The sequence below is a fragment of the Pogona vitticeps genome, chromosome 2 (genome assembly GCF_051106095.1).
Source record: "Pogona vitticeps strain Pit_001003342236 chromosome 2, PviZW2.1, whole genome shotgun sequence".
NCBI classification, from domain to species: domain Eukaryota; kingdom Metazoa; phylum Chordata; class Lepidosauria; order Squamata; family Agamidae; genus Pogona; species Pogona vitticeps.
The window spans coordinates 224,209,436-224,353,614 of record NC_135784.1 but is presented as its reverse complement, the minus strand read 5'-3'; the positions used below and the strand labels follow the sequence as shown (position 1 = coordinate 224,353,614).

The 144,179-nt window shown below is 41.8% G+C and overlaps 1 protein-coding gene and 1 long non-coding RNA gene across 2 annotated transcripts in view; one reads left to right on the top strand and one right to left on the bottom strand.

The window, feature by feature from the left end:
• Positions 1 to 66,482: 66,482 nt before the first annotated feature.
• LOC144586576 (uncharacterized) lies at positions 66,483 to 128,495 on the top strand. Its single transcript, XR_013541470.1, has 2 exons — positions 66,483 to 105,373; positions 126,985 to 128,495. It is a non-coding gene; the product is annotated as an uncharacterized LOC144586576 (long non-coding RNA).
• A 12,497-nt stretch (positions 128,496 to 140,992) lies between these two features.
• Positions 140,993 to 144,179, bottom strand: part of LOC140703727 (cyclic nucleotide-gated channel alpha-2) — a 20,428-nt gene continuing 17,241 nt past the window's right edge. The window contains exon 4 of the mRNA XM_078384090.1: positions 140,993 to 144,179. This exon is cut by the window's right edge and continues 14,232 nt beyond it. The gene's annotated coding sequence lies outside the window, so the exon portion shown is untranslated.

The window sequence follows — 144,179 nt, the reverse complement described above, 5'->3', positions numbered from 1 at the left end:
ATGGCTAGTTTAATGAATTTAGTGGTCCTATAAGATATATAATAGTCGTTGCCAGCTAGCAGGAATAAAGTTATACATAAAGGAGAAGTGCTTGATCCCAGTTGTTAAGAAACCTTAGGTTCCCAGATGTTGTTGGACCACATATCCCAGAATCCTTGCTCATTGGCCTGTTTGATGGAATTCTGGTCAACATTGGTAGAATGCTTATTGATGGAACTGTAAGCCAGTTGGCTGGTGTGGCTCCTGGCTAAAGAGTAACAATTTGATGTGTGTGTGTGAGAGAGAGAAAGAGAAAATGGTGATAAAGGTCTGAGAGTAAGAACTGTGAGGAGTTCAGAGAGAGATTTGAGGCAGACAAACCCCCCCCCCCCACTATGGCTATACTGGGGATAAATCTGGAGTGTTAATATAGAACATGTGTTAAGAATCCTTGGTCTTTATTTAATCCTTTTGGCATACAGTGGAATATGTGGAAATAGATAATTGGTGACTATGTAATTATGACCCTCTTTTTGCCATCTGATTTCGTTCCCACCCTTCTACTGTGTACTTATGGAGCAATTATTATGTTCCATGTCTCCAAATTGGACTGTAATCCACAAATCTTACACTTAAATCTATTGGTCTCTAAGGTGCCATAACTTGTTAACTTTTATTTTTGGTACATATGCTGAAGTCAACTAAATGATGATTTTATTTGCTCAAGAGCCACTTTGCATTTGGTGCAGAAATCTATGAGTTCATAAAAGCAGCAGGAAGTGATTCCATATCTGAGCAAAGCCGTTATGGGAAGGACTACAGGTTCCAGGATGTTTTCCTATTTAAAACCCATTCTTCCACTACTACATATGCACCAGTGCAAGTATTTGTCATTTAGTGAGGTATGGAGGAAATATTTTACTCTCCTATTAGATCCACAGGTAGATTCAACATGGAATCAAGATTTCATTAAAATGTTTGGCCAGTGCTCACTGCAGTTCTTTCACTGATTCCCATTGCTTCAACCAGTTTGTCTACTCTCTTCTTGTATATGCAGCAAGTGTCAGACTTTACTTCCAAACTCCAACATTCATTATAAAATGCACTGAAAACTCAGGACAGATAAAACTTGGAATTGAAACTCTGTGTGCTGGAGGAGGCAATGATCAGCTTTCCAAGGCAAAAATGGAAGTTTCTTCCCCAAGAGGCTGCAGTTACATAGATCACTATATTTGACAGTGATCTGTAACTTCTGACATCTGCAGAACTTGCAGTTTCATCCTTCGTAACAGAATAGGGAATATAATTTAAAATCAGAGCTAGGAAGTAAATATTGTAAATAAATAAATATTGTAAATAAATAAAGTAAAGAGAAAAGAAGAAGTAAATTGACCCACAACCAGATAATAAGGGAATAACAAAATTACCTTTCAAAAATAACACGAGCAGGACTTCACATTATTTTATTGGTGTAATAAGAAAACTTTTCTAGTTATTTTCAAAAGTTACTTTTGATATGCATATTATGGTATTTTTAAAGGCATTTTAATATGGTTTCTAAGTTTTATGCCATTGTCCTGAGACCTAAGAAAGAAGCAGCGATATTATAAGTTATTTTTCCAACAATCGGTTACTATGCAACAAGGAAGGAACAAGAGGTTACAGTGCAAGCCAAAACTGGTTAGTTTTTAATCATTGTGATTAGTAAGAGGCAGGGACGTTGGCAAGTCTTCAGGTTCAAATCCCAAGTCCGAGTGTTTGGGTTCAAGTCTGATCCCAAGTCTTTGGTACCAAGTCCCGAGCTCCAAGTCTGAGTCCCTATTAAAAATAAAAAAGGAAGGGGTGGGTGGCTGCCAAGTACCAAGTCAGGTTTGATTAATTAAACACACACACACACACAAATTGAGTCCAAGTCAAGTCACGGGTGTGACTGAGTACAACTTGACAAGCGAGCCCCTTGACGCGAGTCCCTGTCCCTGGTAAGAGGACTGAATTGCTTTTATAAATCAATTTTTGAAGCTCTGTTTAAAGGTCATAAAAATGAAGACTGCCATGGAACGATGACCCATATTGCTAAACGGGAAAAGAGACTGGAGTCTCTTTTCAACAGTATGTGAGAAAACTCGCTGGTGCAAGATGAAGTCAATAAAGAGATCCCCCCCCTCCAAGTATATTCCACATTCATCCACTGAGAAAGGAAAATATTAGGAGTCAACATAAAATGAGATTAAAACACCTATGGGCAATTAATCCTATCATCCTTTTAAGAAATACTAAATGCAAAATTTTACACAGCATATTATCTGCATTGATTTGCAAAATGTGTATCAATTGACCTAAAATTCTGCTTCTATTATAAACATCTCAGGTAGACCACTATCAGGAATGGTTGACTTGTGGGAAGAAATTGTCTTTCTTCCCTGTGAAGAAATGCAACATTATTTTGTCTTTCTGTGATATAATAATAGGTAATATTTGGTTAGGGACCAGAGCAAGTCAAGTTTTATTCACCTTTAACTTTTATTCTTGTTTTCTGTTTAGATATTCTCATACATATGCAAGAATACACAAAGAGATACACAGTTATACAAATTAGTGGCTAAAAGCAGTATTTTTAGTATTTAAGCATTTTCTTAATGGGCAAAGTGGAATGTACCTTTTCTGAAGCCCTCTTCAAGCATTCAAAAAGAGTTAATTTGAAAACATCAGCATGGGCAGGGCTCTAGCTCTGCCCCCTTTTGCTGTCTTCACAGACCTTTCTTTAGAGGAGAGTTTCTGGTACATATGGGGTCTCTCCATACAGCTGTGGCTGCTGAAAAATCAGGGCTTCCAATCAAGAAAAGAGGATTCACACATAGCAGCCTCTCTTCCCTTCAGACTATCCTTCAGTTAGAACAGGTAGAAGCCAAAGCCATGGCTAGAATGCTAACCCTGCTCATGGTTTCAAATTAACCCTTTGTTGAATGCCTCTTAAAATGATCTCTAACCTTACTGGGAACACTCCCATATAGCATCTCATGGTCCAAGAGAGAGGTGGTACCTTGCCTCCTCCATTTCAGGATGAGGCAAACACATACAGTAGTACCCTGCCTGGACTACCGTTTGCCCTGGATATCCAAAGTAACATAAACAAGTGATTTCCTCTGCAATGGGTTTCAATCCAGTCAAGATGTGTTTAGCAGCTGAACTGTCTAAATTTTGCTGCCCAGTAATCAGTGCTGGGCCCCTGCTGTCTGAGGACAGTGTTGTAACTGGTGCAACAACCATGGTCCTTTTAGATGGCACTTTTCATTGATTGCTTTCACTTGCTGTTATATACTTTCTTGAGTTCCTGCACAGCTCCTTGGGTCCCCTGCATCAGTACCTTCAATGGTAGCCATCTTAGCAATACTTTTATCAAGAGTTCTTAATGGTGTCAGACTCCAGAGCTAGATAAATGGTTGGACTGGAAGAGACAACACAAGTTGGTTGTTGTGGTTTTTTTTGGAGGGGGGCTCTTTGGCCGTGTTCTGATGCTTGTTCTTCCTGATGTTTCACCAGTCTCTGTGGCCGGCATCTTCAGAGGACTGGAGTAGGAACTCTGTCCGTGCTCTGTTCAGGAAGAACAACCTTCAGAACATGGCCAAAGAGCCTGAAAAATGCACAACAACCATCAGATCCTGGCCAAGAAAGCCTTTGAGAATACACAGACAACACAAGCTTGAATTAAGCATTACACAAAGTGTGTTCTAGCCCTTGCAGTAGCAGCAGAGTAGTCTCTGGGAATGGCATTCACATTGTTCCTTACACCAGGTTTCCTTCAAAATGATTTCACTTCACGGTGAAACATGATCACCACAAAAGTAACCAAGGGGGAAGGAGTGAGGAAGGAAGGTGATGGATGTGAGGGAGCACTAAGAGTTGGGGGGCTGTCCAGGCGAGGTGAGGCAAGGACACTGTACAGGGCTGACTGGTTCATTAGCAACATGTGGAAGGGTGCCAGCACATTCCAGATCAGCGGCTTTGCCTTTAGGTGCTCTGTGGTTTTCATTCCCCTCCCCTCCATCTTCATGCTTTCTTTCTCTCTTTGCTGAAAAGAATTTGTAATCCCCCTCCCCTTTTCTCCCCCCTGCACAATGTAATTAACTTTCTTAAGGAGGGAATTTCACAAACTAGAACTCTTTCGGTGTGTTTGTGTCTATGTATGTACAAAAATGCATGTTAGTATTTCTTTCAAACCCACGGGAAATTTTATCCTTCGTCAGGTTTATCTCTGAATTCAAAGTATGGTTTGCTGGCTAGGTGGTCATGGCGCTTGTTTCCCCTCTTACCTTTCCTTCTTGGAAAAAAAAAAACCTGTGAAATATTTTTGACAATGTTTAAGCATTGCACCAAGCAAATGTATGTTACTTTTTTTGCAGTGTGGATTATTCAGGGTAGTTTCCTTAGAGTCTTCTGTGCCCACTCTGCAAAAAGTAGCCTGTGAGCAAAGACTATGGATTTGTCATTGATGTCAAACAACATTGATTTATCTTCTCTCTTTTTAACTCTCAGTCTCCTTCCTTCTCCCACTTCTTCCCCTTTCTGTGTTTCCCACAGCTAAAAATTGCTTGAGGACTCAGTAACTCCATGTTGGTGGAACTCCTTGTTTGTGGTGCAGTGATGTGCCAAGGACCTCCTCTGTGTTGTCACGTCAGCAACCCACCTGTCTAATCTGTTGAAGAGGAGGAGGAGGAAGAGGAAGACAGACAAAAGCCATCCACCCTCTTCTGCTACATCAATGAGCCCCAGAGAAGGCGATTATCTCCAGGCATTCCTCATAATCCCCCAGTCATTGCTTGGGCAACAGGCATAAAAAGCTGGTGGGCTCTGTCGTGCAAACACTGTTCTCGTCTCAAGTTTGCTTCCTTCCCTTTGGCTTTGTATGTCTTTCCCTCCTTGCCTCTATCTGTCAAATCCTTAGTACTGAACAAAACCAGTGTAATCATGTTTCATTTAGGCTGACCCACCATCATGTACCACCTTCCTGGAGATAATACTAGAATCAGCCAGTCTAACTATGTGAAAGTGTTAATATCCAGTTTTATCTTCAAGCAGGTTCCACTGTAGCTTGTTGAGCATGTTGTGGACTATAATAACAAAAACAAGGATAGCTCATTTAAATGGTACCGGAGTTGCAGGAAAGAAATCATGGCTAGCTGGAGCATAATGAGAGCTGAGGCTTAGCTCAACTAAACTCTTGAATGCATTTCAAGGCCATGGTTCAGGCATAGCAAAGTATAAGGAGAGCATGGAAAGATGACATTTTTGGATTGAAGGTCACAGAGTTCTTCAAGAATTGTATTGGTTGGTGGATTATGGGAACTGTAGTCCAAAAAGTGATTCCCCACCCCCAACCTGTGCCTAGAGGTAGTGATGGCTCAGGTCTTCAGCTACCCTTCTGATGAGCTATATGTTACTACAAGTGTATTTATAAGCTGAAAGAAGGGGCTGGTGGGAGAATTCTCCTTATCAAAGGGAGTAGTTTAAAAAGCAGTCTCTGGCAGCTTCAGTTATGACAGCTGTTTTGGGAATATGAAGAGGTTTTTCAGAGCTGTAGGCTCTCTCTTCCCCCTATCCAGCAGTGAAAGCTCACATTTGTCTTCCCACCATCATGTTGATGCAGCTGGGGTTGACACTGCTTACCTCAGCACCGCGTCTTTTTTAAAAAAACTGGTTAAAAGACAGAAGGCTTGCTTGTGATCCCAGCCTTTTCCTATCAAATGACACTCAGCCAGGATTTTGGTGACTTATTTACTGGCACCAGACCAGTAAAAACAAAACAAAAATTGAGCATTCACATCTAATAAATTCTCGAGCTTACATATCTTCAGTGGCACTGCTAGAGTTATATCCAGAATGTTGAGACTGATACCAAATTGCTACAGCAATTGAGCTGAGATCTCTGTAATTTGGGATGGCTAGGAAGAATGTTTTTTTTCTACACACCAATCTTTCCTTCCTACCTTAAAACCAGCTCTTTGTCATGAAATATATTTCAGGATGTTTTGACATTCACACATGCAATGACATTTGAGGATATCCCACCTTCAGATGTTTTCTATCTCTCCCTCTCTTTTTCATTGAAGGTTGGTGTCTCATCAGTTCTTCCAAAACATCCTTGGATTGTCTCGTCAAGCAAGAGCACCTTAAAGGGAAGCCACAGCTTGCTTCACTCCACTAACAGTCACCATTTTATAGAGGATATCGCACCAAGTATGTTTGCCTTACAGAACTGTAAGCTGCACAGGGCACATGACTGGATATTGTCACTGTTCACTTCCCACAGTGGGATAACTCTGATAACTTCATTTGACATTACCTCATTTCCTTCTGATCGTGTACTTTGCGCAGAGGAGAAAGGAACAGTGATTTTATTGGCACTAGGCAGGTTTTTTGAGTTTGTTGTTTCTTTGTGTTCTGACGTGTGCATTCTGTAAAATTCCTGTGAGATTTCCTTTATGACACTCTATGTGATGATGATGCCTTCCCCTCCAAAAACATAAGGAGGGGGAAATCACTATTTTTATTAGATTGCAGCCACATTACTTCACAGCCTGATTAAAATGGGCAAATGGGTAGTAGGTAGCACATTTTTAGAGAATGTGGATGGTTGATTGACTCTGGGATATTATTGTCTGAACGATAGATCTGTATAACGCAGAAATGTGCTACCTACACACTTCACCAAATAGCTCCTAATTTACTGCATTTCTTTTGCATGTTCCTTCTCTCATATTATCTGGCAGTGGCCTTGTTACTACCTGTGCATCCAGCTTTGGAATAAGATTTGGGTCCTTTTTGAGGAGAAAGGTGGGATAGAAATATTTTAAATAAATAATAGATACATAAAGAGATGCATTTGTGCTGAATGCTCATAGCACCTGAATATGCTTTTTGATTCACATCTGAATGGCATCACCTGTGCTGACATCATTTGTAACTGGTGCCAGAGTGATAAAGAATGGTTCTGCCATGCTGCCAGTGTTCCTACATGAAACTGGGTAACAGTTCCCAATTCAGCAATTGAAAAAGCTGGTGTTACGTCTGCAGTGTGTATAGGCAAAAACCCCTATCCTGATCTGTTCCATTTGCTGCTTCCATGAATTATGGTATGCTGTCTCCATCTGTTGAAACATGAATGTGCCATTCTCAGTTGATAGAAATACTGTGGAAGAAGGGCCTGTGTTCAATGATGCCATTGCACTAGTTAAAGATCCATTGTGCTCATGGTTGTGTATTTTCAGAGTTAACATAAGGGTGGTATTGGATACAGTGTTGCACATGAGGTTGTGCAATCAGTTGTACAACCACTGTGAAACTGCTTGCATAATCATGTAATCCAGGGCAACTGCACCAAGAGGAACCTTTACTCCACTAGCATTATGTTACATTGAGGTCCAGGTGTTTTCATACTTGAATCTCAAAAGGAATGCAGTAGTTGATTGTCAATTCTAGAGCTCTATTAGTTTGTACTAAAAATTATATAAGGATTCATTAAAAACTACACATGGGATCCATGCAATGTTCAACACCAAGGATGGCAGACAAGTCCCTGTCTCTGTAATGTGATCTGCAGCTCTTATCTTTGTCGAAGTTGGTTAGAGCTGATGGCAGTTGCAACAAAGATCCAGCAAAATCAGAATGGCCACATGCTTCCTGTCTTTAAACTGCACAGGAATATCTTTCAGATCAGAAAATCTTCTAGTTCAAAGAGGCCTTAAAGCAAGGTAACTGTAGAGAATACACACGCACGCACGCACGCACGCACGCACGCACGCACGCACGCACGCACGCACGCACGCACGCACGCACGCACACACACACACACATACATACATACATACATACATACATACATACATACATACATACATACATACATACATACATACATACCCAAATTTAGGAGGCAGTCTTCTTCTTCCATTTGTGTGTGTTTAATGACTCCCGTGCTTTGTTTTACTGCAGCAGCATTGGTCAATTCAGTTACTAATTTGGGAGTTTGTCACAATCTGCTGAAGAACTGTAATGCAAACCTTCTTAAACAATAGCCTACTAATTTAGTTTTATTTATAGGCTACAAATTTCAGAAGCAGAGGGGTTTGGGGGTTGGGATTCTGTTTTTGGACTACATCCTCCTGCTAATATTTTTCCGAGTCCTGGAAAGAAACTACTTGGGCCCCCTTTGAATGTGAGAATCCTGTCCTGCCAAGTTGGAAAGCCAGTCCCTTCTCTCCTTCCTGTTCCATCCTTCAACCCCCACTTACAGCAGTGGTGTCGCTGCTCTTCCAGAGAGAGTGAGAGTTGCTCTCCCCTTTCCACTGTCACAACATATGACCTTGTTGTAGCCTCCGGGAAATGTCCTTTTCCGCAAAGACCTTGAGCAAATTCCCTTGCAGAACCTTTGAGAAATACACCAGAAGCTGGAGAAAGAAGAGGGGGGAGTTGTACATTCCCTCAGCCCACAGCTTGCCACGGCCAGAAATTACCGTCACTACTGCCACTAAATGGAAAAGGAAGAATTTGGAGACTACTCTGGCAATGGGAAAGTAATCAAGAGGAGATCTTTTCAGATTAAAGTCAAAGTCAGAGAAGGATTTGATGACGTTGATAAGCTGAAACCATTGTCAGAGTTCATAGGCATTAACTGTTTGAACTACAGTTGGTGGACTATTGCTGAGCCAGCTGGGTTTCTGAATGACTGACACACACACACACACACACACACACACACACACACACACACTCCATAATTGGGATAATGAGGCCACAACTTTATTGATTACAGCGGCAGTTATTCTGGCCTAGCATTGGGTTGGATCTATCTCATCAGTGGACCCGCGTGTCCCCCTGATGCAGACCATTGTCTCCCTGAGAGACCACTCGGGATGGCAGTTCTGTCTGGAGACCACGCAGATGTAAGCCACCCTGTGACTCCACTGCCAACCAGGGGCAGGGGCAATTCTTCCCTCATTAGCTGGGGTAGATTCCGGCCCCACCCCTTGTTCCCCTGAGGGGATTTCTCCCCCACCTGGGCATGGAAGTCCCCATCTGCTGCCCTAGCAACCATTTGGATCCATCCCACTGCCCGGAAACACCACCGAGGTGAGCTCAGTCAGCTTCCACCAGATCACTGCAGCTGTAACCACATCTCCATGGCCATTGAAAGACTACCGAGCCACCTGCCATGCCCATGGTCTGTGAAATGTACACCATCCAGTCAGTAAAAAGGGTCTGTCTTGTGGGATATGTTCCGGTGTCTGATCGAGGTGCATCCCCATGAGGACAGCAAGTTACCCATTGCCTTGGTCACCTTCTGGCGGGCAATGTCCACATGATGTGGGTCTCATGCCCCCTACCTGGTCCTTCTTTCCAGCAGGGTGCACCACATGATGTGAATAGTGGGGTAGGGATCATGGATAAGCTGTAACACAGCTTTCATGGAAAGTAAGAGATCCGAGCTCTTTCGATCCATGAGGTAATTTTTGCCGAGCTGAATTAGCAGCACATCAGATGAGCCAAACATTTTCAGCTGTTGCCAGAGAGCTGAAATGAGGTTGTCCCACTGCGTGCCGTGGACTCCCAGCCAAGTGAAGTGGAGGCCGCCATGTAATGTCAACCCCAGTAGGAGTTAGTAGCACACCTTCCAACCTAGTAGACAATGCTGTGGCTGATCATCCAGATTTGCTTCTGTGAATCTGTAAGGAGAGCTGGAGAAAAACCAGGTTAAAATGCCAGCTAGGTTGTTCAGACATATTACTCATATGCATCTGAACACCATCTGCCAATCTTCTGGATCCACTCCTTTACTAAGCCCATAGCTGCTGCCTGTGTTGCAGCGCCAATCCTGAAGGAGTGTGAGGCAAACTCCCTTGGTGGAATCCCCGCCTTCTCCAAGGCCCGATGCAGAATGCCAGCAAATTGGTAGCGAGTGAAGGGCATACCATCTCACAATGGTATTATCAATTCCTGGAACATACCTAGATGGGAAAAAAACAATGTTAGCAGAGAGACATAACAGTACCAATCTGCGTACAAGCCACATGACCCGCTCCAGTCTTGATGACTGTCTGTTGATCACTGCCACCACCACTTGGTTATCACACCAGAATGTCACCCATTTGTTTTGGAGCTCTTGCCGCCACAGTGTCACCGCTACCACTACTGGAAAAAGCTCCAGAAAGGTGAGCTCTTGTAAAATGTGCTTCCCTGCCCACCCCGGGAGCCTCCTTTTGGCACACTGTCTCTGATTAAAATAGACTCCAAAGCCCATCTGATTGCACCTGTAAGCCAATTTCCCAGAGTTCACAGCTATAGAATTCTGAGACTACTCTCAAGTCAAAACCACTACCCAATATCTCCCATGTGGTACAAATTCAATGACATTTCTGGTCCCAAGTCATGCTGTCTTCATTTCATTTCAAGATGCCCAGTTATCTAAACCCACATTCTATGACCGAATACTTCATCCTGCCTTAATTTGACCTTCGGTATACGGGAAGAGTGATGCCAATGTATTTTGAAGACAGCAGCTGCATGTTCCAGTTTTAAATATCTTGTTACTGTTCTGAAATCATTTTGGCTAACCTGTCTGTTTTCACCTCAGATTTCTTTGCCTCTTCCTCTGGAAATTTCTTTTAAATACAGGAGGGAATGTCAGAGAAGAGTGCTGCTCTTGTTCCTTTTGCAATTGATTATTTATAACTGATGCTCAGATCTATAGGTTCAAGTCCATTTAGGAAATTTGTTTCCTTTCAGTGAATTCTCTGAATGAATCCTTTTATGCTCAGTTTGCAGTGTAATCTCGTTCATGCTGAATAAGCAATTCCAGATCATCATCAGCATTTCTTTTCCCTGTCATCAAGTGACTGATAGCAAGCACGACTTCAAGGCGCTGCGGAATTTTCATTGACCTCTGCTAACTTTTGGTACTGGATTTGAATTCTAAGTCACGTTCTGTACCAGCCAGCACTTCAGAAACTTGAATTATGTGATGGAGGTCGCTGCTGTCTGCATTTAAGGTAGCCTAAATGAGATTTGATTCCCTGTGTTCTGAAATGTACAAATTCATGTACATTAGACATGCACGCAATGAAAACTGTGATGCTAGCTATAAGCTAGTGAAATCAGTTATAGCTGCTGTTACTTGGGGTAGCAGCACGTAATCATGTATCCACTGCAGGGCTGGAATTTGCATGGAATGCTGATTTAATTCTTTTAAGGTAGAGGTGGACAATGAGCCTGAGAGCTGTATGCTCTTAGAAGTAGGGTATCTAAACTCTTGAGACTAGCAGTCTAAAACCTAGCATTAGAGATGGTGGTATTTGTATACGAATATGAATATATCCGCACAGCTGGATTTAACAAGGATCTGGCCCCTGGGTCCGGACTATCCACTCATGCATCCGGCGGCAGTGGTGGCCTCGTTTATCCTTCCAATCACTCCCAGAGTGCCGCTCTCTTCCCACTCAGCTAGCCACTCCAGGAAGGGGCAGGGAGGACACGTCTCCCTGCACGGCCACCAAGTGGCTAGCCAAGCAGGAACAGCAGCACTCCAAGAGTGATTGGAAGAATGAGTAAGGCCACTGCCACCACCAGGTGCATGAGTGGACAGTCCAGCCCCAGGGGCCTGCATGGGGATATTCATAGCTGCATGGGGATATTCATATTCCTATGAATACCTCCATCTCTACTCAGCATATATGCACCATTCTTTAGGGTCTATCAATATGTACAGACTTCATATACATTGGTGCACAAACCAGAAAAAAGGTTTTATAGCGGTTTTGATTTTCCAATGTGGGTCAACAGGAAGCTTATCAATCAATTTGAACTCAGGACACAAATCACTTTGGACTAAATTGGGGCCTTTTCAGAGGCCTCAAATTGACCTCCACTTAAATCAGGGCACCCAAGCACAGTGCTGATTTGTGTATTTATAGACCAATGGGGGGAAAAACTGCTTTTAGTCTCATGAACTTGAAAAGCCTCTGAGTCCCTCTGCTTTTTCACAGAGCCAGAAGAAGGCTAAGCATCTTCCTGAGCAGAGACTCACCAGAACATTGCCTGCAGAAATTCAACAGGATCTTTCAGCAACAGGATATTGATTACAGCTAAGCCTGAAAGCCAGTTTTTATGACCAGCAAAATCAAACATTGATAGCTTTTTCTGGAATGTCCACTTTGAGTTGTTGGGGGCAGTGTTGCATATTTGGATGATTCTCCATGAAATATATTGCTCTTTGTGGAAATCTAAAATAACAGAAAGATTTAGTCTAGATTTCTCCTTGATATTCTAGATACCTGTGTGTCTTCTTCCGCAGTCTGTGCTGAGCAGATGGAGTCATCTTGGGGGAAAAATAGCATTTCTCCACACTAGACAGAACCGAAGCCATACTCCTTGTAAGCTCTTGACTCATCCTTACTGTCAGAACTGTAATTGGCATGTGGTTAACTTATTAGCTAACCTCACATGAGATTGGTATATGCAGGGAGAGAAGAGAGGAGAGGGAAGGAACGCTGGGACCGGAGTGCACAGCAGCCATATTTGTTCCATGCTGAGCCTGCCTGTTTGGTATTGCCTTCTGCTCTGGGAGGAGTGGGTGGAAGTAGTGTATGTGCTCAGAGAGAATGGGTTTGTGCCCTTTCAGCAGCAAATGCCGATGGATGGGGTTATATCGTTCGAGAAGCAAATTGCATCTCTTCCAAAGTTCAGCAGCCTAGATCAAAGTAGAACTGTTACATCATACTCTACTTACTGCGCCATTGGGATGAAGAATTTGTAGCTCTCTCTCTTTTTATTACAACTGCTGTCAAATTTGGAGTCTAAGCAGAAGATGCATTTAGCACATTGTTTATCACTACCAACGTCAATATCTTAGAATTGCAGAGCTGAGTCCAGCCCCTGTTGAAGAGGCACAGAGGGGAATCAAACTCCAAACCCCTAGCTCTGCAGCCAGAGACCTAAACCACTGAGTTACCTGGCAGTTCTTATGTTCACAACTGGTTAGCCCAGAGCACATTGTGAAGAAGCAGTTTCTCAGAGTGAGTGTGGACAACTGGCATTTCCCCTCCTCAAAGTTAAGCTTTGTGGGGCCATGGACTTCCAGGAAACATGTCAGAGGGTTTCCCAAAAAATATTCACCTGAGAGCATCTGGCAAACCAAATGGACCCTGAAGAGTATAAACTGTGAGTTTCAAAAAAGTATTTTTGCAGACCTACATCTCCTATACCACAACATGTCTGAAAAAGGTACTGCAAAGGTACATTTCTTGCTCAGTACAGAGCCTTTGTTGCAAAAGGAAACTGTGTGTGACAAATGACCTCATGGAACTGTTAAGGAAGGTCAAAAGGTACTAACAGAGATGAAGGCAACTTTCAAAAGGACTGCCAAAATTGAAAGAGAAGTGTGACAGAATTCTCAGAACATATATTGCCATATGAACAGAAGATGATTCTAGACTGCCAAGACCATGAAAGATTGATAACTCCTGCCTATTTGATGCTGAAACTCAAGCTGTGGGAGGAAAAAGGAAGCCAGCTACATGTAGGAACAAAAAAACAAAGACTGGTTTTGGATCCTGGGATTCAAACCCAGCTCCCCTTTGCAGATCAAAGGAATCTGGAATTCAAAGTTCTGGTGAGAATCCAACTCGCGCTTAAGCTAAGTTATTTTGTGAGGGTGATTTCAACCCTAATGGGAATGGGGGCCTTTCATTCCCATCTTAAAGTTTCTAATTTCATTTTATGCTTTGCCTCTGGCTTTCCCTCTGCTCTCTTTTGCACTGAGTTATGCTTCCTCTTGATCACCAGAAATTGAACTGAAATAATAAATCTACATTAAGAAATCTGACAAAAAAAGGGGGAGGAGAGAAGCACAGCAACTAATAAAATTCTAAGAGCAGCAGCAATGTTCATTAATTAGGAAATCAACATGGATACCAGTAAATCACACAAGGAATGCTGGATAAAGAGAAGGAATCCTATTTAGTAACGCAATATACTATGAACAAAAATGAAGTATGTATGTTCATATATACATCTCTCTCAAAGACAGGCATGTTTGTACATTTCTCATTCCTTTGACAGAACATCTTGACTTAGGAACAAGCTCATGGTTAGTTTACTTAGGTATCCTTCAGTATCGAGAGACTATCGTAACATGCTCTGAACAGAGGACTTGGAATAGCGTCTATTGTGGCTGAGAAGGCCAATTTGAGAGTGACAATCCCTTCTACACTGAAGACAACTACAATCTGTCCCCTGTGCAGCTCCCTGGTTTTTGCTGGTTTCGGGACTGCCCTCTTTGCCTCGGCCTGCTGGACAAGGGTCTCTTCAAAGGCTGAGCGCTCAGATGTCAAAGTTTCCCATCTGTTGAGGTCCATTCCTAAGGTCTTCAGATCCTGCTTACAGGTATCCTTGTATCACAGCTGTGGTCTCCCTCTGGGGTGATTTCCCTGCATTAATCCTCCATACAGGAGATCTTTTGGAATCCGACTGTTACCAGCCAAATCTGGGTTCTAAAGTTCTCTGGCAAGGCATCAGGCATAGACACAAACAGATGAACCAAAGGCCCAATTTTATTCAAATAGCAGCAAAGAAAAGGTCAGCTGGAACTTCTCTTAAAAGCAGAGAAGTCACCCAGAATACAGTGTACACATGTTTTATATGATACAAAGAGTCACAAAAGTACTACAATTCTATTGGTCATTTGTATCCCAACTTTGGATCCAGTTTCTCATTGGGTAGTGATGCCAATTAAGTTAACCGGTTGGCCCCCTATAGATATGCAGATTGTGTGCTCATGTGTCCTTTGCTTATGCTCAGGAACTGTCTAAATGTCTGGGGGAAAGAGTATCAATTCCTCTTATCTTTTGGTATGTGTATGTGTATTTTTCCTGGGCCCTGATAGATGGCCTTCACTCTCTGGCTCCCTGGCTTGTGATGTTCCAACTATTATCACCTGGTTCCTCCCTAGCCACATTCCTTAGCTAGCCATCTGCTAATGTTTCTCTGCTAAGGGTTATACTAAAATCTACTTTGATTCTGCTCCGGTATCACTCCCCCCCCCCTTTTTAAATTCTGACAACAACAGAATGGCTGAATTTAAATAAATCCCTGGCCTTAGCGCTGAAGTAACATTCGGGGGGGGCACATATCTTTGCACACAGAGGAGTAAACCTAGAAATAAAACAAGCAATTAAACTTAAAAAAAATCAAAAGTACAATTCCTATCAAGATTATGCATACAATGCTCCTTTTTGGAGCAGTATCATGTCAAGAGCAAGCCTGTGTTCCACAGAGTCCAACATATGCAAGGAAAAGAAACCCTATCATTTTTATTAATTTCACTAAATCCATTTGCTCTGTAGTATAAAGAAAAGTCAAAGATCTTCCAGCCAAGCCACCATCCAGTGACCCTTGTGGTTTTCTCCATCTTTTTTCCTTTTCTATCCACTGGGCGGGGGAGGTGTGCAACTGGCAGGAATCCCTTCAACTTTAACTTCTTTTTCTGTAGGAGATGGGAAATAACAAGCAAATAGTTAAACTAATACTCCCCTCCCTCCTTCCAGCTCATTCTAGGATTACTCTATTTGGAACATTGTCCTGCCAGGCGATACCAAAAATCCATCGGAGACAATGCATATGGATCGTGTTCAGCTTCTTCTCCTGCTGTTCACAAAGGGTGCAGGACTCATTGCAGTACAGGAGTGTGCTCAGGACACAGGCTCTATAGACCTGGAACTTGATATATGCCATCAGCTTCTTACTGAGTCATCTCTCTTTGTGAGTCTAGAGAACATGGTAGCTGCTTTGCCATTGCATTTATCCAGCTCGACATCTAGGAAGAGAGTGTCAGAGATCATTGAGCCAAGGTACAAAAAGTCATGAACAAACTCCAATTCTTGTGTGGAGATGGTAATAGAGGGAGCTGGGTCCATGCCCTGGCCCATGACTTGTGTTTTCTTCAGGCTGATTGTTACACCAAAGTCTTGGCAGGCTTTTCTAAAGTGATTCATGAGTTGTTGGAAGTCTTCAGCAGAGTGGGCAACAACAGCTGCATCATTGGCGAAGAGGAAGTCCCACGTGCATTTCAGATGGACTTTAGTCTTTGCTCTCAATCTAGAGAGATTAAAGAGCTTTCCATCTGATCTAGTCTGGAGAGAAACACCTTCTTTTGCAGTTCCAAAGGCATGCTTCAGCAAGACAGCAAAAAAATCCTAAACAGAGTCAGTGAGAGGACACAGCCCTGTTTCACTCCGCTTTGGATGTCAAAGGGATCTGATGTTGAGCCATCAAAAACTACAGTGCCCTTCAATTCCTCATGAAAGGACCTGATGATGTTAAGGAGTCAAGGTGGACATCCAATCCTGGGAAGCATTTTAAAAAGGCCATCCCTGCTAACCAAGTCAAATGCTTTTGTAAGATCTATGAAGGCCACTAAGAGCGGCTGTTGTTGTTCCCTATATTTCTCCTGCAAGTGTCTGAGGGAGAATACCATGTCAGTGGTGGATCTATTAGCTCGAAATCCACACTGTGATTCTGGATAGATTCTGTCTGCAAGCACCGGGAGTCTCTTCAGCACAAGACGGCCAAGCAGCTTCCCTACAACACTGAGAAGAGAGATGCCACGGTAGTTATTGCAATCACCCCTGTCTCCTTTGTTCTCATACAATGTGACAATCTTTGCATCCTTCATGTCCTGTAGTACTCCACCTTCCCTCCAGCAAAGACGAAAGACTTCATACAATTCGGTGGTGATGATCTGTTTACAGCACTTCAGCGCTTCAACAAGGATGTTATCTTTCCCACGTGCCTTGCTGGAGGCGGGGGAATCCAAGGCCGCTTTTATTTCTGCTAAAGTTGGTTCGCTGTCCAACTCTTCCAAGACAGGCAGGCACTCAATGTTATTCAGTGCTTCTTCAGTTACTACATTCTCTCTGGAATATAGCTCAGCTCAGAACACTGCACCCAGTGTTCCGTCTGCTGTGCTCGGCCCAGGATGATCACGCCTGTAGCAGACTTCAAGGGAGCAATTTCTTCTGTATTGGACCTAAAGCTTGCTTTATACTGTCATACATTCCTTTGATGTTACCTGTGTCCACTGCTATCTGTATCTGAGAGCAGAGCTGAAGCCAATAATCATAGGAACATCTCCTGGCAGTCTGTTGGACTTGGCTACAAGCAGCTCAAAGAGCCTGCAAGTTGTACTCACTAGGACAGGCTTTGTATGCTGCTAGAGCTCTCCTCTTATCCTCGATGGCTGGCATCAACTCCTCCAAATGGGCTTCGAACCAGTCGGCTATCTTTTTGGTCTTCTTGCCAAATGTGGACAAGGCGGTATTATAAAGAGTGTTCTTGAAATGTTCCCATTGTTCAGGTGCATTTGCATCAGCCGGGCCTGGAAGGGTTTCTTTAAGCGCTTGGACAGATTCCTCCACTTTTCTTTGGTTGCGAGTCTTGCTGATGTCAATATGTGGTCTTCCTTTCTTTTTCATGTGATTCAATTTCTTTGCTCTCAGTTTTACTCTACTACACACCAGGGAGTGATTAGTATCACAATCAGCACTCTGGTAACTGTGTGTGATCATAATACTAGGAAGGCTAGAGTGTCTAGTGAGGATGAAGTTGAGCTGATGCCAATGCTTTGATCTTGGATGTCTCCAAGAAACTCTGTGTTGAAGCTCCATATTAAAGAATGTATTGCTGACACAAAGACCATAATAACAGCAAAACTCCAGCAGGTGTTGGCCATTTTTGTTCATCTTCCCAATGCCAAAACTGCTTAGACAAGTGGGCCAAGAACTGTGATCAGAACCAACTCTAGCATTAAAGTCTCAGAGAATGAACAGTGGTTCCCTCTCAGGGATTTTATGATAGTAGCTGCCAGATCGTCGTAGAATTTGTCTTTGACTTCTGTTGTGGACAACAATGTTGGTGCATATGCACTAATGAGGGTGACCGATCCTGCTTATGAGTGGAGCTACAGAGATAGGATTCTTTCACTCCCCATAGTAGGTGGAACAATGGATCTCAGCAGAGTATTTCTGAACACATGTTCTCTGGTCTTATTCAATGGTTTTCCCTGCCAGAAGAATCAGAAGTTTTTTTCTTTGACAGATCCCATGTCTGTCAATCTTCTCTCTTGCAAGGCAACAATGTCCATCTGCAGTGTACTCAGTTCCATGTCAATGACAGCTGTCATGCACATGTCATCTATTTCCTACAGGTCATCAGAAAAGCCAAGCATCATTGTCTGAACATTCCAGGTGCCCAACTTTAGGGCAGAAGTTTTCTTATGATCGTTGCATGGTGCACAGTTATCAATCTGCTTGTTGGGTTTCACCCTAAACCCCATGCACCCCATGAGTTTAACAGACCGTGTTGAGGTAGCACCTTACTGGCTGGGGACTGCCCAGCTAGGTGCAATGACCTTTCCCACCGTCGGAAGTAGCCCCTTGCATCATGCTCTATGCCAATTGAGCAAAGACTTACAACCAGTAACTGCTACTTCCCATGTTGTTTTGACGCTGTATGTGAAGCTGGAGTATCCTCTCCAGAGCACGAAGCCTGGGTAAAATAATATGGAGGATAGGCTGTTGCCCAAGCAGCAAATCCCCCCTCTCCACATCATTGAAGTAGTCCAATGGAAATGCAAAAGCCAATACAACTGGTTCCAGCAACGTCGCAGGAGTTGCCAGAGTGACACAAACTGCCTCTGGGACTCCGGCTCTGGGATCATGCCTCAAGGTTAACTCTTGAAGCCTTTTCCATCAGTGGATATAACCACAAGGCAGTGGAGGTTTGAAATCGGAGTTTTCCTTCTCCTAGATGGGCTGCCTTCCAAGGCTGATGAGCCACACCTACCCGGCCTGCTCCTTCCTGCCTCAGCTACTCATCAGGAAAAAAAAACTGAAAAAAAGGTCACAGTGTATTGTTATTAAAGAGAACAGTTCAGGCTTCACTGCATTTCTCTCATTTTTACACATTTCACAGCTAACCCACAAGTGCAGGTCTGCCCCAAAAAGTACACACGGAATTGTTCGAAATGGATCAAAATACTACATAGAAATCTTCTATGGAAAGGCTGTCCTAGCTACAAGCTGCTCCTGCTTCCAATACGGGGCATTTCAGAGCTTTGCTTTTCCCCCCTTGGAGAGCATGACAACATTTGGAAACTGGCTTGGCATACTAAATTTAAAGTTAACATTTGGCAGGTTCTGCTGGAGTCAAGTTTGGCAAGCACAGCACAATAAAGAAAGGAGCATTTGCTTTAATTATATTTTAAAATATAGCTCCCTGCAGCTTATAGGGTTCGGTGTGGAAAAGAGGCCCAATGTTTGTTTGCCCACTTTCTGCTCAGGGAAGAAGGGGGGCAGAGTCCAGTTTATACAAATGAGTTTTGTTTTAATTAGTGTGCAGCAGCCCATTCTTTTTGACTCTGGGTATTTCCATTGTCTGAAACGCTCTCTGCTAAAACTACTCCTTAAAAGAAAAATTCCACACGCTCATGCAAAGAAAAGGATTAGCCAGTTACTCTGTTCTGAACAGGGCCAAGGGGTGGGGTGTGTGTGTGTGTGTGTGTGTGTGTGTGTGTGTGTGTGTGTGTGTGTGTGTGTGTGTGTGTGTGTGTGTGTGTGTGTGTGTGTGTGTGTGTGTGTGTGTGTGTGTGTTCATCCAGAAAGGGTCTGCAGAGCTGTCCACAGGGAGTGAGTTGTCCAGCTATTATTCCATGAATGGTGTTCAGCTCCACTGTGATGTCCCTCCCAAGGTTAACAAGATAGGTCAGTTAAAAATAACATTAAATAAAGGGGTGGAGGGCGAGTACAAGAAACTCAGTATTTAAATAACATCAACAGTCTGGGCTTTTTTTAAAAAAGAGAAAAGCCAGGAAATTCAAAGGTATGGCTAAAGCTCCATCCCCAGATCATGGCTATTGTTGGGGGGAAAGAAAAGCACAAAGGGGCAGGCAAAGAATGAAGTGCCAGAACTGTGAATTTCCTGATTTTTGTCTGGCTGAGACAGACCCTTCACATTATTTAAGTAGAGAGGGTTTTAATAATGTCTCTCCCCCTCTCTTTTCCCTCACACACATGCACACAGAGACGAATACAACATTAAGTGGGCTTAATTCTGAAGCCCTCTCCGGCTGCCTACACATATCAATATGAATAAATATTACTTTAGACCTCTGTATATTTTGAACTATTTCTGTGGTAATGGGGCATGAGGGCAGAGGGCAAAAGATATTTTGTATCCTCTTGTCCAAATTGTCACTTATCTTGGTCTAAAGACTTGGATTTCCCAAACCTTAGAAATATATCCTTCCGCTTGTACATACAAATGATCTCTTGAAATTCTCCAGCATATCTGTAAGCAGGGAGGGAAACAGTTTTACAAATTTCCTCAGGGAAGTGAGAGGAAATTCTGTAACAGTGTCTCAGAGGTTGGCTGACCATTAGCAGTGAAAAAAATAAGAGAAAGAAGTTACACTACATCAATTAGCAGTAGCTACAGTATAACTTTTTTTCTTTTTCCTTTCATCTTTTCCTGAGGACTTATGTTGTTTGTGTCCCCCAAGAAAGTAAAAACAGAAGCAACTGTGTTGGCACCTTGGCCACCATTTTACATCCTCCACAACGTCCTGCACCTAGCAACTTTGTCCCTAAAGTGGATACTTAAACAACACTGCTCCTTTCCTTGAAGGCCTGACCATATGCTGAGAAGAAAGATGGGGAGCTATGATATGCCAAAAATATGACTTCCCGTTTCCAAGTGTTGTAGTCTGGCAAAGTACTTAGGATTCTCTGCTAGTCTTGTGCATTTCCCAAAACTGGAGCACAAGAGTTCTCTCGTGGCGAAATTTACATACCTCAAAAAACTAGAAATCCCAGGATTCGTGAGGATGAAGCCAAGGCAGTTGAAGTGACATGGCCACCAGAGTCACTATAGAGCACTGATTAGCTTTGGACTTGGGTACAGAAAAGCTAGGTTAAAATCACCACTTAGCTGTGGGATTCACTGGATCACCTTGGGACCAGCCACACTGTCTCAGCCTCCCATAGGGAGCAGAGCCATGATCAATACCATGGGCTCATTGGAGGACAAGAAAGAAAGAAAGAAAGAAAGAAAGAAAGAAAGAAAGAAAGAAAGAAAGAAAGAAAGAAAGAAAGAAAGAAAGAAAGAAAGAAAGAAAGAAAGAAAGAAAGAAAATCAAAATCATAATCAGTAGCATCAAGCTACTGTAGCTGTCTATATCCTCAGAACTGTCTGGGGCAATTGACACTGCGTCATTTCATTTCTGTTTCTGGCATGCATAATGGCCTATATCATTCCAAACCAGCACTGGTGGGGGTGTCCTATGGTGACATTGATGGTGACATACTCAGGGATGTCTGTTTCCTTTCTTCCTGAAGTATTTGTACAACAAACATAGGCTTAATTACGGCATGTAACCAATGGACATTTAGAATATGAAACTGATATTTCATTTGCATTTCATTTCATTTCATTCTGTCTCTTAATGTCTGATGAAGTGGGTGTATCCATGAAAGCTTACATTAAAATATAATAGTTAATCTTTAAGGTGCCACATGTTTTTGTCTTTTTGTTTTGTTTTGTTTCTTTAGATTTTGCCTAATATACTCAGGGGGTGTGACATGTTGCCCATTCTCTTTTGGCAGTGTACAGTGGGAATACCCCCTCCTCTTCTGTTGTGTCTGCTCCAAACATTTTTCAATATATTTTATCAGATGCAGCGCTGTATCAGTTAAGCACTGTGTCAGATAACTTTACAAAATATGAAAGCAGACTAGCACTATGTCACATGTGAAGAAACAGCCCATAGCTCAGGCTGACCTCCTCTCTCTCTGGCTCTTTTAAATTAACAATACTGAAATGAAGTTTAGAGCAGGAAGACAACAGATTACAGGCACTGGAGCCTCCAAACATCATCTTCGGAGGCTCCAGTGGCTTTCTTCTGCATCAGGTGCAGAAGAGAATGACTAAAATGATGCCTGGGCTGGGGCACCTCCCTTATGCGGAAAGGCTACAGCGTTTGGGAATCTTTAGTCTAGAGAAAGGGCGCCTGAGGGGGGGCATGACTGAGACGTATAAAATTATGCAGGGGGTGGATAAAGTGGATAGAGGGAAGCTCTTTTCCCTCTCACGTAATACTAGAACCAGGGGACATCCACCCCAACTGAGTGTTGGGAGAGTGAGAACAGAAAAAGAAAATATTTCTTTACCTAGCGTGTTGTTAGTCTGTGGACCTCCTTGCCACAGGATGTGGTGATGACATCTGGCCTAGATGCCTTTAAAAAGGGATTGGACAGATTTCTGGAGGAAAAGTTCATTGCAGGTTACAAGCCATGATGGGGATGTATAATCTCCAGAATTAAAAGGAAGGTACCTCAAAATGCCAGGTGCAGGGGAGGGGTATCAGGTGATAGGTATCTAGTTGTCTCATGAGCATCCAGAGGCATCTGGTGGGGCCTCTGTGAGATACAGGAAGCTGAACTAGATGGGCCCTTGGCCTGATCCAGCAAGGCTCTTCTTATATTCTTATCTTTGCAAAACGGAGGCACTACTTTCCCTCCTCCCCAAATCCCTTCCTTCCTCAACTCTTTTCCTGTTGGCCCACTGGCCTCATCTGAAGAAGAGCAGGGAGCAAGCAAGCAAGCAAGGAAAGGGGATCTGGGACAGGAAGGAAGACCAAAAAAAGGGGGAAGAAATAAAAGGGGGGAAAGTGAATAAAGAAAATTCATGATGAGAAGGACAATTATGGCAGGAAAAGGAGCAGTGGCGGTGGCAGCCAAAAATTTGGCTTTGGCTTGTGAGTCTCTCTCTCTCTCTCTCTCTCATTCTTTGTCTACTTTTAATTTTATTTTTATAGGCTTTCCTGTGAGAAGCCAAAGAATCTCTCTGTTATTTGCGAGGGTGGTGGTGGTGGTGGTGGTGGAATCAACTTCCAAGTTTAGTAGCTTTTGAACTTGCTGGAAAATGGATAACTTTATTTGCACAGGAACATCAAGCAGATGAAAGGAAGGACGAGGAAGTGGGGAAGTGAGCTGTCCAAATGAGAGGAGCATGAGAACTGCAGTGATTTAAGGTGCATGTGGTCTCTTGCTCCAAAACTACCCAGCATATTGTTCATGCTTCTGTGTGAATGGAAATGTCAATCTGAATACTGCCCGAATGCCACCCTGGCCCACCTGAGCCCTATTTAGCCTGAAACAGCTTCCCTGTCTAGTCACACCCTCACCCAGATATTCACCCAATGACACTGAACAAATGCACTACCAAACTGCAATTTAAATTGCAGGTATCAAAAACTTTTCTCAGAAGAGGAAAGAGAGGCTAAATTTGTTGCAACAGAGGTTACTTCTAAGTCTTTATATCTTCAGCTATGCAACCACTGTGTGTGAGATGGTAGAAACTGGTTAACTCCAATTTTTCAGGAATGTGCAATTTGCTCCAGGATTTTGCATGAGCTTTACACAAACTGTCCAAGGAGCTGACTGCTATTCCCAAAATAGATTCTGCACCTTTGATTGCTCCTGCCAATGTGAGATTAAAAACTGGAGTAAATTCACTGTCCTATGCCCACTGGTGTGGATGTGAGTCTAGATGCTGAACAACTCGGAAGAGTTATATGAACTCACATAATTCCTGACCAAGAACAAAGGAGACAGGGGCAACTGCAATAACTACCGTGGCATCTCTCTTCTCAGCATTGTAGGGAAGCTGCTTGCCCGTGTCGTACTGAAGTGGATCCAGGTACTTGCAGACAGAGTCTATCCAGAATCACAGTGTGGATTCTGAGCTAATAGATCCACCATTGACATGGTATTCTCCCTCCGAAAGTTGCAGGAGAAATGCAGGGAACAACAACAGCCGCTCTTAGTGGCCTTCATAGACCTTACAAAAGCATTTGACTTGGTTAGCAGGGATGGCCTTTTTAAAATACTTCCTAAGGTTGGATGTCCACCTCTACTCCTTAGCATCATCAGGTCCTTTCATGAGGGAATGAAGGGCACTGTAGTTTTTGATGGCTCAACATCAGATCACTTTGACATCCGAAGCGAAGTGAAACAGGGCTGTGTCCTCGCGCCGACCCTGTTTGGGATCTTTTTTGCTGTCATGCTGAAGCATGCCTTTGGAACTGCAACTGAAGGTGTCTATCTCCAGACTAGATTGAATGGAAAGCTCTTTAATCTCTCTAGATTGAGAGCAAAGACCAAAGTCCAGCTGAAATGCATGTGGGACTTCCTCTTCGCCAATGATGCAGCCATTGTTGCTCACTCTGCTGAAGACCTCCAACAACTCATGAATTGTTTTAGCAAGGCCTGCCAAGACTTTGGACTAACAATCAGCCTGAAGAAAACACAAGTCATGGGCCAGGGCGTGGACTCACCTCCCTCTATTACCATCTCCATGCAAGAATTGGAGGTTGTCCATGAATTTGTGTACCTTGGCTCAACGATCTCTGACATTCTTTCCCTAGATGTCAAGCTGGATAAACGCATTGGCAAAGCAACTACCATGTTCTCAAGACTCACAAAAAAAGTATGGCTCAATAAGAAGCTGACAGCATACACCAAGATCCAGGTCTATAGAGCTTGTGTCCTGAGCACACTCTTGTACTGCAGTGAGTCCTGGATCCTTCATGCACAGCAGGAGAGAAAGCTGAACACCTTCCATATGCGTTGTTGTGGTTTTTTTGGGCTCTTTGGCTGTGTTCTGGAGGTTGTTCTTCCTGACGTTTCGCCAGTCTCTGTGGCCGGCATCTTCAGAGGACTGGAGTAGGAACTCTGCTCATGCTCTGTTGGTGTTTCTTGGATAGTATTTTTAAAAGCCTTCGCGAAAACTCTAATAGTGTTTATAAGGTGAGTGGGATATTTAAGGGACTGATTTTACTAGTGCAAATCCCCAATGAGTTCCCATGACCAAGTGGAAATTCTACCCAGGTCTTCTGAGTCCTAGTTCATCACTCCTTCCACTACATCACACTGGGTACCATGATTTATACCTTTCTCTTTAGGAAAGCACATTCAAAGAGTGGATTTGACCTTTAGTATTTAGTTGGTCTTAATCTACAAGAGGATTGTACCAGTGGGCCCAAGCATGGAACGAGGATGAAAGAGCAGCTGATCTGTCATCTGAATTTCCTTGCTTTTGAATACAATTTCAACCATAACGTTTTGCCTTATGCTCTAAATATTTTTCTCTCTAGGGAGTTTCCATACTTTTTGAAAGTTATAATGAACAGAAATCAATGTTGGGGAAAGTATGTCACCAATGAACAACATTAGATGAGAGAAAATGTCCATCTTTTAAGAAAGGAAGCAGTATGACCACCTGTTATCAGCCATAACTGTATGGCTGCCAGTGGTATCATGTCACTGTAGTGACCAAACATCCTGGAACTTCTGTGCACTTTGAAATACATTTAGGAAACTGTTGGGCATTCCACAGGGATGCTCAAACCAGTCAGTTTGCCAGCCTGTGTTATTTGTGTGTGTGTGTGTGTGTGTGTGTGTGTGTGTGTGTGTGTGTGTTAACTCACTTCTACCTTGTTTCAACTCATATTTTATGACTTGTTTGCTGCCCAGAGTAGTTAAATAAATAAATAAATAAAAATTTGCATTTTTTTCTGGAACTTTCACACCAAAATTGCATTTCAATACATATTTCTGAATGAATTTTCTGTCAAAGTACTGTACACATTTCTAATCTCAAAACAAAACATCTACAGCCATTTTCATTCTTTTTTTCAGCCAGGAAGTATGTCAGCATTCATAGACACAGGCAATCTGATGGGAGGCTATGCTGTGGCATATACAGCAGTCCCTGAGGGCTTAACCAGGTCAGGTCATATTGGAATTTGCCATGAATGAATTCCTGACACCCACTAAACAAATTCAGGAACAAATATGACTTAAGAAACAAATAAAATACAACCAATATTGTAAAGGTATACCTTGTCCTACTTTATTCTTGTGTAGTCCTGCACCTTGAGGAAGGCTACCACACATTGAACAAAGTCCAATGAGCTTCAAAGTTCAAGCTAACTTTCAAACACTCGAACCATTTTGCTTATTGAAGTAGCTACTTTTTCCACAAAGTTACTCTCCTAGCTCAGTTTCACATGCTGGCATCTCATGTTAATGCACTATGATCTACTCTTTATCTTAAGGGGGGAAATGCATATAAAATCATATGAGGGGCTTGCTGTCAGCATCCTGGGTGGGCCACCTGCCTTAGATGCCCCCCCACTGCCCCAAGAGTTTGGGCAGAGCACCTTGGTTGGGAGGAAAGAAGTGCAGGTGTCTCCAGGGAGGGGGTGTGTGACAAGCAGCACGTGGGAGAGTGGGAGGAAAGAACAGGACCAAAATTAAAGGAGGGTGGGTCCCCAGACTTCTTCAGTGTGGAAGGGATTGTCACCCTCCAATTGGCCTTCTCAGCCACACTAGATGCTGTTCCAAGTCCTCCATACAGAGCACGTTCCCATAGTCTTTTGAGACTGAAGGATGCCTAATGAAATGGGTCCCCAGAGAAGCAGGATAGCTGGGGCTCAGTGTTGGAAGAGCTGGAGCCCATGCTTTGCACAATGGCTAAGCTGACTTGGGAGCAGGAGGACAACCCCTGGCCAGAGTCCCCAGGCAGCTTCCTGGTGCCTAGGAGCCAAAGCCAAGAAAGAGGGATGGAACCCTAACCCCAACCCCAAAGACAACTCCTGTGCCAGCTGCTCCACGGTGCCCAATGGATTTTACAGCGCTCACCCATTTGCAGCTGAGGCACTGGCAGTATAAATAGCAGTGAGATAGAAAGCTTTTCAAGGACTGATTTTGCTGTTCATTCTTCTTTTATTTATTCTCTGCTCCATCCTTGTATTGTGTATGTTATAGTATGATTTATGTAAAAAAAATTGCTTTATTTTATTGTTTATAGTATACTGGAAGGCGCCTAGAGTGGTCTATTAGGCCAGATAGGCGGGATATAAATCAAATAAATAAATAAATAAATAAATAAATAAATAAATAAATAAATAAATAAATAACGTGAGGAAGCACTTGACGTCACCAGCTGCCTCTACTGGCCCTTGCTGAGAGGTTCTACACCCAGTCCCAGACTGTGATTGTTGGTTATCAGAACCTCACTGGCTTCAGTGGTGGGAACTGAAGCTAGTACTGAGCTAACAATTGCCAGAGGACTAATGATGGAAACCCAGTCCCCTGGGGTGCAAGACGGGGTGACAGAGAACTGCTGTCAAAAGCACCAGACTCAATAGACCACAGCACAATAATCAGCAACCTGGAGCAGAAACGATTATTGGCAGGAGACACACACCACACAGGCCACTGGTTCTGCCAGAGGCAGGGGCGACAGGCCTCACAAACAACAGCTCATCTTAACGTTACGAAATAAATACTGAATTTCAGTACATGAAAGTGCATCCTGCAAAACAGGGGCACAGTAAACCTATCTTACGAAACAAGTAAGCACATCAAAAAGAAAAATGAGAATCAAGCCAATGAGTGGCTTAGAGGTGTAATTAAAATCTTGCAGGTGGGAATACAGACCTGCAGTATATAATAGCAGCTCTTTTTTGTGGGGTTCAAAGCAAATTAGCCTTGAATGAATGCAAACAAGTTTCTTTAGCTGTGCTGCTATGTAACCTTTGAATGACATTACTCATTCCATAATCACAAAAATGTCTTTTTAATAAGTTAGATAAATAAGTTAATATATTTTGGTTTAGCACGTGTTTGGCTGAACATTAGTCAAAATGAGCATTATTATGTCTCAGCAGCACCAGCTCACCCAAAATTTCATGGGACAGAACAGAATCTGAAATGTCTCTAATGAAAGGAATGTAAACAAAACTAATTCCCATCTTCTCACATTAAGAATTATATTTTTGAGTAACTTATGGCCCATTGATTTCAATGGGACTGAGGCATGATCAGCTTATCAAGCCACTATCCTCAGACTTTATGAGACAGAACTCACTTGAAATTGTTTGAACAGCTGGACAATATGGCCTCAATAAAATCAAGTTTATGTTTTCCTCAAGCTAGGAATTGACAGCTTAGTAATCAGTACTATTTCCTGGTATTGTAAAGTCTTATCACATCACTGCACAACTACTAGATACTTGTTTTCTTTTCAACTAAAAATATTTCAGACTGTCAAATCAGTTGCTTGTGTTGTAACACCAACTACGACTGCACAGTAAGGTATGATCCAAAATCAAGATGAAATAATGGATGATTACGGGTCTAAATATAATACTTCCATTTTCCTTCTTGTTCCTGTTTCTGGCTCTTTCGTGGCTGTGATTCCACCATTCAGTTCTAACTGATTTCAAAGTTTTTGAACGTTCTGAGTTAAAAAGAAAGCAAGTAATGAAGACTCATGCAGAAATATGATAAGACTTCATAATACCATGAAATGGTATTGATTGCTAAGCTGTGAATTCCTAGTTTGGAAGAAAAACAAACAGCATTGCCAATGCCTTGTTTCTCAAAATGCATTTTAAAATCCTCCTAAACATTCACAGGTGTGGCCAGAAACATTGCCACTACTGGACTTCTAGTTGAGTTTGACAGCTAAAATGAATAAATGCATTTGGGAGTTAAGTGCCAAACGCAGAAAGAAAGAATCAGAAATTTATTTTAGTTCCCCTTTATGGGTGAGTCGGTGGGCTGGCATGGTGGTCAGGTTAGAACACTTTGTTGAGATTATCAGAAGACAAAACAAGTGCAGAGATTATTTGCTGACATTCATTTCAGTGCACGGTACAGTAATTTGAAAACAATGCCTAGATAGGTAATAGAGTTGAAAAGAGCTCTCTTATTTCTTGAGTTAGATATAAACAAGACTGGTAAGTCTTTTGCTTCACTTTTGAACACTGGAGGGAGCCATGCTCCCCCCAGAATCAACTCCTGCTTTCCCTTCAGTGACAAAAATCCAATCAACTTTAACAAAACGGGAAAATTTAGAACACACACACACACAAAAGATTCGAATCCACAAATGACATAAAGTGCAGTTTTTAGAACTGCCATCTCTCTACATTGGTAGACGTCCCACAAATATCTGCACTGAATTCCTTAACAGCATGCAAATACAAAGATTCCACAGGCTAGTTTGGAGCCTAAAGGGGAGGGAGTAAGCCAAACGGCGAAACTAAAATAGTCAGAAAGATTAGTCAAAACGAACTGAGGCAAAGGAAAGCATTATCTGAAGGGCTGTGTTCTCTCATAAAGGTCCACCTGAACTTTAAAGTCTTTGAGGAACACAGGCCTGTGTCTCAGTTTTGCAGGGACACATCTGGTGGGGACAGACGAGAGGACCTTCATGGTGCTAATTCCAGCCTGTGGAATCATCTTCCAAAGGAAAGTAGGCCAGCCCCCACCTTGGCCCCATTGTTCCTCTGCCAACAGGCCAAAAACTTTATTCAGGCAAGTTATTGGCAACTGACCGGTTGTTAAGAAGGAGGCTTTTAGATGGTGGGTGCCATAAACTTTTAGTCGTGTGCTTTTGAAACACTTTTAACTGAACTACACTTTAATATTGCAATGTTTGTGTTTTAATATTGTAGTTTGTTGAGCTTTGTTTAGTTTCCTGAGTTTTGTGTTTTCATTGCTGTATGTTTCTAAATCTTGTTGTGAGTTCCAGTTTAAGAAAGGTGGCATACACCTCAAATAAAAAATAAAAACTTTGTGGTTTAGGAATGTTGAGTGAATAATCAGATGTGGTGGTGTGGTTTTCCTTTCTTTCCCCATTTTTTGTCACTGTGTGTGTGTGTGTGTGTGTGTGTGTGTGTGTGTGTGTGTGTGTGTGTGTGTGTGTGTGTGTGTGTGTGTGTGTGTGTGTGTGTGTGTAAGGTTTGAGGGGGGTGTCACTTCTGCAATGTATTTGTGCATTTGTAAGAGTAATTTGTTTGCATTTCTGTAAATGTACATGTATGTTTAGAATATAATAACAGTTGTTGCCTTAGCTATTAAATGTAAAATCACTCGATCAGTTGTTAGAGTCTCTCTGACTCAGCCTGTCACTTTTAATGTGTTTTTATTGCTTCAAAAAGGCGAGGGGGGACAACTCGAGACATATTGAACAAATCACAACAGGAGAAAGTGTTTGTTTTTTTGACCAGGCCCTGGAAACAAAGCTGGAGAATCGTCAATAGGCTGTCTTGTTGTGGCCAAAATTTTGCTGAGATACCTACGTATCAGTCTTTTGACTGTCTGTTTATAATACAAGTATAAATCCTTGCACGGGGACATCAATTTTTGCTTATTTTGTTTTCATAGGTAAGAATGAAAACTTTCTTCCTGCTGCACAAGATTACAAGATTATGCATTTTGGTAAATTGACACTTTTTGCAGAAAATTGTCGAAGCAGTTTTTCTCCAAAAGTTATTTTTCATATAGAAAGCTTTTGTTTTGTGCAGAAAAGCTTGCACTTTGCATGAGATAAAATTTGGGGGACAAAATATAACTGTTTTTGCACACACTAAGGATTTTCTGCCCCCAAACTTCTGATGACCAAGACAAATGCTGCAAAAAGTCTTAGAGTTATTTTTTTAAAAAAAATTCTTGAAATTTTGTCAAGAAAAGTTATGAGCATTCCTTCATTTGACTATCCTTTGTCCATGTTCTCCACTTGATATTAGTCATATCTCACTATTACCTATACCTAGCAACCATGCAGACAGCGGCAGGTCCTTTGCATTGACCAGCAACAATCACCTCAGATGCAGTCTGAGAGTGTGCCCATATGGATTGTGTGAAAACCATTCCAGTTATGATACATTTAAAATAAATCTGAGGCCGTGGTCATACAAGGGAAATGTTCTCTACTCATGCCCCAGTCAGATTGCAGCTTAAATTTGCCATCATGTGACACGTGGCCATCAGCGAATCATTTCCATGGCCATCGTCATAACTGTGGCTCATTTCTTGCTTGCCCAAAGGCTTCTGTTATTTTCGTTCCATTGTAGTTCAATACATACAGTAATGGTATAGCATGTGTGTGTGATCCTATTGAAACTTTTTCAAACTAAAGTCACCATTGCAGGCAGCCACCATTACTAGCTGCCCTTCTCCCAGGCCTTCCTTTCCTTAAATCCTGGTGGATCTTCTTCACACAAATGGGGATGGGGAGTGGGGGGGGGGAGAGAAAATGCCTCCTGCCATTGCCTTCCCTTCTCCGTCCTCGTCCCCTCAGCCAGCCGAGATCATGAAAGCATCACCCCTTGCTTCCCTGTGCTGAGGGGAAGTGAAGGCGAATAGGGGCTGTGCACACCGTCAATCATTGGCAGCTGGGGATGGGGGCACAGAAGATGAGGATGAGGATGAGGATGAATGGGCGGGATGGAGATCATGTTGACTCCTGAGGGTTGGGCCGTGGCAGAGGTGTCCCAGGGTGGCACCACAATGCTGGTGAAAGGGAGCCCCTGCTAATTGAGGTCATCAAAATGTGCTGCTCTGAAGAGTATCACATCATTCTCACAAGCCTTCCCCCTCTTTTTTTTTCCTTTGGAGACTGAAGGGCTCCCTTTTGTCTCTATCCTTGCCTCTGGCTCTATAAAAGCCCCTCTTCCCTAAAACTGATGTGCACAAGAGACATGCCCACCATTCAGGCAGTGTTCCTGGAGCAGGAGGCAGGAATTGCTCTTGCCAGCTTGGGGCCCTCTTCTCTTTGGTAGAAGTGTGGGAAGGCATCTGTGCCCTGTTTGGTGGTGGCTCACCTGCCCTTTTCTTCCTTCAGTTTTCAAACACCATTTGCTTCAAAGGAGAATTACCCTCCCCTCTTTTCCAAACAAAAGAGAAAATGATTTGGTATCAGTGTAGCTGTCCACAATGATTCAAGTGGAAGAAAATGAATCGGTAACCCCAAAACACATTGGGATGCTCATCCAGGTATATGTACCACATAACTGCTTGCACTACAACAAAGGGATGGGAGGTATCATTAACAGAGCGGAACAGTTCCCTGGTGGGACCGTGGCCTAAGATCTCCAGAACAGTTGCAAATGTATTACATGTTCAAAACACATGTCACCATCCTAGGACTTACTCAAGCAATATTTTCACAGGAGTTTCATTTCGCCTAGGGATAAGAAATGGGAAAATTAAAATGGGGGGAGGAATGTTTGAGAAAAGAAAGCAATTTATACTTTTTTTGAAAAAGGATGTAATTGCTTCCCACTCTGAAGGCTGTATGTGCAGCGATTAAAACTGAACCGAGATATAAATTGTAAGTGAAAATGCTTTCTAAAAGGGAAGACTTCATTTACAACATAAGCCCATCTCTCATCACCAGGCTCTAAGGTAAAAACTCTACATTCCCTACATTAACACACAAAATTTATCTGCTAACTTATTTCATTCTTCCCCCCTCCCTTTGAGGTTAACTGCTTCTTCAACCCCCTCACACCCCCTCTCTTCTCTCACCCACCTCTCATCTCTGCTGAGACCCGGTATCTGTTTTCTCTCTTACTTTTTACAATAGGGCCATAAAACAAACTGGCCTAATTATTGCATGTAAGCAATGAACATTTAGAATGTGAAACTGGTATTTCATCTACATTTCATTCCATTTCATTCTGTTTCTTAAAGTTTGACGAAGTGGAAGTGTCCACGAAAGCTAATATGAAAAAAAAATAGCGAGTCTTTATGGTGCCACATGTTTTTGTCTTTGTTTCGTTTTCTTTCTTTGGATTTTGCCTGAAATGCTTGCCAGATTAACACCACTACCTCTTCTAAAACCTCATTTACACCATGAGTGCTAGCCTCATGATACTATGTTAAACTGCCTTTACTGTATTCCCTGCCCCACAAAAAAATGATATGTGGTGGAATCCTAAGCATTTACCGGTCACAGTCACACAATTGAGCCAAAGATGAAGTAGAGCATATGAAACAGCTATCCTTTGTGTTTGGCATCAGGACACACACACACCTATCCCCCCCCCAGTTGTTGAGAAGAAACTGGAAGTAAATACAGAGGGCCCAAACTCTGGCTCCCTGCTACCAAATATGGAAACTCAGCAGAACAAGATTTTCACAGTATTTTTAGGCACTAAGACCCTCTTTTCATTTTAAGTCTTACTGAAGATTCAGATAACATTACTCACACTAGCTGTTTCCAAGGATTTCTTGGGTGTATTTGCCAGTCGTCTACTGAGCATAGCGAACACAGGAAGGCTCACTGCATGGTGTCTGGCTCATCTTTTGAGGGTGGCATTTTTGTGCCTTCGTAGCCATTCTATATTACTTCTGTGATAAGGAGCTAATTTTCTGCTAACAGAATCCTACAGTTGCCACACAGGCTTTCCAAAATGCCAAAAACTTGGAGAGAGAGGTAGGAGTCTGGAAAATTACTTCCAAGTTTGAAAAATTGGCATGTTTGTTTTTTTCCTTAAACCTATTGCTGGGGAGGCTACATGCTATTCACCTAAAAGTGAATTGCTGCTCCCAGAGGCTTCCCGGGAGATCAATTTATCTTTTTAATCTGGGAAAATTCTTTTGGCAGTGAGGGTGCAGGAGAATCTGAGGGCCCATGGCCATGGGCCATAACATGTGGGACCCACATGTGGCCATATGTTACAGTTTGACTACCTCGGTCACTATGCTGTCACAACCCACTTCTAAATGAAAAGCAAAAACTTATTTCTAAAGATATTGAACACCATGTGCTTTGAACAGCCAGGGTAAAGCTTTCTTGGACAATATCATGCCGTTCTTGAAACGTTCACGGCCATACCTTCTGGTGGACAGCCTTCTAGTTCCAACTTATTTTTAACTCCTGGGGTCACCATATGCTGTTTGCTTGGTGTTTGTAGGTGTCTGGTTTGTTAAGTTGACAACTGTGTTACAGGAATTATATACTTTGGTAGCATACTTCAGCATTCCCAAAGCAAGGACGTTCTGAACAAAATATAAGGATGGCGGGGTGGGGGTGGGGGAGGGAGCATCCTATTAACCTGAGTCATATCCAGACAGTTTTCCTTTGACATGGGGGTGGCTGGAGGGTGATCAGGCATCTGCTGCAGATTTAACATTCAACAGTGGTTCTGGCATAGCTGCTGCTTCTAATCTCCCCCCCCCCCCCTCTTCAGTGCAAATAAAGTTTTATGGCTACAGGCAGAAAGAATTCCCGCACCATTGCTACCACTGTTTGACTTGCAAGCTAAATGAATCCACACAGGCAGAGAGGCACCAAAATGGGGGGTTGTTTTTTTAACTGCAGCAGAACTTGCTTACTGTACTGCGAGGATGTAAAGCAGAGAAAAACAATGAAAAGAGAGAAAACAGATGTGTTCCTAAGCTTCCAAGCCTAAAAACAAAAAGATGGATACAGGTTATTGTTTTTTCCCCAATGCATGTTAAGTGTGGTAGGGTAACAGGAACTCAGGGGCAAAATAAGGCAGCCCTACCACTAAGGAGAGAGAGGTGGCTACTCGGAGGATTGTCATGAAAAAAGGGGAAATTATTTTTCATTTCAGTTATGCATTACTGCAATTTTATTGCTAAGGAAGTGCATGTTTCTTCTGCAGAAAACCCCAATGTCCTGGGTAGTATGGTGCCTCTTGAGTTTGGTGGCCCTGTTTGCTGATTTACCTGTTGTTTTACCTGCATATTAGCTGGTGTGATTCTCCATTTTCTCCATGAATGAAATGAATCCTCCATGGACCAACCAACTACACAGATTAACTCCATAGATCAACTTGATCCTCCAAATATCCACTGGAGCAATGCTCCAGTTGAAAGGTTTAGATAGTGGGCAATGTGGAGACCCTTGCTTAGACCCTAGAAAGCTGCTTTCAGTTATGAGAGGTAACCTGTTTTAACATAAAGTAACCTCACCAACTTATAATTTACGTGACCATGGATCAAATCTGATACACGAGATGAGCAGTGAACTGTGGGACTCACTGACTACAGCAGATACTCAACAGAACAACTATGTCTGTTTTGAAACAATATTGGCATAGTATATCATATTGTTCCTCCTTGTTGCGATCCTCCTGTCCCTTGGCATGATACAAACATGTTTCAGAAATGTGTCCTTGAAGCAAAATCCACAGAACTGTCATGGGCAAATTACACTTCTTTGCAAGAAAAAAACGGCTTGCCTGTGTAGTTTGCATTTGCACCTTAATTGTTTTATTCTTTATGTTGACTGCTATAGGAATACAGTTGAAGGGCAGTCTAAAAACAGGAGTGATAAATCTCTAAATAAATATTTTCAGGGCCTGTTTCTTCTACAGTTTTTCATATACAAGAATCTTTCACTGGAATGGCAGGGTTTGTGCTTTGATAACATCTTTATCCTTTGAGAAAATACAGTAATTGATTAATTAACTAACAGGTATTAGCCCTCCAAAATTCAAAGTATTACTTAAACTCAGAACCCTTTCTCTTGCAAGAGAGAACATCCATGGCTTCTTTTTTCCATTATAAATGATGTACCTAATGATTCAGTCCCACTCACATTTTTCTTGAAAGTCTACCCTATTGAAGACAATGAGATTGACCTCAAAGCAAACTTGCTAAAGATTGTGCTGTATGTGAACCAATATTGATGTTCACATGAGTATTTTAGCTTTCTGAGGCTGAAATTTGAATTCATAGCCCCAATATCCATGTGGGCTAAACCGCAGTCGTAAGATCGAATCCATGCAACGGAGTGAGCTCCCATCGCTTTGTCCCAGCTCCTCGCTGTTACATACAGCACTGATGTTACCTGTCTGTCATGGGTTTGGAGGGAAAGTTCCATCCTATGGGGAGTGGAAGGCGGGACATCAGGAGGAGGGGCTGTACTGTATATATATGTGATGCGTGTGTGGAGAAGTTCAGACGCTGGGATGTGACGAAGCAGCAGCTGGGAAGAAGAAGCTGGTGTGGGAGTCTGTGTGTCAGACAGGGTACTACTGTGTGTCAGAGTACCAACCTGATAGGTTCAGGTGTCTGAATGGTTAGCCAGAACTGATAGGTTCAGGGTCTGTGCTTCAAGTTAAGGGTTCTGTGTGAACCAAACTGTATGCATGTAAGAATGAGACTAAGCCACGTTACTAAATCTTATTCACCTTGATTGTTTTATTTTTCCCTGTGTGTATTTAAAATAAACCTTATTCTTTTTATTGTTTAAAAATCCATCCCTGGTCTGTGTGACTTCTTAAAGGGAATGGTTGGTGGCAGCTTAGTGTAACTGTGTGACATATCCCAGTAGGTTTGGGTTTGTCACATTGATTGGTGTCCAGCGTGTGGGATACGACTGGTCCAGTTGTCCAGTGGTCCAGCAAAGCCTTGGCAAGTGTGCCCAGAGCAAGGGGGGTCTAGTCAGGGACAGTCTGAGGCGCGTAGGTAATCTTCTAGGTGTACCTCACGGGGAGGTGCGCTAGTAGAAGAACGTGCCAACTGGGGAGACTTAGATTAAGGTGCTCTGAGGCAGCCTAGTTTTGGCGGGAAAAAGCTGAGGCAAAACTGCGTAGCAACAGCGAGCTAGCTTGCCAGCTGAGAGGCCCAGCAGAGGGGGGTAGGCTCTGACTCAGATACTGTTGCAAGTTAGTGCTGAAGAACAGCAATCTCTAGGGAGAGCTGGTTCTGAGGCAAAAAGGAAAAAAGTGGTCGTTTTATTTTGAGGCTTGACTTTTAAAGCAGCCTGTTCTGAGGGGGGATTATGCCCTTGACTCGAAGCCAGATGGCCGAAATGAGTGAAGTGAAAGACCCCCAGATTGACCAAGGTTCTGAGGATGAATTTGGCTCAGTGCAGGGTGACAGCACAGGAGAGCAGAACCCAGAACTTAGAAAATTGCTCATAGCCCAACAGCATGAACTGAGGATGAGGCAATTTGAAGTGGAGGAAAGGGAAAGGGAAAGGCAAATGGAAATGGAGAGGGAGAGAGAGAAAATTGCTCTGGAAAAAGAAAGAATGGCCTTTGAATTAAAAAAATTGGAACTGATGAACCAGAACAATAATAACAATAGGGATTCTGAGGGAGGCCAATTGTCTAAGGCTGACCTGAAGAAATTCCCTGTGTACCACAAGGGAGATTGTCCTGAAGTGTTCTTTTCCTTAGTGGAAAGAGCGTTTGTGGACTTCTCAGTGAGGGAAACTGAGAAGATGACCATCATGCGATCTTTAATCAGTGGTAGCCTGGCTGAGGTTTATGCCGAGATGCCTGAGGAACTGATGAAAGATTTTGCAGAGTTTAAAAAACTGGTGTTTGCAAGACATGGGATAAATGCAGAGCAGCTGAGACAAAGATTCAGGTCCCTCACAAAAAAACCAGAACAGACTTTTACCCAAGTGGGGGCCCAATTGGTGAGGCTGCTTGAGAAATGGCTATCGCAGGAAGGGACAGAGACCTATGAGCAGCTTAAAGACTTGATAGCACTGGAACAGTTCTATTCAGTCCTGCAGGGGGAATTGAAATTCCAGGTGAGGGAAAGGAAACCGAAATCTGTGGCAGCAGCCGCAGAGATCGCAGATTTTATTTCCCAAATAAGAAAGCCCTTGGGTGAGGGGAAATCTGTAGGTAAACCCAAAGAAACCTACAGCAAGTACTCTCAGGGACCAGGGAAAAGCCAGCAAGGGGGAGGGGCCCATGGTGAAGGGAAGCCCTCAGACATGAAACTAAGACCTCAGATTTTGGAGGGAAAACCAAAACAAGATGAGAGAGAATCAAAATACACCAGAAAATGCTATTTCTGTCAGGGAAAGGGTCATCTAATCTCAGAGTGTGAGAAATTAAAGCAGCTAAAAGGAATGGTGCCTCAGAATTCTAGTGGGACCAAGCCAAAAGCTGTGTTCTGTGTCCAGAAAGAGCAAGGCTCAGTGTCACAGAGGGAGCCTGTTGCCATGGCTACTCAGTCTGGAACAGCTACCTCTGCTGATCAGGCTGAGGAAAATGGTCCTCTTATAGAGGTAAAGCGCTGCTTGCTGATAAAAACAGATTCTCAGTTGTTTGAGACAGCAGGGGTGGACGTAGGAATACTTGACCGTCAGTATAGGGGGCTGCGGGACACTTGTTCCCAGGTAACCCTGTGCCATCCAGATATCATCCCTAGGGAGTTTATAATCCCAAATGAGAGCATAAAGGTGGCAGGGATTGAGGGGCAGGTAATCTCTCTGCCAGTAGCAGAGGTACCTGTCAACTTTCAAGGCTGGAGGGGAGATTGGCGGCTAGCGATTTCATCGACTCTGCCAGCAGCCGTGCTCGTGGGAAATGACCTGGTTGAACATGTGAAACGGGTGCTAGTGATTACACGCTCACAAGCCACCACGGGGACAGTTCAGGGGGGTAATGATGAGCCAGAGACGGAAGCAGAGGGGAGTTCAGAAGCTGTGGTGGAAACCTTAACCACAGACAGCAGATTTGGACAGGAGCAAAAGGCAGACGCCACTCTCCAAAAGTGTTTTGAACAGGTGACTGACGCCCAGCTAACACCTGAAACCCCAGTGAGATTTCTGGAGAAAAAGGGGATTTTATATAGAGAAACCCTGAGGAATATCTCAAAAGGGGGAGATGGGATCAGAAGTCAGCTGGTGGTACCTGAAAAGTATCGTCCCATGATCTTACAAAGGGGTCACCCTGACATGTTTGCTGCACACTTAGGGGTGAAAGGGCCCCTTGATTTGATCAAACAAAATTGGGAGCAGATCACCCAGGATGACCCACAAGACGTTGTGACATACATAGACACCTTGATGAATGACCTAAGGAGAAATCTAGAGCTGGCAGCAGAAAACCTGCAAGCTCAGAAGGTCAGACAGAAAACATGGTATGACCACAAAGCTAGAGAGAGGCACTTTGACCCAGGGGAGGAAGTGCTTTGGCTTAGGCCCTGCAGAGAGAATAAACTGCAGCTCAAATGGGCAGGACCATATAGGGTCATTTCCAAGATGTCAGACCTGAACTACCTAATAGAGCAGGAGGAGAACCAAGCAAGGAGGGTGGTTCATGTGAATGCCCTAAAACCCTACTACAGAGGGGAACAGAGGGTTTTATTCGCGATAAAAGCAGCTGAGAGTGAGGAAGCGGAATTACCCTTCTGGGAGGGTAGAGGGGAAGTAAAATACAACCCAGAGGAGGTAAAGATCAGTCCTGCACTCACCCAAGACCAGCAGCAAGAACTAAAAATGCTGCTTAGTAAATATCAACAGGTGTTTTCCAACAAGCCGGGGATAGTGAAGGGAGTGATGCATCGGATCCACACAGGGGATGCACCCCCGCAGGCAGTATCCCCATACCGAGTAACGGGACCCTATAGGGACAAGGTGCGGAAGGAGCTGGACGAAATGCTGAGGGAGAACATAATCGTCCCCTCTTCTAGTCCTTGGTCCTCTCCGATAGTCCTTGTGGACAAGCCTGATGGGAGCATTAGGTTTTGTGTTGATTACAGGAAATTAAACCGTGTAACCACTCCTGATGCCTACCCAATGCCCAGGCTAGACAACCTGATTGAAACCATAGGGGGTTGTCGGTTCATCTCACCATTGGACCTGGTAAAGGGATATTGGCAATTAAGAATTGATCCCAGGGATCAAGAAAAGACTGCCTTTTGCAGCCCTTTTGGTCTCTATGAGTTTCGAGTCCTGAGCTTTGGTCTCAGAAATGCACCAGCCACATTCCAAAGGCTGATGGACCAGACCTTGGCAGGGCTCAGTGACTTTACAGTGGCCTACATTGACGACATAGGGATCTTCAGTAATACCTGGGAAGATCACCTGATACACCTGGAGTTAGTGCTGCAGAGGTTAAGTGCAGCAGGGCTAACAGTAAAGGCCAGCACGTGTCAGCTGGGTAGCCCAGAAATAAAATACTTGGGTCACATGGTAGGGGGAGGAATGATAAAACCCCTGGAGGCCAAAATAGAAGCTGTTCGTGATTGGCCTAGACCCAACACCAAGAAAAAGGTCAAATCATTTCTTGGGTTGGTGGGCTACTACAGAAAGTTCATCCCGAGGTTTAGCGAGATTGCGGCTCCGCTGACCGATCTGACGAGGAAGAAGGCTGATGACCGCATCCCGTGGACCAGCGACTGTGAGGAGGCGTTCCAGAGGTTGAAGGAGGCGTTAATCAACTATCCTGTCCTGCGTGCTCCAGACTTCGACCGGGAGTTCATCATCTACACCGATGCGTCTAACAGCGGGGTAGGAGCAGTTCTGTGCCAGGAGGATGAGAATGGTGACCAACATCCAGTGTCCTACCTGAGTAGGAAACTTCAAAAAGGTGAGAGACATTTGGCAACCGTGGAGAAGGAGTGTTTGGCCATAGTCTACGCGATCCGGAAGGCCAAGCCTTACATCTGGGGAAGACATTTTATTCTGTGTACTGACCATTCACCATTGCAATGGTTAAAGACAATGAAAACCCACAATAGCAAACTTATGAGGTGGGCTTTAAACCTACAGGACTATGACTTTGAAGTGAAGGTGGTCAGAGGGTCAGTGAACTGTGTTGCTGACGCCTTATCAAGAAGACCTGAAGAATGAAGACGGCGAAAGAACATGGACTATGTGTATATAATGAAGACAAAAGTTAAATGTACCTGGTTTTGAATTTGGTTTGTATGAATAAAGGTAAATTAATGTAATGTATATGGTAAATGTTTAAATGCCTAATTGCTATGGTTTAACTTAGAATGTAAGTATAAGTAAGTATAATATGGTATGTATAACTGTTGTTGTGTATTTTATACAGGTTGTTTTTTGGTGAAAAGCACGTTAGCTTTCCCCCTACAAAACAACTTATAAAGAGGGGAGGTGTTACATACAGCACTGATGTTACCTGTCTGTCATGGGTTTGGAGGGAAAGTTCCATCCTATGGGGAGTGGAAGGCGGGACATCAGGAGGAGGGGCTGTACTGTATAAATATGTGATGCGTGTGTGGAGAGTTTATGAAACACTGAGAGACACTGTGAGACACTGGGTTGTGACGAAGCAGCAGCTGGGAAGAAGAAGCTGTTGTGGGAGTCTGTGTGTCAGACAGGGTACTTCTGTGTGTCAGAGTACCAACCTGATAGGTTCAGGTGTCTGTTGGTTAGCCAGAACTGATAGGTTCAGGGTCTGTGCTTTAAGTTAAGGGTTCTGGGTGAACCAAACTGTATGCTTGTATGAGTGAGAATAAGCCACGTTACTTTATCCTATTCACCTGATTGTTTATTTTTCCCTGTGTGTATTTAAAATAAACCTTATTCTTTTTATTGTTTAAAAATCCATCCCTGGTCTGTGTGACTTCTTAAAGGGAATGGTTGGTGGCAGCTTAGTGTAACTGTGTCTCACAGTGTCTCTCAGTGTTTCATAAACTCTCCACACACGCATCACATATTTATACAGTACAGCCCCTCCTCCTGATGTCCCGCCTTCCACTCCCCATAGGATGGAACTTTCCCTCCAAACCCATGACAGACAGGTAACATCAGTGCTGTATGTAACACCAACCTGATAGGTTCAGGTGTCTGAATGGTTAGCCAGAACTGATAGGTTCAGGGTCTGTGCTTCAAGTTAAGGGTTCTGTGTGAACCAAACTGTATGCATGTAAGAATGAGACTAAGCCACGTTACTAAATCTTATTCACCTTGATTGTTTTATTTTTCCCTGTGTGTATTTAAATAAACCTTATTCTTTTATTGGTTAAAAATCCATCCCTGGTCTGTGTGACTTCTTATAGGGAATGGTTGGTGGCAGCTTAGTTAACGTGTGGCAGATCCCAGTAGGTCTGGGTTTGTCACATTGATTGGTGTCCAGCGTGTGGGATACGACTGGTCCAGTTGTCCAGTGGTCCAGCAAAGCCTTGGCAAGTGTGCCCAGAGCAAGGGGGGTCTAGTCAGGGACAATCTGAGGCGCGTAGGTAATCTTCTAGGTGTACCTCACGGGGAGGTGCGCTAGTAGAAGAACGTGCCAACTGGGAAGACTAGATTAGGGTGCTCTGAGGCAGCCTGGTTTTGGCGGGAAAAAAGCTGAGGCAAAACTGTGTAGTAGCAGTGATTTAGCCTGCCAGCTGAGAGGCCCAGCAGAGGGGGGTAGTCTCTAACTCGCTACAGTTGCAAGTAGTGCTGAAGAACAGCAGCAATCTATAGAAAGCTGGTTCTGAGGCAAAAGAGAAAAAAAAGTGGTCGTTTTATTTTGAGGCTTGACTTTTAAAGCAGCCTGTTCTGGGGGGGGAGTATGCCCTTGACTCGAAGCCAGATGGCAGAAATGGGTGAAGTGAAAGACCCCCAGATTGACCAAGGTTCTGAGGATGAATTTGGCTCAGTGCAGGGTGACAGCACGGGAGAACAAAACCCAGAACTCAGAAAAATACTCCTGGCCCAACAGCATGAACTGAGGGTGAGGGAAATGGAGGAAAGATTAGAGAGAGAAAGAAGGGAAGAAAGGGAAAGGCAATTTGAAATGGAGCAAAGGGAAAGAGAGAAACAAAGGCAATTTGAAATAGAGAGGATGGAAAGAGCAGAAAGATTGGAGAGAGAGAAAATGGCGTTTGAGCTAAGAAAATTGGAACTGATGAATCAGAACAATAATAACAATAGGGATTCTGAGGGAGGCCAATTGTCTAAGGCTGACCTGAAGAAATTCCCTGTGTACCACAAGGGAGATTGTCCTGAGGTGTTCTTTTCCTTAGTGGAAAGAGCGTTTGTGGACTTCTCAGTGAGGGAAACTGAGAAGATGACCATCATGCGATCTTTAATCAGTGGTAGCCTGGCTGAGGTCTATGCCGAGATGCCTGAGGAACTGATGAAAGATTTTGCAGAGTTTAAAAAACTGGTGTTTGCAAGACATGGGATAAATGCGGAACAGCTGAGGCAAAGATTTAGGTCAATCACCAAAAAGCCAGAGCAGACTTTTACCCAAGTGGGGGCCCAATTGGTGAGGCTGCTTGAGAAATGGCTATCGCAGGAGGGGACAGAGACCTTTCAGCAGCTTAAAGATTTGATAGCGCTGGAACAGTTCTATTCAGTCCTGCATGGGGAATTGAAATTCCAGGTGAGGGAAAGGAAACCGAAATCTGTGGCAGAAGCCGCCGAGATTGCAGATTTTATTCACCAGATAAGAAAGCCCTTAGGTGAGGAGAAATCTGTAGGAAAACCCAAAGAAACCTACAGCAAGTACTCTCAGGGACCAGGGAAAAGCCAGCAAGGGGGAGGGGCCCATGGTGAAGGGAAGCCCTCAGACATGAAACCAAGACCTCAGATTTTGGAGGGAAAACCAAAACAAGATGAGAGAGAATCAAAATACCCCAGAAAATGTTATTTCTGTCAGGGAAAGGGCCATCTAATCTCAGAGTGTGAGAAATTAAAGCAGCTAAAAGGAATTGTGCCTCAGGATTCTAGTGGAACCAAGCCAAAAGCTGTGTTCTGTGTCCAGAGAGAGCAAGGCTCATTGTCACTGAGGGAGCCTGTTGCCATGGCTGCTCAGTCTGGAACGGCTGCATCTGCTGATCAGGCTGAGGAAGGTGGTCCTCTTGTGGAGGTCAAGCGATGCTTGCTCGTGAGAACAGATTCTCAGTTGTTTGAGACAGCAGGGGTGGACGTAGGAATACTTGACCGTCAGTATCGGGGGCTGCGGGACACTTGTTCTCAGGTGACCCTGTGCCATCCAGATATTATTCCTAGGGAATATATAATCCCGAATGAGAGCATAAAGGTAGCAGGGATTGAGGGGCAGATAATCTCACTGCCAGTCGCGGAGGTACCTGTCAACTTTCAAGGCTGGAGGGGAGTTTGGCGGCTAGCAATTTCATCGACTCTGCCAGCAGCCGTGCTCGTGGGAAATGACCTGGCTGAACATGTGAAAAGGGTGCTAGTGATTACACGTTCACAAGCCACCACGGGGACAGTTCAGGGGGGTAATGATGAGCCAGAGACGGAAGCAGGTGGGGGGAGTTCAGAAGCTGTGGTGGAAACCTTGACCACAGACAGCCGATTTGGACAAGAGCAAAAGGCAGACGCCACTCTCCAGAAGTGTTTTGAACAGGTGACTGACGCCCAGCTAACACCTGAAACCCCAGTGAGATTTCTAGAGAAAAAGGGGATTTTGTATAGAGAGACCCTGAGGAATATCTCAAAAGGGGGAGATGGAATCAGAAGTCAGCTGGTGGTACCTGAAAAGTATCGCCCCATGATCTTACAAAGGGGGCACTCTGACGTGTTTGCTGCGCACTTAGGGGTGAACAAAACACAGCAGAGAATCACACAGAATTTCTACTGGCCTGACATAGGGAAGCAGATCAGGGAGTTCTGTAAACAATGTGATGTGTGTCAAAGGCAGGGGAATAGCCGCGACAGGACCAAAGCAAAGTTGTGCCCTTTGCCTGTGATTGACACTCCGTTCAAATGCATAGGGGTGGATATTGTGGGACCTTTGCCCAAGGCCACAAAGAGGGGGAACAGGTTCATTCTCACTATTGTGGACCATGCCACAAGGTACCCTGAAGCCATACCCTTGACTAACATTGAAACTAACACAGTGGCAGATGCCTTGGTGGGGTATATGTCCAGGATGGGATTTGCCTCAGAAATAATCACAGATTTGGGCGCATCGTTCACATCAAAGCTCATGAAACGCTTATGGCAAATCTGTGGAATTAAGCACAAGGAAACCACTGCTTATCATCCTGAAAGTAATGGGTTAACTGAGAAGTTCAATGGGACTCTAATGCGCATGATTAGGGCTTACTTGGCAGAGAATCCAAACAATTGGGACCAGAAGCTGCAATCCCTTTTGTTTGCTTATCGATCAGTGCCACAAGCCAGTACCGGGTTCAGTCCATTTGAACTTTTATTTGGGAGAAGGGTGAAAGGGCCCCTTGATTTGATCAAACAAAATTGGGAACAGATCACCCAGGATGACCCACAAGACGTTGTGACATACATAGACACCTTGATGAATGACCTAAAGAGAAATCTAGAGCTGGCAGCAGAAAACCTGCAAGCTCAGAAGGTCAGACAGAAAACATGGTATGACCACAAAGCTAGAGAGAGGCACTTTGACCCAGGGGAGGAAGTGCTTTGGCTTAGGCCCTGCAGAGAGAACAAACTGCAACTCAAATGGGCAGGACCATATAGGGTCATTTCCAAGATGTCAGACCTGAACTACCTAATAGAGCAGGAGGAGAACCAAGCAAGGAGGGTGGTTCATGTGAATGCCCTAAAACCCTACTACAGAGGGGAACAGAGGGTTCTATTTGCGATAAAAGCAGCTGAGAGTGAGGAAGCTGAATTACCCTTCTGGGAGGGTAGAGGGGAAGTAAAATACAACCCAGAGGAGGTAAAGATCAGTCCTGCACTCACCCAAGACCAGCAGCAAGAACTAAAAATGCTGCTTAGTAAATATCAACAGGTGTTTTCCAACAAGCCGGGGATAGTGAAGGGAGTGATGCATCGGATCCACACAGGGGATGCACCCCCGCAGGCAGTATCCCCATACCGAGTAACGGGACCCTATAGGGACAAGGTGCGGAAGGAGCTGGACGAGATGCTTAGGGAGAACATAATCGTCCCCTCTTCTAGTCCTTGGTCCTCTCCGATAGTCCTTGTGGACAAGCCTGATGGGAGCATTAGGTTTTGTGTCGATTACAGGAAATTAAACCGTGTAACCACTCCTGATGCCTACCCAATGCCCAGGCTAGACAACCTGATTGAAACCATAGGGGGTTGCCGGTTCATCTCATCATTGGACCTGGTAAAGGGATATTGGCAATTAAGAATTGATCCCAGGGATCAAGAAAAGACTGCCTTTTGCAGCCCTTTTGGTCTCTATGAGTTTCGAGTCCTGAGCTTTGGTCTCAGAAATGCACCAGCCACATTCCAAAGGCTGATGGACCAGACCTTGGCAGGGCTCAGTGACTTTACAGTGGCCTACATTGACGACATAGGGATCTTCAGTAATACCTGGGAAGATCACCTGATACACCTGGAGTTAGTGCTGCAGAGGTTAAGTGCAGCAGGGCTAACAGTAAAGGCCAGCAAGTGTCAGCTGGGTAGCCCAGAAATAAAATACTTGGGTCACATGGTAGGGGGAGGAGTGATAAAACCCCTGGAGGCCAAAATAGAAGCTGTTCGTGATTGGCCTAGACCCAACACCAAGAAAAAGGTCAAATCATTTCTTGGGTTGGTGGGCTACTACAGAAAGTTCATCCCGAGGTTTAGCGAGATTGCGGCTCCGCTGACCGATCTGACGAGGAAGAAGGCTGATGACCGCATCCCGTGGACCAGCGACTGTGGGGAGGCGTTCCAGAGGTTGAAGCAGGCGCTCATCAACTATCCAGTCCTGCGGGCTCCAGACTTCGACCGGGAGTTCATCATCTACACCGATGCGTCTAACAGCGGGGTAGGAGCAGTTCTGTGCCAGGAGGATGAGAATGGTGACCAGCATCCAGTGTCCTACCTGAGTAGGAAGCTCCAGAAAGGTGAGAGACATTTGGCAACCGTGGAGAAGGAGTGTTTGGCCATAGTCTACGCGATCCAGAAGGCCAAGCCTTACATCTGGGGAAGACATTTTGTTCTGTGCACTGACCATTCACCACTGCAATGGTTAAAGACAATGAAAACCCACAATAGCAAACTTATGAGGTGGGCTTTAAACCTACAGGACTATGACTTTGAAGTGAAGGTGGTCAGAGGGTCAGTGAACTGTGTTGCTGACGCCTTGTCAAGAAGACCTGAAGAATGAAGACGGCGAAAGAAACATGGACTATGTGTATATATTGTTGACAAAAAGTTAAATGTACCTGGTTTTTTTGAATTTGGTTTGTATGAATAAAGGTAAATTGATGTAATGTATATGGTAAATGTTTAAATGCCTAATTGCTATGGTTAACTTAGAATGTAAGTATAAGTAAGTATGATATTGTATGTATAACTGTTTTGTGTGTTTTATCCAGGTTGTTTTTTTGGTGAAAAGCACCTTAGCTTTCCCCCTACAAAACAACTTATAAAGAGGGGAGGTGTTACATACAGCACTGATGTTACCTGTCTGTCATGGGTTTGGAGGGAAAGTTCCATCCTATGGGGAGTGGAAGGCGGGACATCAGGAGGAGGGGCTGTACTGTATATATATGTGATGCGTGTGTGGAGAAGTTCAGACGCTGGGATGTGACGAAGCAGCAGCTGGGAAGAAGAAGCTGGTGTGGGAGTCTGTGTGTCAGACAGGGTACTACTGTGTGTCAGAGTACCAACCTGATAGGTTCAGGTGTCTGAATGGTTAGCCAGAACTGATAGGTTCAGGGTCTGTGCTTCAAGTTAAGGGTTCTGTGTGAACCAAACTGTATGCATGTAAGAATGAGACTAAGCCACGTTACTAAATCTTATTCACCTTGATTGTTTTATTTTTCCCTGTGTGTATTTAAATAAACCTTATTCTTTTATTGGTTAAAAATCCATCCCTGGTCTGTGTGACTTCTTATAGGGAATGGTTGGTGGCAGCTTAGTTAACGTGTGGCAGATCCCAGTAGGTCTGGGTTTGTCACACTCGCCAACCTAGCAGTTCGAAAGCATGCAAATGCAAGTAGATAAATAGGTACCACTTCAGTGGGAAGGTAAAACAACTTTCCCTAGACATGCTGGTCACATGACAACGGAATCTGTCTTCGGACAAGCGCTGGCTCTACGGCTTGAAAACGGGGTGCGCACTGCCCCCTAAAGTTGGACATGACTGGCCTGAAAATGTCAAGGGGAACCTTTACCTTTACCTTTACCTTTATGCTCTTATGGGTGGCTACACTGAGGGAGGCAAAGAAGACCTCCACCAGAAATCAAGACTTTTCAGTTGTGGCCCCATCCTTATGGAATTGACTCCTGATGGAGGTGTGCCAGGCCCCTTCCCTCCCAGCCTTCAAGAGGATGCTAGACATTACTCTTTAAAGAAGCTTTTAAGGACATCTTCGCTTGAGTCAGTGTCCATGTGAGTCATCTAGTCCCACCATTATTTAGGTTTTAGTTTGATCTGTTTTGGTTATTTGTATTTGTTGGTTGAATTGTTTGGTTTGTGGGGTGTGTTTATGAGTTAATTATCCTTTATTGGGACGAGGCACTATTCTAAACAGTTTACACTAAAGGACAGTAAAAATGGTTTTCCACATTACATTTTGTTTAATACCCTTAAAAACTCTTGAGTTAGCCACCTATAAAACCTATTTTCCAGTTAAGCCACCTTAGGACTTACAGTGAGATTTATTCCAATGTGCCTAGAACTGGATTGCTCATGGAGGAAATAAAATTAGACTTACAAGAAACAGGGGCGACTATGTCAATTTTCTAAAAGATTTCCCAAAAAGGTTAGGGTTATAAAATCATTTTTCCATAGTCTCTCAATTTGTTATTTTCATGAAATTTAAAATTAAATTTAAAATGCAATTTAATACTTCTGAATCACCTTTCACAATTTCATGCCCATTTACTTACAGCTATAAATTACAACCCTGAACACAATTCAGCTGCTCAAAATAAATCCTTTCCATTTCAATAGGACTTAAGATCCATTCAAATATATTAATAAATGTATTGAGAAGAGGGAATAGTTAAACACAACTTTAACTCTGAACAGTTATCCAGAAGAGAAAGATTTTTATTCTGTCTCGACATTCTCACCTACCTCAGTCCTATACATTTGGTGCTATTTACTAAGGAAGGGTTTCAAAAATGACAGTGTATCTAATGTGGTGGTTTTCCTACTTCTGTCCAGTATCATTTGCACTAGCAGAATGCACATCTTTTGAATCCGCTGGGAGCCAGGGTGAATGCTCACCTCATCCTTGAACTGTGTGTGTGTGTGGTTTTTTTGTGTGTTTCGTTTTGTTTCGTTTTGCTAAATAAAGATGGAAATTGCTTCTCTCTTCATTTAAACAAGCTACATACTTATTTCCCCAAGTATAATGAGTATGCCCTTTCAAGAGAATTATAAACTGGTTTTATAATTTAAAAAATTCATCATATAAACTTCCCATTTGGCAGGATCAGAAGAGGCTGTTGCTTTAAAATGGGCAGCCAACAAAGGTGCTGGGTGTTGTTCACTCGGAGTGCTTTCACAAGCTGCCTCTGGTGATTTCAAGGGAGATTAGGTAAGTTTCCCTTCTAGAAGAATGAAAAATGCTTGCTTGCTCAGAGCACTTACTTCTTAACTACTGCACTCATTACAGAGATGGAAGACTTTTGATTTTTTTTTTTTTTTTTGGACTAAAACACAGCCAACATTTAAATACAGGCAGAACCTATGGAGATTACCCCTATTACACACAACCACTAACCGTCCTGTTTGTTTTATAAGCTAAACCCAGTGCTGTTTCTGGCCTAGTCCCACCTGTGTGCTGTCAACCCCTCAGCATTCAGGTCCTCAGTGTTGGGGGTTTTTTTCCCCCTCCGTAGCTCCATCTCAGGTGCTTAAAAATATTTTCCCTTTTTGATATGAATACCGCAATCAATTATATGTTCAAAGAACTCAGCAGCAAGCACTTACTAGTATACCTTCAAAAAGCCAGGTGCAGGGTTTGTGTTAAATGGGGCCACCATCTATCAGAACTGCAGGCCACCCCGAAGGCTTTAGCAAATTATACATAGGCACACATGCTGGATTTCCTCTCCTACGGCATTGTGCATTGTGAAGCATGCACTGTGTCATAAAGAAAACACAGCATGTGTTCAAGGGACAGCTACTGCTGAAATGTTCACTTCACTATGTTGCAGTCCATTATTATTGAATCCAGAGGTATGGGGGGGAGGGTCTTGGCTCTACCAGGGCCTGCCAGGGAGGAGGGTAGAATCAGAAATCCAGAATCATTCACAGCTTAGGGCCGTAGCTGGTAATCAGCTTGTGGTAATGAAGCTCAGAAGAAAAGTGTGGGGGAGGGGGAGGGAGAAAAAGCAATACATCAATGACTGGGCACATGGCTTGCATGCAGAAGATTCCAAACTAAATGCCTGGCAGCTCCAGGATGGGCTGAAAATAAGGGTCATCTGAAGCCCTGGAAAGTTAAGCCAGATAACCAGGGGTGCAGCTCAGTTCTCCTGGACTGTTCTTCAGACCAATTCATGGTCTGAAAAGTGGGGAGTTTTCAATCATGTGTAATCCCACAACTAGAATATATTATCTGCAATTCCATGCTTTAAAACTATTGTTAGTAAACAGAGGTACAATCAGATTTGAACAAGTACCTATGGCTAATACCTTGTTCACCATGGGCAGAGCCTCACAGTCTATCCTCAGAACTTTAGTGTTTATCAGCTTGCCTTTGAGGAAGCCACAGATTACTCTCATTTGTTTTTTGTTTTGCTTTATTTTTTTAATAGGACTTATGCTCACACAAAAGGGTACAGGATACCTCCTTTCCCAAAGTCTGAGAATGCCTCACAGAACTTTGCATGCACAGAGGGGCAACAGGATACTGATCCATGTGCCACCATAGGGCAACAGAGGTAGAGTCAGATAGTTAGGATTCACTAATATGTTATCCTCTTGTATCATCGGCTCTCCTTCTCCCACACTGATCAGTCTACAATGATACCCCCAGGCTTTACTTTCTTTTCTTTCATACACCTTCAGCTGTATAGCCCATAGTACAAGCAGACCCCATCTTACCTTTCTTCTGATATATAGCTCTCTAATAAAACTTTCTCTTCATTGTAGATGGCTCTAGCAACAGTTTCCATATATGCTAACAAAAACAGGAGTGGAGAAAGTGTGACCTTCCAGATATTCTTGGACTGCAATTTCCAATCAACTCTAGCCAACATACGCAGTAGTAAGAGATGATGGAAACTGAGATCCATCAACAGCTAAAGGGCCACATGCACAGTGATGCACAGTGCCAGCACTTTGAGTGTGTATGGAGAAAACAAACAAACAAACAAAGGCTAGCAGTGCTTCAACAACAAATTGTCTAGTTTGTGAGGTGGGACGGAGCAGATCTTGATGCTTTTGATTAGACAATGTTTGAGATCAGATTACTGTAAAAGGAAAAGGGTCACTTTAAAAGGAGTGGTCTCCCTTAAAGCCATCTTTCTATCCGCAGGGGGATCGCTCCAGCCTAGCCACCCGAAGTAGAAGTACTACAGGTTCTGGGCACAGATCAGGGTCAGGCCGGAGTATTTTTTTTTTCATGCATCATGTGATCACAAGGAAATAGATCACACTGGACCCCTCCATAAGAGATCCAATTTGGCCATATAATTGCACCCAAAATCTGCAGATTGACAGTCCAGTCAGAAATGTCGTTGGTGTATGCATCTAAAACCAAATCAACAGGACTTTGCATTCAGTCCCTTTGTTCCACTAAAATCACATTTATTTTGGCACTAGCAAGAAAAAATGTTATTACCCTGTTTCCCCGAAGATAAGACCTAACCTGATAATAAGCCCTAGTATGATTTTTCAGGATGCTCATAATATAAGCCCTACCCCAAAAATAAGCCTCAGTTAAGTGAAACCCTGGCCTCCACCATTGTGCAGCAACCAGAAGATGACATGACTGTATTTGAATCAATGTAGATTGTTGTCCATGAAAAAAAATCCCCTGAAAATAAGCCCTAATTGTGATTTTTGGAGCAAAACTTAATATAAGACTCTTGTCTTATTTTCAGGGAAACATGGTAGAAATCGAGGTATAATCACAAAATGGAATTTTGCCTTTAAGTCATCAGAAAATGTGAAGATTTCAGAATGTAATAAGTTATGTCAGACATAGAGTCAGGCCATTATGTATCTAGCCCATTGTGCTGACGATCAGCAGCTGTACAAGAATTTACAAGCCCTACCTGAAGATGCCTGGTATTTTCTGATAGACATCCATTTAAGTACTAACCAAGCCTGATCTTGCTGGATCAGACAAGACTTACACTCCGATTCCATATATCTAGTTATTTAGGTAGGTCGTGGTTCAGCTCATGAAAACAGGACATAACTGTGACTCTGGGCTTCAGTGGCCCCAAAGATATCTCTGCCAAACAACAATGGGTTCATCTTGATCATCATCATCCCTTTGCTATAGATGCACAGTGCAATCCAAGAAGGTATTACAGACTACATATACTGTACATTTGTTTTTTTGTTTATGCCCCTCCTTTCTCCTTAAACAGGCAACAATTAAAAGATAACATTTGAAAGCTAAAAACAGTGAGTATACAAATATTAAAAAAGAATTAAACAAGTATTATATTAAAAACGGGCAGTAAAATCAATACTGTGAGTCAATTGTGACTGGAGCTTGGAAATATTACATATCTGGATTGCAACTAACCAAATCCCCACAGGCAAAATTGCCAGTTGTAACAAGAAAGGTAACTCTACCGAGTTCAGGGTTTGATAGACATTTAGAATCCATGTGTTAATGTGATCTCCGCTGAATAACCAGACCAAATCAGAATGAGAATAGTGAAAGATAAAGAAAGGAGGGAGGAGAAAGAATCTGGTTGGTTGGTTGGTTGCATTTTTTTAGTGTTACAACAAGCTTATAGGGTACATTAGGTTGAAATAGTGGTCCATAATCACTCAGTAATGTGAGGGGAGTAGCTGTGCAGGAGTTAGAAGAGCCTTCTGGTTTTGTGTTCTGGACCATAGTACTGGATAGGGTGATGGTGGTGTTGCAGAAAAGCAACCCTATAGCCAATGGCTCACTGGAAAGGTGTATGTGTGGGGAGGTCACAAACAAACACAGCAGTGTTTTAGTCTGGAGTCTTCCCAATGTTTAATACAGTACAGTAATTAATAATGGCATTGTGTCAAAAGTTGATACACATTTTCACGCAAAAACAAGAGAAGGATTTAAGAGCAGCCTTCTTCCCATTTCCCTCTTTCATTTCCCCTTGCTGTACTTCTGATATCTTGCTGGATGAAGAGAAAATGTCCCCAAAGGCTTGCACATTTTGTGTGTATGTGTCTTGGCATGCTTTTCTGTGCTTTTTAGGTTGGCATATGAAGGTATCACCCCAATACAGAACTTGGAACATATAGCAGTTCCCCAGAACAGTACGTGTCTGCTGCTTCAGATTTAAAGGATTTTGCCTCCTTTTTCTGGTTGCCAATCAGGGCATAGTTTTAAAAACCATTTAAAAACCCAACATTAGAATAGATCCTGCATTAATAGTAAAACAAAACAGAGTCATGTTCCTGCCTCTCTGTCGAGTCTACAACATGGGTTGTTTGTGTCCGTGCTCACTTACATTTCAGCCCTCCGTACTGAACTATGTCGCTTTGAAAATGACTTCCTCTGTTTAGTCTCTGCTGCCTCAGTTACAGTGCAGACAGCCATAATGTAACTTTTGTCACTTCGGCTTGTCAGTGACTCTAAGCTGATGGTAGATCATTGCCATATGGCCGCAGCATTCTGGGTGGGAATGAATGATGTTAACTATATCAACCGGGCTGTGCTCTATTAAGTAGGGCAGTTTTATAAAGTGGGCCACAGCCTACCAGAGAACTCAACTAAATCCAGAAATTCTGTACTAAGCTGGCTTTGAACAATGGCTCAGGGGGCAGGGCAGATCCCTTCCCCATCTAAACCCCACATGTACCCAAACAAGAATCAGCACAGGAGAAGAAAGGAGCTTTGTGAAATTTGCCTCACTCTGTGTGACACTAGCCACAGTGATTTTATCTTGTGGCATTACACTGGAGCTGGGATTTTGATGTTTCATGTGAGGAGGGAAATAATAAATTAGCCACAGAGAAGTATGTCAAAAGCATTAAGATATGAAGGAAAATAAAATCAGATTCACTATGGGAGGCCAGATTACTAGAATGGGCCACCTACTGCGTCATTAGTGCTAATTACTAAATGCAATCTTTATGGCATGCCTAGAAAACATAACAATATTTTGCCTTTGGAAGGCATCTTGCTAATGTACCAGTGTTTCAGCGATAGGTGGGGGAAGGGACCAGAAAGGATGGGGAGAGTAAGAGGCAAAGAAAGAGGCTGTTGTCATATATACACTTCCTGGGAATAAATCATGCTGACTTCAGCATGGCTTGGTTTTGAACAGATTACATATGTTCGTGTTGCTTGAAAGCCAGCTGAGGGGTTCTTATCAGATGTAAAAATTACAACAGCTTTCCTGCCTTTTATGTCTGAAATCTAGGGAACTACTCATCAAGGCAACAAAGTGTATTGCAAAGTATAGATACCCAGTGGAGAAAGGTTCAGAAAAACAACACACAACAGTTATAAACTGATCATATCAAGTGTTACAGTAATTTATGTTAAGACCCATATCTATGCTACCGGTATGCATCACCTTAATATGTGTTATATGCCATCAGGTTGCATCCAAGTTATGACAAAACCTGGTAGGTTTCCAAGGTACTGTACAGTATGTGAGATATTTGTGGACTGTTTTTACCATTCATCCCCAGTGCGTTTCTATGGCTAAAGGGGTATTTGAACCCAGGTCTCCTGTGTCCTAGTTTGGCCCTCTATTCACTACAACACACTGGGTCTCTCTATATTGCTTTTGTTGTGTCTTATGTGCTGCTCAGTTGGAGCCAACTTCCATTGACTTTAATAGGGATTTCAAAGTAAGTGATAATTTTAAGGAAAGGTTTGACCAGTTTCACTCCAACCCCACACAGTGAGTTTCATTGGCTAAACAAAGATTTGAACCCAGGTGTCCTGATCCGTAGTCCTTCACTCTGTCCTCTACACCAGTGGTCCCCAACCTTGGGCATTCAGATGTTCTTGGACTTCAACTCCAGAAATCTTGGCTAGCAGAGGTGTAGATGAAGAACATCTGGAGGCCCAAGGTTGGGGACCGCTGCTCTATATATACCACACTAGGTATGCTCTGAGTGTATCACTGGGTATATTACTTTTCTGTCTGCTTCAATGTACTTGCTGGGAACCCTGGGAATTGCAATTCAGTAACTGATTTAGATGCTGAAATTTTTCTACTGGAGAGCCATTCTCCATTCCCCAGAAACATAGTTCCCATATTTTCCTTTGGAGGGGCCAGGAATTGGGGATTAAGTCTGCAATCCAATACACACTTACCTGGGAGTGAGTGCCATTGAACACTATAAGGTGAACTTCTGAGTCAATATCTATAGGATTACACTGTAAAACAATTAAAATCTTTAGCATAGATCTGTCATTAGCTTTCCTGCAGTTGATTTACCAGTCTGCGCTGAGCTGGTCTGTTCTTTCTGTTTCCATTATGTTTTCTTTTCTTTTTCCTATTCGGTAATGTACAATGAATGCAGGGATAAATTTAGAATGAACATTTAAATTTAAAAGGAACTATTTTCTGCTTTCCGGACTACATTAAAAAGATTCCTATGTAATGTATGCCAGATTGAGGATGACTCCAGCAAGCAGCTTCTTCCAGAAATTTTATACCCCACTCCCAAGTCTGCCTGGTGTTTGCAGTCCACACAAGGATTGCAATGGTCCCTGTACTGATCATATTTCTAGTCCTCATGAGAACCACAACTGCCTCCTGGGCCTCCTGTACTTTCCATCAACGTGACATGGCTGTTCCAGTACATCAAGACAGACCTGCCCACCATATGTCAACTAGACCTGAAGAGCACATGCTATCTCATGCACAGTGCATCTTGTTCATTCTTTGGTTTGCTATGTTTGCAGAGCTGTCAGTGCTTAACAGCAATATTTATTCATTTAATCTCATTAAAGCTCCGGTTATTTGTTTTAAAAGCTGCTTCTTCCTGACTGTAGTAGCAGCCCCAGGCATCTGTACCCAGACTCTCCCATTTTATTCTTCCTTATAACCTGGAGGCAAGTTCAGACAAGGCCATCAGGTCTTCTTTCTGCCTGTTCATCAACAAGGCCACAGTAACCCCTCATTTACCCTCATATGCCCTTTCCTCAAGCAGACAATGAAAGCAGGGATATTACCTTCCCTCTGTATAAAGCCAGGAGAAGCAACAGACAATGGTTACAATGAGAGACTGTGTGATGTAGTGGACAGTGTTTTGGACTAAGACTCAGGAGACTTTGGCCATGGAAACTCACTGAGATGATAAAGCCCTCTTTGGGCATCTCACATACCTGGAAAACCCTGTTAGGGTCACCATAATTGGAAGCAACTTGGTGACAGGTAGCAACTACAGTGTACTGTCCAAATGCTAAGAAGAAGCAAACGTGACTTCTGTCACTGCTATGTTATTCATTTGGTTCATAAAAATCTGCAAGGGGGGGGGTGGAAGTACTATATATGCCACAGATAGCCTCAGTCAGTAATAACTTGAAATGAAATCACCTTTCAGCCTACCCTCTGCTATTTATAGGATCTCTGAGAATTGCCTTCTACAGAGTCATGCCATATACCTCAGTGTGGTCTACATTGTAAACCACAAGTGGATAAAGTCCAGCCCCCGAGCAGACTGTGCGGGCTTCCAAGACCTCTGGTGAGGCCCTTGGAGGTCTCTTCAATGTTCCAGGCCCTCCAGCTGATTTTTTAAATATATAAATAAAAGATCATTTTCCATTCATGCAAGCCTCCAAGAATAGTGTTTCTGCCATCAAATAGTGTTGAGGCCCCCACATCCATTAAAGCTCCACCACCCCCATTTGAACAATACACCAGAAGTCTGAAAATTAGAATTATTTTCAGTCATCGACATCATTGTTTAACCATTATTAAATTAGAACTGTTCCCAGCTGTCCTTGGAAGTGCCACAGATTAAATCCAGGCTACCTCTTCCAAGATTAAACCTACGAATGGTTATGTCCCAAGCATGACCTCTACCACTGAGTTTCTCCCTCCCACACTCCTTTTTAAACTATTCAAGGACACTGGCACAATCAGTGAATAGAAATACAATTAGTGTGAATGTACACCCATGCACAGCTAAGACACTAGACCCCAGCCGAACCAAAAAGATATCTCCTGAATTCTGATTCAACATTTTATCACCAGTTCAGTCATCTCTTCACCAAGCAACAATTTATAGATTTTTAAGTAGGAATTGTGCACTCCCTTCAGAAAACTGTGTAAAAGGAACATGAATCATGGGGTATTCACTCAATGGGGTGGAGCAAAGAGCACAGAGGCATCAATAGGGCAAAGTGATACACCCACATATCCCTTGTGTTAAATTCAGCATTTATTATTTAACATAAGCTGGGAAAGAGACAGAAAAATTCAAGAAGATGAAGGAAAGTGTGCTCTTTATCATAGAAATACACCTTCTTTTCCTTTCCTGCTGCAAAGTCCTTGTCTAGATCAACAGAATCCTGCTCCTGCAGTCCCACTAATTTCAGGTCAGGGAACAGAGAGGGCAGAGGAGAGGAAAAGGACAGAAAGTGTAGAACAGCAGGCCCCTGTATTGCCCTTTTAAGGAATCAAAGATGATAGTCACCATTGCCCTCTTAAGAGTCTCTGTCTGTTGACTGCTTTAAGAAACTGGTTGGGTTTTTCCCCTGGTAGCTGGAAGAAAAGAGGGTAGGATAAAAAAATTAAACAGAGTGACCAACTACACAAACTGCTGTTGCTACTACCTTTCTGTCCTTTTTGTCTATGACTTGATCTTGCCACCTGCATCTCCTCATTTGCAGGAAAGGGGCTGTAGTGAACAGACCCAACCTCACCTGCCCGTCACTGCGGAACATTGACGCAGGAGCCAATGAGAGAGCGGAAGGCGGAGCCAAGGGGGAGGGGAAAAGATAAAAAGACTGGTAGGGAGAGTCTGGGGGAGACTGTGTGCGGTTGTCACGTTCCCAGGGGTTACAACAGCTGAGGTCAGATAAGCCAGTCCAAAGTCAGGAATGCTAGGAATGCAAAGCCGATATCCAATTTCCAAACCAACTCACAGAATGTAATCCAAGGTCAGAGTCCAAGGTCAAAAACACAATGTAGTCCAAAGTACGAGTCCAGAGTCAGGAGTTCAGGAAACACGGTTCAAGGTTGTAGGAGTGTGGATGCAAGCCAGAGGTTTTGACTTGTTGCTTCCATGGAATTCTAGCTGACTAGGAGCTGCTTTTATAGTAAAGCAGCCCCTTGAGCTGCTGGAAACCTTTCCATCCTCTCAGTACTCAGGGCTAGTTGAACGGAGGTTTCTGTGGACAGCCTTTGAGCGATCCTCTGACCTCTTTGCCATAAGTCTTCCCCGAAGCCTGACCCGAAGTTTGTCTGCTGGGGAAGGAGAATCTGGAGGCGATTCAGGTGTTTCTGATTGCTCAGCATTCTCCTCAGCCTCAGTTAACCCTTGTGGTTCCAGGTCTTCAGCTGCACTCATGACAGCGGTTTGAAAGGAGTGAAGTGTGAGTTAGAGAACTGTAAGTGTGGAGACTGAAACAGAGGGTGAAAGAGTTAAGAAAAAGTATTCTAATAGATTCGATATAAGTGATTTGCATCCTGTAATTTATTCTACATATCCTCAATAATTATCATCTTCCCTGTTAAATAAATGATTCATGTTTTGGCATCACAAGTGTCTTGGCTTTGACTTGATATTAACGCATTAATATCTGGTGTCAGCGAGGACGAAGGAAGGGTGAGGCCCTTGTGAAGGCCAGGGGAAATAGGGACTTCAAAGGCGATCATGACAAGGTTCTTCACAGAGAAACAGAAATGCACAGATACCTTCATGGACCTGGGCAAGGATTTGGTTGGAGTCTCATAGAAAGTGGACATGGTGGGTCAAAACTGCACATTGAGGAAGTATACTGGTTTAGCCCTGAGAAATGACAATCCTACTTGTGTACATTCAAAATTCCATCACCACAAGGGCCTGTAAACCTATTTTATAGCATCTTTAGGCTCTGCATGCATATGGCAGCTCACATGCTGGAATTTTTGCTCACAACCCTGTTGGATGGGGCTAGTAGATGTGTTTATATGCCTCCCTTCTACATTTTATTCATATTGTTATTGTTTTAATTTATATACTGCCTCATAGTGAGAGAGCACTCTCTGGGAGGTTTATAACGTAATTATCCAAGGAACACTCTGTCTCTCCCCCCCCCCCCAGCGAGCTGTGTACTCATTCTACCAAACCTCGAAGGGTGAAAGACTGAGTCCACTCCGAACTGGCTGCTTGAACCCATTGGGATCAAACTGAGATTGTGAGCAGAGCCTTGATGGCAGTTTATCCACTCTGCCCATGGGGCTCAGTTTCTCTTAATGCAGCTGTAAGTGCATGCACGGGTCACCCATTACATGACATTGCAACTACTTCCAAGCAAAAAACCCACAGGAGGGCTGCCTTCAGAAGGTGTTTGGAAACTTCAAAAGGTCCAAAATGCCACTGCCAGGTTGTTAACTGGGGCTGGTTAGAGGGAATATAAAACTTCCCTGTTATAGCCGCGCTCCACTGGCTGCTGATCTATCTCCAGGGACAAGTCAAAGTGCTGATTTTAATCTACAAAGCCCTGAACAGCTTGGGTCCAAACTATCTCAAAGATTGCATCTCCTTCTATGACCCTGCCTGAGCATTAAGATCACCAGGGAAGGTTTTTCTCTTGGTCCCACAATCCTCACCGCTGCACTTGGTGAGGACATTCTCTGTCGCTGCTCCCAGCCTCTGGAACTCCCTTCCACAGGAACCTACTGTAGGCTGGCTCCATCTTTCCTGTCCATCTGCAGGCAGGCAAAGACCTTTCTCTTCAGGCAGGCTTTTCCCTAATGGCTGGTAGTCTGCGAGGAGTTTCAAATGGATTGTTGTGCTCTGTTGTTATAAATGTTTTTTTATATTGATTTTATTTACCATTTTAATATAATACTTTGCGGGGGAGGGAGATTCCAGAAGAAGTCACAAAAACTTGCTCAGGTCATAAAATGGATCTTAGATTGTACCAATTCAGCCCATAAATGGGATATTGCATGATTGTCTGTGTGTGCAATTTGTTCTTTTTATTTTATTTTTATTTTAATTTTGGTAGATTGGGGGAGAAAGATTATTGCATACATTAACCTAGTGACCTATCTCAGTAGGTAGGTAGGTAGGTAGGTAGGTAGGTAGGTAGGTAGGTAGGTAGGTAGGTAGGTAGGTAGGTAGGTAGGTAGGTAGGTAGGTAGGTAGGTGAGTTGGTGGGTTGGTGGGTTGGTGGGTTGGTGGGTAGGAAACAATGCAGCAGTGTTTGCATTGCACATGCAAACCCTGCTGCAGTCTAGAAACAATTTATCTAACTTATTGGTTCTTTGTTATGAATTAGTCCAGGGCTGTGAGAATTATATTTTTAACATTTTAAAAAAATGTTCTAAATGTCCTCCAGTCTTAATTTATATGGAAATCAGTACAGGTGAAAATTGGCCAAGAAATCAGTATTACTTTATGTGGAAGAGAAGAGAAGAGCCAAAGAATAATTTGACGTTGGCCTGTCAAGTGACCTGGGTAGGTTAAAGTCATTACAGCCCCATAAAAGTTTACAATAATAAAGGCACATGTATATTTAGTAAATCTCACCCACTGGCAACGATAACGCTATTCTTGAGTAATATAGGCAATATTTTTACAGGAATACAAAATTTTAGGAGAAACTCCATGAAAATAAAACATGACAGAACAAGAAAAAGAAGGAATGTTTCATTTGTATGCTAAGGAAACAAATCTTTTAAAAATAGATTATTCTGTTTCTAAATATAGACTTTTAAGAGTCTATAAAACTGGAGAAGAAAAGAAGGCTAAAGTACCCTACTCTTAGGAGATTTTAAAAATGTAAGTGCAGTATTTCATGCCATTTTTGCTAGAGGAGAAATATTGCAACAGAATATATCTGCACATAAAGGATTTTACTTATTCTTCTATACATTTATAAAAGGCACTCTTGCCAACCTTCAGAAGGTTTAGCCTACAAAAATGGGTCATCAATCTGGACATAAAACACACACTCAGAATGCAGCTACATGGATTAAGTAAGCATCATCATTTCTCATATTTGAATTAAGGGGATCAAACAGTGGGATTAGATACTGGTTTAACATCATCCATTTCAAAGTTACTCAGTTTTAACTGCTTCTGCCAATTTTTTCTTGACAATTTCAGCAGCCTGGCAATCCTTGTCTATAAGGTTTTGCTATAGGAATCAACAGGTAAGCCTTGTTAAAAAGAATTCTGCATATTACCAATATGGTGTCATGTATTTTGCTTTTGTAGAAAGGTCTTCAGATTGTGGTTGTTACCTAGAGTTGAAAGGGTGATCTTGTTTAGGAATGTATGTCCATCCAATTATGTAGAGTCCCTGTTGCTCTACAAATAACTTTACAGCAGAACCTAGAAAAACATCGTGCAGAACTTAGAACCAATACTGTACCTGATATCATATTCCCGTTTCTGCAGGACTGGCCCTACCATTTCGCAAGCGCCTTAGGTGATAGATTTTGGGGGACGGAAGTAGCAGCTCCTCTGGACTTTCTGAGCCATTTCCCTCTCACACATACATATTGTGCCCTAAACTGACCTGCTGCCTTCAGGCGTGGTGTGACGATCACTGTGAGAGATGAAGAAAGATTCAATTATCAGTCACAGAACCACAGAATAATGAAGTTGGAAGTGGCCTATCAGGCCATTGAGTCCAACCCCCCGCTCAAGGAAGGAATCCAAATCAAGGCAGATCTGCCACGTGATTGTCTAAGTTTCTCTTGAATGCCTCCAGTCTTGGAGCACTCGCCACCTCTCAAGGTAATTGGTTCCATTGCCATACTGCTCTGGCAGTTAGGAAATATTTCCTGATGTTCGACCAAAATCTGGCTTCCTGTAACAGTCTGTTAGGTATCTGCATATATGACTGAAGGGGACATCATTTTGTCTTCTGCACCAGGCATCAACATATCTTGCTCTAGTCCTGCTTCTTTGACATCTCTCACAGGATGGAGGAAGGGACTTGCCCATTTTCCCTCCTCTGTATGCCTGGTACAAAGCTCATTCCATAATGCTAATAACAGTATGCTACAGCTAAGATTGGGGGGGCCAACCTTAGCTTTTAAAAGTACCCCTAACTGGTAATATGTCATTAATGACACACCTGCACAGATGAAACTGAAGATAAAGTAGCATGCAATAAGCCAGGGTTGGGGATATGAAATTCTAAAACTGGAAGGCACTGCAGAGGGGGTCTACTCCAATTTTTAACTTAATGTAAGATCTGCAGTGAAGGATAAAATTAAACCTCTCCTCAAGACATGGGCCTCTCCTAATTGACTTCCAGTGAAGGAGACCCCCACCCTCCATCTCCAGAATGTACATACACAAGCTGAGGCAAATCTTTCCTTAAAGAATATCTGAGTCAAATGCGCCTCCAAACACAACATTCTGTTCAAAGATTTATTCATTTAGGTTTTTTTATAAAAAAAACATCCACACCATGCCTCTTTAGAAGTAATATTAATTTCTCTAAAAGAAAAATGGTATACCTCACTTAGGTCCCAAAAAAGCCCCAGCCTCAAAGAGCAAAATTAAGTGAGCATGCCTCCTCCTAACTATGTCAGGGCAAAGCGTATCTTTTCTGAAAAGCTCATAAAACACATTTGCAGAACCTCATAAATCTTTCTCATTTTAAATTTTGCTCTTTAAACTCATGAAAGACAAATTTTGTCCCCTACTTAATCCATATTTACCTTCATAGAAGTGGTATTTACATTTTCAGTGCTTTTTTCCACAGAATGTGCTTTATCACTTTGATGTGTGACTATATGGGCTTGGCACCTAGAAGAGGAAGGAGCCTGTTAAAGAAAAAGAAAAAAGACTGAGCTGTTAAGAAATATTTATTAAAAAGTTGAATGGCAGAATTCAGCTTCATGGTAGAGGAACACATCTACAATGATATCAGGTCGCTTCACCATTTTATACATGTGTACACACACACACACTCATGCCCCTACGCAAAAACAGAATAGCTTTTTGGATTCATATTCTTATTAAGAATTTGTTCATATGTTTATTTATTTATTTATTTATTTATTTATTTATTTTTATTTTATTTATATCCCGCCTATCTGGTCGGGTCAGGACCACTCTAGGCGGCTAACAACATATGTTACATTCTTCTTCGTACAGCAAAGGCAAGGGAAGCCAACTAGTATTACCAGAGACCTTTGGGTAGAGTAGGCGGCATATAAGTTAAATAAATAAATAAATAAATAATACAGCCCGCATGTGCAGGGTTTAAGTCCTGGAACTTTCTGAGTATCAGGGACTATAGCATCACCCACAACCTCCCTCAGACTTCCCAGTTTCTTCTGACCTTGGCTACAATCCTCAGAGCTGCTGGGAAAGAAATGGAATTTACCAGGAATAGTCTACTGTTGCAAGCTAGCAATGATGTAATGCAAAGTATTTGAGAATGCTTGCATCTTCAATAGGTAATTAAGGGCCATTAACTTCACAAAATATCTGCTCCTCATTAGTTGTTATAGACTTATGCAGTTGCTTTCATTTCTGGATTCTCCTGAAAAGGGCTTGTTATAAAGGATATCATTATGTATCCAAATTTACCAATATATCTCTGGACCAGATATATATTCGATAAGGGCCAGGTTCCCTTCTGAAAAAGGAAAAACAAAGATGTTTGAGAGTGGGGATGAAATTTATTGTTGCAGAGTTTTGAGTTTCTGGTAAAATTCCTTTGGCTACACAGTAGAAGTACAGAGACTCACAGAAAGGAATAGCTACAAGTTCCCCAGAATTCACTCCTTTCTCATTAACTAGTATTTAAAGTCTCAATAACTCACTCTGACACATTTGTAGCAGAAAGACTATAAAACATTTCTTTACTTATACTGTAGTCGCTTGAAAATACAGACTTGTATAAGCTGCTTTCTTTACTGCACTCATACTTAGCAACCAACTGAACGGATCAACAGCAAAAAAAAAACAATTGCTTCCAACTGATGAAAGAGAGAGAAAAGAACACTCAGCAGAGAGGCAGAACTTTCTTTGAATTCAAAGATTGGGAGGAATAGCTGATTAGTGCTGGATAAATCCCAGCCCAGAAAAATCTCTCCCAGTCAAACAAACTCCAGACAGCATACAAGATTTCAAAGGAAACTCCAGCATTTATAAGAGAGATGTAGTGTTGAAGCTTTCTTCCACTAACCATCTCCTCCATTACTGGAGAAGACTCTGCCTTGCCTACAACTATAATCCCAATCAGCCCCTTCCTCAGGAGGAAAATCAGGTATGCAGAAATTGAAGCAGACAAATGATAGGTAGGAAAAGCATTATTTTAATATATGTAGACATGGCCAAGCACACCATTAGACAGAATGAGGAAAGTCTCCATGTCAGGAGGTCCTGGGAATCAGCAATGGCAGCCTCCCACTTGTTCCTCCTTGATTCCCCAAATGTTCTTCTCAGATGGAATCATATATGCCACACAACTCTTTTTCAACCCTGAAGTAAGAGTCAAGATCCAGTGAGCAGACCAGTCAGTTTCTTTACTTGAACTGCGGAAAGGGCATCATCTCTCCCTTTTGTCAGGCGCCAATGTTACCTAGGCCATCCCTGTATGTAGCCCTTGTTTAACATTCATCATCATCATCATCATCATCATCATCATCATCATCATCATCATCATCATCATCATCATCATCATGTGCCATCAGTTCTGACTCATCAGTGGGTCTTCGCAAGGATTTCTAGGTACTTACTCTGAAGTGATTTGCCAGTCCTCCTTCTGGGAGTGCCCTGGGACTGTGCAGCTCTCTATACAGGCTGGCCCTTCCCTTGAGGGCAAATCAAATTCTCAATGCATGGGTCCCAATCTCCTGACCAGCTGCCTTTTAACACGAATGGACTATAGCAAACAACCAGCAGCCAAACTGGAGCCACAGAGAAAACAAAATCAGAAAGTATAGAAAGATTGCCAGGGGGTGAGATTACGTCCAGAGCAACCTTGATTTGCTTTTAGTTTGTTTTCTGTATTTGCCAGCTGGAAGCATTTGCTAAAGAGAAGGAATGAAAGCAGCAACAATACATCTTTCTAAAATGTTTCATGTTCTTAAGTGCCCTCATGTTGTCTCCAACTCATGGGGAACCCATGGATGAGCAACCTCCAAAATGTCCTGCCCTCAACAGCTCTGCTCTGCTCTTGTAAACTCAAGGCTGTGGGTTCCTTTAGGGAGTCAGTCCATCTTCCTCTTTTCCTGCCACCTCAACCTTTCCCAGCATTTTTCAGAGAATCCTGCTTTCTCATGATATGCCTGAAGTAGGACAGCCTCAATTTAATCCTTTTTGCCTCCAGAGATAGTTCAGCCTTCATTTGCTCAAGGACCCACTTGTTTGCTTTCCTGGCAGTCCAGGGTATCTGCAAAGCTCTCCTCCAGCACCACATTTTCTAATGAGTCATTTTTTTTCCCCTGTCAGCTTTCTTTACTGTCCTGCTTTCACGCCTACACATGGTGATCTGAAATACAAGAGTGTGAATGATCTCGGTCCCAATCTCCACTGAGACATTCTTATTTTGATTATCTTTTCTAAATTTTTGTCATGAATGTAGTGTAATATTGGCTGGAATCCTCCTGGTAAGGCAGTGATGGTGAACCTTTTCGGGCCCGAGTGCCCAAACTGAAAAAAATAAGGAAAAAGAAACCTAATAGGTGAAGGCGGAACCGGAAGTGGCGGTGGAAGGGGGAATCCTGGGCACGGAGGTGCCTCGAGACTCCACTCCAGATCCGCTGCCAGTGCCAACTGCTCCAGATCCTGGCCAACCACCTGTCGGGGTGCCAGCACCGTGGTTGCAGCTGCCTCCTCAGGTTTGGCTGCGCGGGGAGAGTGGAGTAGCGATCCAGTGACTTATGGCTCGTGTGCCCGCAGAGAGGGCTCTACGTGCCAGCTGTGGCACACATGCCATAGGTTCGCCATCGCTGGTGTAAGGTTTGTAGGACTCGGTCTGGTGTGCCAACATCATGTAAATTAGCTACAACTACCCACAGCAAGTTAAATGAACCTGAGGTGAACACTAATAGATTTATGGCCATGAGTTTACTGTTAGTGAGTTATATATGCTGTAATTTGTATTTGATGCAATTTTCCCTTGTTTTGGTGATACTTAAGAGATAATCTGACACCAAGTACAGCTAATTGGGGGGGGGGGTAGTTGCCTTTCTCCTAGAGTTCTAAATTGACTCCCACAATTGGTCGCATGGTATGCTAAAGAATTCAGGAGAACACAGAAAATGTCTACAAGATCCCATAATAAAAGCCTTAGATTAAAACCTGGTTTGAAAATAGATGTGAAAACAACATTTCCGTGCATGTCTAGATTTCATTTTCTACCCTAAGCTGTAGAAGATGTTAAGAGGAATTCTTCCTTTGCTTTTTAAAATTTCCTTTCACTTTTTCTGAGCTTTAAAAGATAGAGAGATTATGCCTTCTGAGCACAGTGATTAGTATTTTAGGTACTATCATAACATATCACAGAAAAACATGAAAAATTAGCTTTACAAGAAAACCATCAGAAACCACAAGGCATTGATATATCATGCTATAAAGCAGTCGCATTTTGCCCATTTGTGGTGTCTTCACAATTAAGATTATTATTTATAGAGCAATTTTTATATACAATTTTTTCCCTTATCCTTTTTTTTTTTTTTTTTTTTTTTTTTTTTTGGTCTTCACCATAACTTCATGATAAAAGGTCACAACCCCTTGGTGTTCATTTTAAACACACACATATATACATAGAGATTGAGGTTAAGTCCACAATAAATCAAGACGTTCATGTTCTGGAGTGGTATCCCAACTTCCAGCACCCAAGGTCAATATTCAGTTATTAAAATGAGGGTCCTGTTTTCACTCTTGCAACAATGAAGGCCATATTATCTCAACCAACAGGTGGAAGCTCACAGCTTTGTATATTCCTTCATACAGCCTACCAAACAGAGATTTCTTGACTCTCTAATAAAAAGGCCAACATCTCTTCTTACCATGAAACAGAAAAAACATTTCTGGCATATAGTGTAAATTTAATGACATCAATGGAATTACACTAATGACTACTTTGGCTCATTAACAATAAAAGCCTCTACTCCTCTGGGAGAAGCTAATGTCATCTGGTGACTAACTTTTGAATTGCTCAGCTTAAGCCCTTCTATCCTTAACTTCCTATTATAGCTGTGTCATTTCCTAGAGATCCAAAGCCTGGGTTTTTATCTTATTCTATTTCTTATTAGCAGGATCAATGAAGTCAGCATTTGTAAAACATTCTCTCTCACACACACACATACACACATACACACACACACACACACACACACACACACACACACACACACACACAGACACACACACAGAGAGAGAGAGAGAGAGAGAGAGAGAGAGAGAGAGAGAGAGAGAGTCTGCCTGTTAACTACAACGATTTGATTTCTTCTTTTTAAAAAAAGGAAGAAATAGAAGCTCTCCAGAATGTTACCATAAGGAAAAAAGTTTGTACAATCTGTTCATCTGCATAATTAGTAACCGAGGTCCTGAGAACAGTTGGAACATTTCTGAGGCAGACCTAGATCATACCACTGTGAACATAAATAACAAAGAGACAGATTTCCAAGAACCACAAACATCAGAGCAGAACTTGCAAGGAACTTAATAAAAGCACACAAAACAAACAGAAAGGGAAGTCATGACAGGCCACAATCTATTGTAAAGGGATGTTTCCCCATGGGAGTCCCGTCTCAAAGGCTACGACCTCCCAATCAAGTCACTGTAATATCTGTTTCAAGCCGAGGTAATTTCAACAAGAAGCACACACACACACAAAAAACACCAACCCCCCCCCAAAAAAAATCCCATTGTGGCACCTTAAAGACTAACTACTGTATTTTAATGCAAGCTTTTGTGAAACGTGTTTTGTTTTGTGTTTCTTGCTGAAATGCTTGTGCAGAGTAACACGGCTGCAACTTTAAAAGCTAGGGGGAGGAGATGGAGGAGATGATTAGTGTTCTAACAATTAGAGGGTCCCTTTGCATTAATCTCTCAAAAGGATGTTATTCTAACAGAATTACTGTGTGTCTGTGTGTGCTTTTGTTTTGTTCCTTGGCATTTATTTATTTATTAGACTTCTACCCCACCCATCTAGACCAAAGGTCTACTCTGGGCGGCATTACAATTTTTTTTTTAAACAGTGAAACCAATAAATGTATACTATGAATCCAAGATGGCCAACATGTCAAAATTTAAGATACGGTAGGAGGGAAAGCCTGCCCAAATAGCCAGATCTTAACTTTACTCCTGAAAACACCCAGAGAAGGAGCCAGGCAGATCTTTACAGGAAAGTTGTTCCAGAGGTGAGGGGCCACTGCCAAGAAGGCCTGGTTCCTCATTCTTTTCCTTCCGGATCTCCCTTGGTGTTAGGCCCCTCAGCCGCCCGACCTGGCTAGAGCAAGTAACACTGGCAGAACTGGGTGGGAGGAGGCGCTCTGCCAGATATCCAGTTCCTAAACCATTTATGGCTTTATTTATTTTAACCATCATTAAGACTTTGAAATGAACGCAGAAACAAATGAGCACCCAATGCAAGGCGGCCAGAGTGGAGGAAAGATGGTGGTACCTTTTCATCCTTGTAAGATGTCTGGTCGCCGTATTCTGCACCATCTGAAGTTTCTGCATCAGTTTCAAAGGCGTAGAATGCATTACAGTAGTCTAATCTCGAGACTATGAGCACATGGACCAAGGTGGTGAGAGCCCCCACATCGAGATAGGGACACAGCTGGGCAATCCACTGAAAATGGAAATGTGCAAACGGACCATATGACAATTTGCAGTACCTTCATAACCTGAGTCTTGATGCTGCAGGTTACTCATGGGGTCACTGCCCTGGCCATTTAGTCAGCAATTCATGTCAGGTTGGTCACTGATGAATTCACATTAAAGCCCAGTGACTACACAATGTAAAGTTGAATGTGGAGAAAGCCTTTATGGAATCATCTTTTTCCAGTGGAGAATGGTCTCCTTTTGTTGTTGTTCAGTCACCAGAGTGGGTTTAAATTTGTTACAATTAGTTTGACATTGATTTTGTCTATTTTCTACCAATGTGATCACCTGATCTGAAGCAAAGGGTTTCTTTCAGTTCCACTCAACTGAGTGGCCCTTGCCTCCAAAGTTTCTTTTAAAAGAAAAGAAAAGGTTCACCTTAACACTGGAATAGACTTTCACTAGGACACTTGGGAGACCATTTTGAAAATTGGTGTCTTATAAAAGCAGTTTCTGCTCTTGCAGCTCAGTAAAAAAAACCAAGCTGTCGGTCTCTGCTGATTCCAGCAAATCTGGATGTCTACAGCGAATGTGTGCTGACCCCTGTGATTTCCCCAAATGCAGAAAACTCAACTGCATAATTTGGGAAAAAAAAACAATTTCCATAGGTGCGAATCACAGTGGATCAAGCCCTTTGTGGATATGTTGATTAATTGGAAAGATAAAATTCAGTAGACAGACAATCCTGATTCAGTTTAGAGCTGCAGCCACCCCTGAATCTCATCCTTAATAAATAAATGCAGAGATTTTGTCTAGTGGAAAATATCTGAAGAGTTTCAAAGGAAGAATGAGCAACTTTAATAAAAGGGGCGAATGTTTTCACGAAAGTTCTGTATATTTTGATCAGTCATACAAAGAAGGCAGGAATACACTTTGTTAACCATACCATGCCACTGGTATGAGCTGACCCTCACTAACACCGGATGTCATGTTAGGAATTTGAGGACTGTTGAATACATTCTCTAAATAATACACAAAGTTGGGATCACTTGGGACAACTGTCCCTACATTTTTCTACAATGAAATTTCAAAGCAAATTTAGTAAAAGGCATTTTAAGAAATTAAAATTCCAGCATTTTGTGAAACTTTGCAGGATCTGTTAGCTAAAGAAAAACCTCTTGTAAATGGAACATTCAAGAAAATGTGAATATTCCTACTTAGAAGAACAGACCTGGAAGATACTGAGCAAAGCCAAAATATGTTCAGTTATAATTAACCAGTAATAATTTGTGTCAAGAGCACAGAACATACTTTTACAGTATGCATGAATGGAATTCCATCAAATCACAGTAAAGCTGCATGGGATATGTTCAGTCGCTGTATATATCAGGCCATGTATATTCCATAAAAAACTAGGAAGATAATCATTATCTAGAAAGAATTTCCTTCCTTCCTTCTTTCCTTCCTTCTTTCCTTCCTTCCTATTTTTCTTTTAAATTAGAAGATATGATGGTAGTCTCTAGTGTTTTCTTTAGAATTCCTAACAGATAGAAAATCTGCAAAAAGTTGAATGCAAGCATTTCCCAGTTAGTAGTGTTAGTCTGTTGCAGCAAAAACAATCAAAAGCCCAGTAACATCTTAAAAATTCACAAGTTTAATTTGGCATGAAAGATTCCAAATTTGGCCTACTTCTTCAGATGCAAGAAATGTCTGCAGTGTGTGATGGCCAAACTTCTCGGGTTTTCATTTTCTTTCAGTCATGAGTTCATTTTTCCATATTTTCACATCACTTTCTGATTTTTTTTAAAAAAGCAGCATGAATACATTTGAAAATTCATGAAAGCATGTCTCCAAATATACACCTATTTGTATACAATGTTGTTTAATCTACATATTTTTGCAAACAATTTGCACAAATTAAATGTATTTTTGAACATGGGCTTCACTAGTACATGCATTTCTGTGACTTTCAGATAAATATCAGTGCCAAACAATTAGTTTACTTTAGTTCCTATGCTGGTTCAGAACACTGGTTTGTATAATGAACTGAGCAGATTCTTGTCATTCGACAGTGTTTGTGGCAATTAGCCCATAATGGCTGAAACAGCACTAGAATAGGCCTATTGGGTCTCAATGGGTTAGTCAACTCCTGTGTAAATTCCATTGTTTCAACAGGACTACTCTAGTTACAATTACTGTATATATAGTATCAGTACTCCAGTTATTTACAGTGGATTGGAATGGACAAAAGTGGTTGGGGGGCACAGAAGACACATGGATTATTATATGGAAGCAAGCTTCAGTTTGTACACTTTCTGCCACTGCGTGTATAATTTTTGATGACAACCAGACACAAAAGTGTCTGTGCATGGAATGGGGCTGGCATATGCTTTGCTGTTCATACAACAAAGAATAAAAGAGGCCATCATACCGAGGTAATAAACTTCTGTTAACCAGATATATAAGAAGATACAGAATATACCAATACAGGTGAAAACTAAATTGGTACAGCTTCCGAACACAGTATATAGGGAACCTGAAATAAAATTTGCCTACATATGCCATACAGACAGCTTATAAATTAGCATTCATTGTGAAGTAGTAACAAAGAGCTTGCTCTAGAAACTGGTGCTAAATTTCCATGGCATTTGTAATTTTTTCAAAATCATTTGTCATTTGTCTTTTATACTTTATGTTTCATGATCTGAGAAACTATCGAGTGCTAATAAACCCGTTTTACTTTCTCTTTATAAATGACAGCAATGTACCTAGCAACTTTATTTTTTTTATCCTAACATGCTTTCTATAATTTTTAGCTAAACCTCTAATAGGGTTTTTTAAAAACTATATATTCAGCAGAACATATTAGAGATATATAAGCAGCATGGAGAGAGAGAAAAGAGAGAGACTGCATGAAGAAATTACAGGGTTGCCAGTTTTTTTATCTGACAGGCCTCTTATACTACAGTATTAAGTTCACCATAAGAAGCAGAAATTTAGCTTTGTCCCACAATGGCACACAACTATTTTGTGCCCATTAGTCCTGGCACAAAAATGCAAGCAATCTCAGGCACTTAGAAAATATAAAACATCTGGAGAATACAGAAATATTAAGTAGCAAACACATATTGAATATGCAATATGCAACACTACACAGCAAAGTGTGCACTGTACAGACAAGTTACCTGTTTCATCTGGTAATGATTACAGTCACTGTACCCCCTTGAAATCAACTGTCTAATTTCAGGTATAATTTAGGAGAATCAGAATGGCCACCATTTTGTTTCCCCTTATTAATCTGTGGAATACTAGAACACTGCCACCATTTTGAAACATGGCTGCTTTGTTTAGTACTAATTGGAAAATGTCATTTAGTGACCAGCAGTCAACTATTCTGGAAATGGAGACTGATTTTAGCTAAACCCAGTATAAGCAGGTCATTTCTTGAGCAGCAGAATATATTTGAGCGGTACAGTTCAGTTAAATATTCAGTTAAATGCCCTCCAAAAGAAGCACAACAGCTGAAATAGTCTTGTCAAAGCTTAAGATGGCCATATGCTGTTCTATTCAATCCTATTCTTAAACTGGAACTGTTAGAGGAAAGCTCTTCCTCCTTTTTGAAGAAAAGCCTTGCAATTATTTTTATTGTTATCGTTTGTTTATTTATTTGCAAGTAGAGCCAACCTTTGTTGCCTTGAGCAAGCTGCATAGTCTCAGGCTGCCCCTAGAAGAAGCGAATAGTTTACCATTTCTGAACATTCTCTACCTGGAAAACCCTAAAAAGGGTTCCCATCAGTCAGAATTGACTTGATGATACATAATGCTGATGATGACAATGACAATGATGATGATTTTTTTAAAAAGGAGCTATTCAAAATTAAACCTAACTGGGGGGACTGGTGGATGGGACATCATTTGGGCAGTAATACAGCAACCTTATGTGTGTAACCAGACACAAGCTCACCTCAGTTCAGTAAAACGTATTCCCAACTCACTGAATAATCGAGATGTTCAGAGAAAACTTGCCAGTTAATCCAGTCCAGATCCTTTCTGCATACAGACATTTCTCTGACTTTTGACAAGACAGCTGCCTACTATCTTATCCCTTTCACAACGCATTTTTAAAGATGTAGATGGCCGTACTACATACAGGCAACCATCGTGCCAGAATGAAAAACAGCATCTAAATAGAAAATATTCTTTACATCAATAGCAATGTATTTTATTTCTATACAGTGGGAAGAGTTAGTGGTCACAGTACTCATTGATATGCATTTACATTAATAAAGAAAAGGTGATCTACACATGACAGCCACCCTTTTAAATATGTGGGGCATTCAGATAGACTCAGCCATCAAGGTCCTTCTGAACAACTTTTAGGGAGGTCTGTTGTCTAGGTCTGTGACTAATTTTACTTTTGAGTGTGGTTGGAGTCAATGTTGAAATGCAATCAATATTTCATGACTCAGACCAGATCTAACACAACAGTGATTTACACCCCTCCAACCACTGTATGGTTTGAACCAGAGAAATCTCGTACCGCATTTAAGTAAGCGTACGCAATCAGGCAGCTGGCCAGATGTGCACTGGAGAGATGAATGGGGTAATACAGGAGCATGCTCCTGCAGGGACATGAAAATGTCATTGTAAAGGGAACAGCCACAGCTTAGAATGGGAAGCCTCTCACTGGAAGCTCTTGAAATGTGATGCATTGTTAGCAAAATATTGGATGAAAACACGCCAAAGCTCTCTGCCTCCCTGAAATATTGTTCTCATTTAGCTTGCTACTGGTGTTTGGCAAACCACTTTGATTCTTCAATATGTCCGTCAATAGCTTCATTCCTGTTTCCAGAACATTGTAGGAAATACACGTAGTTGCCAAGCCATACCGAAACAACTTCCTCAGTACTCACTGAAGTGGGCATTGACAGACCACATCAATAATCCTTCCCCTCTCTGGGAAATAGGAACTATACCAACCACCCCCATCTCCTTCCTGTCCAGATTCATTTCCACTCTGTTTAACCCATCTCTAGTTAACCACAGCTGCCAGATCTTGATTCAGTATTCACTGCTCTCCACTTTTTTTGCACACATAGTTCCAAATGTATGCATCTTACATCCATTATTTCAAAGGGGTACCTTTCTATATGCTTTTTCATTTTCATTTGTCATGACCTATATCACAAACTTTGGTTAAAGAAGGGATTTTGACCTCTGTGCATTGTAGTTTGTGTTTCAGTTTGGAAAGTGTGAATTTTTCAATTCAAAATGAAAGGGAAGTTAAAAAAAAATCACACCTCTTCCTAGTTTGGCAATATACCTAAACTGTTGTTTGCTTTCACAGTCCAGATTTTATGAAATAGAAATACTGAAATGATTTACCAGCATACAGATTACCGTTTCCTTCAGACAAATTCTCCAAGCATCATCATACAGATAATGGCTGAAATCCTATTTGACTTCACATCACATAAAGTTACACTTTCATACATTCATGAGGTGTTAGTCCCAGGCAGTTTACATGTCTGGTTGTGCAACTACTTATATAGTGGACTGCACAATGGACCACACACTAATTGCCCAGTTTACTAAGCAACTACTCCCACATAACTGCTTCCTCAATAAGACTTCCACTTTGGCGCAAATTTTGCAGTGGCTTGCACAACATATAGTTACACAGGCAGAGCTTTGCAACAGGATCTTGGCCATTAAGTGGTAATGGCATCAAAATGAATGCTAGAACTCAGCAAAGTCTGAGCAGAACACATGATTTAAGTTCTGAACTGTGACTAACTTCTAATATACCATGGTCATGTGAATGCCAATCAGAAATTAGTTCCTCTAAAGTCACACTGGGCATATGCAATATAGTAGACTCTTCTGGCTAGGTACCAGAGAAACCTCAAACCTCTTGTCTCTTTAATTGGCTGTGTTCGAACAGCCATCCTCCTTTTCTCAACCCTCATCAACAAGGATGTGACAAATAGACATTAAGCAGCAGCCATCAAAGACCCATCAATACTCATTGACCATTGATCTCTGGTTAGGGGAGAGGTAGGAAATTGTGGCCCTTCCACTATCTTCGTTCGGCAGCTTCCTCATTACTGAATAAGCTCACTAGGGCTGATAGGATTTGTAGGCCCCAAAACATGTGAAGGGCAATGGTTACTTTCCTCTGGGTTTAGCTCTCTTAATTTCCCATTACTGTAACTTGAGTTTTTCTGGCAGGTACGCTATGTGCTGAACCTGATCTTTGCAGAGTCATGGACATACTGCTCCACAGTCACATTGCTACCTTCATCAGTGACAATATGGCTAATGTCAGAGGATGACAAAAACAAAAAACAAAAAAGTGTGTATCAGAGCTTGAGTTGGCTGTGTGAATGGGCTTCAGTCCAGGATGGCAACCAGATTGGAAAGGATTATTTTTAATTGCATATCTCAGAGCCATCTGGAGCCAAGAAACCACCAGACCCAGTTTCATTTCCCCAAAATCGAAGATTAAAAAGTAGAAGCCAATGCACCCCCCAACCCAACAATCACCAAATGACTGGCTTCTTAAGGAAACGTGGTAATTTCCTCATCTCAATGATGAGTCCATGATTCCTTCCAGTTTCCTCCTAATGCTTGTTACCGTCCAACACAATGAAGTGGGACGAGCCTGCCTTCCATGTGTTTGTTAGCAGCACACAGACTTCATTGCACAGAAGTCATCTGAAATGGAGACTACAAAAACTCAACAAAAATGTGCTAATAACTCCCCAGCAAGAGGCATGTTCTATCTATAGAATGTAAGTAGGATCAGATGCTAGGTGCTTCATCCATAAAATGCTATGGCCATAATTCACAACAGACTGCAGATATTCTACGGTATCCAGACTCCAATAATCCTTTTATAACCCAGAACAGCTCCACTGGATGATTCTGCACATAATGGTGGCAGAAAGAGAGAGGAAAGCATCTTCATCATTTCTGCAACCTTGCAAACATGTTCTACAAAGCCACAACAGGTTTGGCCTTGTGCCAGTTCTCTCCCCCAATACCTCAAGCCACCTCCCCCTACCTCCTGGGGGTCAGACAATATGCATATAGATCTTTCCCTCCATCCAGTAGGGAGTGATCTGAGAGCAATTTTCAAGCAAAGCAGAGGCATCAAGTGGGGAACATGGCTTTTTAAATCATTGGACAGGAATGTTTCTTGTGGGGAAAGCGGGGGGAGTAAAGCTTTCAGAATATGGAGCTCCATACAGCCTTCCTTTGTGGCTGATTTCTCCAATGTGTGTGTGTTTTTTATGTAAGGGCTTTGTTTTCCTAACTTTTTCCCCTCCTGCTCTCACATACTAAGCTTTAAATAAGCATGACCTTCTTGATTTAAGAATCAGACTTAGTGGGTGGTATCACCCCCCCCCCTTTTAGAGGAGCTGAACCCAAAACATACAACTCAGCTTTTAAAATATATATTGGTTGCACTATTTGGCATTTAATGATTTAGATGCATCCCCTGAAGCCAAGCCACTGAAAAACCCTCCTACTCTCAGGGCTGCAGAAGGTGACAAAGCCTCCTCTCCCAAACATAAACTTTGCTTACACTGCTCAGCTGGCCAATTGTTCTCCTGCTGTCAGTCACAACTTCTGTAAAAGCGCTGGAAGAAACATACAGTCTCTCCTTAGAACCCACGTGTAGTAAACATGCTTTTCGCACACTCGGCTCATCTAGTTACCAGACAGTAAAGGAGGAGGAGGTGGTAGTGGTGGTGGCGGGAAGTTGGGGGTGGAGTGGAGGATGATTTCCAATTTGTCAGCACGTTTCAGCATCATTAGCTTCTATATCAGATTTGCAACCATTCTAAAATGCATCAAGAGGCAGTACAGGAAGAGCTAAATATCTTTTACAGGAATCTGAGGTCTGTGAGGAGTTGAAATTAGATTAGCTCCATGGAGTTGTGGGGTCGGGTGGGGGAACATTTACAGACTATATGTCTTGAGGCTTCACAATGAACAACTTTGCCAGCATATGGCATGACAATGGATTAGTAATTGAGGGCTATTAATCCTAATGTATCCTCTTTTGAACCTCAGATCCTTGTTAGGTGAAAGGAGGTGACTGCATTCTCTGCTGTGTCAGGTGAAACTCTCATTTGAGGTAAGGTGACCATGTAAAGATGAGTCTCCATCTGGTCATTTTCCTTTCATGAAATTCAACCAGAAGGTGTTTTAATGAGGCTTTTATAGCAGGCACCACCTGCTACTGATCTTCCTCTTTCTGAAAAGGTATAATTGAGGGTTGGTTTTACACTCTGGCTTGGATCTTAACCTTGGGGACTCATCAAGAAATGCAAATCCTTTGTGGGATATAATCATTCCAAAATGCCATTTTGGGGTTTTAGGTTTGGAGTGAAGCAGGTTATTTGTGGCTAGCTAATTGCAACCAGCTCTATGGTAGCTTCCCCCTTTCCACATGGATTAATAACGGCATCATCTCAAAATTAATCATCCGGACTGATGGTGACCATATGTGTTGGTTCAGTTTCCTTGCATGTGTATGGAACAGGAAAAAAAGTGACATCAGCAAGTATAAGAAAATTTATTCTTACGTGTGTTAATGGCTTCTCCTTCACATACAGTTGATATTTTAATAATGTTGCCTTTCAAAACTGTGGTGTTAGAAAAAGGTGTGGTGGTGGAAAACCCGCTGAAGAAAGAGAAATGAAAACATTCACCTTTTGATTAAAACAAGTGTCAACGAACCTAGCATCTTCCCTGAAGGCTAAGGAAAATGAAATCTGTGAGATCTTTTCCATCACAATATCACGTTGTTGGGAAGTTCTGGATGTGTGGCACTGGTGCTGTTTGGAGGGTAATATTAAACACACAGGAAGCCACACCTTGTAGAAACAATCTGGTGCTTCCAGATGCATTCCCATTTTGGGTCATCCATCACCAAGGCCCAAGAGATAGCATAAGGCTACAGCAAAGAGAAACACTGCAACATTCCACAACCATCGGTGATTCTGACAAATATCCTCTCTGAAAAAGTTGGGACCACTTAGCAGTCAACTTAAGAAGGAAGGAAGGAAACAAGATCAGTGAGTGTCATTTTACTGGTCTGTTCATGACCGAGGCAGCAAATCCACATTTTGGACTAAATGTACAGTTCAGCATGGAACTATGCCTATGATGGGCATGACATGTTTGCAAATGTCTGTTTGTTCAGTTCTCACTTTTAGCTATACTCTCCAAAACCCCTTCATCTTCAGGTTAAACTGTATGATATTGTTAGCATGTTTTATATAGCATTGTTAGAAAAGAGGTTTCCTTAAGTGCTAAAAAAAAATCTTGTGACAGCATGTGCTTTAAGTCAGCTCAGTATTCTGCATTCTAGCAACCTTTTCTTTATAATTAGCCAGTAGCAGGCAAGTACCAGTTTCATTTGCAAGTCTTTTTCCCCCATTTTGGTTCATGTAGAGGTGATATAGCACTAAACCAGTTATTCAATGGAGTGATAAGATATCTAGTGCTAAATCCAGTTGTTTGGTTTTTTTAACTTTATTTATTTATTTTCTTTGTTTAGAATTATACCCCACCCATTTAGTGGACAAGCCACTCTGGGCAGTTTCCAGAAAATAACAACAGTATACAAACAGAACTTTAAAATTGAAGATTTAAAAATCCCTCATAAAACCTCCAGTCCAGCAAAGAATCCAAGGTTCATATGGCGAAACATGGGCCAGCATAAACTTACTACAAAATTAATATACAAAGGGATGAGGGGTGCAAAATCTGTGCGTTTCTGCAGTCCAAAACATAATAGCTAGCTTAGTATGTAATCAGAATACCACCCACAGTCACACCCACAGTCCTTTTGGAGATCACACAGGGAAAAGTCTTTTCAAATCATTCCGGCCTGAAAAAAGTAGCAGTCCCTAGAAGCAGAGAGAGAAAACATCTGCAGTGGAAGCAAAAAGGCCAGACTGCTTTGAGCTGGTCTTTTATCATAGAATCAGGAATAAAAACCTGAATTCATCTATTTTACACCTGTAGCAAATCCCAAAGTATTTGACAATGTGGTTGTAGCCCCAGTTACAGTAGACTTGCATCAATAGAGCTTATAAAAATGAGGCTTAACAAATCCCATTCATTCCATGCTCCTTAAATTAGTTGGGACTAACAATTCTTTTTAGCTACAGAGAATTGTATGTTCCGTATTTTACATAAGGTATAGTTCCTGTTCAGAAATATACCATTTCTTTCTTTAGGAAAGCTGCTTTTCTTTGTCAAGCCTGCTTTCCATCATCTTCAGGGAATGGTGGGACCTATTTGCATTCAGATCTTAAACTGGGTGTGAATGCAATTAGACAACCTGGTGGGAGAGCAGATTGACAGGAGGAACCATATAGTGAAACTGTACTACATGGCTCTTATTTTACATTTATTCCTAATGCAACAACTGATGAAACAATACAGAAGGATCTCCCAAGCCTTACACTGGATATTCCTGAAGGAATATCCAGAATATTAGTTGTTGTTTTTTCCTTCCAGAGGCCTGGAAGGAAAAAACAAGAAACCGGGCCTTCTCGGCAGTGGCCCCTTGGCTGTGGAACACTCTCCCTACCGAAATTCAGCTGGCACCCTCGCTGGGTGTCTTCAAAAGCCAGTTAAAAACTTGGCTATTCAAGCAGGCCTTCCCTCCAGTCAATTAAGTGATTTCTATTTCTCTCTCTCTCTCTCTTTTTTTTTTAAGTCATGCCATCTTGGTAATGTGTCGTTTGGAATTAATTGTTATAATCGTATTCTTTATGATTTTATACATGTTATATTGATGTGTTTTTATCTATGTAAGCCGCCCCAATTAGACATTGTCTACAGGGGCAGGGTAAAAATCTAATAAATAAATAAATAGGTAGGTTTAGGTATCTGGGAGTTTAGTTTCCTGCTGTGCTTCCTTGACAGGAGCTGGACTCAATCATCCATAGGGTCCCTTGCAGCTCTGCAGTTCGATGATGATAGTGGCGATGGTGGTGATGATGATGATGATGAAATGTTTGGGCAATGCAAGTTGAGAACACCTACAGTATATAGTATTTCATATACACTAAGATGATTATCTTAGTAAACACTAGAATAAGCCTATGGAGTAGATCAATATTACTATGCCTGTATTTCAGAGGAAATACAGACACATTAAGTTCCTTATGACTTCCTTGAAAATTCATCACAGTGTGAGATTTGAACTAGGGACTTCTTCGCTCTAAGGTCACTTTCCACATAGCTACTGATTATTATTCATTTTATTGGTATTTAAATGGGGGGGGAGATGAAAGGGATATTTGGAGACATCAATGTATGTATGCTTCATTGAACTAAATCTCAAATCTTTTGGAAAAAACTTCATTTTGGGGGGAGGGGGAGGGAAGGGTTGCAGTGTATTCTTCTTTGCAAGAGAAAACTTGGAAAAACGATTCTAAGTAGGTCATTTCTGTGGTTGTGCAGGGGCCATAAGGCAAGACTGTATGTAGATTTAATGCTGGATTTAACTTGAGAATTTGAGTAAGAAGACCTTTGCCAACTACACAGCGGAGCAAAGCAAATTACTTTCACAAAACTCATAATGTGTCATTCGTTAAGATGTTTCTTGTGGTGTCCCATGTGGGTTGTCCTTTCACTGTTCAATGCAGCTTGAGGGAAGGGGAGAGGTGCCAAACCATTATGATAGCTGAGCAATAGAAGCCGCTGTGGTCACAGGGTTAATGCCAACACCAAAAGCATGCACCAAGTAAAGTGCAGATGTTAACTTTGACTATATAACCCAGCATGTGGACCTTTCAGATTAAATGAGCTGAAAAACGACAAAAGTTGTCATTTTTTTGGTCTAACTCATGTGAACATGTCTCAAAGATGCTTATAATTTAAAATCCATCTTGATTTTCAACTTTTATTTTTGCTTCTTGCTGGATGATTCTTAACAGGCTACCAGAAGTGCCAACAAAGTTACTATACTAGGCATAATCACCCGATTAAATACGCTGACAGTTGCTAATAGGTACATAAGATGTATTGGAGTGAGTCACTGCAATTTGTTATGTAAACATAAAAATTAAATTTTTGTGGAATCCTCTAGGACAGCATGGATAAATAGTAAAATGACTATATGATTTTAGTGCATTTTTTAATTTTCACTATGACTTTTTCTGAGAAGAATTTATGATTCAGAGACCTGCATGGCTTAGAGCATATTAATTACAGCATGTTCCCACATTCCCCTCAGTTATCTAGGGACAGTGTTTTTTTTAAAAAAAGCACAGAGTGTATTTCCTTCCTAACCAAGTGGCTTAAGGTTATAAAATCAGTGTGATAGGACATAGAAATGAATCAGTCCTTTCAGATTTTAATGGGTACTCAAATACTTAAAGCAGTGCTCTGTCTTCTCACTTCCCTGCTGCTGACTCCCATGCATGTGTCCCTCACTTTCCCACCCCTCGAAAAGCAGATCCATGGAAATCAGCAACTGTGGGAATCATAAACTGGCACAGCACTGAATTTGTGGAAGCAGCCAAGATTTGTAGCCTTTCAGTTCTCAAAGCATGACCAGCTTTAAAAATATATGAGTTGCTGATCAAGGACATTAAGTCTGTCAGCCTGAAATGTGGGAATCTTTGAATCAGTTCCTCATAGAGCTCCTCCAATGAGGTGCTGGGATATGGTTATTGGTTCTTTTTCATATACTCAAGAATACATTGCAATTACTGGTGGGCTCCATTGTCTGGATTAGCTTCCGGGCAAATGGTGGCAGAACTTCCACAAGACTTTCATTGCTTAATTTATTGACCCATGTTCCATCACCTTTCCTTAAGGTATTTCACTCTCAGTAGTTATTTTAGTTATAAAAATCCAGAAGAAATTTACAATGCCCTCAAGAAAAAATTAGGGAAGTCTTCATAGATGCATTCAACTTTTTTCCACCCACCCCAATTAATCTAGCAAGAAATATTTGTTTGTTTTATGTTTTGGCTTTGTGTCAGACCACTTATTTGGCCTAGAGAAATATTCCTAGCTTTCTGTATAAGAGAAATGCAGTAGAAAAAGATCAAGGAAAAATGGCAGAACAACAGATAGTTCCTACAGCTCATTAGACAAAAGGCGGTATGTCTGTAACACCCAGACCAAGTATAACTCCATAGGTGTTACCCTCCACCATGGCACTTTGGCTTCGTTCAGATTAACATTTCCAACAGTTGAAATAAATATTAGAGCCATAAACCCCTTTCTGATGATCTTCAATTCAAGCACAGAAACCATGATTTGTTTGAAACAAAGTTCTCCATTATATTCAGAACACAAAACCCTAGTTTAATTCCAAGAAACTAGTCAGGACCACTATCTCCTGCCTTGAGCTGTCATTTAGGAAGCCAGGAATGTACCTCAGAACTGAACTACTTTCCAAGACTGATACATTCACTTTCTCTGCTATGGCCTGTCTCATCCTGATCTGAAAGACCAAGAGGATGATGGGTTTTTAGGCTGAATATAGATAATACCACAGCACAATGGTAAATAGCAGGTGCTGTATTGGATGGTATTTTAGTGTTCACATGTACTGTACATGGATGAGCACCAGAGGCAACATTCATCTATCTGTCTACTTAAATATTTAACTTTTGGGAATCCCAAAGAGGTAGAAAGATTCTGAAAAAAAGACCATGATGGCAACCCTCACTAACAAAATTTGGCCAAAGCATTCCCTTAAAAGGGCAAACTTTAGACCACAAAGGGACATTGGTTTGCCAGAACTGTGGAATTGAAATGAGAGTTTGCTCCTTGTACATGTTGGCTGTTGGAACATATGAAAAAGTACATTACATAATGCTCACATAAATATCAGCCTGCTGTGTCAGCACCTTGTGCTCCTAGGTCTAGGCTGTTGATAGTATTCTTTGATGACCAAACAGTTATAGTACAATCTAGCAGTCATGAGAGAACAGCAGATCAGGGCCAAAGAATAACCACAAGATGGGGCAAGGAGCAAGCCAAGGGACAACCAAATATATGGAAACATATCAGAGCTTGGAAAGATATTGTTCAACCAACACTCAAGTGAAAGAGGAAGTCATTTTATATTATTTCCTGTACATGAAAAAGCAATAGCAAGTATTAGTAGGGAGGATTTATAAGTTCTTATTTCTTAACCAGTGTGCAGCTACTTTCTGAAATACTGGCAAAAAAATAAGAGCAAAGGTTTTTAAAAATACATCATTACATTAATGTAAATGAATCTGAAATATTCTTAATTTTAATTATTCCACCATTTTATCTTCATATTAACAAAGATCCACCCTGATAGAGTAAACGTTGCTACTGATACAAAACTGTAATTCATTAAATAAATACTTATAAATCTGGATCTACAAACAAGATTTTATTAGTTTTTGTGCAAACCAGAAAATGTTCCTACATTAGAAATCAGTCTCTAGAATTAGTAAGTCTTATTGTTTCTTCTTCTTCTTCTTCTTCTTCTTCTTCTTCTTCTTCTTCTTCTTCTTCTTCTTCTTCTTCTTCTTCTTCTTCTTCTTCTATTTGGTGTGAGGATTTATTTCTGGCAAAGGACTCCAATATTTCATGTAATCTTTGATTCACCAATGCAACTTTAGTTTATTTTCCAAGCTCTATTTTTGCTGCCAGGGGAAGGAATTACTCTAAATCTAAATGTCCTGTGAGTATATTTGGATCATGTGCTGAAAAGAGCAACAAAATGTCATTTGACATGGAGAACAGATTGGCATACGTAATGTGCAGTGACCACACAATGGCTTTAAAGTACTGAAAAGATGTTTGCAAGTGTTGGAGTAGTACTGGTACATTTCCATTATTTAACAGTGAATGAATATAAGAACCATTCTGAAAATTACAGTTCTGCCATTTTACCAGTGGCTACCCCCAACTACCACTGTTGTATCAATTAAAAATATAGAACAATTAAGGTACATATTTGGGGTTTGACATGGAGCTCCACTGCCCCATTCTTCTTGTGAAGCCATAAGCTGCAACTCTACACAGATCTTTTGTGTTTTTTTTTTAAATCCTAATATATGTGTAGGATTTAACAGACTTCAGAATAAACAAGGTAACATCACTCTATGGCCTGAAGAGTGAAAATAAAGTTTGTGGGGAGTTCACTCTGTACCTGCCTGACCACAGGAACTGTGCTAAATATCAAATAGCTAAATTCTAAATACTAAGTAGCTAAATTCATGCTGCTTTAATTCATGAAAGATACCTGGGACAGGTAGTGGCAGCAGCCTGGGTAACTGACAGAAATTTTTGTTGTGGATAATTGGTAATTCCTTTAGAATTAGCAAAATTTAAAATACAAACAACTGCCCAGAGAACAGCTCAAGACTGAGAGCTGCCCCCTTCACAGTAACTAGCACTTTATACACAAAAATCACTCTGAAAGCATTTTAAGTAGAAAAAGAAAATGTATCTTTATTTACAATTGTGATCATTAGTTACAAACAGAAGATTTCTTTTAAAAGGTTGCAGTCTCCACATGTGGGTGGAACCGCCTCCATGGTCACATGGCAGAAAGGACCAGAGGAAGAGAAAGAGAGCCAAACAAAGCAAGCAGGACAGAGACGAAGAGGAGGGGCAAAAGTGTAGGGGTTTGCCTCAAATGCCAGGTGCTGGAAAAACAATTCTAATTGGTTAGTGGCAAAAATGGATAGTCACCTTAGCTTGCGAAAGCTCCCTCCCACTAATACTTGGCTTTAATTGCATGCAAGGTTGTTATTATCCCAATTCTTATAACTTTGCCCTCTTTATACTATAAAATGGGAAAGGGCTAAGAGGCATACACAGAACTGACCCAGAGTATTTGGTTTCAGGAGATAAAAGACCTCATATGCCTTCCTGTATTACCTCAACAGAAACCAACTGGGCTATAATCCTTCGACACCTTGCAATTGCTCTTCACTTCCTGGCATCTGCCATTTAAGGTGGCTGTCTCACTTTCCTAGTCTTTCAGAATGGAAACGCACTCTACAGGGTTTTAAGCTCAGTTCTGAAAGATGAGTATCAGTCAAGAGTTACAATTCACATACAGGAATCTGTATTAGTTGCCATTTGCCAATGAATTTAAGCCCATTATTTAGGAGGTTATGGGGCATGAAAAAATAAAGCAGAAAATGTTCAAAGTCTGACCTTCTGTGGAAGGAGATGTGAAAATAATATCTATTGGCCATGTCCTATTTAGCAATCACAGGGCACAAAGACATATACATTCCTTCCACTCCACTCCATTGTGTGCATAGTCACACGACCAGTGTTGCAACCAGCATGCAACCAGACATGACAAGGGAGCTGCTAGAGCAGAAATTTTTCTCTTCTTCCCTGTAATCACTGTCTAGAATACTGACCATTATAATTAATTATAATTAGATATTGTATAATTATGAAAAGAAGTTTATAAATTATTTTATAAATTGAACCCGATATCAATGAATTCTATCATTATATAATATGCTATACTTTACACATTTATATATTTACAATTGCTGAAGATAATAAGATATTGAAATTCCACTAAGAAATTGTATTTTAAGGAGCAGGAAATGTAAAGAGATTAGTATATAAAACACATCAAAGTGTCATGGATTGACTCCAACAGGTCCTAAGCACTGAACATTATTCATCAGTTCAGATTTTGGAAAACCGTTGTTTTAATGAAATATATGATGTGAAGGGGAGATATAAATTGTACAGAATATTCTGTAATGTATCCTATTATAACATTAATATGATTTTCTCTTCTGTACATGCAGGAAATTATATTCATGTAAAATAAAATATAGCACCACTGAAAAGAATGTCAATGCAATGTTGCAGATATTATGGGGGGCACAGATCAGTGTTAGCTTATATCACTGATGTATCATTACCCTTTACACTGTCATATTCCAATTCCATTTTTCCAAATCCAGGAAGTCTTATCTGCCTATTAGGTGAATTATTATTAGGCAGTCTTATTTGCATAATATGCAAATATACTATTTTGCAAATCATTGTTGTTGTTTTCCTGCCAGTATATTTCAGCCTTGACATTATTTATATAGTGAACACTGATTTAAGAGAGTCATGATTAGTGTTGGAACTGTCTAAATCCCAGCTTAGTCACAAACTATTTTATTTATTCATTCATTACAGTGGTGCCTTGCAAGACAATTTTAATTCGTTCTGCGAAAATCGTCTTCTTGTGAAAATGGGAGCCTCACAAGACGAATGAAATTTATTTGTCTTGAGAAGCATCGGTCTCGAAAAAAAGGCTTGCGCAGCACGGCCATAGAAAAAAATGTCTTGTGAGGCACCATAGGGATCACAAAAGCCAAACCATCTTGCGGGTTTTTCGTCACCCAAGGCAATAATCTTGCGAGGCACCACTGTATGTTTATACCCTGCCTATCTTGTGCCAAGGCACTATTCTAGGTGGCAAACAACATTTAAAAACAAACCACAGCTACCCATCCTCACTCACAAAGCATAAATAATGAGACCCAGAAGAATGTTAAAACCCGAATGTTCTTTCAACCAAATCTATTTTACAGGGTTGTTTTCAGCCCTGTATTGGGAGAGGAGAACTATATAAAGCTGCTCTGTACATTGCTAGTGCAGTCAAATAAACAAACAAACAAACAAACATGTTGCTATGAATGTGAGCTTCTAGAGATATTCTCATAAGATGCCTGCTATTTTTACCACCAGTTTTTACTGATATTAAAAACCCTTACAGATCCAGAAAATCCCCACAAGGGACACATTGCTATCAGATCTGCAGCTTTAAAAATGAACGGAGATGTGAGAGGAAATTACAGAAATCAGGGGAAACCACAGGTGTCATTTGTTTCAGAGATACAGATATAGTAAGAAAATACCCTAGGATACCTTTTTTATATATTTGATTTTACACACACATACATACAGAAACATAAGCAAACATGTGTAACTTCCTTCCTAAACTCTTTCACCCATTGACTGCTGTTTTGTTTCACTGCTATGGGCCAGACAATAGCAGAGAATAAGATGCATAGCAGAGTTTGAAGTTTTACTTTTTAGACGCCATCATCCAGGATCCCTCAGCCAGAAGAGTCGCTAAATACATTGCCTGATGGATTCTGAGAGTTGTTATCCAAACTTTGCAGTCTCTGTTTGCTAATTGCTAAAAATATATCAGTTTCTGATGTACATTTACTGAGGTGTATGGCCCAAAAACCCCGGCCTGGTCGTGGTGAAGGGGCTTGAGTAAATCAGAGAAGCTATGCTGTGAAGGGACACCTAAGACAGACAGGTCGTAGTGGAGAGTTCTGACTAAATGCAATCCACCTGGAGCAGGAACTGGGAAGCCACTCCAGTATCTTTGTCAAAAAAAACCCCATGAACAGAAACAAAAGGCTAAAAGATATGATGCTGGAAGATGAGCCACTCAGGTCAGAAGGCATCCAATATGCTACTGAGGAAGAGCAGAGGACAAGTAACTCCAGAGCCAATGAAGTGGCTGGGCCAAAGCAGAAAGGACACTCAGCTGTGGATGCGCCTGAAAGTGAAAGGAAAGTCCGATACTGCAAAGAAAAATACTGCGTGTGAACCTGGAACGTAGGATCTAAGAACCTTGGGAAACTGGAGGTGGTCTAACAGGAGATGGGAAGAATAAACATTGACAATCCTGGGTTTCAGTGAACTAAAATGTACGGGAATGGGCAAATTCAATCCAGATGATTATCATATCTACTATTGTGGGCAAGAATCCCGCAGAAGAAATGGATTAGCCCTCATAGTCAACAAAAGAGAGGGAAAACTTTTACTGGGATACAATCTCAAAAATGATAGAATGATTTCAATATGAATCCAAGGCAGGCCTTTCAACATCACAGTAATCCAAGTTTATGCACCAATCACTGGTGCTAAAGAGGCTAAAATTGACCAATTCTATGAAGATTAAAATGCCTTCTACAACTGACACCAAAGAAAGATATTCTCCTCATTCTAGGGGACTGGAATGCTAAAGTATGGAGTCAAGAGATAAAAGGAACAACAGGTAAGTTTGGCCTTGGAGTTCAAAATGAAGCAGGACAAAGGCTAATAGAGTTTTGTCAAGAGAACAAGCTGGTCATCACAAACACTCTTTTCCAACAACACAAGAGGCGACTCTACACATGGACATCACCAGATGGGCAATACCAAAATCAGATTGATTATCTTCTCTGCAGCCAAAGATGGAGAAGATCTACACAGTCAGCAAAAACAAGACCAGGGGCTGATTGTGGCTCTGATCATCAGCTTCTTATAGCAAAACTCAAGCTTAAATTGAAGAAAGTAGGAAAAACCACTGGGCCACTCAGGTATAATCTAAACCAAATCCCTTACGAATACATAGTAGAAGTGAAGAAAAGATTTAAGGAACTCAATTTGGTGGACAGAGTGCCTGAAGAACTTTGGATAGAGGCTCGTAACATTGTACAGGAGGCAGCAACAAAAACCATCCCAGCGAAAAGGAAATGCAAGAAAGCAAAGTGGCTGTCCAATAAGGCCTTACAAATAGCAGAAAAGAGAAGGGAAACAAGATGCAAGGGAGATAGGGAAAGTTACAGAAAATTGAATGCTGACTTTCAAAGAATAGCAAGAAGAGACAAGGATGCCTTCTTAAATGAACAGTGCAAAGAAATAGAGGAAAATAATAGAAAGGGGAAAAAACAGAGATCTGTCCATGAAAATTGCAGATGTTAAAAGAAAACTTTCTGCAAAGATGGACAGGATAAAGGACAAAAATTGTAGGGACCTTACAGAAGCAGAAGACATCAAGAAGAGGTGGCAAGAATACACAGAGGAATTATACCAGAAAGATCTGGATGTCCCGGACAACCCATATAGTATAGTTACTGACCTTTAGCCAGACATCCTGGAGAGTGAAGTCACATGGGCATTAGAAAGCACAGCAAATAATAAGGCCAGTGGAGGTAATGGCATTCCAGTGGAACTATTTAAAATCTTAAAAGATGGCACTGTAAAGGTGCTACATTCAATGTGCCAGCAAGTTTGGAAAACTCAGCAGTGGCCAGAGGATTGGAAAAGATCAATTTACATCCCAATCCCAAAGAAGGGCAGTGCCAAAGAATGCTCCAACTACCATACAATTGCACTCATTTCACATGCTAGCAAGGTTATGCTCAAAATCCTCCAAGGTAGGCTTCAGCAGTATGTGGACTGAGAACTCCCAGAAGTACAAGCTGGATTTCGAAGGAGCAGAGGAACTAGAGACCAAATTGCTAACATGAACTGGATTATGGAGGAAGTCAGAGAGTTCCAGAAAAATATCTATTGCTTCTTCGTTGACTATGCAAAAGCCTTTGACTGTGTGGACCACAGCAAACTATGGCAAGTCCTTAAAGAAATGGGACTGCCTGACCACCTTATCTATCTCCTGAGAAATCTATACATGGGACAGGAAGCAACAGTTAGAACTGGATATGGGACAACTGATTGGTTCAAAATTGGGAAAGGAGTATGACAAGGCTGAATCTTGTCCCCCAGCTTATTTAACTCATATGCAGAATACATCATGCAAAAAGCTGGGCTGGAGGAATCCCAAACTGGAATCAAGATTGCCAGAGGAAATATCAGCAACCTCCGATATGCAGATTATACCATTCTGACTGCAGAAAGTGAGGAGGAATTAAAGAACCTCTTAATGAATGTGAAAGAGGAGAGCCCAAAAAAATAGTCTGAAGCTCAACATAAAAAAAAACTAAGATCATGGCCACTGGTCCCATCACCTCCTGGCAAACAGAAGGGAAGATATGGATGTAGTGACAGATTTTACTTTCCTGGGCTCCATGATCACTGCAGATGGTGACAGCAGCCACAGAATTAAAAGACACCTGCTTCTTGGGAGGAAAGTGATGACAAACCTCGACAGCATCTTTAAAAACAGAGACATCACCTTGCCGACAAAGGTCTGCATAGTCAAAGCTATGGTTTTTCCAGTAGTGTTGTATGGAAGTGAAAGCTGGACCATAAAGAAGGCCAACTGTTCAAGAATTGATGCTTTTGAATTGTGGTGCTGGAGGAGACTCTTGAGAGTCCTCTGGACTGCAAGGAGAACAAGCCTATCCATTTTGAAGGAAATCACCGCTGAGTGCTCACTGGAAGGACAGATCCTGAAGCTGAGGCTCCAATACTTTGGCCATCTCATGAGAAGAGAAGACTCCCTGGAAAAGACCCTGATGTTGGGAAAGTGTGAAGGCAAGAGGAGAAGGGGACAACAGAGGACGAGATGGTTGGAGAGTGTCATCAAAGTGACCAACATGAATTTGACCAAACTCTGGGATGCAGTGGAAGACAGGAGGTCCTGGAGTGCTCTCGTCCATGGGGTCACGAAGAGTCGGACATGACTTAATAACTAAACAACAACAAAATGGCCCAAACCACAATACCAAGTCTTGCAGTCATACAATATAGAATAAACCCCATTAAACACTACTACTAAGCTGGGCTAACATGGGCTAGCCCCACCTCCTTTTTTCTCTTTACTTACATTCTCTCTCTTTCAAGCCACATACTCAAATCATCAAGTTCTTTCCCTCTCGTGGCCTTTCGAATTCTCTGACCAAGTGCTAAGCACTCCTTAGGGAGGTTTGGGCACCATGAATGAAAATGGGCAACGCTTGCTGGAGTTATTATTATTATTATGGTCTCTGTGTCAGCAATACATTATTTAATACAAAGCTTCAGCAGTCTCTTGGAGACATCCAAGATCAAAGCATTTGGATCAGCTTGATTTTATCCTCACTAGACACTCTAGCCTTCCTAGTATTACGATCACACACAGTTATCAGGGTGCTGATTGTGACACTGATCACTCCCTGGTGTGTAGCAGAGTCAAACTGCAAATAAAGAGATTGTATCACATGAAAAAGGAAGGAAGTCCATGTATTGACATCAGCAAGACTTGCGATCAGAGAAAAGTGGAGGAATTTGCCCAAACACCTGAGGAAACTCTTCCAGGCCCGGCTGATGCAAATGCACCTGAACAATGGGAACATTTCAAGAACGCTCTTTATAATATCGCCTTGTCCACATTTGGCAAGAAGACCAAAAAGATGGCCGACTGGTTCGAAGCCCATTTGGAGGAGTTGATGCCAGCCATCGAGGATAAGAGGAGAGCTCTAGCAGCATACAAAGCCTGTCCTAGTGAGTACAATATGTAGGCTCTTTGAGTCCAACAGGCTGCCAGGAGATGTTCCAACAATTATTGGCTTCAGCTCTGCTCTCAGATACAGATAGCAGTGGACACAGGTAACATCAAGGGAATGTATGACAGTATCAAGCAAGCTTTAGGTCCAATACAGAAGAAATCTGCTCCCTTGAAGTCTGCTACAGGTGTGATCATCCAGGACTGAGCACTGCAAATGGAACGCTGGGTGCACTGCTACTCTGAGCTATATTCTGGAGAGAATGTAGTAACCAAAGAGGCATTAAATAACATTGAGTGCCTGCCTGTTTTGGAAGAGCTGGACAGCAAACCAACTTTATCAGAAATAAAAGCAGCCTTGGATTCCCTCACCTCCAGCAAGGCACCTGGGAAGGATAACATCCCTGTTGAAATGCTGTAAAGTGATCACCACTACTCAGCTGTATCAACTCTTCTGTCTTTGTTGGAGAGAAGGTGGGGTACCACAGGACATGAAGGATGCAAACATCATATTGCACAAGAACAAAGGAGATGGGGTGACTGCAATAACTACCGTGGCATCTCTCTTCTCAGCGTTGTAGGAAAGCTGCTTGCCCGTGTTGTACTGAAGAGGCTTACGGTGCTCGCAAAGTCTATCTAGAATCACAATGTGGATTTCGAGCTAATAGCTCCACCATTGACATGGTACTCTCCCTCAGAGCTCCAACAACTTATTAATCATTTTAGTAAGGCCTGCCAAGATTTTGGATTAACAATCAGCCTAAAGAAAACACAAGTCATGGGCAAGGGTGTAGACTCACCATCCTCTATTACCATCTCTACACAAGAACTGGAGGTTGTTCATGATTTTATGTACCTTGGCTCAACGATCTCTGACACTCTCTCTATATATGTCGAGCTGGATAAACAAACTGGCAAAGCAGCTACCATGTTCTCTAAACTCACAAAGAGAGTATGGCTTAATAAGAAGCTGGCAGCATATACCAAGATCCAGGTCTATGGAGCCTGTGTCCTGAGCACACTCCTGTACTGCAGTGAGTCCTGAACCCTTTGTGCATGGCAGGAGAGGAAGCTGAACATGTTCCATATGTGTTGTTTCCAACATATTTTTGGTATCACCTAGCAGGTAAAGGTAAAGGTAAAGGTTCCCCTCTTGACAATTTTTGTCCAGTCGTGTTCGACTCTAGGAGGCGGTGCTCATCCCTGTTTCCAAGCCATAGAGCCAGCGTTTTGTCTTCCGTGGTCACATGGCCAGTGTGACTTAGACACGGAACGCTGTTACCTTCCCACCAAGGTGGTACCTATTTATCTAATCGCATTTGCATGCTTTCGAACCGCTAGGTTGGCGGGAGCTGGGACAAGCGATGGGAGCTCACTCCATCGCGTGGATTCGATCTTACGACTGCTGGTCTTCTGACCCTGCAGCACAGGCTTCTGCACTTTATCCGACAGCGCCACCACCTCCCATCACCTAGCAGGACAATGTTCCAAATAGAATAGTCCTAGAACGAGCTGGAATTTTTAGTATGTGTACATTACTAAAACAGCGATGTCTACATTGGCTTGGGGATGTTGTGAAAATGGCTGATGGTCGGATTCAAAAGATCTCCTGTATGGAGAATGAGTGCAGAGAAAGCGCCCCAGAAGGAGACAACAGCTGTGATACCAGGGTATCTGCAAGCGGGATCTGAAGACCTTAGGAATGGACCACAACAGATAGGAAACTTTGACATCTGAGTGCTCAGCCTGGAGGCAGGAGGTGCAGCATGTCCTCTCCCAATTTGAAGAGACCCTTGTCCTGCAGGCCGAGGCAAAGAGGCAGTCTCGAAAGCAGCAAAATTAGGGAGCTGGACAGGGGACAGATTGGATTTGTCTTCAGTGTGGAAGGGATTGCCTCTCTCGAGCTGGCCTTCTCAGCCACACTAGATGCTGTTCCAAGACCTGTATCCAGAGCATGTTACCATAGTCTCTCGAGACTGAAGGATGCCTACACAATGGGAGGACTATGGGAGAGTAGGGCACACCACTCAAGTAAATTATAGGCCAAGCCTGAAGAGTCTGAGCCCTCCAATTGAGATGAAATTTACGAGCCACTCATGTTGGTCCCCCAGACACACATTTTACTCTTTAGGTTTTTTGAGTCAAGTATCAACATTTGGAAATATAAGCTCAAAACATGACTGGTAGGTTGCACTCACTTTGACAGGTCACTTTGGTTCATCTAGACCAGTGGTTCCCAATCTTAAGTAACCCAGATGTTCTTGAACTGCAGTTCCCAAAAGCCTTTACCAACAGATGTGTTGGCTGGGGTTTCTGGACATTGCAATCCAAGAACACCTGGGTTACCCACATTTGGGAACCACTGATCAAGACAATCAGAGGCCATCAGTTTTTACTTTGCCCTGCCCGCATAATCCCCTCTATCTAAGCCAAGTATGGGCAAAATTCATTCCTCCAGGGGTTCTCTGATTACAGCTATCACCATCCCTTACCATAGGCTATCCTGGCAAGGACTGCTGGGAGTTACGGTCCAGCATTGGGGAGGGCAGCATTTTACCATCCTTGAACTACTGTAAATATTATAACAAACACATGAAACCAGACATTGGGGAAATTGCTCCGTCTGCAGTGGCATATAAATCAGGACTCATCTCAGTCTCCTGAAACAGTAATTCCCCTTTGTTCAAACAGTATAATCTGCAAAATAGCAGAAATAGTCTTGCTTTGTTGCTCTGTCTCTATGGATCTGGAGAAATCAATCATCATCACCCACCTCTCCACTATAGACAAAGAGACAGATCAATTTTACTCTCTCTCTCTCTCTCTCACACACACACACACACACACACACACACACACACACACACACACACAGAGAGAGAGAGAGAGAGAGAGAGAGAGAGAGAGAGAGAGATTCCAAAGGGGCCTACCCCTGTGTGTGTTTCCCCATATGGCAGAGGGAAGAATTTTCTTGCAGATAAAGTTACACTGCTGTTCCTCATGGCAGCCATCCAACACCCAGACAAGACTAAGGATTAAAGTGGCAAGACCGTCAAGGCTTTGCTCAGATGGGTTCCTGCAAACAGTGGTGCAGCTGGAAAGAGTTTGCTCATTGTTGTGCCCTGGGACTGCGGTTAGAGTTGGTTTTCTCACCAATGTAACTACAAAACATTTGCAGTTTGGCCACAAAATCCAACACAAATTACACTTTCCTATTTGTTTCAGGCACTGAAAAGATCCGGACTCCACACCAGGAAAGCCCCGGCCCAGATGGTGAGAGGTTCCCCTTTTAATGAGCTTCTCTGTTATTGGAAAGACATGTCTCTGCAACCTGCCACAATGTTTGTGGTGTCTGGGGTTTCTTCCTCCTCCCCTCTTCCCAAGACTCTGGTTTGCAGATTCAGCTCCAGTGAGCTGTGCTGTTGTCCTCAGCAATTCAGTGGCGCTAACTGGATCATTACCGAGATAATTGACCCTCTGTAGGGAAAAGCTTCTAGATGACTTCTGTTTCATTTCAACATTCCAACATCAGAACAATAGGTGCACAAGGCCTTTCTGCAGCAAGAATCATTTTCAGGAACGTGCCATCTTTGAGACTTTTGTCAGAAATAAACAAGTTAAATGAGAAAAGTGCTGTAGCTATAATTTGTATGAACCAACTAAGGGAAGGTTCGCGTTTATGGTGAATTGTGAACATTCTGAGCTTAGTGTGAAGCAACCTTGACACTTGACCATTGGCACAGCACAGGGTTCTTGTTTTTTAAGCAACTCAATAAAAAGGTTTTCCAGGCAGCTGGCAATACATAATTATTTTTAAAGACTGACATACAGATATAAACCATGAAGTAAAAAATATCAGCTATAGCATAAAAACAACAGTACAGTATAAAACTGAGTAGCAAAGAAGAGAATCAAGACAAAAAGAATCTCAGCAGCATAGAGTTTTTAAAAGAGATCTTATTATCCTCCTACTTGCAAGACTTTACAATTTAAAAAATACAGATAGGTTTTTAAGTGGTCATGTTGCTAAATTGCACAGATCCCACCATCTCTTATCATTGGCTTAACTGGCTTGGACTGGGATAGCCGCAGAGGACCAATACAATTGGTGTAGGACAGGTCCTATTGGCTTACTGTAATCATTAATGATCTTGGAGAGGAAGTGAAAAGGCCTGAAGATAATTAAAGTGTGCCCAGAGAGTGGGTAGACTGCTTAAGTGAAATTCTAAGATGATGAAGAAGTTCAGTCTTGGTTGACAGAATGTAAATATGTAAACAAAAAGGAATAATTACCTTAAACATCTTGCTTTCCCAAGCATACACTTCTTTGGCTAAGTGTATATGAGTGTCACAAATATTTGTCAAATTATGGTATGTGCCTCCTTTCACTTTCTCTGAGGTGGGACAGGATTGGGTCAGGTGTCCCACAAAGATGGATTGCTTCAGAAATAACTCAGACAATTTACTAATGCTCTAATATTTACAAATATTCTAATTTCCAAGCCGATCCAGCACCACCCAGCGTTGTCGGGAGACTTTGGGTGCTCTACGAAAACTAAGGTTGCTTGAATCATTGGGTTTGCTCCAGGGAATGCTGTATCAGCAGAATTGGGACAGATGGAGGCTATGCTTATATACATCTCCTCTAAAATACCCACCACACAGACAAAATGGAAGGAGCGTTCTCTTTGTTGGCTCAGTTTTGCTGGCCCGATTTTGGACAATAAAACAGGCAGTGCCACACAGTTTCACAAAGACTGGTACTGCGTGGTTATGCCTGAAACAGCTTTGATTTCAGATTTGCTTCATACAATGCTGCCTGTGAGAAAAAGACTGAATCTCTGGGAGGCAATCAAATACCAACCTAATAGTAGAAACAAGCAGGACCAAGTTGAAATTTTATTTTTTGTAAAAAAAAAAAATACAACCCTCTGACAACAGAAGACCTCCACATATTTTTGCATATTACAGAACATGCTGTTTGAAAATAAGAGGACTGTTTAATTTCTGAGCACTGCTTAGATATTCTATTTGTGCCGGTATAATTACCCATTATCAGTAAGCACAGGGGCAGAAAGGGAAACCTTCCATTGCCTGTGGACTACAAGTCTTCCTATCCAGAAGTTTTCAAAAAGGCTGAATAGGAGAGATAATTGGACTCTTTCTCCCGACCCCCCCCCCCGCACACACACACACACCACATTGCATTATTAATCTCACTTCCAGTGTAACAGGAGATTACAACCAAGATGGTAGCATGTTTAAAGCTTTCATCCTCCATTTGGCTGTGATCCACTGGCCTTAGGAGGGGAGATAAGTATTTACATTTCTTATCAGTCACCAGATGGCTTTTAAAACTAGAGGCTGTCTGGTAGGACTTAAGTTAATGAACAGAAGTGCTTTTATGAAGTACTGGTATGTGCAGGCAGAGATGTAGCTCTGGTTATTCAAGAGAGTGTAAGAAAATATATCTCAACCAGTATTTAAACAACTTAATCTAGTTGCTGCAACAACATTTATGACTCATTTTTCCCCAAAACAGTGTACCTTTTTTGAATAAAAATGGCTATAAGTGCAGCATTTTTAAAGCTTTTAGAATTATGCAGGGTTCAAGTTTAAAGAGAAGTTGAGTGCTTTTTCTGTGAATATTGCTATGGGATTTTATTACTGGAAAATGTTTTTGAAAAGAGTCTGAGCCAACAGTATATTATAGTTTCCTTTCACATAAGGAAAAAAGCATGACTGCAGTTTTCTGTAATCACCACAAAGATGAACTGAGCCTGTTTCTGGGAGACAATGACACACAATCTAATGGTAAGATCATAAATCTGTGAAAAAATATTCTCATTTTGGAGAAATAATAAGCATTACTCAGGCCATTTCAAAGACAACTAAACCTTAGCAACAATCATTGCCATACTGAAAGCCATAAGAGGGTCTAAAAGGGGACAAGAAAAGATTTTGAAAAACACACAACAGAAACTGTTTCTGGATCAGCTCTCTTTTTATATACAGTGCTGTTGAAATTTGTTAAGACCATATGTTAGTCATACTGAGGCAGGCATGGCCTGACTTTATGAATGTTGGCATCATCCCAGCTAACGCTCAAGATCTGATGAGTCTTGGATCCATTGGTTTGCTCACTCCAGAGAAAGATGTGGGTAGAGGCACTGCAGGGGGAAAAAAAGGAAGAGAACATATATAGAGAATAAGAAAAGCTATTCTGTTGTAAAGTCTAACGCTTTGAAATGCGTCTGGGGGAGAAATGTTATTGTATAGATAACCCATCATTCCAAAAAAGGACATATTAAGGGTTAGTTGTGTGCGACCGTCACAGTGGGAGCTTTCCTTGCTGTCTGTAATTTGCAAATTGTTTAATTTTGTGATTGGTCTTCAGAACGTAAGTGTGTTCTTCCTTTGTAAACCTGATTCCTCATTCTTAAACCAAGGGATGTTGACAAGTGTTTGGGTCTGTGTCCCAAATCCTAGTCTTGGGCTATGAGTCTCGAGTCCTAAGCCCCGAGTCTGAGTTGCAAGTCCCTACCTGGGGAATTCTGGGAGTTGTAATCACAGCAACTGCCGTCTTTGACTTGCCTCCACAGCTGCCATATAGGCCCCCCATGTGCATACGCCTGGGTGCAGGGACGGTGACCATGGGAGTGTGTTCCTTCATGTCCTCCCCACCACCTCCCCAATAGGTATTGATTCTTGATCAACGATGAGAAGGGAGGGAAAGGGAGCCGAGTTGCAGGTGTGACTTCATTCAGACTCAACTACAAGTCACGAGTCCCCATCCCTGTTAAACCTCCAGGTGATTTCAGCTGTAATGGCAGATCATCTGCAATGTATAACTCTGCCTTCAGAGTCCATATGTGTAAAGAGCACACACAATGAGAAGAAAGCACTAGCTTTTCATTGTTTTTTTTTTATTGTTATTTTTATGCTGCCTTCCACAGGTTTGGCTTGGAAGTACCTTTTTGGGCTATCAATTTATCCAGCATTAACCAATTGTTCTTTCTTGCCCCTGAATTCACAGAAAGACCTGCCTCTCTGCTCTGTATCTTTTTCCCTCCTTAGAAGCCTGTTGCTGAAAGCAGTCGTGTTTATCAGTTTCCTGTTTGAGCTGTTCAATTTTAAGCAGCTAGAGGAATTTAACCAAAAATTCAAAACTCTGCAACACTTTTTCCCTTCCACTGTCACTTTCAACACATGAAAATGACAGGTTTTTTTTTTTTCCAGGGAGGAGGCTATTGTGTCTGTGGAGGATCTCCACATCAGCCAGAATGCAAATTCTTTTGTGTGCTGAAAGCAACAACAAAGGAAGTGAACCTAGTGTCTTATAGTCATCATGTGTGTTCTCTACACACTTTCAGAATGTCTGGACAGATTTAATGAGAAAAGGAAAAGAGGGTTTTCTCACCTATGTATTAAAGGAATACTGTGGGGTTGGGGAGAGAGAAAGAGAGAGGAGAAAAAACAGTGGTAATTTTGCTACGTGCTGCTGGGAAGATGAGCTATGAAAATCTAGAACAGCATGGCACCATGTCAGTCAAGTTTCAGACCTAGAATGATCTCATTTGCCCCTTAAACTAATTACTGATTTCCAATGCAAATGATCAGTGCAGTGATCTCTGTATGATTCATCTATCCCTTTCACTGCAGGTGTGGGAAAGAGAGAGAGAAAATGAGGAGAGTGGATGGACTCAACTACCCTGCCTGTCCCTAGTTTCATCTCAACCCATGCAATGCCTGAGAGATTATCTATCGGGGGGGGGGGACATAGCCCTTAATAGAAGGAGGATTGTCCACTCTTGTCTCTGCACAACAATTAGATACAGAATAGCATGAAATAGAGTATGTTCTAACAGCGCTTCGGAATCATTGCAACTTTTCAGGAATATCTAGTACTTATATGTATGCCACTGTGACGATTGCCCCACGTCACTCCTGTCACTCATATTCAGGATCTCAGTTGCATGAGTCTATGAAAGGAGTGGAGGAGCAGAGTCAGCGGATATAAGAAGGTCTTGGCAGAGGAGATGAAAGAGAGATATAGAATTTGCAGAGAGAGTTAGATAGTCAGGGAGATAGTGAGAACAGATACTAATAGAGATAAGTTGGTCAAAATTAATAGATAGAGCAGGTGGTGATTAGTCATGTGGCAAGCTATATGATATTTTAATGACTTGATTGTATGCATTGAATAAAGAACATTAAAGTTAATACCCTTCAATAAATAAGTTCTGTTGGCAGTAACCAGACAAGTGTCTGACTAAAGGTCTTTATATTGTGGATAAAGGAAACCCACTGGTGGCAGTGAGGAAAAGAGGGAATGCCACAATTGGTATCTGCTGCTGGGATGACATAGCATGAGCCCTTTGTTTGAGGGGAAGCAAGCAGGGGCCACGTGGTAAACATCACAGTGACAAAGCAAGAATTTGTATGTTTGGATAAAGTAGGATGTTGAATATGTGATCAAAATAGTCTGCAGGTTACACAAGCACAAACTGAATGCAAGACCACTAAACATTTGTGAGGGCCTTCATACAGCAGAGCCCTAAAGGCAAGAGGGGCCAACCTCCCTCCCTCCAAATAGCAAGAGCCATGCTACTATAGAATCTGTTCCAGATATATATTCCCCTTTCCTGTGTGACTAGCCTTTGAACAGTATCACGAAACTCTACACTTTACAAAGGATGTGTTACATATACACATTGCTCATTAAAAGAACAGAATAAAGTTTCCCTCCCTCAAATCTACTGAACAGACATAAAGCAGAACTTCCTGTTCTTGGCAGATAATTTCACCCCTTATTTCTCTCCTTGTTTGCTTCTACTCAGAGTATCTTCTTATCTATCCCAGGAATAACTCTCAACTTCACCCTGTTATGTTTCATTATACAGTACTCATTCTTCAGGTAGGCAGTGGGGCCAGGCTAGGGAATAGTCCCAACGGACTACAGTGCCTTAGGAAACTGAAAGGATGATACAGTATCAATGTCCTCTAGAAATCTGGCAAAGAACAAATATAAGATGTTCAGTCAGTCTCCTGGTGTTTCACTGGAACAGCCATTCTACTGGCTTAAACTATCTAACCATTATTTCCTCATCTCAGATAACCTGAAACTTATAGTTCACTGGTGGCTTGTGGTTTGAGCTGGACATGCTTCTCACCCTGCCCTCTTGGGCAGACCCCAGACCACTGCAATTATCATTCTACAGGGTGAGGGAAGATAAGATAGCACCGTAAGTTATGCCCACGATTCCTTGAGGGGAGCCATCACACTTCTACATTATAAAACATTTCCAGTATATACTTGGGCCCTCAATCCTATTGTGGAACAAATAGATTACTTCAAAAGACAACTGTGAACTACAACCATATCTGTTTGGCACCAACATTTATGTGGTTCCTATAGTGCCAGGACAGAAATGCAAGACCCAATGCATTGTGTGACATTATGCATGCATGAGTTCATACTAAAAAAAAAATTCTAAGTATATAACTTCAGTGACTTCACACAAACCCTCACATAAGTACAGTGGCAGGAGGGTGCTGGTAAGATTCTTGTCCCACACTGAAACCTAGAGTCCCCAGTGAGGTAAGGCTACTTCTCTCCTTCCTCATCATGCCACTCTCCTATTTTCCTTATCAGATGTTGTTTTGGAGACATCCTATCTGGCTTTCTTTTGCTGCTTGTCTCATCAGATCAGACCAAATCATTTTAGAGCCATTTGATCCAATATAGAGCTGACTTGGACCCACTGAATCTGCTTCAGATCTAATCTGAATGAGTCCAGATTGTTGCTCTCTGTTTGCAAAGCAGTCAAACTGGTTGCACAACCATACTGTAATTTAAATCTGACGATGGTAACAAGATGTGAGCTGCCTTTCCAGAACAAATATATCCACAAAACATGAGAGTACAATTCCATTCCCATTTTTTTGTGGAGGGGGAAAAAAACCTAAGGTGACTATTACACTGAAAACTGATGATGGTCTGGAGCTCTTTTTATAAAGGTCAATAATATCTCAGTTTCTCAAGGCTAAAGATAAATATATCAGCTTCTGAAACAAGTGACATATTTACAGAAGAGACTTCTTGTTGAAGTGTACACTCCCCACGTGAGCAAAAATGTCCAGGGTTTCTCCTAATGTGGAGAAGCTACACTTAAGTTCTTCTCTGCAGACACACTGTTCTCCACAAAGAGAGAATATGACACATAGAGAAGGGGCTTTGCACTCCTTGGCATGTGCATTGGATGAAAGCAGGAGAGGTAACTCCTGAATAGGGCTGAATAGAGAATCTGCACCACAATCAGGCCTGATTGTATACTTGAATTAATGTGCAGTTAACAAGATTTGACTTTTGGGATCATGAGCTAAGCTTTCTAGATGATGGACTGCTAGCAAGAGATTGTTTGCACCTCACAAGGACTGGGAAGAATGTGCTGGACCACAGCATAAAGAACTTCATCAGAAGAGCTTTAAACTGAATTGGAAGGGGGAGGTAGACACAAGCACAGAGGTAAAGATAGAGGACGCCTTACACACAATAAAAGGAATGGACAAAACAGTTCTAATGGGGCTCAATAATGACATGAACATTAATAATAATATTCATAAAATGTACAAAGAAAAGGAGGCACCATATCTCCAGTGTCTATACATGAATGCTGGGAGTACAGGAAACAAACAAGAAGAACTGGAAATCTTAGCTCAGGAGGGTAAATATGACTTGATGGGAATAACTGAAACTTGGTGGGACGACTCCCATGATTGGAATAGAGCAATTGAAGGGTATAATTTATTCAAAAAGAACAGAGAGAATAGAAAGGGAGGTGGAGTTGACACATTTCTGCACAGAAATACAGGAGGAGGAGACTGGCTGTCCCATTGAGAGCATCTGGGTCTATGTAGTAGGGGCAAAAAAAAACCAAAACACAAAAGGACCATGGTAGTTGGAGTCTACTACCGATGGCCCAGTCAAGGAGAAGATAAGGATGAAACTTTTGAAAAACACATTGCAAGCTTTTCAAAGAGACATGATGTAGTAGCGATGGGAGATTTCAATTATCCTGATATCTGTTGGGAGGCAAATTTTGCCAAATAAGGCCCTTCCAAGAAATTCCTGGCTCGTGTGTCTGGTAATTTTCTCCTACAAAAAGTGGAGAAAAAAACTAGAGGAATAGCTATCCTTGACTTGGTTCTAACCAATAGCAATGACTTGGTGGAGGAAATGGCAGTAAGAGGAACTCTGGCCAAGAGTGACTGTGTTCTAATAGAATTCTTGATTTCAAAGGATACCAAAGCAGAGTGTAGCCACACACATATGTTGGGTTTTTAAAACACAAATTTTAACAAACTCAGGACAATGGTAAGTGAGGAGATCTTAGCAGGAAAAGGAGTCCAAGCAGGGTGGGAGTTTCTAAAATGCGAAATTCTGTATGCTCAACTACAAACAATTCCAACAACAACAAAATAGTGGGAAAAAGCAAAAAAAAAAAAAAAAAAAAAGGCCAGTGTGGTTTCACAAAAAACTCAGAGAGGACATGAAAACAAAAAATGACACATATAGGAAGTGGAAGGAAGGCCAGGCCACAAAGGAAGAGTATAGACAAGTAGTGAAGAATTGCAGGGATGGCATTAGGAGGGAAAAAGTTGAGAATGACCTGAGGCTAGCTCAAGACACTAAAATCAATAAAAAGCATTCTTCATATACATGCATAGCAAAAGATGAAATGAAATAGTGGTTCAGATACTCAATGGAGATGGAAAAATGATAACAGAGGACAAAGAAAAGGCAGAAGTGTTCAATTCCTATTTTAGCTCAGTCTTCCCAAAGGACAGACTATGACCCTCCATAGAGCTGTGAAATGCAGGTTGAAGGGACAAGATTGCAGCTGGAAATTGATAAACAAATAGCCAAGGGATATAAGTTCAAATGTCCAGAGTCGGATGAGCTGCATCCAAGAGTATTGAAGGAGCTGACTGAAGAGCTTTCAGAATATATTATTTTCTTGAAATCATAGGAAATGGGTGAGGTGCCAGATGATTGGAGGAGAGTTAATGTTGTTCCTTTTTTAAAAGGACAAAAATAGGGAAACCTGTAAACTACAGGCCAGCCGACCTGACATCAATCCCAGGGAAAATTCTGGAACAAATTATAAAACAGTCACTATGTAAGCACCTAGAAAACAATGCTGTAATACAGTGGTGCCTCAACTTCTGAACTTAATCCATTCCAGAAGATGGTCATAACTCGAAATGGTCATAAGTTGAAAAACCATTTCCCATAGGAATACATTGAAACGCAATTAATCCGTTCCGGACAGTTTTTGGCGCAAGTTGAAGTATTCGTTCCCATAGGAACTAATGGAAAAGCAGTTAATCCATCCACTTCCACTAGGGGGAGACTTTGTTTTTTTAACCTAAGATGACTTAGGTTATAAAAAAGGGCAGAAAAGGAGGGAGGGAACAATGAGGAAAAGAGGAAAGAAAGAAGGTCATAACTGGGGCACACAGACCCCTCAGACAAAGGTTTGTGCTTTTAAACATAAAAACAGAGAGTATGGGGGGGGAGACTTTGGAGTCTAAAACACATTTTAAACTAACACATGTTAAACCAACACCTTTTAAAACAAACAGCTTTTAAAACAAAAGAAAGGTCACAGTACACAAACCCTAGGAGCCACAGAATTTAAAAAAAAAATTCTAGTAGGGACTGAAAATGCTACAACTACACACTGCAAGACCCACCAGAGCACAGAAACATAGCCCCCAGCTCAAACCCACGCTTCAAAAACCCTGTATATATAGTACTCACCCAGAACAGGCAGTTTCTCTGTTTTTAAAAAGAAATCCAAAAAGCAAAAATAAAAAAAACAAAAATGCCCAAAAAAACCACAGTATAGTACAGTACAGTACAGTACAGTACCAGGCAGTCCGAAGTCTCTCTCCAAACCCACACTCTCTAACCACTGGGGCGAAAGAGCTACAGAGAAGCAGCCTCTTTGCTGACCAACGGTTAACTGAACGCAGTTCAAATTCCCCCGCCTTTTTTCCCATTCATAACTCGAAGCACCGGTCGCAAGTCGAAGCAAAATTTCATGGCCAGAGCTGGTCGTAACTCAGGACGTTCGTAAGTCGAGGCACCACTGTAACTGGAAGCCAATATGGATTTGTCAAGAATAAATCCTTCCAGACTAATCTGATCTCATTTTTTGATCAGGTAACCTCCCTGATAGACAGAGGGAAGACATGGTATATTTTGTCTTCAGCAAAGCTTTTGAGAAAGGTACCCCATGATATTCTGATTAGTAAGCTTTGGTAAGGTGTGGGCTGGATATATAAACTGTCAGGTGGATACACTGTTAGCTATAGAACTTTAGCCAGAGGATGTTGATTAATGACTCCTTCTCAAACAGGGTGGAGATAACAGGTGGGGCATCCCAGGGCTCAGTCCTGGGCCCTGTGCTCTTCAATAAATGCCCTCAACATCTGTACAATTGCAGTGGGCCCATTCTGCAACAAAGCATGGACTGATATCCCCTCCCTTCAAAAAATAGTCAAAATTGCTGAACATCTGGATCCAAGCCACAGATAAAAGAATGGTCCGAGCATGCATAGCCCATAGCCACATGGATACAGACCTTTCAGAGGATGAAGTATTTGATGGGATGAGGCAGGATACACAAATGTTACACTAGAGTAAAACTTGTCATAATGGTTCACTATAGTGTCCCATAACTTGTGCATATTAAATTAGCAAACACTTCAATATTGGGTGCAAATGCAGCAATATTCCAAAGATGTTCCCTGGGATTTGGAGGGAAAATTCCAGGGAATTTCATGAAAAATTGATGAATCAAGGCGCATTATCCTGCCATTTTTTCTTGAGTGTTGAAACTTAACACATCCGCCCCCTTTATTAGAAAGAAAGAAAGAAAGAAAGAAAGAAAGAAAGAAAGAAAGAAAGAAAGAAAGAAAGAAAGAAAGAAAGAAAGAAAGAAAGAAAGAAAGAAAGAAAGAAAGAAAGAAAGAAAGAAAGAAAGAAAGAAAGAAAGAAAGCTTTCTTTTAAACCTTACAGTTTGAATCATGGCAGGACAGAACATCTTTAACTCTCAGCAATGAGAAAAATACATGCAAAGCTGGCGCATAACAGCTCCTGGCAAATCTCAGCCGTTGCACTTCTTTGCACTCCCTTCCAAATTCACAGATTCTGGATATACAGCTTGGAGACAAGTATATTTTGCCAGCTGCGCATTCCTCGCTTCTGCAACGTGTTCTGGAGAATTCTTAACAGTTTGCTTCACACTGAGAATTATTCTACAGTTGTGTTTTTCGGTTCCTTTTCTTTCTTTCTTTTTAAAGCTTCAGTACAAAAAGGATTGCTTGGGATGTTTGCCAACTGAGTGTCAATAGTCTTCCTTTTCTGACAAAGATTTTGAAATGAAAAGTAAAAATAGAAATGGCAAAATTAAATGCTGCTGCAATAGGAAGAAAGAAGATAAAAGAAAACATGAAGCTCAAAGTTATTGTGAGGGTAAGCTGAATTTCCCCCTTTATACTATGCTATAGTTAACACAATCAACCAAGGAGGTTCTTCTGCGTGAGGTTTGCCAAAACGAATGGGATCTGCAGATGGTCATGTCATGCTAGGAATGCTTGAGAAACACTCCATATTCAAATTCCTTTATGAAATCACATGATCTACAATTCTTAGGCTGATGTGCTAACCTGAACTTGATTATTCATTAGGTTTAGACTCTGTATAAATTGTGATACTGTTCTTGGCAGTATAGACCTTCAAAAATAGGCATGGAACTATGAATAAGGTTAATTAAATATGGTCCAGGATCGTGTTGCAGGAATGAAGACTGGAAGAGCAATTGTGTAAGCAATCTCCTCATGGTGCAGAGGCTGTCTCACAAGCTCTATATGGGATGCCCAGTCTTACACCAGTCATGACGTACATAGCAGCCTGCTGAAGGAGAAAATCATTCCATGCTTGACTCTTATGTATGTCTTCTTTCTAAACATGCCTCTAGCTGCTGTGTTTAACAAACTTCATAGTGTAGTGCAGGGGTCTCCAAACTTTTTAGAGTGAGGGCCACAAGATATATGTTCCAGATTTTTGAGGGCCGAAGGAAGACGTGCGTGGATATGTGCATGTGTATGCCGCCCTCCCACCCGCCCTCCTGCTTTCCCGCATGCATGCCCACTACACACACACGCATATAAACAGCCAGATAAAAATGCAAGGTGGGCCAGATGTGACCTGCGGGCCACAGTTTGGAGACCCCTGGTGTAGTGGTTAAGCTGCAGTATTGCAGTTAAGACTCAACTCACAACCTGAGTTCGATTAACCCAGCCCTCCAGCCTTTTAAGGATGGTAAAATATACAGCTTGCTGGGGTGTGTGTGGCATAATTCTGTTGTAAACTGCCCAGAGAATGCTTTAAACACTGTGGGGCAGTATACAAGCAGCACGCTTTGCTTTTACTTTGATTTTTAAACATGGAAGTGGAATGAAATGCCTCTAAAAACAGGCAAAAACAACTAGAGTACAATAGATAGGTCTGTCAATCTATTTACTCGAATGGCTCCCATTTGGTTGCTTGCATAGGAAAATCCTGTTGGTTTCACTGAGCTTGATTGGGTAGTCCTTGACTGAACACAGGTGCCAGCAGTATCTTTGTCTGGGAACTACAGCCTCACATTAAAGGCCTATAGGTTATTTTGTACAGAGAGTTAGCTTGTATGTTTTTCAGGCACCATTTAGAAAAAGGTGTAAGTGCTAATTTCAAAGTTGTTGTTGTGCAGTGTTATATCACCTCCATCTTATGGTGAACTATGAATGAATAGCCTCTAAAATGTCCTATTGTTAGGAACCCTGCTCAACTCTTGCAAATTCAGGGCTGTGCCTTCCTTGTACTTGGTCTTCCTATTTTCCTGCTACCTTCAAGTTTTCCAAGCGTTGTTGTCTTTTCCAGTGAGTCTTTTCCTCTCATGATATGCCCAAAATATGGCAGCCTTAGTTTCATCATTTTTTGTTTCTAGAGGAGGTTCAGGGTTGATTTGATCCAAAACCCATTTATTTGCCTTTCTGGTAGTCCAGGGCATCTATAAAGCTCTCCTCCAGCATCATATTTCAAAAGAATTTATTTCTTTAAGTCAGCTTTCTTCACTGTCCAGCTTTCACATACATACATATTAATCAGTAGTGTGGATGATGTTGGCCTTAGTATACACTGACACATAACATCAAAGTTATGTATTTTTTTCTGTCAACATTATTTTGTCCTAATTTTGAACTGCAGTCCTGTCTTTGCACTTTCTTCATTGACATTCAGTAGGAGGTGTCTCAATTCTGCTTTCTGCCAGTAATATGGTGTCATTGGAATATATAAAGTTATTTGTGTTTCTTCCAACAACCTTCACTCCTCCATCATCTGAATTTAACCCAGATTTCTGTACAATGTGTTCCACATACAGATTGAACAGACAGGGAGATAATATACACCCTGGTCTGACATCTTTGCCTATGGAAAACTGTTTTGTTTCTCTTATTCTGCCAGACAGTACCTTCTTGTCTGGAGTACAAGTTGCACATTAGGAAATGAAGTGTGTAAACTATAGTAAAGCCTGATCCATGAGGCATGGACTTGCTAAAGCCTATATAGCACAGAGTGGTTTTCTTCTAAAATTATTCAGCATGTTCTAGTAAACAACGTGTGTCTGCAGTATGATCTTTAGTGCCTCCCACTTTTCAGGATCCATCTTGAACATTAGGCTTGTCTTCATCCATAGACAGCAAAAGTCGTTGTTGCAACATCTTGAGAATCACTTTTAAATTGGGATGATTAATATGTAGGAATCGAACAATGCAGTGTTTTTAGGTCTATCCAGAAGAAAATCCCTATTCAGTTCAGAGGAATCCCCACTCTTGTAACAGGATCTACAATTTCAGCCAAAATAACTGAGATCTCTTGAAATTCCTTGAAACAATGTGTAATTCTGATTCTTGCTTCCGATTCTTTACTTGACCAATTTGTCACAAGTTTTTGTGCACATTTATTGGGTAACTATCCCCTTAGAAAGATTTCAATAGAATACCTACAGCTGTTGACATAGAAAAGACAACCTTTTGCCTTGTTTTGGCATTGACTTTAATGCCATAGGTTGGACTATTTGAGTGCCTCCGTGTTTCACAGTTGGGAACAAGGTGACCTTGCTCTCCCACAGTATTTGTTTATATATTTCGTAACAGTGAGTGAAAAATGCATGAAAGCTGCAGAAAATATTTTCCACAAATATCAACTAAAATGCATTAAAATGCATTAACCTTCACTCAGCTTTGCTCCTCACCGTTTTTCATGGGTGTTGTGTGAGTCGATTTTATTGGCACCAGTGTTCACAGAAGCAGGATTTCCATCTTTCTTGCATGATTATGTAGAGGCAGCTGAAGAAGACAACACCTTGAATAACTTGGAGGACATAAAAGCTACATGTCTGAATGGTCACTCATGATGGACTTTCCTCCCCTGACATCTGTTTTTTCTTCCATGCAAGACAATTTCAACTGAACATTGTATTCAGTCAGAATTTGGACATAGGCTACGAGCAATGTATCTATGAGGAACAGGTTTGGTCAAGAGGACATAACAATGTTACATTTTAAAATTTCAAAATTTTATTCATGTGTGAACAATACCTTATTCCCTCTAGGATAGTGGTTCCCAATCTTGGGTCCCCGATGTTCTTGGACTACAACTCCCAGAAATCCTGGCCAGCACAGCTAATGGTGAAGGTTTCTGGGAGTTTTAGCCCAAGGACATCTGGGGATCCACGGCTGGGAACCACTGATCTAAAATCATTTAAAAAAGATATTTTAAAAGTAGTTAGTCATGTTCTCTGCCATTTTTATCAATCCTAACAGCTTTTAAAAAGGAACTGTAACTAAAAAGCCACATGTCATGTAACAAGTTATTTGTTAAACATTATGAGGAGTTAAAGCATCAGCTTGTATTTAAAATACAATTAGTAATGGAAATGAATCGCTTTTTAAAAGTAATTCCCTATGAAGTGGTCCAACCCAAGAACTGTTTTACCACTATTCTGCTGTTATCAGATATGGAGTGTTTGAAACCTGGCACCAGTTGTCATAAGCAAGGGTCCTGTTGTGGCCTGTATTAATGCCTAGAGATTAATTAATGAGAACACTTCTAATTTGGGTTAAAAGGGTAACTGGAATCCAAGAGGAGCCTGGACTGGGGTGGGCACTTCACTCTAAATGTTTTTTTTTGGGGGGGGGAGAGGGGAACCTTCCCTCAATCAAGTGCAGAGAAGTCAGGGGGTGAAGGTGCATGCATGAAAACAGGCTTAAATTTCATAGCCACTGTTCAAGAAAGCAATTTTTCCAATCTCTCATTTTATTAATCTTTTCAGCTGCTCTAACATACTTTTTCAGGAGGGGAAGAATTGGGAAAGGCACCCTGAATAAATAAATGTTAAAAAAGAGATATCCTCACATACATACATCTGCTTCAAACATACCCCCTCCTTTTTTCATGGTATTCCCTGGGCATGAATTAGGCACATGCATGCACACATGGTATTCATCTGCTGCTCACATCACACTTCACAATCATCTAAATGCATAGTAGCGAGGCAGGCCCCCGCTGCTCTACCAAGCAGCACACAAGCTTCCTGATTGGACTGTTTGAACTGCCCTCTAGCTGTAGTATTTGAACACAAGTAAATGGCTTGGCATCCCACTCAATCTCCAGCCTCAGTCCTATTTCTTTTCCCATATCAGCTTTCCAGACATCATCTTCCCCTACCTTTATTCATAAATGCATTTTCAAGATGTTACTTTGCTGCTACATTTAAGTGCACGCGCACGCACGCACGCACGCACACACACACACACACACACACACACGTTTAAATGTTGAACTGTTTTAAACAGGGAAGAAGAAGGGCACTTCTTGCAGATATTCTCGATATGGCTACTTGCAATTAAGCAGTACATTGGGGGAAAGTGGGGGAAGAAGGAAGAAAAACAACGAACATTCCCGTTGCTTAAGAAACCGAGTGCTCGGAGCTTAGTATGCATAGCTCCGGTCTCTGAAGGCTACTGTGCTCAGATTTCAAACTCCAGATTTACAGACACAGCATGAGGCTGACTGTGTTGCTCCTTAAAACACAGCCATGTAGAAAAAGACTCCACAGTATCTGCAGTGAAATGTTGTTGTACCTTAAATTTCAGAAAACGATGACCAGAAAGTGCACTGTCAAGAAACACAAGGGAGTCAGGGAGCAAGCTCAGGATTACAGCAGGGCCTTTTGCATTTTTTGTTTTGTTTTGGTTTAATTACAAAAAGAAAAGGAGGGGATAATGTGATATAAAAGCCCGGAGGCCTAAAAACTCCTTCAGTTCTCCCCATAGATCTAGCCCACCACTCTGCATGAGCCTCACTGGGAAAATTTAAATAAGCAGCTCTAGTAGTGTAATGTGATTTGGCAAGGGTTGTGCCTTGAAGCATGGTTTTGAGGTCTCCACAAGCAAACATGTGCTTTGAGTAAGTGACATTGCACCCCTTGCTTGCGACACTACCGTCTAAGCTTCTCAAGCTCTGACTTTAAATGTTTGGAAACACCAGAGCTTAGGCTCTGACTAGACCTGTTAACTCTGGGTGAAGTCAAAGCATAATGAAATCTGAACTCAAAGAAGATTGAGTGTAGCAGGAGGGAAGGGCGTTTCAATCTGGCTTCTTTAAAGATGGGAGAGGAAGAAAAGAGAAGAAGAATGAAAGAGGAGATGGGAGCCAGAGAGCTCGGGCGGGGGGGGGGGAGTGAGAAAGATATCTGCTTATGATTATAGGATGAACTCTGAACTTTTCCTATTGTTCCAGCCAAAGACTCTTCAATGCAAATGTTTAAAGAAGTCTGTTATGCTGTTTTAAAAGGTGTACTGGAACAGACATAGCTTTATTTCCCCACTGGGAAATGGTGCAGAGGGGGGAGTTATGAATTTTTAAAGAAAGGACAGCAACAAGTTTCCGCAATATACAAGCACATTCGGAAACAAGCCTCAAAACACTCATTGCCAGCCCTGGAATGTGAAAACAAAAGATCCTCCTTTCATTTCTTGGGTTTTCCCGCCTGATGAGTAGGATGACAAGGTCGTCCTGGGAAGTTCAGACATGCCCTCAAACTGATCTGCATTCTTTTATTTCCTATTTTCTCCACCGTGTGGATGATGACAGCCTCTCACTTCTAAATCAGATTTAATTGAGCAGTGTTAACTCATATTCATTCTTCTTTAAAAAAGAATCCGTACAAGCTCCAGGACTTGCCAAGGCAAGAAAGGCCTCTCTAAAGGACAGGCTTCTCCTATTCCTTTAAAACCAGCCAGGCTACTATGGAGACTTAATTTTTTGACTTTTATTTTAAAACTTTCCTCCCACCCCTTCTTCTAGTAAAACAGTATCTGAATGCCCCCAATCTGTGCAAATTTGAATGAAATGTGATTTCTGGTCCTCAAAGCACTTTGCCAGTTAAAAACCCATCCTTGTTCCAAAGAATAGCAACTGGGCCCATAGTTATCGGGAAGCACAGCTGGTGTGATGGCAGTAAATTCCTATGTAGATCTAAGTTGGTTATAACTTCACTAAAAAGCACAAGGGTGAGCACCAAGCCAGCCCTAATATTAGGTAGAGTTGCTTCAGGCTGCAGATTTGGAATATCAAGAAAAGGCACTCAATTTTTAGCTCTTGGGTGCCTACAAATTAGAGATTACTAGGACATTTTTGGAGGGCTCTGCCTGCACAGTGGTTATGGTCCATGATTGCTAATAGATTTCCATCCGTTCCATTATATTTTTGTTATATTTTTACTGTCTGAAAGATGGAGAGAGAGCTTGTGGGATTTTCTACCTCAATGCCAGGATAACTCGCCTGGCCTTTGGAATAATGTATCATGAATGTAGGGAGTGGGGCTCTGTTTCTGTTGACAAAATATCTTAAGACAGCTCTGATCTACAGTGCAGCTTGGAGTCTGCATGTCTTTCCATTTTCCCCTTCCAAAGTTCTCCTCATTAAGGCTGAGCTGAGAGCTCTTCATAGCTCAAAACAGGAAGAGCCTGAGGTAAAAAGTGTCCTGAAACTGCTCCCTCAACTGAAAGTCAGTGAAACACTCCATCAAGAAAAAGAATAGGCTTCAGCACCTGTGAAGAGGCAGCAAAATGGGAGCAGAGAGTAACAATTTTTAAAAAAGCAAACCAAGGCCTTTTTAACCTACCTTAACTCTTCCTCCAAAGTACTATAGAAGATGGTAGATGATCGAATCCTCCATTTCATTGCCACACAAGCCCTACTCTCAATATCCCATGGCTTGATTGCCCTCAACCAAATTTTGGAGGGTTTTTTTTAGTATCCCAGAATTGTATTCTTTCCTTTTAATTTACAGACTAATATAGGTACTTCTTTGTGGTCACAAAGTCTATTTTGAATATTCAAAGCATTATTGGAGTAGGTGATATGACAAGTTTGCCTTATTTTACACCCAAACCAATTGGCACGGAACCATCCATGTTCTGCATGAGAATGAATGGTGGTTCCACAGGGTTTGTACAACCTTCGATGCGTCAAAATTACCTCTTTGGAAACTGGCCGCTAGTGTGCTCGTTTATTTGCAACATTTCCAATTGTAGAACATTTTTGAAGTGTAGCTTTTAAGATGTTTAGATGTGGTTCCCTAAGAGGGGGGAGGGAAGGAGGGAGAGAGAGAGAGAGAGAGAGAATAGTCTATCCAAAAAGTCAGCTTGAAGCAGAAATTCAGCTTGGCCATTCTGTTCCCCATTCCTCTTGCTTCTAGTTGTTCCTCATATTGACAGTGAGTACAGTACAGAACCCAGACTATGGCAAAAGTCAGACTGCAACAAATCATTTGTCTGTTCATGCTTGTAGTATAGTGCATTGATCTTCAACCCTTATTCACCAAGTTAAAAGAGAGAAAAGGCTTGCAGTGGTAAGATGTGATATATTTTTTCAGATTCCAGTGTATTTATACTTTGCAGCAAAGTTAGGGTTGAGGTTTGGATTAGGGTTCAATGTGCAAGTCTTTTATCTCATGATCCCTCTGAGAATTATAGATTGCCCCCTGAATGGAGCCAACCTACTGACAATCAGAGTGCATAATTTCTCGTTCTTAATACAGTGGTGTCTCGCAAGACGAATGCCTCGCACAAAGAAAAACTCACAAGACGAAAGCATTTTGCAAACTTTTTTGGTGACTTGCAAGAAAAATATTTTTATGGCCATGCTTTGCAAGACAAATAGGAACGCATTAATTCAGTTTCAATGCATTCCTATGGGAAACTGCGCTACACATGATGAAATTTTTGCAATACGAAATGACTCATGGAACAAATTATTTTCGTCTTGCAAGGCATCGCTGTATTGTTTATCAGACCTCAACAACAAAGACCTTTTATGTCCCAATATAATTCATCAGCTGGAACAAGAGTCTACTCCTGTCAATGGCAAATAGCAAGAGGCACAAATTTTGTCCCATTTTTGTTCTATGGGAAAAAAAGGGGGGGTTGTGGTGGGGAGGGAATTCCTTTGTCCATTCAGCAGTCATTTTATGATGAACAGAACACAGAGAGATTTGCATCATTTCATTTTCACCAGATAGCAAGTACTGAGTTGATTGGGTGCCTGTATGTGTGAAGTGTGTGCCTTTATAATGGATTTAAATACTTATTACACTTGCATTAAGAATACGACCAAACAGCTATTTAAATTACACAGTTCCTGGTGAAGGAAGGAAGGAAGGAAGGAAGGAAGGAAGGAAGGAAGGAAGGAAGGAAGGAAGGAAGGAAGGAAGGAAGGAAGGAAGGAAGGAAGGAAGGAAGGAAGGAAGGAAGGAGACTAGTGACAGTTTCGTGTGTATACTGGAGGTTAAGTAGTAGCTAATGACACTAGATTTAAACCCCTCATCCCCATTTTCTTCATTTTAATATTTTTTCTCTTATTTGGATAAATACAGTGGACCCTCGACTTACTGAATTAATCCGTATTGGAACGGTGGCTGCAGGTTGAAAATTCTGTAGGTTGAGGGTCCATTTCCCATAGGAATCCATGGAAAATCATTTAATCCGTTTGAGCCAAAGGAAAAAAATCCCAGGCTTCCAAGGCTGCACCCATTGCCCTCTGCCTTCTGTCCCCGCTGCCATCTGCCTCCTGTGGTTTGGGGACAGGAGGCAGAGGGCAGTGGGTGCAGCTTTGGAAGCCCGGGAAGACAAAAGCTACTCTGCCTGAAAGCCACTCCTCTCAAAAGCCACTCCGCACCTGCTTTCGGCTTTTGGGGCTTAAAAAGCTGCACCCACTGCCCTCTTGTCTCCTGTCCCCACTGCCCTCTGCCTCCTGTGGACAAGAGGGCAGTGGGTGTAGCTTTCTAAGCCCCAAAAGCCGGCAGCAGGCGCGGAACAGCTTTCTGCTTGCCAAGCCGGCAGCAGGCGCAAAAAAGGGGAAAGGGCGGGAAATTCAAAGCAGCCCCCGCTGCCCTCTTGCCTCCTGTCCACAGGAGGCAGAAGGCACCAGGGACAGGAGACAAGAGGGCAGCAGGGGCTACTTTGAATTTCCTGCCCTTTCCCCCTGCCTTTCGTAGTTCAAAATTTTAATGTGACTTGCGGCCGGAGCTTTTCATATCTCGAAACTTCCATAAGTAGGGACCTTCATAAGTCGAGGGCCCACTGTATCTACAAATACTTTAGAGTATTAAAATAAAATTAAAGCAAGCAGGCTACAAATAAGCTAAAAGCAAATCAGTGGTGATTTGTATGACAAGTAATTTGGAATGAATCTAAGTGGATGATATTTGCACACCGCTAAAGCCTACAACCCCTTCATGGATTGCTGCCTTGTCATGACGAAGGGGCTTGAGTAATTCAGAGAAGCTATGAGCTATGCTGTCCAGGGACACCCAAGATGGACAGGTCAGAGTGGAGAGTTCTGACTAAACGTGATCCACCTGGAGCAGTAATTGGCAAGCCACTCCACTACCTTTGCCAAGAAACCCATGGACCGAAACATGGTCGGAAGGTGTCCAACATGCTACTGAGGAAGAGCGGAGGACAAGTACAAGTCGCTCCAGAGCTAATGAAGTGGTTGGGCCAAAGCCGAAAGGACGCTCAGCTGCAGATGTGCCTTGAAGTGAAAGGAAAATCTGATGCTGGAAAGAAAAAATACTGCATAGGAACCTGGAATGTAAGATCTATGAACCTTCAGATGATTATCATATCTACTATTGTGGGCAAGAATCCCATAGAAGAAATGGAGTAGTCCTCATAGTCAACAAAAGAGTGGGAAAAGCTGTACTGGGATACAATCTCAAAAATGATAGAATGATGTCAATATGAATCCAAGGCAGACCTTTCAACATCACAGTAATCCAAGTTTATGCACCAACCACTGATGCTGAAGAGGCTGAAATTGATGAATTCTATGAAGATTTACAACACCTTCTGGAATTGACACCAAAGAAAGGCATTCTTCTCATTACAGGGAACTGGAATGCTAAAGTAGGGAGTCAAGAGATAAAGGGAACAACAGGTAAGCTTGGTATTGGAGTTCAGAACGAAGCAAGGCAAAGGCTAATAGAGTTTTGTCAAGAGAACAAGCTGGTCATCACACTCTTTTCCAACAACACAAGAGGCAACTCTACATATGGGCATCACCAGATGGGCAACACCGAAATCAGATTGATTATCTTCTCTGCAGCGAAAGATGGAGAATCTCTATACAGTCAGCAAAAACAAGACCTGGAACTGATTGTGGCTGTGATCATCAGCTTCTTATAGCAAAACTCAAGCTGAAACTGAAGAAAGTAGGAAAAACCACTAGGCTAGTCGGGTATAATCTAAACCAAATCCCTTATGAATACACAGTGGAAGTGAAGAACAGATTTAAGGAACCCAATTTGGTGGACAGAGTACCTGAAGAACTATGGATGGAGGCCCGTAACACTGTATAGAAGGCAGCAACAAAAACCATCCCAAAGAAAAGGAAATGCAAGAAAGCATAGTGGCTGTCCAAGGAGGCCTTAGAAATAGCAGAGAAGAGAAGGGAAACAAAATGCAAGGGAGATAGAGAAAGTTATAGAAAATGGAATGCAGACTTCCAAAGAATAGCAAGGAGAGCCTAGAGGGCTTTCTTGAACGAACAGTGCAAAGAAATACAGGAAAATAATAGAAAGGGAAAAACCAGAGACCTGTTGAAGAAAACTGGAGATGTTAAAAGAAGATTTTGTGCAAAGATGGACATAACAAAGGACAAATATGTGAGGGACCTAACAGAAGCAGAGGACATTAAGAAGAGGTGGCAAGAATCCACAGAGGAATTATACCAGAAAGATCTGGATGTCCCGGACAACTCAGATCGTGTGGTTGCTGACCTTGAGCCAGACATCCTGGAGAGTGAAGTCAAGTGGGCCTTAGAAAACATGGCTAACAACAAGACCAGGGGAGGTGATGGCATTCCAGTCAGACTATTTAAAATCTTAAAAGATGACACTGTTAAGGTGCTACATTCAATATGCCAGCAAGTTTGGAAAACTCAGCAGTGGCCAGAGGATTGGAAAAGATCAATTTACATCCCAATCCCAAAGAAGGGCAGTGCCAAAGAATGCTCCATACAATTGCACTCATTTCACATGCTAGCAAATTTATGCTCAAGATCCTACAAGGTAGGCTTCAGCAGTATGTGGACCGAGAACTCCCAGAGGTACAAGCTGGATTTCGAAGGGGCAGAGGAACTAGAGACTGTATATTGGCCCCCGGCTTATTCAACTTATATGCAGCATACGTGTCATCTAGAATTGCTGAGAAAAAGAAGTAAATGAAAGGGATTGTTTCTAAATATAAAATCCAGCTGCTACCCAGGGCTATCTCTAGTCCATCCTTAAACAAAAATTCCTTATGAGGTGAGTAGAGGTAAAGAGAAACATGGTGATTTGTGTTTTTTAATCAGAAAAACTGTGGATACATTTTAGGAGGTAAGATGGGAATGTAACCTTTTAAAAGTAGAGTCCAGTCTACCTGGTAGAAACAATCTTTTACCACTTTTAGGATTCTGGTTATACTCCCAGTCACGATGAGCAGCTCAGTGTAAGAGGATATTCAAATACTTAGGAGTTAGTGATTGCATTATGGCTGGCTGAAAAGCTCAGTGAGAAAAAAGGAGTTTGATCACATCACTATGCCACCCAGGAGCTCTGAACAGGCCACATAATTCTAGAAGAAGCAACAGGTACACCACTATTGAATATTACTCAGGGGCCTCCATAAGGGAGAATCAACTTGATGGTGCTTGATTTACTGCATTAAAGAAAGTTATTAATAAGTTGTTCCAAAGTGGAGAATATTTGTAAACAAGCATTGTGGAGCACACACACCCCATATGTAGGAAGAGTCCAAGCAGAAATTGAGGGAGAAGATATGCTTATAAATGTAGCCACTTGGTTGGGAAAAAGCTTTGCTTCAATCTGTTTTTATTCGGGGGGGGGGGTTTCTTTCTTGCAGGACTTCTCTTATCCAGAATATTCTAATTCTAATCACAACAGCTGTGCTCTCTGCCAGCACAAACAGCCAGGCATGGTTCATGAACTTGCCTACATTTTCATTTGTCAATAAACTGTGGGGGCTTCTGTTCAGATCTATGACACTGTGTTTCTTCCTTCCAGTGCCAAGTAAAATAGAGTTAATTAAGGCGCCTATTCAGATTATATAAGTCTCAACACTTACACTGCACAACTCCCTGTGGTATGGTGAACATACTAAATATCAAGTGAGGAAAAGGAACCACAATTTAGACCTAATCTCTAGCATTATTGTAGTTGAAATAATTATCAAGTGATTATTAAAACCTACCTAAAGATTAACCATTGTCAATTACATAGTGGCTAACCTCCCATAATTAAACATTTTACAATCAGTTGGCATTTATTTATTAGCCTTACACAGTGTTATAGTTTTATATGGCATTTTTTTATAATATCATTTATCCTCATTAAACACTTTTTAATAGTCTTGTGTTATTTATATAAGATGAAATAACCATCTTAATTAATACACTTTTGGGAACCAAAATTAAACGTACATCCTAACAGCTACACTGTGTCACATAAAGTTAAACAAAATGCATATGAGACCATAGAGTAACTGTTACAGCATTTATATTGCACAGTGAGTCACATTTTACAAGCTATGTTTATGAAAGATTTTTTCCAGTGGGAAAACATTTTACAATTAGAGTCTCAGATTTAGTAGAGGCAAAAACAGTGAAACTCTCCAGTCATGAGTGCAACAGGATACTGTGTTTCTCACTTCAATATAGTGGACTTGATTCTGCACAACAGTTGCACAGACTTCTAGAAACGGGTGGTAAAATGGAATTGATGAGGTACTCAGAGCATGGGAGTATGATCCACTTCCATTGAATAGAGATGTTTGAGGCCAGAAAGTAATTGCCAATGAATAGGTTACACTCCTAAATAATAATAATAATAATAATAATAATAATAATAATAATAATAATAATAATAATAATAATAATAATAATAATAATAATAATAATAATAATAATAATAATAATAATAATAATAATGCAAATTTTACTGTGCATGCATGACTTCACAATACTTTTTAATTTTGAAAGAACATGCCAACGGTGTAATATTTAGAATTAGACAGGAGGGAATCAGATTCAAATCCAGAGAAGAGAAAAGTGTGTTTGGAGGGCTGCAACTCGGATAACATCCCAGCCAGCATAGCCTCTGGTCAGAATTAAGAAGGGAAAAAAACCTAGACATGTCTGGACATCTCCTTCTAGTTTGGGGGCTGGGGGGACAAAACAAGGTGGAGGGAAGATTGGCATGAGGGGCACTAAACAATTTTTTTCTAAACAAAAATTGAAGTTGTACATGCTGTCTGCAGCCAGATTTTGCTCATTACTGCTGCAAGGTCAAGAGCTGTATACTAAGGAATACTATTCAACAGTAATGATGCAATTTCCAGAATTTGACTACAGATGTAGCGTGTGTCAACTGTATCTCAGAAAACAATAATCAAGCTTTCATTTTGGAATATTTCTCTACAATACAGCGAAAGCAAAATTGTAAATATATGTATTCAAAGGATATAGTTGTTTGAGCCCATGTTTTGATCTATAAAAAACTTACAATGGAGTTTATAAATGCATAAACATAATAAAAAACAAATATATATAAACAAAAACAGCAAAAGGGACAGGCAAATACAACACAGGAAGAGCCCAAACTAGTAATAATCTTCAAATAGAAACTACTGAAAAATAGCAGAAATAGAATCAATTCAACCCTGTTTTTTTGTCTAGAGTTACTTGGACCATGCTTTCAAAAGTTAACAAAGAAAAAAATAAGGGCAGAAAAGTTACTTTGGGGGAGGGTACATGTTCCAGAAACCCTGAACTGAAAGTTCTGGAAGTTAAAATCCAAAAAAGTAACTTTCTCAACCTCTACTTAAAAATCAGGAACTGTCCAACTAGGCAGAGTTTGGAGTCTCAGGCCATGAGATTATTTCTGAATATCTTTGCCTATAAATACCAAAATCATCATATGCCCTGGTGACAGACAAAATACAAATGACATTAAATATGTGGATAGCAGTTTCAGGATTCATGGTGGCTAAGGATGAGATTTTTTTGGAATTAAAAGACTTCCATAGTTCAGTGGAACATACACCCCAGGCTGAACTATGAAAGTGAAAGCTGATGGTTGTTGTAGGTTTTTCGGGCTGTTTGGCCATGTTCTGAAGGTTTTTCTTCATAACATTTCACCAGTCTCTGTGGCTGGCATCTTCAGAGGACAAGAGTTAGAACTCTGTGTTCTGATGTAGTGTGTGAGATAGTTGAATATTTGTAGCTCTGGGATTAGCTTTTTGTGCTTTTGAACAGATTGGGTAATTATGGTGATCAGGGAATTTTTGTATGGGTGTATTGTTGTGATAAAGGAGGGAGATAATTTGTCACTGTGATTGATGCGATCGTTAGCTAGCCTTTTGTGTGCAGTAGTCACTGGTCCTTGTGTCTGGGTAGAGTTCATTGACCTTTTGCAGGCTGTATTTTTCAGTGCTGGGAGCCAGGCTTCGTTGAATTTTAGCCTTTCTTTTTTGTTGAAGCTCTGCTGGTGTTTGTGGGTTTCAATAACTTCCCTGTGTAGTCTAACATAACGATTGCTAGTGTTGTCTAGTACTTCTGTGTTTTGAAATAGGATTTCATGTCCAGCTTGTTTCAGGGCATGTTCTACTACTGCTGATTTTGTTGGTTGTTTTAGCCTGCAGGGTCTTTCATGTTCTTTGATTCTGGTGTGGATGCTGCGTTTTGTGGTCCCAATACAGTGGAACCTCTACTTACAGACATCCCTACCTACGAACAATTCAACTTACGAACAGCTCCAGTCGCAAAATTTTGATTCTACTCATGAGCAGAGCTTCAAAGTACAAATGAAAAAATGCGGGGGAGGTGGGGAAAGCACAAAATTTGAATGTTCAGTTGACCATTGGCCAGCAAAGAGGGTGCTTGTCTGCAACATAGCTCATCCAAGCAGTTAGAGAGTGGATAGGGAGAGAGTCTTCAGACTGCCTGGTGCTGCCTGGTACTGTACTGTGTGAACAGTGTGTTTTTTGGCTATTTTTAAATTTTGGATTTTTGGATTTTTGACTTTCTTTTTTTAAACAGAGAGACTGCCTGTTCTGGGTGAGTACACTGTATTTACTGTACTGTACAGGGTTTTTTGCAGCTTGGTGCAGGATAGGGCTAGGTGAGGGGGTTATGTTTCTGTGCTCTGATGGGTCTTGCAGTGTAGATTTTAGTTTTTAAATTTGTGTAGTTAAAATGTGGCTCTAAAGTCTGTTTTAAAAACAGAAAATACAGTATTCTGTTAGGGGTCTGTGGTGGTTGCAGATGCAGTCAGCCAGGCCGTCCGGCTTTAAAATGAAGTTTAGACTCAAGTCTCTCCCCCCCCCATGCTCTCTTTTTTGTGATGAGGGGTTCTGTGCTGGAATACAGTAATGGTTGCTGATTGTTGATGCAGGCAAGCTGTAAAATGCAGTTTAGACTCCAAAGTCTTTTTTCTTAAAATCAGAAAATATTCTGTGAGGGGCTGTGCTGGCTGGTTTGCTCTAAAATGCAGTTTAGACTCAAATGTGTTTTGTTTAAAATGTGTTTTAGACTCCAAACTCTCCCCCCATTGTCTTCTCTTTGTGTGTCTTCTATCTTTTTGTGCTTAAAAGCACAAACCTTTGGCCGAGGGTTCTGTGTGCCCCAGTGATGACCTTCTTTCTTTCTTTCCTCTTTCCCCCATTGTTCCTTCCCTCCCTCCCTGCCCGTTTTTTACCTAAAAGGTGCTTGGCTTGGCTTGGTTGAAAAGGCGCTTTTCAAGGTGTTTTTTTTTAAAGGTGTTCCCTCCCTCCCTCATTTGCTGCCCTTTTTTTACCTAAAAGGTGCTTGGCTTTCCTTGGCTTGGTTTGGTTGAAAAGGTGCTTTTCAAGGTGTTCTGTTTTAAAGGTGTTCCCTCCCTCCCTCATTTGCTGCCCTTTTTTTACCTAAAAGGTGCTTGGCTTTCCTTGGCTTGGTTTGGTTGGAAAGGTGCTTTTCAAGGTGTTCTGTTTTAAAGGTGTTCCCTCCCTCCCTCCCTCCCTCCTTTCTTGCCTTTTTTTGACCAAAGTTCATCTTACGTCAAAAGAAGAAAAATTCTCCCCCTAGTGGTAGAGTACGGATTAACCAGCTTTGACTTAAGAACGGCGCCTCTAGATAAGAACGAAAAATAGCCAGAATGGATTAAATGGTTTTCAGTGCATTCCTATGGGAAATTTTGCTTCTACTTACGAACGTTTCAACTAACGAACATCTTCTGGCATGGATTAACTTCATAAGTAGAAGTTCCGCTATATATATCTGGCCACAACTGTAAGGTATCCAGTATCCCCCTGGAGTGGTGAGAGGGTCCCTTTTGTCCTTTGCTGACTGTAACATTTGTTGTATTTTTGTGGTGGGCCTGAATACTGTTTGTAGGTTGTGTTTTTTCAATAGTTCCCCATGCGATCTGTGACCCCTTTGATGTATGGCAGAAATACTTTATTTGTGGCTGGCTGTTTTTCTTATTCAGTTCAGTGTTGTTTTCTCGGTTTGATGGCTCTTGTGATTTCATTCTTGAAATAGTCATTTGCCTGTAGAGCCCAATTCAGATGGTTGAGTTTGGTGTTGAGAAATTGAGCTTCACAATTCTGATTTGCAAGGTCTGCCAGTGTTTTGATTACATCTCATTTTTGTCATGGGTGGTGGTTGGAGTTTTAGTGTAGGTACCAGTCTGTGTGGGTGGGTTTTCTGTAGACCTTATGTCCCAATAGGAGGTCAGGTTTGCGTATGACCATGATATCTAAGAAAGGGTGTTGGCCCTCTATTTCTTTTTCCATGGTGAATTGTATATTTGGGTGGATGCTACTGAGATGGTTTAGAAATTCTTCCAGTTTTTTTTTTTCACCGTGGTTCCAAATTGTGAAGGTTTCAGCCACATATCAGAATCAGAATGTGGGTGTGAAGGGTGCCGAAGCCAGGGCCTGTTTTCCAAAATGTTCAATGTAGATGTTGTGAGGGGGATCCCCATGGCCATCATAAGGGCCATGAAATCGCAAGAGCCATCAAACTGAGAAAACAACACTGATCTGAAGAAAATGAGCCACCCACAAATAAAAGTATTTCTGCCATACATCAAGGGGGTCACAGACTACATGGGGAAACTTTTGCAAAAACATAACCTACAAACAGTATTCAGGCCCATCCATCCATCCATCCATCCATCCATCCATCCATCCATCCATCCATCCATCCATCCCCCTGCCTGCCCATCCATCACCTGTAACAAAAAAGTGGATACAGTAGATCTATAAATCTATCTGCTTGTTTTGTTACAGGCTGCAATGAGGACTATTTTTCACAAAAACAGATTATCCTCAGCTCTGTGTAACAGCAGAGCTCATTCTCTTCTAATTCAAACCTCTATCTCACAGCTCTTATTCATTATCTCTCTGTCTTTGTCTCTGTCTGTCTGTCTCACTCACTCACACACATACACACACACACAGAGACAGACACAGACACAGACACAGACACAGACACAGACACAGACACAGACACACACACACACACACACACACACACACACACACACACACACACACACACCTATACAAATCAACATCTTCCAGCCAGGAATCATACCACCCTGTCAACTCACAGTTCCATTTATGATCTTTCTTCCATGGGTATCAACTGCTTTTTAACTTTCAGTCCTGGCACACACACCATCTACAATTGTTAATCAAATCCCAATCACTTACCATGTATGTCAATGCAAACCGATATACAAAATATATTTACACTGTAAAATTGTCATAGGTATACCAAGAAAGATAGCAGAAACAAGGGAAAAATGAAGCTTGGGAAAATGGCAGAGTGAAGGAGAAACTTAGTTTTATGAATAGAATGAATGGTTGCTTATCTCCAGATAATTCTGAAATAGTAAGAGGTAGAAATAGAAATTTTGACAGAAATTCTTCTGAATTCCCGACCCAAATAACTGGGTATCTTATATCTTGAAATCAATTCCCCGGAAGCCCTTTTGGTTGGATGGTTGGTTATTTGGTTGTTTGGTTGGCTGGCTGGCTGGTTAGTTGGTTTGTCTCCAGTGATTTAAAAATCTAAAAACTAAAACCACAAAATTTTGCACAGAAACAAAAAAATCTTCCATTTTATAGTGCTGAATTGATTACATCTTCAAATTACGTCTTCAAGAGTCCCCAGCACACACATACATACAAAGAATTAGGGATGGGGATAGGAAAAAGGAACAGGTGCTTTGGATTGACAGTGGAATTTATAGGTATTTAACCCAAACGACAAAGTGAGTAGTAAGGTAGAGAGAGAGAAAAAGCCAGTGTGGAAAAAAATGTGAGAGAGGGGAAAGAAAACAGATAGGCTACTGAGGCTGTGTGAGTGAGGCTGATTAATTTCTAACGAAGCCAAAGTGATCAGAGATTCCTGCATAGTTCACAGTTTACCAATAAAAAAAAGGGGGGGGGACATGAAAGTTGAATTTACTGTCATATATCCATGGCTTGATTTGCTGTTTGACACAGAGATCTGTTTCGTGTTGATTTTTTATTCCAACTATTTGGGGAAAATTTGTTATGGTTACTATTTCCTCACTGAGTGAGTACGGGGGGGGGGGGGGAGAGAGAAAAGCTTGGCATGAAAAAAGTGGGGTTGATGGTGGGCTTTTAACATGGGGGTGAATATTGGCTTGTATATTGGACTCAGTGTGTACTGGGTTGAAGCGGGGGGGAGATTTTGTGGAGATACTGCCACCATAAAAGAGATAGATGACTCACCTCTAAAACTGAACTGATATTTAAATATGGGAATGTTAGAACATGTAATCATACATTTGAACAATTCATGTGATTAGTATAATTTATTCCACCTGTTACAAAAATTGTCTGTTGCAGATGTTGGATTCTTCTAATGGTCTTACTGTATTTCATTACTAAATGAAACCACTGTTACTCCTGATTTAATTCTGCAAATCACAGAAATAGTCCACATGCAGAGAAGAATTACAGATCTGGTGATGTGCAAAAGCAATGAATGTAGAGCACAATGGTGGAAATGCAATGGATGTTGTTTCATTTACTCCAGGGGAAACCCAGTTGTGAGACAGGGTACATCACACTTAATTTCATCAGTATCTTGGACTGAGCTCTGACTTGCCTTTCAAGAAACCTATGCAGTTGCATGGGCACAAATTCAAAATAAGCCAGCCAAATGAGTTCCATACTGTCTGTACTACGTAAAATTTTAAATTCCCTAAATGAACAGCATAGAGCTAACTGGGTTAAAAACACTCCATCACATGACTAGACGTTTAACACAGAAAAACAAAATTACATCATTTGGCAATAACAGCCCTAGTATATGCAGAGACTCATGAAGGGAAAACATTGTATGGTTCCTCTTCCACAGCGTTACTGTAGAGTGGATAGTGACAGTTTAGAAGATTTAGAGGAATGAATATGAACTCTTCTGCTTTTATTCTGCACATGAGAACAAATCAAATGTATCTTTGTCTCTTTTTCTCCTTGAAGCAGTTCAGTATTTGGTGTCAATTTGAACATAGTTTTTTCTTCTTGTAAACATTCTTGTACTGATTATCAAGCATCATTAAGTTACTTTGTTTTAAGTGCTTCAATATACTAAAGTGTTAAATTGCTCTCTTGCAACCTGACTATATGAAACACTTTTTGAAAAGCATATAAAGATCCCTTTTCTTTCTAATAGGAAAGGGCCGGGGAATCTATTGCAGGTTGAATTTTCTGTGCATGTAAATTACATTGACCTTCAATAGAGTTATGATGGTTTACACTGGTAAAGGACCTGCCCCTCAATATTTAAGTTTCCATGTGAGGAAATCTACTCATATGTACCTGAATTTCAAGAATTTAAAAAAGGAAAATAAAGTTGCTCTAGAATCACAGACCCAGAGAAGAATTATCAGTGGCAGGCTGGAGAGGGGACATATTTCTGATTTTAAAAATGGACAAATGAAAGGCCACCATTTATTATATGTGGATTACAAACCGATATTTGAGAGCTATATCTTACAAATGTCTTAAACATGTAAGAGACATCATGGAATAATCTATCTCCCTCTTGCATCACATGAAAAAATAATACGAAGATGAAGAGGGAGAGGGAGCGGATGACACATTGGTCCTTCTATTTCTCCCACCATCTCCTCTGCCTTTCAGCTTAATCTGTGACCAGGAAAAAAAACAACAACAGTTTTACTGGGAGATAACTAGAGAACATTTCCCTTGTGTGACCAGGGCCTAACTTGTCTCTGAGACTGGCTTCTGTACCTAAGGACTGGAAAACAGTTAATGCAATGTTAGTTTTTGAAGTAGGATCTTGGGGGTGCACCAATAAACTACAGGTCAGTTAACTGAACTGTACTGTATGGGTAAACTGATGGAAAGCATTATGCAAAATAAAATTATGAAAGATACAAAATAACATGTTTTTCCCCAAAATAACATCAGTATGGGTTTTCCAAGTTAAATTCCTATCTCATTAATCCTGTAAAATTGTTTCAGTATGACAGTAAGAATGTTTATGGGGTGATCTAGCAGACTTTGTCAAAGGTCTTTTGCAAGTTCTAATAGACAAAATCCCTCACTGAAGTCTAATGCCAAGAGAGGCCCGGTGGGAAAAAACTAGAAATCGGGCCTTCCCGGCAATGGCCCCTACCCTCTGAAACAACTTGCCTGTTGAGATCTGTCAGGCTTCCTTGCTGAGGGCCTTCAAGACTAACTTGAAGACATGGCTATACAGGCAGGCCTTCCCTTCTCCCATTTTCTTTTTTATTTTTCCTCTCGCTTTCTTCTTTTTCTTCTTTTCCCATCTTGGACTCTTTGATTAATCTGGATTTTACCTTAATTTATTTTTATGTTATATGTAAACCGCTCAGAGTAGACACATTCTAGATGGGTGGTATATATATAAATAAATAAATAGATAGATAGATAGATAGATAGATAGATAGATAGATAGATAGATAGATAGATAGATAGATAGATAGATAGATAGATAGATAGATAGATAGATAGATAGATAGATAGATAGACAGACAGACAGACAGACAGACAGACAGACAGACAGACAGACAGACAGACAGACAGACAGACAGACAGATAGATAGATAGATAGATAGATAGATAGATAGATAGATAGATAGATAGATAGATAGATAGATAGATAGATAGATAGATAGATAGATAGATAGATAGATAGATAAAAATTCTGATTAAAAAGAGCAATAATGAGATAAAAGAGAGCCACTATGGCATGCTGGATAAAATGTCAGACTACAGCTTGGGGAAAATGGATTCAAGTCCTTGCTTGGCTGTGGAAACTCACTAATGGGTGGTAGTAGTAAACCCCTCCTTAAGCATCCAGTGTATTTTAAAATCGCTACTAGATTTTTTTCCCCTTCACAGATTGCTGCCTTGTCGTGGCGAAGGGGCTTGAGTAATTCAGAGAAGCTATGGGCTATGATGTGAGGGACACCCAAGATGGACAGGTCAGAGTGGAGAGTTCTGACTAAATGCAGTGCACCTGGAGTAGGAATTAGCAAGCCAATCCAGTATCTTTGCCATGAATGCCTCATAAACAGAAAAAAAAAGGCTAAAAGATATGACGCTGGAAGATGGGCCCCTCAGGTCGAAAGGCGTCCAACATGCTACTGAGGAAGAGCGGAGGACAAGTACAAGTAGCTCCAGAGCTAATGAAGTGGTTAGGACAAAGCCAAAAGGATGCTCAGCTGTGGACACGCCTGGAAGTGAAAGGAAAGTCCAATGCTGCAAAGAAAAATACTGCAAAGGAACCTGGAATGTAAGATCTATGAACCTTGGTAAGCTGGATGTGGTCAAACAGGAGATGGCAAGAATAAACATTGACATCCTGGGCTTCAGTAAACTAAAAGGGACGGGAATGAGCGAATTCAATTCAAACGATTGTCATATCTACTATTGTGGGCAAGAATCCCATAGAAGAAATGGAGTAGCCCTCATAGTCAACAAAAGAGTGGGAAAAGCTGTACTGGGATACAATCTCAAAAATGATAGAATGATGTCAATATGAATCCAAGGCAGACCTTTCAACATCACAGTAATCCAAGTTTATGCACCAACCACTGATGCTGAAGAGGCTGAAATTGATGAATTCTATGAAGATTTACAACACCTTCTGGAATTGACACCAAAGAAAGGCATTCTTCTCATTACAGGGAACTGGAATGCTAAAGTAGGGAGTCAAGAGATAAAGGGAACAACAGGTAAGCTTGGTATTGGAGTTCAGAACGAAGCAAGGCAAAGGCTAATAGAGTTTTGTCAAGAGAACAAGCTGATCATCACAAACACTCTTTTCCAACAACACAAGAGGCAACTCTACACATGGACATCACCAGATGGGTAGTACCGAAATCAGATTGATTATATTCCTTGCAACTAAAGATGGAGAATCTCTATACAGTCAGCAAAAACAAGACCTGGGGCTGATTGTGGCTCTGATCATCAGCTTCTTATAGCAAAATTCAAGCTTAAACTGAAGAAAGTAGGAAAAACTACTGGGCTAGTCAGATATAATCTAAACCAAATCCCTTATGAATACACAGTGGAAGTGAAGAACAGTTTTAAGGAACTCAATTTGGTGGACAGAGTGCCTGAAGAACTATGGATGGAGGCCCGTAACACTGTATAGGAGGCAACAACAAAAACCATCCCAAAGAAAAGGAAATGCAAGAAAGCATAGTGGCTATCCAAGGAGGCCTTACTAATAGCAGAGAAGAGAAGGGAAACAAAATGCAAGGGAGATAGAGAAAGTTATAGAAAATGGAATGCAGACTTCCAAAGAATAGCAAGGAGAGCCTAGAGGGCCTTCTTGAACGAACAGTGCAAAGAAATACAGGAAAATAATAGGAAGGGAAAAACCAGAGACCTGTTGAAGAAAACTGGAGATGTTAAAGGAAGATTTTGTGCAAAGATGGATATGATAAAGGACAAATATGTGAGGGACCTAACAGAAGCAGAAGACATTAAGAAGAGGTGGCAAGAATACAGAGAGGAATTATACCAGAAAGATCTGGATGTCCCGGACAACCCAGATAGTGTGGTTGCTGACCTTGAGCCAGACATCCTGGAGATTCAAGTCAAGTGGGCCTTAGAAAGCATGGCTACCAACAAGGCCAGGGGAGGTGATGGCATTCCAATCAAACTATTTAAAATATTAAAAGATGACAATGTTAAGGTGCTACACTCAATATGCCAGCAAGTTTGGAAAACTCAACAGAGGATTGGAAAAGATCAGTCTACATCCCAATCCCAAAGAAGGGCAGTGCCAAAGAATGCTTGAACTACCGAGAGGATGGGCACTTGCAGAGGCTAGCCCAGCAGGATTTTCGAAGATTGCACCCTTTCCCCCTGCCTTCGGCAAGGCTCCAAATGTAAAAAGGCTTTCTTTTTTTTTCTTTTCCTTTTTCCATTCAGAGGCTTGCTCAAGGCAGCTGTAAGGGGTGGGATCTTCAAAAATGGTGCTCAGCTAGCCTTTGAACAGCAATATTCATCTTGCGGGAACCCACTATAGGAAAAATCGTCTTGTGAAGTACCAAAAACCTCGCCAGACCCATTCGTCTAGCGAGTTTTTCATCTGGCAAGGAAATCATCTTGTGAGGTACCACTGTACATGAAAAAACAGAAAGAGGCTGTCCAGAAGTCTGTGGCTTTTTGAATCATGGGTACAGAAGCACAGTATCCCACATTCATAAACCAGAGGACTTTTTTTCCTGGGTTTTTAAAACAGGAGTTTAAATATACATATGCTACCCACAAATTCAATCAGAAACTTCCCTCATATAGAACTATTGAGTGGTTGAGGATTCCAGAAGATGAGTGTATGATTTATACTATGGTTACTGGGAGAAGACATAAGCGAGAACTGCTTGGATGGGGCAAAATAGCCCCCCTCTGCCAAAATATTTTGAAGGGTTGTTTTGGACTTAATGAAATGGTGAAGCAAAGGTATGAGTAGGTATAACAGATACAATGGAGAAACATACACACTAGAGATTGGCACAAACCTCACCTCCCCCAGCCCTGCTGGGTCCTCCACTTACCAGCCGGCACACACTGATTTTCTCGTGTTCTTTGTGCAATCATCCAGTCGCAGCAGAAGCATGCACTTAACTTCTCCACCTCCTCCAGCAGCCACCCACTCAGATGAGGAGGCAGGGCAGGAATTCCTGTAATGCTGCCTATGAGTGTCAGCTGCTGGAGGAGGTGGAGCAGTTAAGTCCATGCTTCTGGTGTGACTGGACAATTGTGGAAAGAGCAGGGGAAAAGCAGTGCACACTAAAAAGAGCCAAAAAAGCAGAAAAGTCAGTGCTCAATCAAGTCAAGCCTGAACTCTCACTCAAGCAAAAATGAGTAACAGTCTATTGTACTATATACCGTATTTTTCGCTCCATAAGATTTCTGTATTTTAATCTGTGGGCACAAATGGGGACTATGGCTGAATAGCGGTTTGGGATCATCCTAATTAAAAACCATGCGGATCCATGAGGATCCAAATGTTGGATCCATGTTTTTATATCACTGCAAGTCATGTGCTGGGGGACATGTAACCTATGGGCACAACTGGGGCCTATGAGTGGACAGTCGTTTGGGGACGATCCTACAGAAAAATCATGTGGATTCATGAGTATTTGCGCTTCAGATCCATATTTTTGCACAACTGCAAAACCATTTGCTGAAGGACCCACAATCTCTAGTGTGTGGACAGAGATAGGACCTATGATTGGACGGTGGTTTAGAGATGATCCTACATCAATCATGTGGATTCATGGGGATCCATGCATCAGATCAGATATTTTAGCACCACTGCAAAGCCATACGCTGAAGGACCCATGATTTCTGTGGTGTAATCCACTGGTTCTTAACCTTGGGTTACTCGGGAGTTTTGGACTACAACTCCCAGAAGCCTTCACCACCAGCTGTCCTGACTGGGGTTTCTGGGAGTTGCAGTTCAAAAGCATCCGAGTAACAAAGGTTAAGAACCACTGGTGTAATCTGTGGCTGCAAATAGGATCTATGAACTGACATTCGTTTAGGGAGGGTGACATCTAAAAAGCATGCAAAATAATTTGACTCAGTAGATTCAAATTATAAGTAAACTGGATAAAGTGTACTTTGAGATCATTCAAAGCAACAAAGGGGGAAAATAGTATTTTCACAACTTAAATGAGTGAGGTGCTGTATATTATTATCTGTTTTGAAAACTGCTTTTAGAATATTTCCACAGACAGGAGCTCTGGCTAGGAAGGAGTTAAATGCTTTCTTTCACACTGAAGGCCTTGGCAGGGTTAAAAGTGACAGATAGCTGCCCTGTGTGCTGACTGGAGATGCATTCTAATTGGCCAGAATCCTATGCCATGCAAACAATTCCTTCGGAATTCTCAGAATTTATATAAAAAAGGAGTGATTTCAGAGGTTTTAGGGGTCAAAAAGCAGTAATTAAAGGGTCTGAATTAGAGCCATGGCTCAATTCCCATGGATTAAAATAGAGAGAGGTTAAAACAGGGAGGATCCCCCCAGGCATGCAAATTTTGTCTTATCTACATGTTTCATTTCTTTTCAATTAGCTGTAGCTAAAAGTCACTTGCTTGTGGATGGGGGTAAAACAGTGTTCCTTTTTAAAAAATCACAACTCAAAAACTCTTTGCCCAAATACCCCCAAATGTGGCACAGAGCAAGAGCAGACTTTCTGCTACATCTGGGCCAAATTCAGTGCTGATCTGAGGTCTGGTTTCATAGTTATAATTTTTTGTTTGGGGCTCCCTGTCTTTTGATTCTGCTTGTTGCATGCTTTTTGCTGTGCTTCCACAAAATGTGAAGACTGGATGATCTCAGCAAAGTTGAAGAACATTTTTCAGATTTGTGGAGGAGAAAAACTTAATAGTGCTAATTTGACTCTGAGGTTTTTTTCAAAGTGACGGTAAAAATTGCAACAATGGCTGTTTTAAACTGAGAATGGTTTAAAATTGATTTTTTTAAAAAACTGGAAAAGTCACCTTGTACTTTCTAGTGACCCAATTTTTTTAAAAAAAAAGAAATCTATTTAAAATTAGGGGGGTTGGGGAGGGTCCTGGGGTGTTGGGGGCTGTCAAAATATGGCATAATTGCCTCAATAACCTCAAGAAGCACAACAACACTTTCTGAGCAAAAGAAATTGCATACCCTCCCACAGGCGAAGCGCTGTCCACACCGATATATGATGAAGAAGCTACATGGGCTATTTTACCAAATGGACTTTAAAAACATTATCAATGAAACAGTAGAGGGAATGCAACTGAAAATGTGTGATTAGTGCCAGTTAATACTGGCTGACATGTAAGTTCTTTCCATGGTGAACATTTTTCATGCAGTGATTTGGTGTTATCCTTAATAAAGAGGCATGCTGAAACAGCTGATAATGCAATAATATGAACACTTTTTTTCTCTCACTTATTTTTTAAATCAAATAAATTTTGATGCATTTGAGAGGTCACAATGAGGCCAGCACATAAAATGGACCACCTACGTAGGGAAAATGGCTGTGATTGTTTCGAGTTTATTTTGTCAGCCATGGGTGGAGGAAACAAAGGAATACTTTTTAATGAGGTGTTTTGCAGTTGTCTTTTGTTTCATATTTAACACAGGAAAAAGGAAAATGCTTCTTTGGTTCAGAGCATCTGAATCATATTTCCAAAGGGACAAGCATTTTCAGGACAGTGAGTACTGAGGTATAAATAACTTTTGTAAGTTATTTATTTTATTTTATTTTATTAAATAAAAATCCTGTCTCCCACATCCCCACTCAGTTGAACATCATTCACTCAAACCCCATGGAAACTAATGAGCTCTGACATATTTCAGCTACAAAGGGAAATTATGAGATAATGGGTCATATTTCTGTGGAACTTCATCCTATTTAACTGAGGCACATAAATTTATTCCAGATTTACCTAGGCTACTGCTCTCCTGTTGTCTAGATTCATTTGCAAAGAACACCCTTCCTTTTGCAAATTAAGAGCAGAGTAGAGAGAACAGACTCTGGTGTGGTTTCAATTCATTCAGTCCATGTTAGAGATGCGTGAATAATCCAACTTCAGTCAGAGTTTCCATGAACCTCACTCAGTTCACACTTCCTGGACTGCCTGTGAGCTGGACACAGTTAACACCTGAGGATCTGTAGCTGACAGCTGTGGCCACATCTGGAAGAGAAATGAGCACATTTTAAAAATAAGAGCACATTCCACACATGAACAAAATAAGAGTAGAACTCACAGTGGTCAATATTGGGATCTGTTCAAGCAGTGTATACAGTTCAAAATATGCATGTATACATGCTGTAGCAAGAATGGATATAGCATAGTGGAAAACACTAAAGAATATTTCAATTGCACATGGATGGAGTGACTATGGGAAATGGTGACTCTGAAGAAATTAACTTGGAAAACAAAGTTAATTAACTTGGAAAACAATTTTTATGTAAAGATAAATTTTATCAGACATGTATAGATCTCATGATTTCCTCAGAGCAGGGGCACGGATCGCAAACACAATGTTAAACATTTTGCAAAATACCCTTGATAGAACAGTCTGAGAAAACATTTACTGGAGACACAAAGATAACCAGCAACTGAAACTAGTTTAAGAATGTCTGCTGTTTTGATTTGGCTTTTGGATATTCTGTTTCTATCTCCTTTTGTACTTAAATTTATTTATTTATTTATTTATTTATTTATTTATTTATTTATTTATTTATTTATTTATTTATTTATTTAACTTATATGCCGTCCACAGTACCCAAAGTTCTCTGGGTGGATTACAACAATTAAAATACAATTAAAAAGATAAAACAATTACAATACAATTAAAATATATACTCTAAAAATTGCCATCAGGACCCAAAGTTGATATTATTTCAATTAAAAGCCATCTGGAAAAGGAAGTTTTTGACTTGGTGTCAAAATGTCATCAACGTCATCACCAGACGAATCTCAGTCCGGAGGGCATTCCATAGTCTGGGGGCAGCTGCCGAAAAGGCCCTTTGTCTACAAACCGTCCCTCTTACCTCCTTGAGGGACGGGTCTTTCAAAAGGCCCCCCTGGCTAGATCTTAGCTGCCGGGTACATTCATATGGAAGGAGGCAGTCCTTTAGGTATCCAGGGCCCAAGCCGTTTAGGGCTTTATATGTCAAAACAAGCACTTTGAATTGGGCCCGTACAGCAACTGGTAGCCAATGTAATTTAAACAGAATCGGCTTGATGTGTTCCCTAGTGGCCCCACCACTCATTATATCATGTGTTATACAGTACCATTTGAAATAAAATATGAAAACTTGAAAAAAATGCAAAGCATTTCCATGTAAAAAAGTTAACTGACAAAACTAGGCACAGACTAGATATGGATATAAGAATGGGAGGGAATACCAGATATGTACTTTATAGATATCCTTGATCAGTACTTTCAGTTGACAAGGTCCATGCTAGATTAAAATCAAAAGAATCTACACTTCTACAGCTGTTGATTGCCCATTACAGTGGGCCCTCGACTTACGAACAAGCCTAGTTGTGAACATTTCAGGTTACAAACCCAATCTCATAGCAAGTAGTACACCCTACTTGTGAATGCAGATTGGGTTACAAACCCAAAAGGCAGGGAGAAAGGGCAGGACGTTCGAATTTCCTGTCCTTCCTCCCTGCCTTTGGAGCTTTCAAAAGGCTTCCTCCAACATCGGAGGAAGCCTTTTGAAACCTCCAAAGCCAAAAAGGCAGGGAGAAAGGGCGAGGAAGCCCTTCGAAAGCTCCAAAGGCAAGGAGGAAGGGCAGGAAATTTGAATTTCCCACCCTTTCTCCCTGCCTTTTTGGCTTCGGAGGTTTTAAACGGCTTCAATGTCGAGGGAAAGCCCTTTGAAACCTCCGAAGCTGCCGATTGCAGCGGCGGGGACCCCCAGGGAGGTCTCCCAGGGCTTGCATGCCACCATGTCCCCACCACTGCAATCGGCAGCTTCGGAGGTTTCAAAGGGCTTTCCCCAACATCGGAGGAAGCCCTCTGAAAGCTCCAAAGGCAGGGAGGAAGGGAGGAAGGGCAGGAAAATTGAATTTCCTGCCCTTTCTCCCTGCCTTTTTGGCTTTGGAGCCACCAAAGCTAACCCAGCACCGAGAAGTTAGAGCTGGCCGGGTGCTTGGCCGCTCGCCCCTGGCCGCACGGAGGCAGCGAAGCACCGGCAGGCTTCCGACTGGTAAGTCCTTTTTTTAAAAAAAAAATTCTGTGTGGGTTTTGGAGGGTGGGTTTGGACTGGGGGAGGTTATGTTTCTGTGGGTTTTTTGTGTGTGTGTGTTTATGTTTGTTTGTTTGTTTTGCAGTCCCAACGTGGGACTTGCTCTTTTTATTTTTATTTTGGTATTTTATTTTTATTTTTTTTGAAATGCTGGAACGGATTAATTCCATTCCCATGCATTTCAATGGGAAATGGTACTTCAACTTACGAACTTTTTGAGGTACAAACGTCCTTCCAGAACGGATTACATTCGTTAAGTTGAGGGCCCACTGTACCCTCTTCCAAGGAATGCATAAGTACAGTGGTGCCTCGCATAGCGAGGTTAATCCATTCCAGATAAACCTTCGCTATGTGAAAACATCGCTGTACGGATCAAAAAAAGCCATTGGAACGCATTAAACATCGTTTAATGAGTTCCAAATGGTAAAAAACTCACCGTACAGCGATGTTTTCTGGGTCCGGCAGCCATTTTCGCGCCCTCGGTAAGCGAGGGGAGGGCGAGAAAACGCTGCGCGAGGCCATTTCGGCCATAGTGAGACCACAGATCCGCTGTTCGGCAGGTCGACAATGGCCGCCGGAACAGCCGAAATGGCTGCGCACAGCGTTTTCGCGCCCTCCCCTCGCTTACCAAGGGCGCGAAAACATTGCCCGCGGCCATTTTGGCTGTTCCGGCGGCCATTTTGAACCCGACGAACAGCTGATCCGCGGGTCGCAAAGCAAAGGTCGGTAAGCGAAACGCTTACCGATCTTCACTATGCGAATTTCGGCCATAGGGGCCGACACGATGCCTTCGCATTAGCGATCCCGGAAAAGGGATCACTATGCGAATTCATCGCTATACGAGGCACTCGTAAAGCGAGGCACCACTGTATTTGGGAGGGGACTAGGGTCAGACTGTTATGCAAGGCTTAGTCACTTAGGGTTGGTGGCTAGAATTCCGTACTCCATTTATGCACTCAGTGAGCATTTCGGAAGAACACAGAGAAGGCTTCAAGGGCTTGAAACTTGGTATATTACTAGAAATTCCAGAGATGGAAGTTCCTAAGACTAGAAGTCATGAGTGAACCACTGGTATCTGCATTCATGGATGGCAGGATGGTTGATGAAAAAGGAAGTTGTGTATTTATTTTTTCTCATTTCATACTGTACAGGGTAAACAAGATTGAAAAGGGGAGGAATGAATTGGAAAATATCACAAACAGCAATGACAAAGAAAATGATGGTGCCTGTTGTACGTTGTCATAAGAATGACTCATAAAAAAGGCTGTGTTGTGTATGCCATGCAGAGTGATCAAGTCTGTTGTAAACTGTAAAATAGATGAGAGAGCTATTCATTTGCTTTAAAAAGAAAGAACAACAAAATTCACAAAATTCTTCAGACGTGGAAGATAAAGAACTTGAGATTTTTAAACCAAACCAAGTGTCGACACTTTGTTTTGATTTTATTATCCTGTTAACTGCCCAGAATAGTGCATTGCACTAATGAGGTATATAAATTAATGAAATAAATAGTGAAACTTGAAGATTCAGTCATTCTGGAATAGGTCTTGGAAGCTTAATTCTTCTGACTTTGAATCCCTGCCTGATGTACCATTTGTGGTATTAGGGTGGCTGCCTCCTTTCCTGACAAGCTTTTCATCTTTTCATCCTTGCATGATCCTTTCCATGCTAAAAACAGCTATGCCTATTTAATTTGACTGTTGCAGATGGCTGAGAATTTTGTTCAGGCTGTTTTTGATAAGGAAGTGAAAAAATCTCAATTTTTTGTATAAATCTGATCGAAGGAATTTGAGATATAAAACATTCAAAAGTGGTGAAAAGTGAAACTGGTAGATTCATCCTTCTCTCTCTCTTAGGTATCAGACAGCTGCTATTGTGACAATGTTGGTTCAGTTAGTGACAATTCATAGGGCATCCCTTTCTTGAATTGCAAATAGTATGTTAAAACTTACTAGCAGAGGAAATTTTCCTTGGAACGCTCACTAAAAAACTCATGACCCAGCCATTTCTTGTTTTTGAGTTCTAGGTATTATTTCCTAATATTCTTCCATGCTTTCCAGGAAGCAGCAAAACAGGATACACTGGTAAGTTCATCCTTTTCATGCAAGGAGTGCTTTCTACATTAAGAAGCCGAGAGCCAGCTTCTCCTGCTGGCTAAGTTCCATCCCAAAGTCAGAGAGAAAAGGCCTGAGTTACAGATAACAGAGATTGCTTGCTTTTGTATAGCAGCTGGAGCCTGGCCTTTGGCTGTGGCCCTCTGTCCTATCTGGTCTGCTCTACAGACATCCTTTATGTGAGACACAGCGGGGGAACAGGAGAGCATTGGGGGGGTGTCTCTGGGACAACCAATAGAGACTATATTTGGCAGGGGAAGGTATGGCGGTGGGAATAGAGCATGTTCCCGTGTAGGAGAAAGGAGGTTAGATACCTTACACCTATCCCCACATGGTACTGTTGGTAAACGCCATGTCAGGGGAAAAATAAGACTGCCCTCATCCATGATTTAATTTTGGATGAGGGGGCCAACTTGGCATGTACTACTGAGACCTGGGTGAGAGAAGAAGAAGGAGTTCCTCTATCTCTGTTGTGTCCCCCCCGGGTACTTGTCCAACACCAAGGTCACCCGGAGGGTCAGGGAGGAGGCATAGCGATAGTCTATAAGGATTTCTTCCACTTTTCCAGACTCCCTGTCCCCTTGGGAAATGGTCTTGAGGGCCTGTATTGTGTGTTGGGCTCAAGAGACAGACTGGGGATTCTGTTGGTGTACCGCCCACCCTGCTGCTTACCAACAGTCTCCCTACCTGAGCTGACGGAGCCGATCTCGGATCTGGTGGTGAGGACGCCTCAGACTTTTGCTACTGGGGGATCTCAACCTTCATGCCGAGGCCACCTTAACAGGGGCGGCTCAGGACTTCATGGCCACCATGACAACCATGGGGCTGTCTCTATATGTAATCAGCCCGACTCATGAGAAAGGCCATAGATTTGACCTAGTATTCTCAATGGGATGGGGGATGGTGATCGGGATGTGGTGGGTTTATCTTTGACCCTGTTGTCATGGTCGGACCATTTCCTGGTAAAGTTTAGACTCTCTGCCACTACTACCCTCTGCAGGGGAGGGGGAGCAATGAACCACCCCCAGAGATTTATGGATCCTGAATGCTCCAGGGGAGTTTCCAGCTGATATGGTCGGTGTTCCTGTTGAAGCTCAGGTCGCTTTGTGGTACAAGGAGATGGCCTGGGCAGTTGACACAATTGTACCTAGGCACCCTCTCACTGTCTGCAGAGCCTATATGGCTCCATGGTACACAGAGGAGTTTCTGGCTATGAAGCTGTTAGGGAGACAGCTTGAGCACAGATGGAGGAAATATCGCTGTGACTATGACCAAACACAGCTTAGAGCCCATTACTGGGCCTGCTCTGTGGCGATACAGCTGGCGAAATGTCAACATTTCTCCAGCCATATTGCTTCCTCAGATTATCACCCACCAGAACTATTTCGAGTGGTCCGGGACCTTCTTCAGTCTAATGGTCTTGTGGAGGTCCTGGACTGCTCAGTGGCTTGCTGTAATGAATTTGTTACACACTTTGAGGGGGAAATTGCTCAGATTCACAAAGTGTTGGACTCCACTGTTGATGCAGAGCCTATAGTTGTGTCCAGTGCTCTGGACTTATGTCATAATTTATTGGATGAGTTTCAGTTGTTACAACCCTAGGATGTGGACTGGGTTCTTGGATCAGTTTGTGCCACCACTACGTAACTCGACCCTTCCCCATCATGGCTAATAAAGGAATCTGCCGGGGGAGGGGGTGTTCGCACATGGATCCTGGAGGTCATCAACTCCTTGTTAAGAGAGGGAGTGGTCCCTGCCCCATTAAAGGAGGCAGTGATTCTCCCGCTCCTAAAAAAGCCTAATTTGGATCCAGGTCTAGTGATCAAGTATCAACCAGCGGTGAACCTTTTTCTGGGCAAGGTGTTGGAAAATGTGGTGGCTGAGCAGCTCCAAACTCTCCTGGATGAAATGGATTATCTAGATCCCTTTCAATTGGGTTTCAGGTAAGGTTGTGGGACAGAGACTGCCTTGGTTGCCCTGTTTGACAACCTTTGTCGGGAGAGAGACAGGGGGAATGCATCCCTGTTGATTCTCTTGGACCGCTCAGTGGCTTTCAACACCATCGACCATGGTGTCCTTCTGGATAGATTGGCTGGAATGGGAATGGGAGGTATTCTTTTATGGTCGTTCTGCTCCTACCTGGCTGATCAGGTCCAGAAAGTGTTGCTGGGGGACAGTAGCTCTGATCCATGGCGGTTGCGTCATGGGGTTCCTCAGGACTCTATACTGTCCCACATGCTATTCAGCATCTACATGAAACCGCTGGGGGAGGTCATTAGTAGGAATCAGCAACATGCTGATGACACCCAGCTCTACCTCTCATTCTCTACCCATCCAGGTGTGGCAGTCGCCATTCTAAACTCGAGCCTGGACTCAATAATGGACTGGATGAGGGTCAATAAACTGAGGCTCAATCCAGATGAGTTGGAAGTGCTGCTGGTAGGTGCTCTGCCAGATAGGTTAAAGGGCCATTTCCCTACCCTAGACAGGGTTACACTCCCCCTAAAGGACAGGGTCTGCAGCTTGGGGGTGCTCCTTGACCTGGATCTGACCTTGGAATCTCAAGTGGACTCGGTCTCCAGAGATGCCTTCTTACAGCTGAGGAGAATATATCAACTTCGCCCTTACCTGGGAGCAGAGCCTGGCAACATCATACATGCATTGGTAACAACCAGACTGGACTATTGCAATGTGCTATATGTGGGGCAGCCTTTGAAGATGGTCCAACAACTGAACTGGCACAGCACTGGGCTGTGTGGTTGGTAAGTGGTGCCACCGCACGGACTCGTATTGCACTGGTTCTGAAAACTTTACACTGGCTGCCAGTTGCTGCCCGGGCCAAATTCAAAATGCTTACTTTGACATATAAAGCCCTAAATGGCTTAGGTAAAGGTAAAGTTTCCCCTTGACAATTTTTGTCCAGTCGTGTCCGACTTTAGGGGGCGGCGCTCATCCCGCTCTTCAAGCCATAGAGCCAGCGTTTGTCTGAAGACAATCTTTCCGTGGTCACATGGCCAGTGTGATTTAGACACGGAACGCTGTTTACCTTCCCACGGAGATGGTACCTATTTATCTACTCGCATTTGCATGCTTTCGAACCGCTAGGTTGGCAGGAGCTGGGACAGGCGACGGGTGCTCATTCCGTCGCATGGATTCGAACTTACAACTGCTTGGTCTTCTGACCCTGCAGCACGGGCTTCTGCGGTTTAGCCCACAGCGCCACCACATCCCTTAAACGGCTTAAGACCTGGTTATTTAAAGGACCACCTTCTTCCTTACAAGCCTGCCCATACTCTAAGATCAGGCCAGGAGGCCCTTCTGAAGGTGCCATCCCTGAAAGAGGTGAGGGGGGTGGCATGTCAAAATAGGGCTTTCTTGGCTGTTGCCCCCCAACTTTGGAACACCCTCCCTATAGTGATCCACCTGGCTCCAATACTTTTGGCTTTTCAGCACCAGGCAAAGACCTTTCTGTTTAACCAGCATTTTAATTAAATAGTATCCTTTAGCTAACCATATGAGCAGCAGGATTTATTAATGATAAATTGACTGTTTTAATATAGGGTATTATTATAATATTGCCTATATTTAATGGTTTTAAAGTTTTCTAAAGTTTTAATATTATTGTACACCGCTCAGAGACCATTGGTAATGGTGCAGCTAAAAAATCTTGTAAATAAATGAAATAAGTAAATAAATGTAAGATGACTAGTTCCAACCGCAGTCCCAACTTCAAACAGGAGGAAATGGCTCAGGCCCACATAATCCATATGTACTCCATGCTCTGTAGGAGAGTTTAATCTGAGCTTTAAAGTAACTAATTACAAATAGCCAATTACTTGCTATCAAACTCTTTTTCAGTAAGGAAAGTGTAACTGCATGACATTCCTTTACCATTGTAATTTAAGAAGGGAGAATATCAGTTCAGTTAAAGTATAACCTTATATTTCCATTTATAGTTACAGGAGTTTGGTTTCAGTAACTGGGGAAAAAGATTATTACCTGGTAGAAGTACTGACTCACACTGTGTCCCATGCTATTGCCTTGTACTGTTTTTTACATGTTCAAATTATGACTATGCAGATTGGAGGAAAGTATGTTTTGTACCATAGGCCAACAGTTTGCACCATTCAAATTTTTAAAAGCTAGTTAAAACTATTTATACTACTTTCAGGAACCAGTAACAAGTAACTTTTAAAAAGTTGTAACTGCAGGAAGTACTGGGGAGATTTGAGCTATAATCAGAACTTTTCACACTCTAAGAATGCAGTTACACTAACAATAAGAACTGCTGTTGAATCTGATTTAGGAGAATGATTAACAATGTAAAATAATGTGACTACATGATATCAACGGAAGCATGTGTTTACCCAGGAATCATGTTTTTCGGATCAGAATTGTGATATTTTACTGTGCCAGCAGAGGACTCTTTATTTTAGCATGCATGTAAAATCATTTCTTTTGTAATCGTTTTGGCATTGTGAATGCCTCCATCAGTGTAAACTGCCTTGCAATGGCTGCCTCCTTGCAATGGCTGCCTCCACTCCCACTGCTGCTGTGGGGAGGGGGAGACACTACTGGGCTGGAAAGAGGGGGAGGATAGAGAGAAAGTTTGGTGTCAATCCCTCCTTCACAAAGGCTTGTGAAGGAGGAGGAGCAGGGGACATTCTCGTGGTCAGTTTCAGCCCATGCCTCCTCTTTTGCCCTGGCTGTGTCCATTTTCCTTTGAATGAAACTATGGTAAAGCATTCTGCTGTAGGCAAAGCACTGAAGTGCCAGCTTTTTTACAAAAATTCCAACAAAAAACAAATGGGCAGTTTTGCCCCAGGATATGGGCACAGTGATTCAACCACCTGACTATAAATCAATTTTGTTAACACCACAGCATATTTCAAAGTATATTTTCAATGCAATCAGGCCCTAAGCTGTGCTTAGCAGTTTGATTACACTAATCTTGTCAATTGTGAACAGGTACAGATCTACCTAAGCTAATCAATTTGCCACTAGTTTTAGTTAGCACCTCATACCATATGCAGTGGCATGTTGGGACTTGAAGAAGCAACAGATGCAAAAATCTATATTTTTATGATGCAACCCCTGCCTCATTTGTGTTTAGACATTTCCAAATTACAGTGGTGCCTTGCTTAGCGATGTTAATTTGTTCCAAAAAATCGCTGCTAAGCGATTTCATTGCTAAGCGAAACGCGGCTTCCCATTGAAATGCATTGAAAACTGGATAATCCGTTCCAATAGGAATGAATTGGCATCCTTAAGCGAAAATCGCCATAGGAAACATCGCTAAGCGAAACACGGTTCCCCAGTTGAAATGCATTGAAACCTATTCAATGCATCTCAATGAGGAAAAAAACAACAATAAATTAAAAGAGAGTCAGAGCAAAATCAAATTTGGTTAACAAAGGGTTTATTAAGTGCACTTTATGGTTTCAAACATTTTAAACATGAGGCTGTTTAAACCATCATTAAGCGAAACAGGGGACCCAAAATTTAATCGCTATGCGAAGCATGGTCCCAACCATCGCTAAGCGAAAATTGCCCATAGGGACCATCGTTAAACAAAGCGCAAAAACGCTCTAGAAAAGTTGTCGCTAAGCGATTTCGTCATTAAATGGAGCAATCGCTAAGCGAGGCACCACTGTATTTACAGTGTTTTTAAAAATACCACTCAAATACAGCAAATTGGGATAGGTGAGTGAACAGAGTAACGGATGCATCCTGTAATTAAGATAAATCACTTAATGTATTAGAATGTTTCAGTTTTACCTGTGGGCAAAATACTCCTCATGGAACTGGCCCACCCATCCATGAAATATTTTCCCATGCTCCCTGCTTCATGAAGAGCAGTGGACGCAAAGTCCCCCAGGAATGAAATCATTGCTATATACTCAATGTATACAATGCAGAAAGGTATAATTGTTGGATCTCATATAACCTAATACATTTTCTACTCATCTCAAAAAGAAAAAGAAACATCTAAAGTTTGGTGTCCTTTCCCTCACCATGTTTTTTGATATTAGCTCAAACATGACAATGCTTCTCAGTCAAGAAAATGAACTTCTCTTATTTAAAGTCAAAAGCCTCTGGGGGTGAGGGCTTTCTTTAATCATATTCGGGTCAATTATGAGGATTTCAGCTATGCGCAGCAATGTGGCTCAGTATGAACTGTTGCAATTTAATAGCTCCAGAGGAACAGGGGAAAATAATAATGTGCTTTATTTTCTTTCCCTTATACCTTTTCTCCGCCTCCGCACTTCAAAACTGAGAAGGATTAGAACAACTCATGAGAACAGAGTGGAACACATCTGCTGCACAGTTTGCTCAGTTAAGGAACCACAGTGGTGTCCTGGTTACAGACTTTTGGCAAAAATATGTCAGGGCTAGACTACTGTCATTTTGAACTACAAGGAGATCTGCGAGATCTTGGTATTGTTTGAGGGGCCCTTTGACTTTCATCCAGTAAGAGGTGAAAGAAGAGTCACAAAAGCAGACAGTGCATGAAACTGCAAGCAGCTCCTTTAAGCTGTCTTCAGAATTCTAGCCGCCTAGAGTGGTCGAAATGACTAGATAGGCGGGGTATAAATACAATAAATAAATAAATAAAAATTAAATAAATAAATTTTTAATATTACCACCTGACCGGCTGTAAAGATCCCAACAAAGCAAGCTCCAACACAGGCTTTATTTTATATGGAAGGGCAGCTGGGGGAGGGGAGTCACGTTACACGGAATCCACATTACTCCTGCAGTTCTAATATTACACCTCTATATGCATGAGTACAACTTGCAAGCTCAACTTTGCTTGTGAAAACAGGCTGAGAGGAGAGCCAAGACACAATGGAAAACGTAAACAGCTTACAATGCAGCCAAATCACAGTTTGAGATGGGAGAGGGGTCAGGGAAGAAAGTTCCCCAGCACTGCCTGTCTGATCCCTCCGGAAAAGTCCAGATGCCTGTACAATTCCCAGAACCAGACTAGCAACCATGATTACAGTGCGGTACAATTTCAGGCAAGATGTTAATTATATGTAATCAAGTAATAATCAATAGTTTGAATGAAAATGACAAGACATTAACCACACTTGGGTGCTAGAAGTTAATGTAGGGGTTGTAAGACAGACTGCGGAGTGGGACGGGGGGGTGCCCCTCAGGAAGACTGGCTGGGTGCCTGGTGACCCACAGCAAGTGCC